The 144179-nt window shown below is 39.4% G+C and overlaps 6 protein-coding genes across 13 annotated transcripts; 5 read left to right on the forward strand and 1 right to left on the reverse strand.

The window, feature by feature from the left end:
• The first annotated feature begins 2046 nt into the window (after positions 1–2046).
• Positions 2047–5954, forward strand: LOC137180116 (dynein axonemal light chain 4). Its single transcript, XM_067585352.1, has 4 exons — positions 2047–2131; positions 2663–2742; positions 5346–5429; positions 5638–5954. Exons 2-4 carry the CDS (start codon positions 2671–2673, stop codon positions 5800–5802), a joined length of 321 nt encoding a protein of 106 aa, XP_067441453.1. The 5' UTR covers positions 2047–2131; positions 2663–2670; the 3' UTR covers positions 5803–5954.
• A 9863-nt stretch (positions 5955–15817) lies between these two features.
• LOC137180118 (extracellular serine/threonine protein kinase FAM20C-like) lies at positions 15818–50465 on the forward strand. Its single transcript, XM_067585356.1, has 10 exons — positions 15818–16332; positions 17542–17717; positions 19670–19748; positions 20073–20165; positions 20377–20492; positions 20707–20887; positions 21530–21639; positions 48967–49048; positions 49153–49212; positions 49644–50465. The coding sequence occupies exons 1-10, from the start codon at positions 15818–15820 to the stop codon at positions 49912–49914; spliced, it is 1683 nt and encodes a 560-aa protein (XP_067441457.1). The 3' UTR covers positions 49915–50465.
• On the forward strand, positions 22483–48626 carry LOC137180117 (dynein heavy chain domain-containing protein 1). 3 transcript variants are annotated; one of them, XM_067585353.1, is made up of 44 exons: positions 22483–22697; positions 23649–24135; positions 24458–24631; positions 24719–24922; positions 25266–25376; positions 25616–25772; positions 26048–26302; positions 26635–26778; positions 27132–27243; positions 27427–27659; positions 27782–28019; positions 28237–28394; positions 28931–29053; positions 29218–29494; positions 29907–30034; positions 30583–30781; positions 30869–30960; positions 31157–31379; positions 31567–31692; positions 31789–31886; positions 32014–35170; positions 35273–35375; positions 35561–35720; positions 35806–36088; positions 36194–37751; positions 38104–38209; positions 38752–38866; positions 38977–39163; positions 39579–39681; positions 40084–40212; positions 40362–40553; positions 40779–41198; positions 41301–41724; positions 42169–42267; positions 42431–42607; positions 42979–43157; positions 43988–45022; positions 45127–45301; positions 45500–45583; positions 45993–46218; positions 46441–46532; positions 46618–46767; positions 47059–47681; positions 47823–48626. In XM_067585353.1, the coding sequence occupies exons 2-44, from the start codon at positions 23738–23740 to the stop codon at positions 48222–48224; spliced, it is 13629 nt and encodes a 4542-aa protein (XP_067441454.1). In that variant the 5' UTR covers positions 22483–22697; positions 23649–23737; the 3' UTR covers positions 48225–48626. The 3 variants fall into 3 exon arrangements, with proteins under 3 accessions (XP_067441454.1, XP_067441456.1, XP_067441455.1); XM_067585355.1 differs by having other exon boundaries at positions 35276–35375; XM_067585354.1 differs by lacking the exon at positions 22483–22697 and adding an exon at positions 22714–22839.
• A 1043-nt stretch (positions 50466–51508) lies between the features above and the next one.
• On the forward strand, positions 51509–62759 carry baiap2l2b (BAR/IMD domain containing adaptor protein 2 like 2b). Of its 2 annotated transcripts, XM_067585372.1 has the most exons (15): positions 51509–52321; positions 52583–52658; positions 53512–53598; positions 54763–54824; positions 55443–55514; positions 56260–56349; positions 56615–56746; positions 57706–57810; positions 58535–58637; positions 58991–59198; positions 60017–60082; positions 60314–60656; positions 60832–60875; positions 61835–61934; positions 62670–62759. In XM_067585372.1, exons 1-14 carry the CDS (start codon positions 52268–52270, stop codon positions 61908–61910), a joined length of 1518 nt encoding a protein of 505 aa, XP_067441473.1. In that variant the 5' UTR covers positions 51509–52267; the 3' UTR covers positions 61911–61934; positions 62670–62759. The 2 variants fall into 2 exon arrangements, with proteins under 2 accessions (XP_067441473.1, XP_067441472.1); XM_067585371.1 differs by lacking the exon at positions 62670–62759 and having other exon boundaries at positions 61835–62219.
• On the reverse strand, positions 62639–103401 carry pvalb7 (parvalbumin 7). Of its 5 annotated transcripts, none has more exons than XM_067585378.1 (6): positions 103343–103401; positions 68954–68979; positions 64942–65010; positions 64506–64635; positions 64254–64363; positions 62639–63262 (listed from the first exon to the last, which is right to left on the reverse strand). In XM_067585378.1, exons 3-6 carry the CDS (start codon positions 65000–65002, stop codon positions 63237–63239), a joined length of 327 nt encoding a protein of 108 aa, XP_067441479.1. In that variant the 5' UTR covers positions 65003–65010; positions 68954–68979; positions 103343–103401; the 3' UTR covers positions 62639–63236. The 5 variants fall into 5 exon arrangements, with proteins under 5 accessions (XP_067441479.1, XP_067441477.1, XP_067441480.1 ...); XM_067585376.1 differs by lacking the exon at positions 103343–103401 and adding an exon at positions 80543–80681; XM_067585379.1 differs by lacking the exons at positions 68954–68979; positions 103343–103401 and adding an exon at positions 80543–80675.
• ncf4 (neutrophil cytosolic factor 4) lies at positions 80783–117360 on the forward strand. Its single transcript, XM_067585373.1, has 10 exons — positions 80783–80901; positions 81440–81524; positions 81617–81776; positions 90463–90533; positions 91255–91382; positions 94932–94980; positions 103491–103589; positions 111913–112064; positions 112921–112986; positions 116950–117360. Exons 1-10 carry the CDS (start codon positions 80873–80875, stop codon positions 117155–117157), a joined length of 1047 nt encoding a protein of 348 aa, XP_067441474.1. The 5' UTR covers positions 80783–80872; the 3' UTR covers positions 117158–117360.
• Positions 117361–144179: the final 26819 nt, after the last annotated feature.

Genomic DNA, 144179 nt, shown 5'->3' on the forward strand with positions numbered 1-144179 from the left:
GATTGATAATCCACTCTAATCCAAGAGGGAGTCATTGTTTCAGACTCCAAATTAATCCAGATGGTGCTGCAGTTATTTCAGTCTGGGTTAAACATCACCAGTGGGCGTGTGAGGCTAAATGCACAACCTCACGACAACAGACACAACTCTCACAGAGAGAGTCAGGGACTGTCTCACTTTCAGAGCTTTGTGGATTTTTATATGTCTGTGTGCGAAAGTGCGTAGAGCAGACTGACAATTCTGGGTCAAAACTCTCCACCTGGGGATTCCACCCAGATGTTTCCAGCTGAATGTGGGTCAGATTCAGTAAGAGGGTTGATTAGGAAGGATAGAGAACGGTTTTTACTCACGCACAGTCTGCTAGATGATGGTGTAATTTTAGAGCAGACAAGCAGACAGACAGATGACAGAGTGATGACAATAAACGTACATTTGCTCGTCACATTTATTTACTTAAATATTTATTTTATCTCTATTTTATGCCATGTATTGCAATATTTCAAAGGGGAATATTGTACTTTTTACTGCACAACATATATTTGACAGCAATAGGTACTTTTCAGGTTATAATTTTACACACAAAATATATGATCATTTTATGAACCAATGGTTGTGGTTGTGCAGCACTGGTGGGTTGGTCCTGTTCTGTATCATATCATGTTCTGTATATTGTTTGTATTTCTTTAAGCTTGAATTATTAAATAAATAAAATAAAAATGATGTGTTGTTGTAGTAATAAAATACCAGTTGCAAAGCAGTTAAAAGTCTACTTTGAGTGATGTACATGCAGAATTTGACACTAGAAGGCTGTTTTCAAATTCATCTGCTGAAGGAGAAAAGTCTGAGTTTAAAGGCATGTACCTACTATCATCATTTGTCACAACTAGTTTGGAGTCAGTATGCAATTTAAACAAGTGTGATGTGGAAAGTTGAATCCTCCCGTGCACAAACACTGAGGATGGTGAGGAAGGAGATATGTTGTGTAAAGCAGTTGAACTTTTGAAATATTTGCATATTCACAGATGGTGGTTTTTAAGGTCATTTTAAGGATTTTTAACAAGGTTATTGATCTTTTTTGTGGGAAAACCATATCAGACTCATATTATTGTTCAAAGCAGAAGATTTTTTTAATCATTTTTTTTACATAACTGCAGAAGATAGAAAGGGGAAGAAAATGATCTGATAGATAGATTTGGCACACTGGATAATATAACAAGCTTTTCAAATACCACACATTGTTAAAGATGAAACCAGTGGTTTCCAACCGTTTTAGCTTTTGACGTCTTATAAAAAGCAGTGTGTAGTCAGGGTCACATTTCAGATGTCTGAGTTGTTAACAGCTCCACCAAATAGTGATTTTCCCCTCTAAACTTCTCACATGTTTTCATTTCAATAAATGTTCAAATGATCCACTTTTTTACCAGAAATCGAAGATTAGAGAAAAAGTCCAAAAACTGAAAACAGAACTTAGTTTTTTCTTCTTTCCTCTCCCATTAATCATCTCGTGACCCCTCAGGTTTATCTAGTGACCCTCTGGAGGGACCTGAACCCTAGGTTGGGAATCACTGGACTAAACTAGTTAACTGTATATAAAGTGGTTCAAACTAGCTCCACCTCCAGCAGCTACAACAGTAACATGCTGCTCTAACACTGATGCTTCAGTATTAATAATCTAATGATGTCATATATAATAATATATCAGTCAGAGGGACCAAACCACTACTTTTACTGCAATACTTTAACTACATTTTGCTGCTAATAATGTACTTTACTGAAGTAGATTTTTCATGCAGGACTTTTACTTGTAATAGAGTATTTTTTTACATTGCTCTAGTGGTACTTTTACTTGAGTGAAGACCACCACCACTGGTTGCTATTCTGTTGAATTAACGTTTCCATTAAAATAGTCCTTGGAAAACGGAAAATAACAGAAAAAAGTTAATTCAGCAGTTGGTGACAAGGGGCGGTTTATAACGGTTGTCGTTATGTTGATTGACAGTCTCTGAACCAATAGGAACGAAGCTAGGCTGTAGTAGGCGGGGCTTTCCCTGCACGGTTATCTCTTGTTTAAAATGTCTCCTTAACAACCGAACTGGGAGCCAAACAGAAGTTTTCGCTGAACAAACGCCTCGTAAGTAACTCACGTCGATGTCACCCTGTATTTATTAACTATCGATAACACGCTGTAACTCGTAATCATACGACGGTGGATTTGAATAAGTCGAATTTGGGATAGAAAACATTAACCGGTAGCATCAGCTGTTTGCTACCAAACACGCTAAGCTAATTAGCTGGCTAGTAACCTGGTTCGCTAGTTACGGTTGCTCACCTGATGAAGCCTGGTCACGTTTACAAACCCGCCGTAACAGGCCATATGTGTCGATATTTTTCAAACTAGAAACCTGACATTTTTATGGAAACTATGACAAGATACTTTTTGTTGCTAGCTAGCACTGGCTAAGTGATAAAGCTAACCTCGTCTGTAGCCGGGTACTGTTACAGAGTGTTGTTAGCTACAGATGTGGGAGCTTGTTCTGCTATACTGGACTGTCCATGCTCATGACATGAAATGCTTCTCTGGTTTTAACACATTTTGTCCCCGTCCAAACTAAGGGGTCAAGCGCCTTATGGATTAATATTTCCCATGTTGGTACTTTTGCAGGAGTCGGGATGGCAGGGACTGGCGAGGGAAAGAAAGAAGAGGCCGACTACAAGAGACTGCACAGCTTCCCTCTCATCAGGGTAGGAGACATGTGGGACAGAGCCTCTGGGCAGAGGACAAGAACATCATAACTGCATAACTTATTCTGCACTGACAAGATCTAAACTGTATTCTGCTTATAAGTGACTCTTTGCAGTTTTGTGCTGCTGCAGTTAGGTTAGTAGAGCTGTTTTTGCAGGTTGCAACTGGAGTGTAGCTGAAATGTAGTTAGGCAAGTATGATTAAATTCAATAATCATACATACCAGCTAAAATCAGAGGCGGCATGAACCATCTCATATGTGATGTAAGGACATATCTCAATGTCACTGAATGCTACATCACATGTTGATACAAATTACATACAAGTTAACAAGCTAATGTAATCATAACTGATAACACAAGGAGATATGTGCTCTGTAGGGCTGCAACTAAAGAAACCAAAAAATATTCATATTTGAGAAGCTGGAATCACAGAATTTGGAATATTCAAAATAGTTGCAGATTAGTTTAATAGTTGGCAAAAACAGTCCTGTTTTAGGCACTAAGAGTAAAGTGCGGATGCTCTCAAATATAATGCCATGAATAGTTTTCATTCATCAATTAACTTCTTACAAAGTTCAGTAAACAGGAGAAACCTAACTGAAATCAGTATTTGGTGTGAGCATGCTTTGCCTTTTAAACAACGTGGTACACCTACACACAGCTTTTCAAGTTACTTGGCAGGGAGGTTGTTCCAAGCATCTTGGAGGAGTTTCCACAGTTCTTGAGATCAGGGTTCTGTGGGGGCCATACCATCTGTTGCGGGACTACTTGTACTTCTTATTGATGAAGATGGTTCTTTATGACTCTGGCTGGATGTTTGGGGTCGTTGTCATACCGCAGAATGAATTTGGGACCAATCAGACACCACCCTGATGGTGTTGCGTTATGAAAAATAATCAAAACATCTAAAACTTCTGCACAGTTCTGTATAATCAATGTTTGCACTAACAGTACATACAGTGACCAATACAGTTACAGCATTGCCATGGCATCCAACAGTACAATTACAACAACACTATACATAGGCCGTACAAAACATCAGAGTAGAACAATTTAAATGGCTTGACAAGTACAACAAAACAATAACAATGTCAGTTCCTCTAAACACGTACAGTGAAACTCTGCACACAATACAGACCTCAGACGGGGGGACGGAGGAAGGAAATTTGATAAGCAAAAGATTGAAAAAGCTCTCAGACACTGTCGCCGGTTACCGTCAACTTTTGTCGGGCATTCTTTCAGAATCTTATTCAAGAGTCTTGAGACTTCAGTACTGTTAGAGCTCTGTATGGTCAGGCAGCTGCTTATTAGAGATCAACCGCAGACTTTATATTACCAGTAAGATCCACTAATGAGGGTTTGTTGGCTGTTCCTCGCTTCAGGCTCAAAACTGGAGCGAAGTCGTGGCTCCTAAACTTTGGAATCGTCTCTTGTTGGACTTGAGATCCGCTGACATCTTTTAAAAAGCAGCTCAAGACTCACCTTTTTAGACTTGCCTTTGGGTAGTGTTCTATTTTATCAAAATGGATCTCTTTTATTTATAATTTTAGTAACCCTTTCAGCTTGTAGTCTAACATTAGCAAACCATAGCAGACAGACATCACAGCACTGTTAAGACTTGTTTCTGTGATGGCTAAAGTGTGTAAGTGTAGAGTGCATATGACTTGTAGCTCAACAACAGTCGCTCTTTCAGCCGTTATGTCTGTGTTGTCACATTTGGGCAGTCACAATATACAGACTAAACACTGGCATCACCAGGGTAGATAGTGCAGGTCTGAGTTTGTCATAAAGTAAAGATGAGAGACCTTTAAGACTGCTCTGACTCTGGAGGGACACACACGCTGGGTGTGTCATGACGTGTGTCATCGTGGATCAACAACAACTTGTCAATACATTCTGTTGTCCTGTTTCCCAGGATCAATGTAGGTCAGAAAAGCAGCAGTTTGATAATATTTGCTTCCCGGATCAGAACATCCCGTCTACTGTACCTCGCCTGTATGATATAGAGCTGCAACGATAAGATTAATCACCAACTGTTTTTATAACTGATTGATTGTTTTGAGTCATTCTTTAAGAAAAAAATGTCTAAAATCTCTGATTCCAGCTTCTAAAATGTGAATATTTTCTAATTCCTTCAGTCTTTTATGACAGTGAAGTGAAAACTTTGAGTTATGGACTGTTGCTTAAGGTCATCTTGAGCTTTGGGAAACACTGATATTTTTCACCATTTTCTGACATTTTATAGACCAAATAACTAATCAATTAATCAAGAAAATAATCTGCAGATTAATTGATCATGAAAATAAGCGTTAGTTGCAGCTCTACTATAATGCGCTCAATGTGTGCTACGGGCATCGAGTGATGCAACGCAGCTGATGCGCGCTACGCTTCACACTCGCGATTGCAGCATCCAGCAAAACGTCTTGTTTTCCTCGGCTTTTGAACTCTGTCAAACATTCTGAAATAGTTTTCGCCCTTTGAAGTCAGAATACGTAATTCTTGTTTGTCTGACACTCACTCGCATAATGTTATATAATGGAACAGATTCATATTCAGTCAGGAAAAAAAACATGTTTTTTGTGATTTGTGTTTGTCTTCAGCACACAGACATGCCCGAGGAAATGAGGGTTGAGACTATGGAGCTGTGTGTGACAGCCTGTGAAAAGTTTGCTACTAACAATGAGGTATGTGTACATTGTGCTGTCAGTCTTTTATGTTTATTTGGTAGGTTGGTTAGAAATAAATATTTGCCTGCTGTGCTGTATGTAGTGAAACAGACACAAAGGTATTGTGTCAGATGTTTTGTTCTAAGATTTAATTCATAACAAGTTCCCATTCTTCATTGATGGATGTTTTTTTTCTATCCGTTTTGTTTCTCGTCATCTTCCCCAGAGTGCAGCTAAGATGATCAAAGAGTCCATGGACAAGAAATTCGGCAGCTCGTGGCACGTGGTAATCGGTGAAGGCTTCGGCTTTGAGGTCACGCACGAGGTGAAGAACCTGCTCTACATGTTCTTCGGAGGAAGTCTAGCAGTGTGCGTGTGGAAATGCTCCTAGCACCTCCCTCCTGTCTTTCCTCCTCTCTGATGTGGTCACTGGTTTGGGAATGAACACCAGCTACCAGCCAGACGCTGGTTACATTTTTGTTGCAGCAGGTTAGTTTGTCCACAGTACCAACCACTGTGGCAAATAATAAACCATCATATGGAGATCTTGTCTGGTTTAAAAAAATGTAAAAATAGTTGGCAGGGAAAATAGTTGAAAGGGAATTTTGAGTGCGGCACACTCTGGCTCGTAGGCATAAAAATAGCTTCCTGCCTTATCTGTCACTTTCTCTTTCTCTGCTTTCAACCTTCCATCCGTCTCTGAAGCCGTATCCATGGTCTTAAACATTTGTGAGTGTGTGCGTGTGCGTGTGTGTGTGTGTGTGTCTGCAAGTCTAAGTTCAACTTTTACAAAAAAACAACAGCCAGCCAGGGTCTCCAAAGTCCTTTATCCTCATTCCTCTTCAGGGAGTGCGTGTGCGTGTGAGTGGGTTTGTATGTTTGTGTGTGCTGGACACACACTGTTTTTTTAAGACAAACATTACATTGTCACCTTCCTCAACTGTATGATCAGATTTTGTGCAACAGTAAAAAAACGTCCACGCCATCTGTGTAACTTTTCACATGTGTCTCTGTCTCTCTCACTCTCTCTCTCTCTCTCTCTCTCTCTCTCAAACGACCACACTTGTCTTTCAATAAAATTTTTAATATTTTTTATGTGTATATATTTTGATGCGACTTGAAAAAATTCTTTTTAAAGACAAGTGTCATCTTCTTACAACTGAAGGCTCAGAATCTCCTGAGCCCAAACAACACTAAACCTGATCCACTTTTTCTCCCTGTAAAGGTGTTTGTAATAATCCCTAATGATATCGCCACACTGGGAGATATTAGCAATGTGATTGTTTTCATGTTGACGCCAGTTTTAATGATCCAGTGCAATGGACCATTGTGTGTGAACTGACCTGATTGTACAATAAACTCTGAAATGTGGTGAAATAGGAACTTAAACTGCAGTCTGTGTTCTTCTTCTGTCAATTTTTTTTAATCCCAATTAGGGGGGAAAAAATGAATAGTTGTCGAGAGAACGGGTATGATTTTTTTTCCTCTCTCAGGAAACAGAATTTATAAACATTTTTCTCATGTATTGATAGATTTGGAGTTCAAATGCCTGGTTTTGAAAGGTTAGAAAAGGGTAAAAGTAAATGTTTCACACAGAGAATAAAATGCCAACAGCTTCCTTTTACAATATGTTTTGTGCATAAGAAATACACAGAGGAGGAGACTTAACAAAGAGGCTCCCAAATGTACTTGACATGGGTTTTCTTCATAGGGAAAAACAGTAAATGATGGAGTGTGAGGGACTTGTCAGAGTGGAGGATGAAGGGCGGATGAGGCAGGTTTTCCCTGAGAAACTGAAGAAAGTTGCTATTTGAATGTTATTTTCCTGTGAAGGCAGTTGACATATTTTGGGGAAATGTTTCTCACTGTCAGTTTTCCTGAAATGTCTTTGTGGAGTTCCTTATTGAAAGCAACCTTAGCTACACCCAGACCGCCTTTTCTGCTCTGTGGTTCAATGACGGATGCTCAAGTGTATTCGAGCCATTTCAGACGCATCACTGCATTAACACATCAGTTAAAATCTGTCTCAATGAAAGGTTGTCTTTGCGCATCTGTTCACAGACAGGTGTGTAGGAGGACAAAACAAAAAAAGCTCTCACACACTGTCAGCGGTTACCGTTAACCTTTGTCAGGGATTTTTGCAGAATCTTATTCAAGAGTCTTGTGATTTCTGTACTTTAGAGCTCTGTATGGTCAGACCTGCCTATTAGAGATCAACTGTAGACTCATATTACCAGTAAGGTCCACTAATCAAGGTTTGTTGGTTGCTGATCAAGACTCACTTTTACAGACTTGCCTTTGAGAAGTGTTCTTCTCAAAGGCAAGGTTTTTTTTTTTTTTTTTAAATCAAAACGTATCTCTTATTTATTATTATTTTGGTAGTCCTTTTCTTAATAGCATACAAACATTTAATAAACAATGTATAACACTATAATTTAGTTGTTAGCAGATAAATATTTTTAGTATATTTTAGTTGACACATTACTGTTAGTTGTCAAGTCATTTATCTGTGTCCTCCAATGAGCAAATCTGGTGCATTGATACACAAATAACCTGTTCAGACAGCTGATATGCAACATATGTACCAGGACAAAGCACACGTAGGTTCAGAGCACATGTACTAAACAGAATGTAAAAAGTAGTCTTAACAGAGTGATCCACAGCTGACCACAAGAAAAGCTCAATTTGAAATAGTGGCACTGCAGCTTTTAGAAAGTGAAAAACATGATATGTGTAAAGCGTGAGACATGTAATGTGATGTAATAAAGTGTGCCTCTTGCACCATGACAGCACAGAGGGCATTTTGACCCAGGAGTGGAGGGAAAAGGGTCAGTGTTGTTGTCAGAATAGCAGAAGCTGCCAACGTCAACCTCACCATTATGTACCCAAACACCATGACCCCAAACCAGGTCAGCCTGCACCCTGGTCTCACAAACAGGAGAATCATCCTGTCCACCCTCTCTGTCACTACTTTCTCTCTCTGTTCACACTCAAACACGTCTAATTGCAGGAAATAGTCAAGTGACAATGATTTACTTGTCTGTCACCTGATGATTGAGCATCAAATTAGACACACCCAAATTAGAAATAAAGGCTATTTTACATCATATTGTGTCATATCATGTTCTTCACCTCCACGTGTCAGTCACATATTTAGATGGTTAATTATACACACATTGATGAATGCATTTCCTTTTGCTTCTTCTGCTGTCTCTATCCAATCATGGTTGTTTTTTTAAGTATGAGTGACTTTGGTTAAAATGCCTGAAAAATTTTGTTATGTTTATTGCATAAACTAAAAGGAACTAAGTATCCTTGTACATTTGAACCCTAACAATGTAAGCCAACAAATTGCACAGTGGGTCTGTCACAAAATATTCATGCCCACCTAAAGGCTACCTCTAATTTTTAAATTTTCAGTCAAATTTTCCATTTTCTACTCTACATGTACAAATTACCAAATGTAGTATAATTTATATTAGCTCACATATTAGCCTGAAACTGAACATGTTTTGAGCGTTGGTGATGTTTGAGGAATGCATTCATGGCAGAGGCCAACTTCTTGGTTAGCCTGCAACAAACACCATTGCCTGACCACAGATGGTTTCTTCACATTTTTGAATTTACTGGACAGATGACCATTTGGATACAAACAGGAAACATTTGCAGAGAGAGAGGCGGGGATGTTGCATTCCCAAAACTTCCCAAAATTTCATGGGTCAGTGACTTTTCTGTTGAGAAATGTTTTGAGAACATTTGCAGTAGCGACAATCCATAATTAGCTATTGTATACTGGTCCATCACCCTGTATTTCATTGTAATCAGTAAATGCTATTTTGAGAATTGCTCTCTTATGAGGGAAGTAGCCTGTAGTTGACATCAGCCAGTTTTGTGGTGTTGTCACTACAAAACACCTGCAACTCTGCCAGATTTCATCTCTTTCCTTGTGATCTTGCCACAGTGTTGGCATGAAATTCCCTTTCAACAACACAAATCATTTCTTTGTATTTTTGACACTGAGAAAGGACTCAGGTTTTGCATCGCTTGCTTACAATCATCTACTTTAAATTTCTGCATCTACAGAACTTTTAATGATTGAAACGGATTTGACGGATACATCTGGATTTGCTCGGCTTAACACTGTTAGCTTTCATCTGGATTCACTTGCTTGGCTGATTAATCCAGTAGGTCCTGTGTCAGTAAACATGGTTACCCCTGTGATGCATCTCATTCATAATTCACCTCAGACACTCTTTATATATCTCCTCCCTCTCCCTGTGTCTCCTCGACATTGTTAAATATTCATACAAAGAGCCACAGAGTCACACTAAAGCCTCCGGTAGTTTGCTCAGTCTCGATGATGAAAAGCTCTCATCAGTGCAATGGAAGAAGTCTCATTATCGTGCAAGAGGCTTGCGTGAGCTTTAAGTTTAGTTAGGGACACATTACTACAAGTGGAAAATGTTAAATGTCTTGCACACATGTCCCTAATTCCAATACAAATCATTGATGTGGTGATCTGCATCTTATCAGGGGTTTTTTTTTATAGCTGGCGTTGGAAAAAAAAAGATCACTGTGGTGTCGCTGCAGTGGTCTTCCCAGAGAAGTGAAGTTTAGAGAGAATGAAGAACACAGACATCAGTTACTATCAGTCTTTCCTCCTGTCGTCCTCCTCCGTCTGCTGCTGATGTGATTCACTACTGCAGGTACCACTGAGGCAGGCGGGGCTGCTGTCTCAGCCAGTAGCTAAGTTTACAAGAGTTTGCCAAATTTTAAGGTTCGTGGCAAACTAAGATAAACAGAGACGGATAGCTTTAGTTTTAGCTTGTTCGTAACAATTTGCTATTAGCTTAACAAGCGCGCTGTGGTTGTGTAAAACATGCTGGGAGACTGTGGACAAAGCAGGTGGAAGTATTGCTTTTCTACATGTTTATGCTTGAACAGGTGGTTTGATTAATTACTTCTGGCTGACCGGTGCAGCCTGCATAGCAACCGGCTAAGACCCAAGTTCCACCAATCCAATAGTTTGTAAAATGTTTTATCGGTGCTGAATAATCGGCCAAACCAATTAATCAATCGACCTCTAATTTATTGCAAAGGCTGGAGAAAAGCAAATGTGGACCTGGGGAAACTTGGGCTGGTAACTGGGAAACTGAGGCTGGAGTTTGGGCTGGTAGCTGGAAAACTGGGGCTGAGGCTTGGGCTTGAAGCTGGGAAGAGCAGGGATCCAGGGCAGAGAAGCAGGGCTGATGAGACAAGGGGCTGGAGGAGAACAGGAGACAGGATTGGGTAAGGGAAAAAAATAAGAAACAACTAGAAAACTGGTTATGCAAGAAAAATGGCACAAAGCACAGACTGACTGCAGAGGTTATAACCTGGCAGAATGGAAGTGGCAGGGCTCAGTATTTGAAGAAGGCTTGATTACTGAGATGAGGTGCAGCTGGTGCGGCTCTGCTCTGACTCCAACACACCTGTCTTCACTCACACAAACACAGGAAGAGAGAGCGAGAGAGCCACTGAGAGAGTGGCAGCAGGTTAGGGAGACACAGGATAATGACACTAAGTCAGGTATAGGAGAAGATTGTGTTAACATGATCATACATTACTAGTAACTAAATTACATGAAATGGACCAGTGGAAATGCGATAGCAGGATGCAAAGCAAAACATAGAAGCCAAGAATAAAAAAGTGTCCTTGTTAGCAGTCTAGACATTTTCTTTATCACTACTTACATCCAGCTACAATCCTTTATAATAATAAAATGGAAGTTATGGGGATATTTAACCAAAGTTCAGTACTTAAATCACATAAATGATGATACCTGAGCCGGCCATTCCTTGATGAAGACCACAACATGTGGCTGAAAGCTCTGAAAAAAGAAGGTAAATTGATTGTTACATTAAGAGTATTTTCCTTAACCTACTACATTCTTTGCCATCTGTCCATTAGTTGTTGAACTACTTGTACTTCTACTATTTATGACTTAATTAGGTGTTTGAGTGCAATGTCATGATGGCAAACTTCTCTGAGTTTGAGGTCTTCCCAGGCCTAAAACTGGACCTGAACCTGCCCCCACCCCCTGTCTTAAAGACAAGTGCTGCCAAAGTTGAGACACAAACCCAAACCAACACCAAAGCTACATTTCTGCTGTATTTTATCCATTACTGTTGATCACCAGGTTAATGCAGTGCATTGGCTACACTCTCTCTTCTCCTTTTTCCACTGAAAAATCCTTGTATGATATGACATGTATGGACACAGATGACTGGCACAGACAGAGAAGAAAGTGTTCCTAATGAAGTTCTCGGTGAGTGTATGTTTTGATGTGAAAGCCAGTCTTGGTAGGTACAGTTAGGGACTCAGAAAGCAGACATGTGAAACCCCAGCAAAACCATCCGAGGTGAGCGACACTCCATCCACAGCTGTCTTCTCTGGTGTCTCACAAGCTCTACTCTGGTCCTCTAGAAACTCTGTAATAAAAGGAAATGTTTTGTCAAGTTTAAAACAGATGTTTTATAAATAAATATGAAAACTTTGGCCCAGGACAAACATGCAAGTTAATCCTGAACAAATACTGCTAGCTACATAGCTAATCGTTTAAGCCAAATTCCACATCATGGGCCAGTTAATTATATTTACTGTAATTATTTTCATTTTCTCATTGAACCCACAACCCAATGTCCCAATGTGATTCGATTTCCGATTTGATTCATCTCAATATCGACTGCATAAAGTATGCATGCGAGCAGGAAAGGAGCTGCACTTTTGTATTTTCCGGTCTTTTTCCCCGAGTCGCAATGAGATCACAACAACATGGTTGGTCAGTTGCATTGATGGTCCTGGAGCAACATGAATTATGATGTCATAGGAACAACACCAACACAGCGATAACAGATCATCCAAGGGTACAGAGTTCATGTCATCTGTGTTTTTTGTTTTTTTTTTCTCTGAGAATTTGGGGTCCTAAAGTTCAAGTGTTTTTAAATTAACAAAAAAATACTAACTCATAAAAGATGTGCAGGGGTGGTGGCAATAAGCAGTGGGAAAAAAATTGTTTTATTAATATTGAAATACCATATATTAGCACTTTAACTTTTGATGTTGAACTTCAAACAGTTTTGCACCGTCACACTGTGTCCTCATTCCAAGCATCTCTCTGTGTTGGAAAGCTCAGTGCCGTATCTTAGCAACCTCCTTACCACCTGTGATGATGGGTGGAAGGTTGGAGCCTCCCTGAGTGTGTGCGTGAGTGCAAGACACAGGAGGTAGCCTAAGAGAGAAGGAATCCGTAGGTGGTTGAACAACTCAGAGAATTCAATAGCTGGTATTGAAAAAAGGGACTCGGTAATAAAGAGGAAGCTGGGTTTCTGAGAGTCTACAGAGAGAAAATGAAGAGATTTCAACAGTCAAGGATACAGAGAGTTAGACGGAGGGTGACGGAGGACAGCAGCAGACTAGAAAAAGGAGGGGGGGGATAAATTTTTCATCTGAACGTCTCAAGTGGGCTGTTTTTTATTGAGAAATGAGAAACACAATCCAATATTAATATGTGTGTTTGTGTCTTTCTGCGAGTGTGTGCATGAGGTAGCTCACATTTTGGCCGTCAGTAGCTGTGGCTGTGTGTTTCATTAGCTCTTATCTTGAGTGAAATAAAAGGGGACCATAAGTTTTGGGATAATGGAAGAGGGTGGGAAGAGAAATGGTGAAATGAAGCAAGAGTAAAGAGATAGAAGATGACTGTTGTGTGTGTGTGTGGATCAAGCCTAAAACAGCTTGTTTATAATACATCAGTAAGGGACAGAGACAGAAAGAGTGCATTAGACAAAAAGTAAGACACTTAGCAAAAAGTAAAAAGGCCCCGAGGGCTGTTAGGTAACCTGAAAACAAATCAAAAGATTGGAGGAAAAGACACTCAGATGACAGTTGTGATGCTGCTGGCATCTCGTTATCTGATTGATTCTTCTCATCGCCTTGCTGAAGGCTAAAAATATCCTCGAGAACTCTTTGCTTCACCTATCAAATGTGTCAACGAAAATAAGAAAGTGAAGAAAATACAAATTATTGCATCCCGATAGTGGCTCAGAGGGTCACAACACATTTTGAGCACTTTAATTCTAAATGGTGTTGACAACCTTTAGAACCATATAAAATATGAACCAGTCCCACAAGCTGCAAGGCTTGAACCGAGATGCTACCACAACTCAGTCTGGAGATGAGTCAGCAATGTCGACTGACCGACATTCCCATCCAAAGAGCTGCAAGCGTGCTAGTGTGGCTAAAAATGCTAATTCAAAACCAGGATTAAACTTTCAAACTTTTCATCTTCACCTTATTTCAACCATTTTCTCCTTTGGTCCCTTGTTAGGTTCAGGTTCACCCTAAGTTTGCCTCTGTTAAGATGTCCCATTTTACTGGTAACACCTTTAAACATCTAATTAAATGGGAAAGCCACACAATCATAACACAAATGTATTTATTACAACAAATCAAGATCAGGCAAACTGCCTTCTTCCGGATCAAGGCCTTTAAACTTTTAAAATCTCTGTTTGGAAAACCAACAAACATCCATCGATGTCCTGATCTGTGTGAACCCTCTACAGAGACTCGCCGAGACATCCTGCCAGCTAAAATAAACCTGAGCTGTCGTACGCTTATTTATTCTCTTTAGTCAGTCGATGAGGCATTTTTAGAAAAGGTGATCCTTTTTCATTGCACAGTCAATATACAGATAGTCACATGGGTATGACAGACGCATTTTGTTAAACTCTCTCAAATCTTGTGTGTATTGCTTGCACATACTCAATATGTAGATACCCCCCTCCACACACACACACACACACACACACACACACACAAACACACACACACACACAGACTTTAAAGAGCCATACTTCACAGGAACAGTTTATCCTGCGGGAATCTCCATGAAGTCTGAGATGCCTGAATCAAAGTCTCCAACACACCAAAACACGCACAGAATATGAAACATCTGTCTCACCCACTGCCTGGTTATGAAGCCTGCTTCTTCAAAAACCTCTCACAGAATGCAAATAATTTACTGTCTATGCACATACAGTGTAAAACACTGTCAGAAATACACTGACTAATCCTTCGTCTCTGACTCTCTGTATGTATTTCTATTATTTAACTAATCTAACCAAAACTTTGAATCAACCTGTCTGAGGAAATAAAGCTGGTCCAGACCTCTGTATTGCTGCCCACATTGCCACTTTTTTCAGCAATTCAAAGATAGAAAAGAATGAACCTCTGCTTTAACAGAGTGACTTAGAGTGTGAATGACAGTGTGTGTCCAGGGTAACAGATTCTCCATCTCTAAATTTTTCCTCACAGAAATGAAGGTTTCAGCTCAAAGAAAGTGGTGCAAAAATGATTTCCTGCCCGCAGAGGCAGGTGGAGAACTTATTTCAGAAATTGTTGAATTTGGAGTATAACTGCCACTATTTTTCATGGTAGCCATTCAGCCCAGTTTCTACATCAAATAAACATGATTTTGTATTGATTTGCTTTTTATGGTTCCTTTAAAACTGTGTTAACAATTCCAAACCATCATAGAGAGTATTTTTTTTATCATCAATTCAATCTGCTTCTAGTGCGCAAAAAGTTTGTGAATGGGTGTGTACTTAGGTAGCTCATGAATACAGTCCAGCCTCTCATTTTGAACTGATCGGGCAAATAGCAACTCCAATGCTTTGTATATTCTGTTTTTCATCCAATAAACATTATCATTTACGTTTTTGTCTTTTTTCAAAGTCACTCTCTTGTCTCTAGTGACTTCCAGTGAGTGAAACTGCAGAATTAGCTCCAGTTCTTACTGTCCAGACCCACTTTAAAAGAGATGAGTAAACACATTGATCAATACCCAGATCACTTTAACCTGGCACCTTACCCAACGTGAGCCTGGTAGCAGATGCAGAGAAAAGTACAAACAACTGGGTAAAGGCTGACTGGATACTAGACAGATTCCCATCTTCTGGGAAACAGGGAAACAACAACAGCAGCGGGGTGACAGAGCATTTTAAACAACATAAAGCTGTGTAAGTTGCCTTTTCTCCTCATATTTAAGATGATTTATACAGTGACTCAAGTAAATTGATTACAAGGTCATATGAATATGGGAGCAGGTAGAAGTAGATTGACATTCTTGTTTTAATTAAAGTATAAAAAGCTACCTTATTGCATTCATTAAGGCCATTTTCTTCATTATGTTGGCTTTGGTTTGCTTGATGCTGCCACTTTACTTCTTATTGCTTTATGCCATATGGCTTTCTCTCTCTTCAACATTCTGCTAACATTTTTTATAAAACTCTAGTTTTTCCTTCTTCTTTTTCTCATGTTTTCACCTCTACTGACCCTCTCTATCTCTCTCTTACTCTTTTCTTGGTAGGATGATGTGGCGTATGCGCCGTCGCTCCAGGACAATCTGTCTGTCCTTGGCCTTCGTCTCAATTTTCCTCCACCTCCTCCTGGCACTTGTCTCTCTTTCCATTTACCACCAGCCCTGTGACCCCCCACTGCCACCCAGGACACACATCCTGAGAGACCTGGCACGTGCAAACTACACCTCTGTGGGGATCAGTAGTCTAGCTGAGTCACCAACTGATACCACACAAAGAGATTCTTCCAATTCAGATGCCAATAAGGATGCCAAAGGTCATGTGCAAACACTTCCTGTCAAGGGCTTGCCAGTGAAAGAGAGTAAAAATGCCTCAATGAACATGCCAGTCAGTGCTGTTCATGATGGCGCCAGCAAAGCTGAACCTTTGGAGTCTGGGCTGTCAAAGCTGGTGGCACTATTCGACCACCCCCTTTACAATATGCCCAGCCCACCCATTCCTGAGGAGGATTGGCTGCTGAAAGTCAAACCAAAGGTCAAGGCCAGTGAGAAGAGCTCCCAGATGTGGTCAGTATTGTATATTATACAATGAATGGCTGTGCGTTTAAAATTTCTTCTTTAAAGCTGCACTTAAGTAATCAATATTTTTATTTTGAAAAACTGATAAATTTACTGAATGTAATTTGAAAGGAGTTGCCTGTAGTGACAAACCCACTGAGAATTATCACCCAACTCTGCACTTCCTCTCAGTTCTATAGAGTTTCTTTTAGGTTTTGGTTTTCCATCCTGCAAATTCATCAACCTTGTTTCCAGATGCAGCAGAGAGCTGTTTTTAGCCAGAAAGCTCAGATAAACCCACTGCACCAAACAGCAGACAAACAAAGTCAGTGACTAGCTGTCGAACACAGTGGAGCAGTTAGGTGCGTAAGGAGCCACAAATAAAGTGGATATTTCACTTACATTCATCGGGTGGTCAAAAACCATTTGCTAACACTGTCACAAAGAACTAAATAAGGTAAAAAGAGGAGATATTTCATTTTTAGTTGGTTCTACTAGTGAGGGATCAATCTTACTTTTAAACCAATGGGCTACCAATTATGGAGAAATGGCACTGTAATTTAATAGGATATGCAGAAAGGCTGGATTTCTCAAAACACACAAACAGTGATTAACTTTTGGACTTTTTGATTATACATACTGAACACTAGCATGGGGTCATCAGTGAAGATGCACTGATTTCCAGGAAGTAACTGTTGTAAGTGTTCATTTCATAGAGTCTTCAATATAATCTTTAATCATCCTTGAAATCAAGAAATGCATTCCCCAACCTTTGTGTCTTCCCCTTTTTGAAACCAAACACAATTGTTTAATTGAATTTCCTGTTGTTTTTTAGCATCTCGGAATTGGCTTTCAACACTCTCTTTCTCTGCCCATTCATCTGAAAAACCGATCTATATAGATAGGCGTGTAAGATTTCCACCAGATGGGTTGACCTGCAGGGAGCAGATCCCTTGGTGTCAAAGCTGATTTATACTTCTGCGTCAAGGTGTCACAGTGTAGGTTTCTGCAGTGTCTCTGCATGTGCATACAACCCGTTCAAAAATGTGACATGAAATCTGAGTGGCATATTTGGACTGTTTTGCATTTTTCCATTGGCACTTCCCTTCTTCAGTGCTGTCTGTAGGACCATCTACTATTTTTATGTGGTCTTCTTTTCGGCAATGCATCAATTCTTCATCTAACGACGCCATACCCACCCCTTAACTCTCTGTCCAGGGTGACTGATAGTCAGGAAGGGTACGAGGATGTCCAGTGGAACAGCAGCAGTAACAGCCACCCCCCCTGGCTGCGCTTTCACCTGAGTATCTCCCGCTGGCAGCTCTACCCCCATCATGACCCCAACATGGAGCTTTTGACCCAACAGCTCGCCACACACCGCATCATCAGTGCAGGTCTGACATCCATGCATCTTCTGAGTTGTGTTTCCCATTGGGTGGTCTATGTCTGTGCAATCTTTCCTTTTTGTATTATCATTAGTTTTACTCCACCACAGTAATGTCAGAGCCTTATTGCCTGACATTTGTTACTCCATGCATGACAGAGGAGGTGTCAGACAAGCAAGGGAGAGATGTTTATCAAGTAGAGGACAGGAGCTGGGTTTGTTTAGTCAGAGGGTGACGCAATGAACTTCTTGCTCAAATTATTGTATTACGGACTATTGTAGGACTGTATTCTGCACAAGAATGACACAGCAACCTGAAAAGGAGTAGATCTTTCAGAACTAAAACAAATTTTACCCCCAGATCAAACCTGTGGAGGTCACGGCAAAGGAGGGTTGTCGTGATTATGCTGTATAGCTGACATCTTTTAGGGTTAACCTTTCAAATGCAGATTCACTTTGATGTCTTCCTGCAATGAAAGCTACTCTGAGCCTTTGAGAGGCCTTGGAGGTTTAGCAGAGGATGGGCAGGAATATATGAGCCACTGCCAATGTGGTAAACATCTCAACATCAGTCAGTCATGCATGTTCCTTCACACTAACTTCTTCATATTGAGTGTAATGCTTTTCAGCTTGTGTATGTGGTCAAGTTGTGAGGACTGACCTCTGACAGTCTACTGTTTTTGTGAGAACATTCTGGCTGGGCCTTTCAGTGAAAAATGATAATTCAAGTTTGGTGTTTAGATTGGGGCTTGGGTTACTACTGGTAAACTGATCTCTTAACGGGAAACTATATAACTTTTGCTGAATAACAGCCACTGTGGCCACATATGACAATTACTGGATAATGGTACGTGGTAAAATACAGTGTAGCAGTATCACAAGTAGAGAATAGTCATAAAGTCAGCAAACTGACTCAGTAATATTAGTTATGCACCAATATCTATCTAAGGTTTACCAGACCAGTACAACTGGAGCAGAAAGAACCCCCTGAGCGTATTGAACTGAGCAAATGCATATGAATTCAACTTTTGAAGAAGAAGAAAGTCTTATTTCATCTTTCAAAAGTTGCCTTGCTTTAACGAACATTGGCAGAAATTTGGGAAGTGAGGGGGGTTGTTAAGAATCGCATGTGGTTGAATTCTCACTCAACCTTGACAAATTATATTTTGTATAAAAGCACAAAGCTTCACAGTTCTTCCTGTCTAACCATTTACAGATCCCAATATTACTGTGACTCATTTTAGGGCAGGAGTGCACACAAAACAGGACAGTTGAATAATAAAATAAAACATTAAATAAATAGACAAGGGAAAAAAAAAAGATTATTCATTTTGCCTCTGTAATTCTGACTTTTTCAGAGTAAACTTGAGAGAGCGAAGATCACAATCATGACTGCAGGCAAAATGGTTTTAAAAAAGTCAGTATTTTATTTTAGGTATTCAATTTTTGGACTAGTGCGCAAAAAAGAGGGGCATGTGGATAGATCTAAGTAACTCCTGAGATATAGATATATAGAAGGGAGAAAAAGAAAAAGAAAAGAAGGTAACGAACATTTACAGATTAAAAAAAAAGATGAAAATGTATTGAAATCTGTGGTAAAGAAGATCTAAATGTTACACAGAACTTACATTAGTATAAATCTGTCCTTCGTATGACACATTGCATAGTAAACATTGGGTATCACTCAAGTAGTCCCATATACTGCCATATAGCCAAATGTGTGTATGTGTGTGTGAGAGTCAGAGATGGACACGTGACTATCCACAGATTGATTCAATTGTTTTATATGTTGGTGATGACGCACACACAGCATTTTCTGTGTTACATCTTGCTTTATGTGTTTGTGTGTGTGCCATTAACATGTGATGTGTTTGGTCACAGCATGGTGTATTGTGTCTGTGTGTGTGTGTTTGTACTGCGTGCTTAGTTGCTATGGTAATATTCTCAGCACTGTTTTTCCAGTGCAGAAGTCTGGGGGGACACAACTGAAGCTGGTGATGTCATTTCCCAACTATGGACAAGCCATGTTCAAACCCATGAAGTGAGTCACACATGGCAAATCCAACACATTACTCATATTACAAAGAATTTATAAAATGCGAGGATGACTGAATCCTTTAAATCCTCTTTAAATAATCTAACAAGACACGAGGAAATGCTGTAAATGAGTCAAAGAAGAGGGAGCCACCAGCCTCCAGACAAATGAGAAATGTATTGTTTGAGTAAATATTAGTCACATTTTGTGGGGAATGGCAACCTATACACCCCACGTGTTCTTGTTCAGAGCAACCTCTTGTTCACTTGAAGTAAAAACATTGCTGATGACTGTATTCACTGTACTTTGACATTGCCTCTTTCCTGTCAGGCAGGAGAGAAATGAAGAAACCAATTACAATCTCTACTATTTCTCAGACTTTGAGAGACACAATGCAGAAATTGCAGCTTTTCACCTGGACAGGTACCAAGTTATGTTTTGTTATCTAGAAAACTGCAATATAACACCTTATAGTGAGCACAAAATTGTGGATAAAATGGTCACACAATCAATACATGTTACACAGCATTGTATTGTATTTTCTTCTCTCCTCCCTTCTCTCTCTTGGTTTTATCTGTCTATCTGTCTCTCCTTGCTTGTCCTCATCTCATACGTTCTTCCACTCTCTCTGCAGGATTTTGGGTTACAGGAGAATCCCTCCAGTAGTTGGGAGGCAGGTGGATGTGGTCAAGGAGATCAAAGACATCACTATCGACCGCAAACTGGCCCGCACCTTTTTTACCTCCCCTGGTACTGCTCATGTACTCCTCCATTATTCATTTACCTCCCTTAAAATGGCCTCATATGTCAACTGATTATGAATCTCTTTGGATGTTCTTCCTTTCTCACTAGTCACAAGTCACCACCCACCACCTCTTTCATCCTAATTTTATTTTTTTCCTCCTCCTCTCCTCTCTTCTCCTCGCCTCTCCTCTCCTCTGTGTGCTCCTCTGGCTCCCCCTAGTGGGAAGTGTCTGTTTCTATGGCCAGTGCACGTACTACTGTTCGACAGAACATGCCGTGTGCGGCCGTCCAAGGACCCTGGAGGCCTCTTTGGCTGTCATGCTGCCTGATCTATCCCTGGCGTCCCGGAGGTCGTGGAGATCCCCCTGGAGACGCTCCTACAGCCGCAGCAAGCTGGCAAAGTTAGTAGTTCTTTAGAAACTACTGTGTTGTAAATTGATCCATATAGTATGTCACATATGATCTCATAGGACTCCCAAAACTAAACTATGTGGCTCCACATGAAAACATGCTGTACAAAAGATCTTCCTAAACTTTCTGTTTCCTTGAAGATTATCATTCAGTAAATTTTTAATTTTAAACTACAGCAACAGTTGTGTTGCATTTTAATATCAATATATCATCATTAATTCATGTTATACCACATGAGTCTTGAGACAGTAGCAGAATTACCATAAATAACACAAGATTGTGAGCTCCTACTGCCGTAAATACTGCATGTGTAGGTCAGATTTTGAAGGAAATTAGCTCTTTTGTGCAGCAGCATAAGCAGAACTAAAGCTTGGCGGAATTACAGAAAGATGCACCATTTATATGAAATATGTTTATTGTTTTCAGTAAAGTCAAACTACCCTTTGTGCCAGGAAGCAATTGAAATGCTAGAAATTTAGTCTTAATGATGAAAAACGTCAACAATATAACCAGAGAGACATAGGAGCTACCAGTCATATCAACCACAGATGCTTTTTGGGTGATCATGCCAAAGGATGTCTTTTCTTTTCATGTGCTCCTTGCCTAACAAGAATGATGTCTGTCTATTGCAGATGGGAGACAGAACCAGACTACTGTTCGACAATAAAAAAGACGCCACCATACAACAAAGGCACAAGACTGGTAGACTTAATAGATATGGTCATACTGGACTTCCTGATGAGTAGGTGTATACTGTACATTGTGTTTAAGAGGTCAAATTCAAATTTTAAACTCTTTATAAGTCATAGAAGAGTTCACGTCACTGTTGTGACTTTTGACACCTTGTCTTCATAGCAGGAAAACCACAGGTTTAATAATAACATGAATTATGGCTGCATTTCATTTTGGTTTAGCTGTTCCTGTGGTATTATAGCTCTTGGGCATGTCTTACTATCTAATTTACCTACATGGGAGCCACCACCATTAATGATATTAATTAGGTGTGCTTTTCCTGTGGCGATAATTAAAATGTATGCTGTGAAAAAGGTCTATCAGGCTGATCAGTTGTCATGTTCAGTCAGATAGTATTGCATCAACTCTGATGCCAGGATTATGTGTTCATCTAAACCATAAAACCACCTAAAGCTAAAAACTACAAATTATTTCTGCTGCTGAAACTGCTCACACTCAATAGCCTATGGCTATACTTTTCACCTCTACAAAATGGTAAATTCAACACATTACTCATGTGTATTAAATGCAAGGAAGACTGAATCTTTTAATCCTCTTGAAATAATCCAACAAAGCATGAGGAAAAACTGTGGATGGGGCAACGAAGAGGGATTTTTAAACCTTCAGCCAAAAGAGAAATGTATTGTTTCAGTAAATATTAGAAGGGAGGTGTCTAATATTTTATAAACTCTGTCTTTGTGAGTAGACTAGCCACATTTTATGGTCAATAACAACATCTACAGCCCATGTGTTCTTGTTCAGAGCAACTGAGCTAGTAAAAGAAACTTTATTTGTAGTAAAGGATACAAATTGTACACAGACAGCAGGGGAAATACTTTTGTTACAAGCACATAACATGTCAGAGTTTTCGGTTTTGCGCTGTAGTCGCGACAAACTACATTAGATTTTTAAAAAAGCTGTAAGGTTAAAGGTTAGGAGCAGAGTAAACTCTGCATACTTGACCTTCACCAGCAAAGAGACCAGCCCAACTGCCCAACTGAAGTTTCTGTGCGTTACCGAGGCAACGAGCCGTCGCCGTGGTTGCACTGACAACTTCTGCTCAGCCAGGTAAGAAAGTCACCGAAGTTTGTTCTGTTATTTCGTAGTTGTGTAGCTAGTTAGTTGTTTTGAATAAGTTATTTAACTTCTGAAACACACCTTTTGCTTCCTAGTTGTCTTGGTATCTGAACTTCAGCCGTATTAAGAGCAGGTGGGGGAAGTCTAACGTCTTTGGTTTACTACTTAGTTAACTAGGTTAGCTGTTACTAACCAGCAAAGGTTAGTAAACAGTACAACTTTTTAACGTTATACACTACTGAAATGGAGAACAACGAAACCCACAAAAAGTTATATGTTTAATTTAAAACATCATGTTAAGTTTAGAATTCATATAGGATAAAAAAAACTATCGGTTAAACAAGTAAATCAGTGCTTTTGACCCATTAGACTGTGCTAATTAAGCTGTTTCTGCAATTGAAAGTAACTAACGTTAGTTTAACACATAGAGGAGGTATTGACAAGATTTTATTTTTGCACTTTATTTCATTATGACTTGCTAAATTTCAGTAGAAAAATGCAGCTTTTCCCAATTCTAGCAAGGGACGGAGTATCTGGAAAAAAGGAAGTTACATACCAGTTATAAACCGAAATGCTGACACTACAAATCCTAAAATATGTCACCATTTCGATATATTGTTATTATTATTATGTGATATGTGACACTATAATGAAGTGACTTATATGGTATTATAATTTTTAGTGCAAATCCAGACAGTAGATTAGGAAAACAATTATTTATTGCCTAAGTACACTCCTCACCTGTCTAAAACTGAATTTATTGCTTACAGTCAGTAAGAGTAGAGCTCTTGCAACAGTAATAAATGTGTCTGACACCCCAGTCTAGAATATTGTATTCTGTTTTTGGTATGTAGCCAGTTAATGCAGGATAGGTAAAGCATAATATGATAGTGCATGGTGACTCACACTATTCATTAATGTATTTTTTTTTTTACCTTCCAGAAATTCCAGAAAAGGTCTTTATGTAGATTGGAAAGATAAAGTTTGTGGTACCTAAACCTGCTGATGATATTCATAGAGAGATCAGCAGCATGTTCGCTGCCACTTCAGAGAAAAGATCCCATGGTGGAACATCTAAGACATGTGGAAAAGACAGTTCCAGGCCAAATACCAAGGTCAAGAAAAAGGCCCACTCTCCAACTGTCAGTATTTCTTCTGGGTATCAAGTGACTTTACCTCCTATACACCCAGAGCCACCATGCTTCTCAGCAGCTTCACTGGGCAGGTCTCTATTCAGTCGTACCTCCATCCATCAAAGTGTCCCCTCTGACAGACCTTTATCAGTGGTGGAACTTCCTCGTCTTATAGCCCAAGTAGGACCAGGGAAGGCCATCGGTGACACAAAATGGACAGAAGGACCTCGACTAATGGCCTCAGCATTAGCCACTGACATCCCTGTCAGAACTGCTGATGAGTCACCAGCAAAGAGGTAAATTAAATAATTACAGAGATCTGATTTAGAATGTGACTCACGCACTGATTCAATCTGATCCAATTTTAAAAGTTTTGGGTATGAGTGTCATTTCTAATTTAAGCTTATGAGAAATATTGTACTAGTTTATGACATAAACAAATACAATGCTGTTATCATACTACATCAGGAAAAATGAGCCTGAGTAAATTTGTAATAATTATGATATCCTGTATGTAATAGGCATAGGTCTCTACAAAGTGACAGAAAAAGTAGCTGACAGATTAATGTCCTACAGCATACCTTCCTCTGTTGTTTACACTCACTTTTATTGTTTCAGTTTCACAGAGAAAGATGAATCAATGAAAGTAACAACAAGTAAGAATAAAAAGGCGACCAAACCAAATAACATTCCTCTCACTGGCACAGAGGTAGTTCAACTATTTGTTAGGAAAGGAGACCTGGGAGAACTGGAGCTTTATCACCTGAAAGAAGTGGAGAGTGACTCTTACAGGTACACTTGAAAGTTATTCTACTGCAATGCACACTGTTTAAATATGAATGAAATGTATAAAGGCACACATGTCTTCTCTTCTTTTAGGCCCTACGACCTGCGAGTGGTCCATTCCAGTGAAGCTGGTTCTGAGCACTATGTCTTCTCCTCTCATACTGTCCTACATGTGACAGAGAGGGGTTATGGTGGACTTGTCAGTCTGGCAGAGTGGTACAGAGAGTCTGTGTTGTGGACAGCTTTGCAGGAAATCACATTTTTCAGGGACTTCAGAATGCGGAAAGCTTTTACCTGGTAATAGTAATAATGATAATGATAATAATAATACCTTTATTGGTATAGCACCTTTCATACAAAATAAAATACAGAAGAAATTACATGCATCAAGTGCTTCACATCAAGAAAGTCATAAAAGGCATAAAATGAACATAAAAACATGTAAATGTACAAAGAAATAAAACATTTTGATATAAGATAAAGTGAAAATAGAATACAAAATAAAATAAAATAAAAACAAAGTGAAAACATAGAATACATACAATGTATAAAATTGAGTAAAAGTACATGTAAGCTGTGCTTTCTGTCTTGTAAGTGATGTTTTTTTCAGGCTTTACCTGCTTGGTGTTTTTTGTGCCAGGTGGCGTAGAAATGTGCGCAAGATCTTTTTTCAGCGCAAGTGTGACAAACTGCAGGGTATGCTGCTCATATCTGTACCTCAGTTCAGAAATGCCCTTTTTCTTTTCTCCAGGTGAGTCGCATCAAATATTCCAGTCTTGAATTATACAATAATGGGATTAATGTCAGCTGGCAAATGATGCTTTTGATTCAGTATTAGCAGAATTGTTGCTTTTGTTATAATACTTAATATGCTATTATTAAGCTAATTTAAACTCTGACCTTTAGCTTTCATGTACAGTAAGGTGTAAGACAAACAGGGTTAACATTAAATGTTCAGATTTCCCACTAATAATAACATATCTCTTACAGAGCAATTGAAGAACTGAAAAGGACACGCTGGCTGCCTCAGGATGAGTCACGAACCTACACATTGCTGGAATTCAAGAATGTTCTGATCACTAATAATCAAGAGTGTCTGCAGATATTGGGGAAGTTATCACAGTATCGCACTGTCATCCTAAATGCGGTACTTCATTTTTGTATTTCTGACATAATGCAAAACTAGCTAAAACTAAAACCTGTGTAATCTATATAGAATAGCATTAATTATTGAGTATTCGAGAGCATGGCATTTCTTTTTCATGAGTAACATTTGGGAGCATGAGAAAGAACTTTTATAGTTTCAGCTGAGAAAGAAGCCTGTCCATTTCATGGGTATGTGGTCAGTGTTCTGGGTGGCATCATTTTTAGAAGATAAGCTATTCAAATGTAACTACTGTAGTAATGCTCTTTTATCCCCAGGTGAAAGAGAACAGCTATAAGGCCTACCAGGAGCTCCAGCTGCACATGGAATATGCTAAAAAGCCAAATAAACGCTTCGAGCCCATTCACCTCCATCTGGCTCACCAGCAGGAACTGAAGAAAGAGTTGTCCCAGGCTGAAAGCAACTTGGACAAACTGGGCAACTTTGCTGCTCTCATTAATCAAATGACTGTGCAGAGTCTCATCACGATCATCAGACAACATGTAACCTCTTTCCTCAACAATGTTTTGAAGGTGACAAGAGATCATTTGTGAACTCCATTCATGTAGCAGTGTATCCCTACAAAAACAAACCTTCCTGCTAGAAAAAATGGCAAAAAAATAATAGCATTGTAATTTCTGTCTTTAACACATAGGTTTTTAAGTTAAGATTAAGTCATGGAAACCGATTGAACACTGCTGCAGCCTGCTCTATAGCTATTACCAGGAAAGATATGGAGCCAAATCTAGAATTACTATGATGCACCACTGCTACATAATATAATGGAAGCATCAGATAAAAAAAAAAATAACAAAGCAGTTAATGACCATTTAATCAAATAAATGTTGTTTTTTGTACTTGTCAGAGGGAGAAATCTCAGCAGGGCTGTCTCTTCCAAACCGAACTGTGTGTCAGTGCCAGTGGTCAGCTGACTGTAAACCCACCAATACATCAGTTCCAAGAGGCAGTGAGTGAAGCGCTGCTGACTGTTGGCGACTCTGTAATTCAGGTGATTTATACATTTCCACAGTTGTAAATACAGATGAATTTCATTTTGTTTGCTGGCTAAATGTTAGAGTAACTTAACCCTTTGTGGCATTGACATCTACTATACAGTATATTTTTCAGTTGTTGGCACTGGATGGTATTACTGTTACTAGAAAGTGTGTCTCATATTTGTGAATGTTTGAAAAGGATTGGTGGCTAGATTACTAAAATATGTTTAATTGTGAAAGATGGTAGGTTTTAGTATCTCAAAAGTCACAGAAGCTATGGTCATACTTATTTTAAATTTGGTATATATTGCGAGTGTCTTGATCATGAGTTTATAACCAGCCTCATAACAGTTTTATGCTCTGGTAGATGTGTGACACTTGTGGATTATTCCTGGAGGTCAGCAACAGATTCTTCAGCTCTGGTTTTGCTCAGGACTCAATTTCTGACTTCAGTTGTCTTGAATATCCTGCTTTTACAGGTACAGCCTTTTGCATTTAAGTTGTCGTTAATGCTTGCAGTTTTAAAGATATAATATTGTTTTATCAAAATTAAAGATTAAAGGTAAAGATACAGATACAATTTTGCATGTTAGAATGCACAGTGCTAATTTATTTACTTAGTTAAAATGTAGATTATGATTTCCATGTGTTTTAACCCCCAGGGGAAAATAAGGACAATGATGGGATGGCTTGTCACAGAAAGTTTTGCTGCTGGCGATTGTTCAGAGACAAGTCACTTCACTCGCTGGTTCTGCCAGAACAGACCTTGATAATGGTGCAGGGCAACCAGATGCATGGCAGCTACTATCCTCTCTCAAAAGGACAGCTGGTGTGGCAGATCAGCAGCAATGATGTTTCAAAACAAACTGAGAAAGAGCAGATCAACATCATGCAGGCAAGACTGTGACTTTCATTTCTAGAAAAAGTCGATCATAATCAATACACATGTAAAATATTTTCAGTATCTGCATGTATTTCTAGTTATTGTCACAGTTTTTTGTTATTGTCACTGAACAGGAAGCTCAATCAGAAATCCAGCAGCTGTGTGAGAGGTACAGATGGTTGGTAGACATCCATTTGTTCATTAGTCAGTGGAATCCAGCCTCTCTGGAGTCCGTAAAGTCTGCTTTACTGTATGAGGAGCATATTAAGAAGGTGCGCCACTGGTCTGAAAGAATCCACACACTTCCCTCATCAGTCTCTACCTCCAACCAGCTATTCATCATCCTCTGCACCCAAATAAAAGAAAATCTGGGTATGTCTGCACTCCATGACTTACTTAATATTCTCCCCATTGTGTATAAAAAACTCAATTCCTTGATTCCTTGAAGTTAAATAATCATTGCCCCAAACCAGGAAGGAGTAATGAAATGGGACATTCCCATAAGAAACAGCCAGTTAATTTTTGTGGTTTGTTAAAATAGAAAGACTTACTTTCTGATCTTCTATGCTTTTTCCATTTGTTTCTCCAGGGCAACATCTGAGTTTTATTGAAGAAGAAGTTCAAGAGCAGCTAGCTGAGCAGATCAGACTGCACTCAGAGAGCCTCGTATCAGACTTGGAGAGGGCTACTGCTGAACTCAAGACAGAACCCAGAGACTTACATGACTTCTCAAAATACGCTATTATGGTATAGAAAGTCTTTAAACTTTATTTACCTGCATAAAAAATAAAGTATTAAAGAAGAAAAAGACAAAATGTAAAGAAGAGAAATACTGTAGATTACTGGTTATGGTTAGGACGGATAAAACAGCCATAAGGGTAATAAAAGATCCTATAAAAAGACAATACCTTTTTTTATTTAACAAGGATGGCAAATGGAAGATTCAGATTCCCAGCAACTCCTCTTTTGGTCGCATATTCACTTTAATTGAATTATTTATCACCTGCCTTTCCAGAGCGAACGTGCTCTGGATTTATATTTTATAATCCAAGAATAATCAGGTGATAGATGGTATATTAACATTTGCAATACTATAATTTATGAATATATTCCAGTATGTAATTGTGGAATTAGGATGAGTGAGTGCACTTTTATTTTAAAACAAATCTAAAATTAACAAAATTGGAGATATATTTTTGAAAATGAATTAAATGTAATTAATTACATGTTGAATATAATGTCAAAAATTATTAAACAAACCTAAATGTTTCTTCTCTCTGCAGTTCAGGGAGTCTGTGAAAAAGTTGTCTGACATGCAGAGACGTTTGGAGTACATTCACTCCCTCCGGGACATCTGCTTGAACTATAGGACAATGACTGAACAGGAGAGGACTTTAAAAGAAAAGGTCTGCTGACATAAAAGTGAAAATGATTGAATGAATTATCACATTAAAGTTGTACAACTCAATTTATTGCATAACTTCAGAAGATTACAGCAGTTAGATCACATCTGAGTTATGACTTCTTTGACACTGCAGTGTGTGTGCTTCTGTTTGTGTTCTATATTTAGATGCTGGGCTTGTGGGATTGCCTTTTTCCTCTCTTGAAACAAGCAGATAGTATTGTGTGCCATCATCTTCCTTCGATGGCTAGCGCATTGGACACAATGTTCTCATTTTTGGTCTGTGACCTTAAAAATATGGTCTCTAATGCTACCTTTGGACAATTCCTTGATCCATCCAAAAATGCTGATGAGATGGTCTCCAAACTGAACTACATGTGTGCTCATGTGCATACTCTCAAAACAAAGCTGGAACAGCTTAGTAGGAACAGTGAAAATCTACAAGGTGAGATGTTCTGAATTATATAAATGAATGAATAAATCATAAGTCATTTGTTTATTTTCCTTATATTGAGAGTTTGTATCATTGCGGTAGACCTGGGAATTTGAAAATAGCAGTTACAGGCATGGAAAAATTAATATTGAACATGACCACCACAGCAAAACACTTTTTTATTAAATTACAGTATGCATGACCCACACTAAGGCAAATGTATTGTCTTGTGTGACAGTTGCAGCAGCAGATTTGCCACATTCAAACTACATACTGAAAAAGGAGAACAAATGGAACATTAACAGTGGTTTTGATCCTGGAATATCCATGGAAAATACTATTGTCATGCCATTAACTTACAAAAGATTCTTCCACTCTCTCATCTTCTAATTAGACCATTATGTTTCCCATGATTTTCCATTAGAAAATCCAATGGATTTGACCATTCTAACAACAGATGTTCACAAAATCAAGGCCCGTAAGGAGCTGTGGGAGCTGACAGCTCTATACAGAACATGGATAAAAGAGTGGAGAAAGTTGCTGTTCACTGAGGTAAGATGCCAAATGAACCTCTGTCTGCTTATTGACATGATGATATTTTACAAACAGTTAATAATTTGTATAAAATGATGTGTACATTTTAAACAAATACTCTTTATAGTCCCAATATGTAGTTATAGCAATCACAATTTATATAATTTGGTTAAAATATACTTGAACCTGAATTTGCTTTGGTCTTAATTGATACCCTTCTAAAATTTCTTCTCTCTTGGAAAAAAAAGCCTAATGTTAGCATCTGAAGTGTTAGCAAACACACCCTATAGCATAGTACAAGGTCTAAAATTAAATAAACTGTTTTTTAAAGATAGAAAAACACTGAGCTGTCATCGTTGTCCATGTGATCTGAACCAAGAGATAATTAACCCATGTGTTTTGATCCCCTGTCATGTCATATAATATATATAGAGGCTGCTATCAAATTGCAGCTAAGCCAAGACAACAACTCAGTATTTCACCTGAAAAAACAGCTCTCTTTCTCTATCTTTTGATCTTTCTGACCTTACTGCTAATATTAATCTTCTGAAATATTTTTCTGTCAGGTTGTGGTGTCACAAGCTCAAGAGAAAATTGCCAAGTGGCAGGAGCAAGCTATATCTCTAACAAGCACCATACCTACACATGATGCAGTGCTGCAGGAGACTTTGGGAATCCTAGAGAGCTTAAGTCATCAGCTTGCAGTCATGGCCAAGCTGCAGAGCCCGACACTCAAACATAAACACTGGAAAGCTATTTTCCAAGGTCAGATACTCAGCCCATAGTGTAACACATGCATGTTCTGTGAACCACAGCATATCTAATATGATCAAAATACATTCCATCTGACAGGCATGGGCCTACTATATGTCCCAGAGAAGAAGGTGACTGTTGCTGAACTGATGTCTCAACAGCTTGAAGTTCACCAGGAACTAATTAATAAGGTGGGAGCCAAAGAGATGTTACATATTGAGCATGCTGTGGCAGTGGTACTAAAATCAGGAAACATAAGGGCAGAAATAATTTGTTGAAAAATTTCAGGTGAAAACCGATAGGCTCAACCAACACCAAATTATCCTCATATATCACTGAAATGTGACACTCAACTGATTTAGCTTACAGTAACTTTTACTTTGTCAGATATGCAGGGATGCACAAGCAGAGTGTGACATGGAGCAGGCCTTCCAAAGGCTTCAACAGGAATGGAAAGCCAGACTCTTCCAGCTGGATAAATTCAGAGTTCCTGTTCGGCAGTATTGTGAGCAACAACATGGATTAACAGAGAGGCCCACAGCTGGCACCATTTCAAATTCCCAAACTGCCAGTCAAAAGTCCTGTAATGATGTTAGATTCATCGTCATTGGTGAGACTGAATAACAACTGACTGAATAACAAGCTAGTAAATTAATAATACAGATGTAGTCATTGTTGTAGTTGGTGTTGAGTCTTACTTTTTACTGCATGCTTATTGAATTACTTATTTGGCCCCATCAACAGAAGGAAATATGTAGAAATGATATTCTGTGATCTGCTAATATGCTTTTTTTTAGATACGAAAATCCACTTTGCTCAGACCGAAAATGATTTGATGTCTTTGTCCATCATTTTGAAGTCCTCACACAGCACTGAATTCAGGTTGCAGGTGGAAGATTGGATTCAGTCACTACAAGAACTCGGTAAAGATTTTCAGTATTTTCCTCCAAGTGCAGAAACAGAACATACTTGTGAGAATACAGTTTATTGATTTTTGCTTTCCCTTTCAATATTTATAGGGAAGCTGCTTGATTTATTTGAAAGATACCAGCAAATATGGGCCTTCCTGACCAAGGTGTTTCATGAAACATCCTTTAGTGTTCAGAGAGTGGACCTGGTATGTCCCTGTGTCATCAAAAGTCAAACCAACATCATTTTTACAATGCTTTGAAACTGATGAATGTCAGTGCTTTGCTTTATTTTTACATGTCAAATTAATGCTTATTTTTCTTCTTATTCCATAGCTGGAGCGTTTCCAACCAGTTGATGAAACATTTAAGAACATTATGCATACTATATCAACTGACCTTCGTGTGTTGAACCTTGTGCATTCCAAGATGACAAATGATAAATTCCATGGTAATAGTCTTTGCCAGATCCTCATTAATGGTCTTTCTACAATGGAAGCTATATACAACCAGATGGTGGATCTCCGGGATGCCCTCTGTGAAGTGTTTCCAAGAGTCTGGTTCTTGAGTGACAGGGAAGTAATAGAACTACTCTGCTTTCACCCAACACCCTCCACACTGCTACCCTTTGTACGCAAATTCTTTAAAGGGGTACGTTGGCTCGAGGTGGACTATGAAATGCCGTCTAATACAAGAGATCTAAAAGGTTGTGGGGCTACATCTGTTAGCCACAGACATATGAAGGTGCTTGGGGTTTTTGGCAGCCTACAGGAGCACATTACTTTTATTTCTCCTTTGGAACCAAATTGCAATCCCTTGGTTTGGCTTTGTGCCTTTGAGAAACAATTCAAGTTTACCATGGAACAGCTCCTGAAACAATGTGCTGATGTACAAAGCCAACTTAAACCATCCAATCAAGACTTGTCATGTGATACGAAAGTTGGAGACATCTTGCTCCATATTGCTGATAGGAGGAAAAATGCACAACCTGTGCTGGATATGCTGTCTGAATATCCCCTTCAGTGTCTGCTGGTGGCTGAGGAGGCAGTATGGTACAGAGTTGTTCTACAAGCTTTCCAAGAATCAAGCTCGATGAAGTTGAGCAACATAAAGGCATACAACTGTGCAAAACTGAAAACCCTTGGCCAGTCCATAAGGGATAGAATCACAGGGTCTACAAGTGAATCACTGGTTTCTAAGTACATGATGATGTGCCTGCGTGCTTTAGTGCAACTTACAATGAATCATGCACAGCAGCTATCTCAACTCATGGAGGTGAAATGTGAGCTGGAATCGTCTTTTGAATGGCTGAGTTTAATGAAGTATTGTATAACCTCAGATGATCAGAGTGTAAAAGGCAATGATGATTCAACATGTTATGTGGATGTTTTGTGCCATCGACTCCAGTATGGTTATGAGTATTTTGGTCCAGAAGATTGGTTGATGGTGCACACTCCCTCCACAGATCGGGGGATAATGGGGATTCTCCTTGCACTGACAAGCTACAGGTGTGGGTTTATGAGTGGACCTTGCATGTCTGGAAAAAAAAAGACTGTGGTCCAGTTAGGGAAAATGCTGGGGCGACAGGTTGTCATTATACAGTGCTGTCCAAGCATGAGACCCAATGTTGTTCAGCAGATGTTGTTTGGTGCTCTCCAGACTGGAGCATGGCTTGTGCTGGACTCTGTGGACTTACTAACACAAGGGATCCAGTCATCACTGGGACAGTATCTAGAAGACATTCACCAATCCTTCTCTGAGTTAATGAAAAAGAAGAATCAAAGTGTGAATGAGGAGCTAAAGGATGGGACTACTGATGGGGTCACAGGTTGCAAAAACATTGTGGATCCAGAATGCCATATGGTACTTGCAGGGAAAAGCCTTTCTGCTAGCCTAAGCTATGGATGTGTTCTCATTTCATCAAAGGGATACACATCTGAAGTTCCACAAAGTCTCCGATTTGCAACCAGACCTGTTGCATTAACCCATCCAGATTACAGGATCATTGCAGAAGTAATGCTGGCCTCCATTGGTTTCTCAGAGGCCATGTCTTTAAGTCGACGTCTGGTGTCCCTCATCAGCCTGGCCAAGGATTCGCTCTATCTGCCTGATGTCATCACTCAAGACCAGAGCGGTTATCTTGTGGTCTTGCAAAAGATCATCTCTGCCTCTGAAATACACTTACAACAAGGTGTAAGGCAACGAGAAATTTCAGATAAGGCTAAACGATTGGCTGCAGAACAAACTGATCTTACACCTCCACAAACTGTGACTGCCAGACTTATTGAGAATGATAGAGAAGAAGCTGAAAAGCCTTCAATGTCGTGCAGCTCTCATTTCTCAATTATACGGGGATTAATGGAGGAGACAGCTATTGTCAAAGCAATTCTTTCTGTGTTATTACCTGTTATTCATGAGCCCAAGAAAGCCTCACAGTTCTACATCATTTTCAAGGACACATTCCCCATAGCATGCCAGTTTCCTCTTTTTCAACAATATATTGATGAAGAAGAAAAGAAGCAACTTAAAGAGGCAGTTACAGAAGAATTAGAGAGGAAATTGTTTCATTCTGACACAGAAATGATTTGCAGTGCTCTTACACTTTACCATACCATGACATTCTCTCAGGCTGTTATGCTTGTAGGGCACACAGGTAGTGGAAAAACAACCTGTTTTAGTGCTCTAGCTGGGGCACTCAGTAGTCTGGCTGCCAAGGCAGTGGAAAATGTGTTTGAAAATGACAATATGATTGAAGAAGGTACCCCACAAGCAGAGTCACAGATCTCTGCTTTAACCTGGAGCTACATTGACACTGTGGTCTTATTTCCTAATGCCATGTCTCACGAAGAGGTATTTGGTTACTTCTGTGAAAAAAGAGGATGGCAAGATGGAGCTGTTGCAAAGGTGTTGAGAGATTCAGAACGACGTGAACGCACAAGTTCTGAAATGTGCAAGAATAAGAAGAAAAGTGATCAGACCACAATAATGAAATGGCTTGTAATGGATGGAGAGCCTGTGGGGCAACCTGGCTGGTTAGATTACTTAACCACACTGTGTAATCTCGAGGACCCATATCTGTACCTGTCATCAGGTGAAACGCTTGTGCCATCCCAATCACACCTTAAGCTACTTATGGAAATCACTGACCTAAGTGATGCAAGTCCCTCTGTAGTGACCCGTTGCAGCCTTGTTTATTTCACAGGGACTGATCTGTGGAAGGCTGTGTGGAAGAGTGAAATGGATGCTCTCCATTGTGAACACACACTGGATCAAGGGACCTTGAAAATGTGGAATCGTCTGGGTGAAGATCTTTTCTCCAGCACTCTGAGTTTGCTTAAGCAAAATGCAATTCATAGTGAAGGAGAATCTTGTAAAAGCTCAATATATGGCATGAAAGAAATCATGTCATTCAGTCGGATCCTTCGTGCCCTCCTACAACATTTTGGGAAGGAAGTAGAGGAATCTGAAGCAGCACCACAAATAGACAAAAGAGGTATGACCATGACTCATGTTCTTAAAAATTTAACATAAGTAGTAGTTAAGTTAGGGATATAACTTTTCAAACAACTGCTATGTTTATCACTGATTATACCAGCAGATATACCTCTACATAGAACTGACACGTCAGATGCCGAAATGAAAGAAGGGCTTTTTCTGGTGGCCTATATTTGGGGGTTTGGTGGACATCTGCATCCTCGGTATGACAATCCTAAATTACCTTTTATGTTGTCACCTGTCTCATACTGTACGCACACACCAGGCAAATGTTTTAGTCGTGTATTATTGCCATCGAAATGTCTTGTAACTTTTTTACCAAAATGCCTCCAAAATGAATACAAGTCATAGTTTTTCTCATACTGTATATTTTATGTTTTTATTTCAGCCACTGGCCACAGTTTGACACTGTAGCCCGCCAGCTTCTGTTTAATAGCCGGTACAAACTTGTGGTTCCAGATGAAGAGACTGTGTTTGAACACTTTTTTGGCATCGACAGTAAGATATGCCCCAGGGAATCACTGTTGACAAATTCCATCACTCCCAAGGTTTGTCCTGAACAAAATACATAAATTTAGTGTTCATGTACATTTTAATATCTGAACTAATAAGAGTCTTAATGTATTTACATAGTACAGGAAATATACATATCTCCTGAACCTCATGTTGGAGGCAAATCAGCCAGTGTTGGTTGCAGGAGAGCCCTGTTCAGGAAAAACCACTCTGTGTAACTCTTTTTTGAGTTTTGACAAGCCACACATTAGCCTACCAGCCAATCCACTCCTGAGCTCCAGAGACCTGCGCTCAATACTGAATGGCATCAGCTGCCAGAGGACCTGCAAAGATACCATGGGTTCCATGACCAAACAGTCATGCCTGCTTCTTTTTGTGGATGATTTGCATGAAGCCCCATGTGGTGAGTAGGAAAAAGTACCTTAGGGGGAGTAAATGTGTTGAAATTTAAATCTAAATGTACAATGTGTTAAACTGTATCAATTTAGTATATCTTTCCTTTTGATAGATGTGTTTGGGAAGATGTCAAAGGCCCTAGAGATGCTACGACAAAGTATTTCAAAAGGAGGGATTCTTACATTTGATACCAACCACTTCAAGTTATTGAGTCCTGGAACCATCAGCTACATGGCTACCTGTTGTGTCTTTGAATTGGGCAACCACCACAGTCACTTGATATCTTCCCGGCTCTCACGCCTGTTCTCCATCTTTGTGCTTCCTAGCTTAACCATAGACAGTATATTGTCTATCCATTCTCCTCAGCTAAAACTTTGGCTCCAAAACATGCCATTTATCCAGAGTGTTGCGGATATGGCATGTTGTATCATCACTGCAACAAAAAATCTGTATCATGCAGTTGGTGAAAAATTCCAGCCCAATGTGCAGAGGCCCTATTTTATGTTCTCCCATCATGACCTGCAAAAGGTGTTTCGGGGGATGTGCCTGTGGCAGCCTAACATCCCAAATACAGCGACAATGCAGAAAAAGAAGTATGCAACACCAAGTTTTCTTCCAGTCCTGACAGGGCCTGCAACAACAGTGCTTGACATAGCACATCTCTGGATGCATGAGTGCATGCGTACTTTCAGTGATAGGTTATGCTCAGAGGATGAAAGCAAAACTCTTCAGTCACTCATAGCCAAGGCAGCAACAACACACTATGGAATTAGATTGGTCAATGAACTCAACTCTGACAGTTTAGATTGCCCACCTGCTGTCACAAGCCTCGCTGTTCACACACTACCCATTGACACAGCAGGCACCTGTAAGCCAATAGGTCAGAGTCCAGATACACTAAATCTGGTACAAGAACCAAAACCAGCTGGCCAATTAGACCCGAAGAAAGACTATACATTGACTGATCCATCCTTTCCGTCTGAAAACAATCATTTAGAAGATGCAAGCCTAAAACCCCACCCTCTGCAACCCCAGGTTCTTCAGCATATGGAGAATGTAATGGCTAAACTTGTATATTGTCCTGAGCTCTCTGAGGCCTTGAATTCAATGACTCAGCAACACAATTTCAAATGTAGTTCTTCTTACCAGGAGGGAGACCTTGATGTACTAGTGCAGCAGGTATCTGCACTCGTGGACAGAAAAGAGGAAGACAAAGGACAGGAAGTTGATAATGCCCACAACATCACATCCAAATACATGGTACACAGACAGAGGGTGTGTCAGCTGTTACATATCCTCAGGGCTTTGCTCATTCCAGGAGGTCATGGTGTGCTGTTTGGCTCAGACAGAGGCACAGGCCGCAAAACCTCTGTGCGTTTAGCCGCCTATGTTACAGGTTACCAGTTGATGGAGATACATCCTGGTAATGAGAGTAAGTTGCATAAAATCCTAAAACAGGCTGGGAGTCAAACTAGAATGGATGGCATTAATGTCATCATACTTGTCCATGAGGGAATTAGCCCATCTGTCAGAGAAGAACTTCTGGTGGCTATGGCCCACAGTACCTACCCCGGGCTCCACACAGAGGAGGACCTGAGGAACCTTGTTTCCAGAGTGACTGCTGTGAAAAACTCCAGAAGATATCTTAGGGACAGTTGGAATTTTGAGAAGTAAGAAGACCTAATTGATCTAATAGCCCTCATACTAGTTTGCTACATTATTTAGGACTAACATAGAGACAACTAGTAGTTGTTAGTATTCAACCCTCCTGTTACATTGTATCACTGAAGGATTAGGCCTAGAAATACATGCAATGTATTCAGTGTTCATTTGGAATTTACTGACATCCTAACATCCAAAAGTGTAATGTGGTGCTAATGTACTTCTGATGTATGCATCCATTAATACATTCAATTATATGTTAGTGGTACTGTAGACAAGTAAACTGCTTGCAGTTAAGTATTCGGAAAAGAAAATGTGTGTACTTTGTAAACCTTTTTTGTTCTTTTCTTTTTAACGAAGGTACTTGAGCCGAATCCACAGAAATGTACATGTGTTCCTGTTGATGCCCTTCACCATTTCAGACAGCAGTGAAATACCTGCCAACAATAGATCCCCTGGATGGAATGTAAATAAGTATTTTTTTAATGACTACACTCGTCGTTGACACTTTGTATCTGTATTGCATAACAAAACAAAGAGTACTTTTCAGACCACATTCATCCAAAAAAGTGTAGCTACACCTCATATTCAACAAACATTTGCAAGCAAAATGTGATCATGTCATGAAAAATGAATTTTAAAACTAAGCCAGCAAGCAGTAAGGTGGAGAAATCAGTACAGGCACAACCATTTAAGACAACAAGGTTGATTGATGCAATATCTATCAAACTGGTCTTTTTAAGTTGAATGGGGGCAGGAACCTTTGTACACCAACTGTCACATCACAGCAAAGTCAGTGAGGTTCACACTGCAGCTGTAGCCTATAAGTGTACACAGTCTTCACACAGTCCTGGTCTCTACTGTGATGTGATATTTTGAATGGCAATAGCTCTGTATGCTAAGTGTATGTTGCACAATTAACTTAAAATTGGAAATTATGTTAGAAATTATTATTTGATTTTAAATAGTGGAGGTTTATGGAGAACATTTTACCCTATTGCGATCCAGGTACAAATGGCCAAGGCCCTGAGCCTCAGCTGCTGTGTGGAGGTGTACCAGCCTTGGTCCAATCAGTCTTTGGTGGAAGTTGCTTCTCAATGCCTGAAAATGAGTGACCCAAAAAGTAAGTCAGACCACCAAAGTGATTCATATCCATTTCATTTTTACCAGTTTCTACTGGTAGTATTATTCCAGACGGTACCAAGATACACCCTTCTTTTTCTTTTAACTCAGTGAAGAGAGAAGGCTCAGAGGCCAGTCTGTCTGTGGCTATGGCAGGAATCCATCAATCTGCATGTCAGTATGCTTCTGTCCTTCTAAGAACTCAGCCTTTCAGCCCCCAGACGTATACGGAGTTCATTGCCCACTTTGGTTACCTCTGCAACCACCTGCGCAAGCAATGGCAGGGCCAAGCCAACAGGTAGTTGGTCTTTCACTTGAAGAATCATTTTCCCCTGTCCCTGTGTCTCTAGTATTTAATGTGCTGACTGATGATGTACAAATGCAAATATATTTGTGATGATACTTTGCCAACTTTATCTGATATTGTGACCCTCTATCATATCTAAAAGAAACAAAATATTTGGTGCACTGTAAATTATCATGCAATCAAACACAGCTGTACCACAAACTACACCCTGATCAATATCTGAAACAGTCACAACAAAAATTAAACATAGTAACCTTCGCAAAGGAAGCATTTGTTGCAAGGCTGTTTATATGATTTCAGGAGACTGTACAGGTCTAAATTATATTTCTTGACATCCTTTAAATATTCTTCTACTTAATTAATCATACTTAAATTTGCAGGTCTACAATAACTATTTTTTTTTCAGAGTTACTGCTGCTCTGTCTCATTTGGATGTCGTGAGCAGCACAGCTGTGAAGTACAAACAGGACTTAATAAGACTGCAAGAGAAAGTCACTGAGACACAGCAGGTAGTGTATATGCAGTTTAAGCAGAATCAATAGTCTGTATATGGTTGCAGCAGTATTGACTGCCACAGTGTCCATACCACAGGAGGTTCTTTTCCACCGCAGTCATGATTTAAACATTTGAAACAAATATATTGTAGAAATGTACTGCATTCAAGGGCATCTTATTATTTAATTAATTGAGAAACTCTTCAATAGCAACATTTAGTTTTTGCATCTCATTTTTTGAAAAAGTGATTATGTGACCCTGAACCATCCCATAATTAATAATTGCAATCTGAATATTAAAAAAATTCTTAGAGTTTTGTCTGTATTATTTATGCTGTAGCACAGTATTTTTTTGTGAAAACTACATATTTTAGATATCTGTATTACCACTCTGACCCCTTTCTCTCTGTCCTGCAGCTTGAGAAAGAGCTCCTAAGAGCTATAGATGATCAGAGGAGCCTGCTTGAGGAAACCCAGCAGAAATGTGTAGAAGCGGAGAACAAGCTGTATCACTTTGAAGAGCAGATCAATCACGCTCAGGAGCAGGTGAGCAGATTGCAAATTTTTGTATTATTTACAGATAAAATCATAGTAATGTGTTCTGATATTGTGTTGTCAAATCCTTAGAACAATTCAGAACATCTCATAGAAGTTTCACAGAAAATGACCTTGACATTTTAAATTTTGTTTCCCAGATTAGATCTGTATTCCAGTCAGGCCTCAAGATTCTTAAGTGTTTGAATCCATCTGACCTGGAGGAGGTACGCCACTACAGAGATCCACCAGATGGAGTGGTAAAAATCATGGATGCTATTTGTTTGTTGTTTAATCGTCCACCGGGCTGGGAAAGTGCTAAACAGCTTCTTGGACAATCCAACTTTTTCCAGGTATGTGGGAAAAACATTTATACAAACAAACAAACTATTTGGTGCCACTTACTTGCTTGACATAATACAGTACTATTACATGCAAATTAACAAGGTTCTAAGTTGAGTTATCATTCCAATTTGTGTAGAAATGTGTCAGTTACCTTGCCATTGTAGTTTTGAATCCTTAGAAATGTATTGGCTGTTTTGGGATTACTCAGTTTGATTAACATCTCCCTTTCTCAGGAGTTGGAATTTTTTGACCGCTACAGACTGACAAATGAACAGCTGCAGCAGCTTGGCCAGATAGTTAAAAGCCCCCTGTTTGTACCAGAGTCTGTGCGAGAGGTGAGCAAGGCCTGCGAGTCCCTGTGCCAATGGGTCCAGGCTGTGTATGAGTGCTGCTGTATGCAGTACCACCTGGTGGTCAAGCAGCAGTTGGAGGTGCTGGCTGGAGAGGCACAAAATCAACTGTACCTGGCCAAGCAGCAGAAGGAGGATGCATATTATTTCCTAGACGATTTAAAGTTTCAGCTGCAGTTTGTACAGGAGGCCCTGAAGGAGCAACTGCTACAGCTGCACAGAGCTGAGAGCATGGAAAGAGAAGCTGCTACAGCTGTAGGGCAGTTAGAGATACATGTCAGAGATTGGAGGGCTGCTGCTCAGGTAACAGAATTTGCAAATATACAGTACATGTCATTAAACATGCCACTTAATTTATTATCATTTCTATTGAAATTAATATGTTTTTCTCAATTTTCCCCTCAGGAGGCGGAGTTGAATAACCAAACCTTACCAGGAGATGCCCTTATCCTGGCTGCAATCATTTCATATTTAGGCCCCTTTGCACCTGATGTACGCACAGAACTGCTGAGCAAGTGGAGGGAGCTATGTCAGACAGGAAGCATCAACATAAACCCCAAGGACCCTAGAGCCTCCCTGTTTACATACCCTGACACAGCACCTCCTTACCTCACACTCGGTTTTCCTATCCCTGTGTCTAAGAGGCTACAGCTGCCTCTGGGTCAGGCATTAGGTATGAACAAGTGGCAGCTCCAGGATGCTGCATCTGCTAGATTGGTAGTGAAGCTGCTGCTGTGGGGCTGCAGGAATACCTGGGTTCAGCGCTGGCCTCTACTGGCAGACACCCAGCATCACCTGGAGATAAGCTCCCAAAACTGCCTCATCACAGGTATGTCCTTAGATTTACAAATGTCTGTGCTGGGATTTGGCCATTTGTTCGATCCTGTGTCATCCATCCCCTCTGAGATCTGAGATTTGTAAAAGCAGTTCAGTCCAGTCATGTACTACTACAAATAATTTAACCTTTTCTTTATTCATCAAATTAGCAACTAATCACCATTACAACTTGCCATCAATTTATTTTTTGCCCATAGCTGTAACACCCAAAGGTATTCAATTTACTATGATTGTATTACCTGCCTGATTAACCAACATTACAAGCAACTGTATACAGAAAATCAGTTTTTCCTATCCTCTTTATGTATAGACAAAATCTCCACAAAGTCTATGTTGATAGTTTAAGGCCACCAGTTATTGTAGTCTACAGACTCCATATAAGATAAGATCAGAATTATAAATTTTAAAACCAGTACAATAAGTGTCTGTTCTACAGGAGAGAAGGCCATGCTTGAGAAGGAGTTAGAGTGTGGGATGGTGGTTTGTGCTGATGATCCAAAGATGCTGGACAAACTGGACCAGGCTGCTGAGAAAGGTGAGTTAGTGGAGGTTACACATATAAAAAAAAACTTTTGATATTTGCTTTTATTTGTTTTTGCATGATGTAGTATTTAATTTGGTGCCAAATATGGTATCATTTCAAAGTTAAAAGTGCCTTTTTTCAGCCTTATATTCATTCTAAACCTTTCTTTTTGCAGGTTTAAGAGTCCTGGTTACTCATGTGGAGCGTGCTGTCCCCAGTCCACAATTTATGGCCAGACTGGCACGCCCTGCTGGATGTCACCTTCCAGGATTAAAACAGCATGTACAGCTGACCCACCCTGAGTTCTGCCTCTTCCTCAGCACCTATCTACCTGTCCAACTGCTTAGCAGTGGTAAGAAGGAGGCAATACAACTGTAAAGGGATAGACTTGGCTAAAGCTGTCTCATTTTTGCATTTCACTTGCAAAAGAAGTGAAGGATTTTCAAATTAATTTATCACCCCAGCACCATAAATGTGCAGGAATTTGTCTTGGTGACTGGCTAAATGTGTAATTCAGTGATAACACTTATGGCTATTCACAGAGAATATTTCCGCACACAGTGCAAAAATATGTTATTGCTGTATTACTCTGCTTATAAGGAATTTTATCCTAAGATGGAATATATTAAAACAGAAAAAATGAACTGGACACTGAACATTTTGGAAATGAGCTCTGTATTGGAAAGTAGTGACTAACCATTTACTCTTGCTCTTGTTCCTCAGTGATCCCTGCGTCCATCTTGGCTCAGGTATGTGTTGTTGACCTCTCTGTGAGCTCAGAAGAGATCCAGGAGCTGATGCTGACACAGCTGCTGCAGTCTGAGTGTAAAGACCTGCTGATTCAACACCTGCGGTTCCAGAATAACAAGCAGTTGCTGCAGAAGAAACTGGTTGCAGAAGAGGTGACTTAAACCAGTATTTACAATCATATCAAGCAAATGCTGCTCCTGTTGATCACTTAGTTTCAAATGATATAGTGAAGCATAGTCAAATTACTGTTGGACATTGGGGGATATATTTTCTCTTGAACAAAACAAAATTGGCATATAGCACCATTCCTGCCTGACCGTGACAATCCATTTGCCTTATAATTGTTGCCTGAAATTTTTGCTTTGCTCATTGTGGCCTGGTCTTGGTCAATACATATTATTTTGGAATTTACATCATTACAAGCTGGCTGTAAAGTGTGTGTGACAGTTTTCGCTTCCTCTAACACATCAGCATCAACCCTTCATTAGATTAGATTAGTCTTTGTTTCCATGGCAGCTGTCATTGTTAGTTTTCTTCTTAACTATGCACCAAAATCAATTTGTGAATTTGAGCCAATGTCCTTGCAAAATCCTACATATTATATCTAAAATACCTTGTTGAAATATTTTTCTCAGGATTCTTGAATTTTGTGAGGTGGCAAGTCATGTCATCATCTAAATGCTCTTCGCAGTTTGCCTCTTGATCTAGCTGATATTTGTCAGACTTGAGTGATTCTTGGTCGATATTTTCCAGATTTGAATCTTATAATGTATGCTGTGTCTTAATGAAACTACTGCTGTGTCTGTGGTCAATGGATGAAAAAGCTAATTTCTATTGTTAAGTCAAACTAAAACAGAATGTAGTGCTTTCATGCCAAATTCTACTTGATAGATAATAATAAGGAATAAATAATAATAATTAAATTATCTGCTTTTGTTTATAGTTGCTGTACACCAATTGACTGTATGCAATCTTGTCTTAGGATGCTCTGATGGACTACATACTGCAGTGTAACACCACACTGCTGCAGGAATCTGATTTTCTCCCTCGTGTGGCTGTTTGTCAAGAAGCAATGAAGAAACTACAGGCGGAGATCCAGGGTCTAAGTGAGGAGCTCAAGTACCATGAGTCCCTGTTTGCTGCTCCTCGACAATTAATGAGGCTAGCTGCCACCCTCTACCAGGCTTTGCAGGAGGTGTCTCGTCTTTCCCCTGCCTACTACTTTTCCTTATCTGGCTTCATCACATTGTTGCGCAAGGCCTTCATTATAAAGGGCAGGCCATTTGTGTCTTACACCATTGGGAAAGTGTCAGCAGGCATAATACCAGAGATCATGAACAGGATGGTAGACCAACTGTTGGTCCAATACAGACCTTGTCTCTTCAAGAGCCATGTTGCTGTTCTGAAGCTACTGGTGTCTGTGGCTCTGCTCCAGCACAACCATCTCTGCTCTGAGGCAGAGAAGGCAGCCTTCTTCAAGGGCCTTGTAGACATACAAAGTCCTGTCACTAAAGTGAAACCCTGCTCCTCTCCTGCCACCGCCTCACAGTCCTGCAATTCACTGCCCAGCTGGATATCCCCTCATATCTACCCAGAACTTCTCTGTTTAGACAGGATCCCAGCCTTCAGAGGGTTGACTGCCTCTCTTGCCACTTCCCCCATTCAGTGGCAGGAGTACCTGCACTTTACGTCCTCCACTGTAGTAGGGGCTGTTCCTTGTCGCTCTCACTCCCATCTGTCCTTGCTACAGCGGGCTCTCCTCTGGAAGACCCTGATCCCACATTGCCTAGAGGAACTCGCAGAGGCCATGGCTGCCTGTCACCTCTGCCTGTCTGGACAGACCACAGGAACTGAGGCGCCTCACACTGGGAACCCAGAGGCCCTCTCTAGATTTCTTGTCAAACATGAGGGACCCATCATTCTTACATTGCCTAGTCCATGCAAAGATAACTGGACAAGCATTCAGCCTCTTCACTTAATAAAACAATTGGCCTGCTGTGTAGCAGAAACAAAGGAGGTATTATATACTGTTTGATTTATTTTGTGTCAAGTTAATAGCTGTAAACACTGTACATCTATGCAGTCTTTGATGTTTTTCTAAATGAATACTGTGTGTTTTAGGTTCAGGTGAAAGTAATTTCTTTTGGAGGTCTGTGTAACAAAGAGTTCATCCTCTCAACTCTGGACAAAGCAGTTAATAATGGCCACTGGTTGGTTTTTAATAACTGTCACCTGTTGGACCAATGGGATGATAAAGTACTGATGCACCTCAATCAGGTGATCTCCTCTTTCAAAGGTGGGTGGTCCATCAAGAACCAGTGTAAGCTGGATTTGTATCATTCATTAGCATTAACAAATATTATGATAAGAACAAAATTTATGAGTCCTGTTCAAAAGCCTAAAAGAGAGCATGCAATGACAGTACTGACTAACCATATTCATCCATCTCTGTCTACCTATCTGCCTTTCTGCCAACCTACATACCTCCACACAGTGAAGCCACACATAAAAAGCCAGATACACCCATTCTTCCGGCTGTGGTTTATAACTCAAGAAAATGCATCCTCCTCCATACCTGGTAAGTTTAAAATTTTTGTCTGCACTGCTCTATCGAAGTCTCCAAGGATTAGTCATCATAGCTGCAGGAAAGATGAACCAGTCTTTCCTTTTTGCCACAACCACTCAGTATGAAGCTAGAAATATTTTCCAGTCTGATTTTCTACAAACATAACACTATACACTCACAATATTGGTGTGCAGTCAGAGGATAAAAGTACGTGTACATCAATTTTTCTCAATTAAAGCAATGTCATGATCTTTGTGATTATATTTTCTTAATAACATTCATGATTGTTCGTCTGTAATTTAATTCATGGCAAATTAAAAAACGTGCTTAAGTAAAAACATTAGCCTTTGTCTCGTTTGTTACTCATGTTGCAATAATGATTATGATGACAATGATGATTATCATTTTTATCATTAAACAGTGGCAGTACGAATGTGTGCCCTGCCTCTGGTCTGTGACTCTGCCTGGGATGTGAAGGAGGAGTTGAGTTGCTCTTTGCGACAGGTGGTGCCTGTCATACAGCGTCAATCACTGTCAAGTGTCACAGCCGACAACTTGGAGCTCCTTCTCCACTGTGCCATCTTCCATACTGTCTTACTGCAGAGACAGACCTATAAATACCTGGGCCAGGGGAGAATCCACTGCTGGTGAGGACAGTGGCTCATATATTGTAAACTGTAGATAATATACAGCAGATTCCTTCATTCATTCAATTAATTTTAACAAATTGAAAACTTCTGCTTCAATTTAGAGGAAAACCAACCAAACCAGTGTTTCAAAGCCGATGTGTGTTTTTCAAATGGTGGATATAATCTTCATATTAGTGATGATATTATTATATACATCAAGGATTTCTGCCTGTTTTAAAGGAGCCAGGAAGACCTCCAGGCTTTGGTGGACGCATACATTTGCATTGCCAGTCTCTGCCATAATAAGACTAAGGCTTTGCAGTATATAGCAGGTGAGGCAGCATGAATAGCTAAAACTGTCCTATAAGTTCAGTTGCTGTTATGGTCTAATCTTCTTTCTTTTTTTTTTAATCATAGTCAATCTGGTGCATGGCGGCCATGTGCTAGATTCTGCAGATTTGGAGGTGGTAGAGAGTGTTGCCAAGACCTGTTTCAATACAGTGTCACCTCTCTCGGACAGTGGACCACACATCCTCTCAAATATTATCAGCAGCACTGGGAACTTTGGTAACCAAGCAACTTCCTGATAATACTGTATTTTGCATAGTACAGTATATAGATTACACGCAGAGTGATGGGACAGTGAAGTGGAGGAAATGGAGCATGGAAGGTTTTCAGATGTAGAGCAAGTTCCATGATTGCAGCATTGAAATTAGGCTGATCTACTAAATCAACATTGTAAACAACAAGTAGCAAGTACTTAGAAGCATTAGAGCCAGTGTGTGTGTGTGTGTGTGTGTTTGGTTGCCAAATGTTTTGTGTAAGTGTATTGATAAGAGCTATGTTTCATGTCCTCAGATTTGTCAGGACTGCTGCAGGTTTTGGAGAAGGGTCCTTGGGATTCAGCAAATATCAGTGATACCCTTGTGTTGGGTTTCAGTGCTAATGTGGCAGCTGAGATAGTAAAGATCAATAGCCACAATCTGAGCATACTACTGCAGGCCTCCCAGACTCTAGGAACAACAAGATGTTTCAGCACTGAATTGAACCAGCCTGTCACACTGCCAGCCTACAGCCACGCTAGAGACCGACTGCAGGCTCTGCAGAGTTACTTCACACACAAGAATGACAGCAGATATACAAATGCAGGAGCCATTTCTCACAGTCCCCTATGTGACTTCCTCCAGGCTGAGTGGGATGATCTCATTGATTCAGTATCCTCACTCCTCTCACAGCTCCAACAGCCCATTCAAAACAGCACGCCAACCTTCGCTTCCCTCCTCAAGCTCACTGACTTGTCTCACTTGGAGAGGAGGGCAGAGTTGCTCAGGGCTTATCTCTGGCACTACAGCACTTCAGATCCACCCGGTGCCTACCGACTATCTGCTTTCAAAAATGCCAGAGGCATTCTGGTGGCATTGATGAGAGAGGCTGCTCAAGTAAATCGCAAATATGTCAGTGATATAACTCTGCATTTTCAGGTAAAGTATAAAAAGAATGAAATACTAAAAGAGCTTTTCAATTTTGGAACCCAGTGGGTGAAAAAAAGTAATTTCCGACCTTGACTTTAACCATTTGCAGGTCTTGCAGGATGATAACTAATAGTCTTCTTGTCTCTCCAGGTTCTGAGTGATAGTACATACCCAGCCTCACTTCCCACAGATGCTTTATATTTGTGTGGCCTGGAGCTGAGAGGGGCATCATGGGATACACAGATAGGAGCCCTACAAGACACACACTCTCCTCAGCCTTGCTCATTCCCTCTTGTTTGTGTCAAGGCTCAAGTTAAGAAAACAGATAGCTCATATTTAAGGGATGCCAGCAATGTCCAAGTCTCAGATGCTTCTCCATCGACTGCCCCTCAGTTACCAGTCTATCACTGCCCTCTTTATCTGGACGAAGAGCAAGAGACAGGAGACTGGGGACTGGCTGATGCTAACATTATTACTACACTTCCCCTTCATGCCAAGTTAAATCCTGTGTTGTGTAGTTTAAGAAGGGTGAGGCTAGTGAGTAGGCTCTGAGTGAACCAGCCTGCTATTAACTGCTGTGATGCACCTGGCAGATAAAAAAATGCACTGATGCAATTAGACACATGTACTGAATAAGTGATTCTTTTTGTATAATACTGATGCCACATGAGACATGTTGTGTATATATTCATTTTTAGGACTAATGTTCACATGATTTTACTTATGTGAATTTGCAGTTACTGTATAATGTATCTTTATACATTATGTTTTGTTAATGTTTTTGTTTTTCATTGAAGTTGTACAGTGTTATAACAGCAATTTATGGCAACTTGTTTGATCCAGCTAAATCTCACAGAGCCCAAAACGACTGGAGAGTGTTTATCTTGACAAAATGTCACTGAATCGATTGTAAGCTATTAAAATGAAAAAAAATATTAAAAAGTAACATTGACATGTACACTGTTTTTATGCATGATCACACACAAACACACATCCACAAAATACCCTCGAAGGACTTAATGTGTTTGAATAAGCTGTAGTTGTCCTCAAGCCTGGGGGGTACATCCATGTTTCATCTGTTCAGTTTTGACACAGGAAGATATTTTATGTTGCAAGGTAAACAATACAGTAAATAATTTCTATTTCTTTAATGTGTAAGACCATAATGTGACATGTTCTTTTTGACATTTTAAGAACTTAAGTTTTTGATTAACAGTATCCGCTGGATAGTTGCAGCACAATAATCAACCCTCATAGTTGACTAGTAACTGAATACTTCTTCCTCTTCCTCTAGGTAACATGGACAGGCACCACTATGAAACTTTTGAGAAGTTTGGCAACAATACTTTTCTGCTACACCTTGACAACGGGAGAGCGTGAGTATTTCTGGTGTGTCAAATGTGTTTGTCTACATGTTCAGGTTTCCTTTTGTTTAAAATGGCTGCCATTGTGACTGAGTTTGGGTCTGTTTTCACTGCAGATTCGGGCGCCACTCCAAAGATGAGCCATCTATCTTAGCTCCTTTGGAACAGTGTTGCAGGTATAAACAAGAAAGCGATAAAATGTTGTAATTTCTTACTAGAATTGTTCCTGTCTCCTGTTCTTGGCACTCAAATCATTTATTTTCTCTTGTTGCATTTAGTTAAATGAAATGGTGTTAGATTTATCAGTTCAGGTGAGGCAAATCCAATTTTGTACAGTTTCTGCCTCAAATGTGTTTGCAAGAAAAAAACATGCAGTATCACCTCAAAACCGTACAGTGCAATCATGAAGTAATAACATTGGATATTATTCCTAAATACAAATATTTGCTATAATCAAGAGATGCTTTACCTACAAATGATTTATTTATTTATTATTTATTATATGTATTCATAAACATTTTATTCTCATTTTCTTCTCTTCATTGTCCTCTTCACATGCCCCCATCATGCCCCTCCCTCTTTTCCATGTCTCACTTTCTTTTTTAAGAATCCGTCGATCCACCTGGCTGCGCCTGCGTCTCCTGTCTCTGCCTCAGTATCGTCTCAGTGATGTCATGCGGGCCTCGCTATCCCATGATCCCCTTCACAGTGTGGCCCCACTGCTGTCGGAGCCCCACCTCGCCGCTCTCGATCGGCGTTTGAAAACTGTGCTTGACACTGTAAGTCGTTGTCTGAAGCGACAGAGTAAGGATAGCAATGATGAGGTCATCTACGACGACATTGCTTCCTTGAAAGACATGGTCACTCCTGCTGGGTAGAGAAGTAACACCTCTGGTATGTTATGATATATATGTACAGTACCAGTCAAACGTTTGGACACACCTTCCCATTCCCTTGAATGAGAAAGTGTATCCAAACTTTTGACTGGTACTGTATATGATTACATGTCACACTAGCATATGCAAGTGGTGTCAGTTATATTAAGTGTCACATTTAATGTCACAAGGACTTAAATGGTGTCTTGATATATTCCCATTTTCTATAAAACAGGATATCTAGACTGGACAAAACGTGAGGAGGGACTGTTGGAAAATGTTTATGGCTTGAAAACCCTCCATGAGTTTTTTTGAGCTGTCAGAAATTTTGGGTTCTACAACATACATACTGTACATTCTAGCCACTGTAATGTAATGGTGCCCCAGGAAAAGGGAACATAGTTTTCAGAAGGGTAGCATCTAAAAATGCATTACAAATCCATGTTGCCAACTTAGAATTAAATTATAGGTTTTATGATTAGATTTGAGACCTGTTAATATACAACTTTCCTAAAAGTATTGAATTTTTGATGTAAAAATACAAAAAAAAGAAAGATATTGTATTGTTCTTGCCATTTAATTGAAAATTGATGCATTTAAATGTGATGAAAAAAAATGTGATGTGTGTGTCTTTGTGTGTGCGGTCAGGAAGGGGATTTGTGACCATGTGTTGCAGATGCAGTTTGACTGGTGGGGAACGGTGCCATGTACTTGTGTACATTGTGTATTTTAGTTTAGTTTTGTCCACTTTTTTGGATTCTGAAATCATTTCCCTCAATGTCAATAAATAACTTTGACTGTGATGACCGCTATTTGAAACAAATATGTTTCAAAGGCGATTTACAGATAATGTCACATGTACATTTTTAGTAAAATCCACATTTTGGTCCGTTTTGTTATTTGATTATTCTCTCCAATGCAATTAACAGTACAATGTTATATGGCTCAGTATATAGCTTATAGTATATGGCTGAGTATTGTTCTGACATTTTTCCCCGTTCCCCCCTGGATTATATTTCCCAAATATATCTCTATATATGAAAGGTCCACTATGCACTGTGGTCCTTGGAATGTTAAAAAAAAATATGTCCTTGGCATTGACCGTATTAAAAGTGTTGTGATGAAATAATCTCAACAAATTCCCACAAGGAAATTGAAATGGGGGGAAGACAAAGTAATAATGTTCTCCTCCATTTAATTTGTGTTGAATCAGTAATTTTTGGTTTGTTGGTTTACACTAAACTAAGAAATGACAATTAAACTGGTAAACTATAAATTGCACATGTACAAATTATTATAGTATAAATTTACATACTAAAGTATAAATTTATAGGCCTCAGATTCTAGGAAAAGTAGCAAAATTGTTATAATGAAAAATAATATAAATATCTGTTAGGATTTCAGCTACTTGACAAATAATGAAAACAAATTTTAATGGACTGTGGTCCAACTACACTATAAAGTACAGAAAAAAAAAATCAGAAGCACCTTCTAAATTTTGAATTGCACCATCTGATTATTTAATGTACATGTGATCTTTTTGAGGACCTGTCTGTCTAGCTTCTCCTCATCATGACTGAAAACTAGAGTTAGAGATTGTAGCTTTCATCTGAATTCAATATCTTAGTCTGTTTGATGTACAGACTTATATTATTTTCATGTTCTTGGGGTGTGCTAGGTTTACAGTATATTACTCATAGATATTTGATATGCGAGTCATAAAGCATATGTGCCTGTATGTGTGATAGACTTTGAGATATTTCCTCATAGCATTTGCAGGGTCCTTCTGCTACATGAACATGTAATGTATTTGTATCTAACTGCATATGGGAACTTCATATTTAGCTTTTTAAGGCAGTAGTTTTCTTCACCAAAATAGAGGTTCACCCTTAGGTGTGAGTCTACGTCACAGCTAGTTGGGCAGCTGGCTGTCCTCCTTCTCCTTTTCTTTCAGGGCTCCAATCAATAATTTACCTGGCCTGGTCATATCGATGGCACCTGCTCCCTTTTCTCTTCCCCTCGTTCCCTCCCTCGCGCTTTCCGTGAAAACTACTGAACTGCTGATGACAAGGGAGTAAAAGAACTCATTAATGAGTGACAGAAAAAAGGAGACAGAAAAGCAAGGAAACTGCTATCATTCTATCAGACAGGTGTTATCGGTCTTTGGACCAACGGCAGTGAAGGTGACTTTCACTGCCTGAAGACACTGATACACACAGGACAAGAAACGTCTGAGGAAACTTTTTCAGAAGTTTGAATGGGAATACAGACTCTGTTCACAAACTTGTTCTGTCCCTGACATTTTTTTAGGCTTTTTCTCTGCTTGAAGTTCATATTTCTTGTCAAATTTGTCACTATGTCGGGAGCCAGTAGCGACCAGCTGCACAGATCAACTTTAACTGTCTATTCAGTGAGTAGCAACTTTCTGTTTGGTCTCCTTGTTCACTTCTTTTGGTTTATACTCATGGTGTGGGCACATGGGCTGTAATATAGCATTTTAAATGGGAGAAGGAATTGTGATATATATGTAAATTGGGCCTAGTTTCTAGTCATTAGGACTAATTGTCACTAATGTGGAATGACTTTGGTAAATAATGAGCATATTTTTAATTCCAGAGTCTGTAGTGATAGCTGAAAAGACTAATGTTTGTGTGTGTGCGTGTCACTTTAGAACCTGATGGAGCACTTCAACCCAGGCCTCCAGAAGCTTGTTGCTTTAGGAACCAGCTATGTCAAAGCTTTTCAAGGTGAGTGAGTTTGTGAGTGACTGGGTGTGTAAATAGACAGCTGGGTGAACGGATGAGTGCGTGTATATGTGTGTGCGCACGTGTGTATGAGACAGACACAGGCATTTGCTAATAGTTATTTTTTTCTTATCTCTACCTTTTTATCTTTAGCTATCATTTGAAAAGTTTAAACCTACTACAACAAAATCCACAAAAAAGTCAAGTTGTGTTTGTGAAAATGCAGAACCTAAAGCTAGAAGTCACTAGACCTGTATGGAGCATTAGCTTAGGAGTCATACAGTTAAGTGATAAGCATAGTAGTGAGCTAAAAAAAAAAAGTTTGTACTTATATTATGTAAACATAAAATATGTAAGAGGGAGTTTATATTCTAGCACTGATAGAAATATGGAGCAGAATATAAACCTTCACATAGTGTTCTCCCTAAAAACACATATATCAAAGTTTAGAACTGACCCTCTTGTGTGAATCCTGTTGTGTGTGTTTGTCTGACCTCACCGATCCTTCCTGTCTATGCTTCTCCAATCTTTGTCATGTGTGTTACGTTGGTAAATGGGTGAGCGGCATGTATCATTAATGCACCTCTCTGCATGATAAAACAACAACAAGCCGTCAGTCACAGGGCAACTAGGCAGCGTTGTAAAACTATACCCACTGGCATGGGGCTATTCCTAGACCGAAATCATATATCACATGTCAGCGCTGTTAGACTTGTGTTTATAGTGAATAAAAAGAGAATTGATTGACTCAATTAGTAGTTCTGCTGGCTGTGATGTTACTCCAGAGCTCATAGGTTTATAATGTTGAGTATTTGAAAAGCTTTTGGTTTATTGTGTGCTGGTGTGTGTTCTGCAGCCTTAGCAGTTTGCAGTGAAGCCTACTTCAGCGCTGTGGCTAAAATGGGTGACCAAGCTCTTCACACGCTATCATCTCGCTCTCTTGGTAAGTGTTTGTGTGTTTGTATGTATGATTGATTATTCAGTCCTCCCATTACAGGTTTCAACCTTAATTTATTGCATTCATTACAGAAAAGGAGTTGTCCTCTAGTGATGGCTAAGTGCTCTATCAAGTTAACATCAAGCCCAATCATACTGAATCAACCTAGATTATAAAATACCACACACACTCAGTCACCTTAAAATGTTGTTCACCCCTTCTGCTCTTTCTTATTCTCTCTTGTATATGTTTCTGTGTGTGTTCACGTATGTGTGTGTGTGTGTGTGTGTGTGTGTGTGTGTGTGTGTGTGTGTGTGTGTGTGTGTGTCCTGAGCAGTGCATGCATGAGTGCATATTTTCCACCAGCTTCACTTTCACTCTGACCCAGGCGACGTGCTAGAGCATTGTTAGTGGTAAACAGCATTATGCTAGCGCATCCCCATTGAGAGTGTGTGGGCTTATACATCACTGCTAGCATAGCGTAACACACGTGGTTCTGCAAGGTTGGCTAACTGAGAAGGTCAGGGAGCCACAGCGTGACCAGGGGCCCTATTGAGTGACGGCCCTTAAATTATAGATGGGGACAGTCTTTCAGCTGCACTCAATTCATTAGTTCAACCACAAGCCATGACAATAGACACGATCAGAGGCACCAATAATATAAAAGGCTTGGCTAACTTTCCATCGTCTTCGCAGCCCAGTTAGTGAGGTCAAAAGAATACCTTGATGACTTGAGTAGTGTTGAATTGTGTTAAAAGTCGTTTATCAAGACATTCTTTGTAAATTATTGTGCCTATCTTTTACAAAAAGGACATGAGTGGTAGCACAAAAGTAAAATGAAAACAAATACCTTTTTACTGTAAAGTATAGATGGTAAGTTTAGCAAAATGTCACTAGATTTTCTATATTCTAGAGATTTTTAATGAAACACTTCCCACATTCTTTCTTCAGATAGCCGTATTGTTGTACTTGCAACAAAATAACGAAGTATACTGTATTCTCATATAGAATATATAACAAGTAATATAACTATCATATGTAACATTTGAAAGCAGTTCAGAAAAAATATCAGAGACCTTTTTGATATTTTGAATTGTTGCAGCAGGTTTTTGATGTGTGTGATATGTGTGTCAACTCTCTTTTTCAGCCAAGTTATTCTATTTTAAACAGGTGATGTCCTGATCCAGATATCAGAAACACAGAGGAGGCTCACTGCAGAGATGGAGGGAGTGGTGAGTACATGTCTTCACTCAACTCGTGTTATTAAAATTTGAAACACAGGATTCCTGTAGTCTTGGACATTTTAATTTAGGTGCTTTGAAAAGGTCTGTTTTAAAATGTTTTCAGACATTATTGTGCTTGTGCGAAGTAGAATTGTTGTGGATAAAAATTCATGTAATTTAAGGAATACTCCTGTTAGTATTTTACCCAGAGATGATATGTATCCTCTTATTTTACTGAGAAATACAGCAAAAACATTGTATTTCCCAAAATGTCAGAGTCCTTGTTAATTAAGAAATTTGTAAGGGTCATTTGTAGAATCACTTTTGACCCGTTACAAACTGGAGGACCACAGCTGAGATGTAGAAAAAGCTGTTTGGAGATTAGTTCCTGCTTGCATTTCGCTGCTTGTTTGCCATTCATAGTGCCACTTGAACGCTCTCAGTGATGTGAATAAGCAAAACATGGCCTCTGATTAAAAAGTTGGCCCGAGGATGTAGCACATTAGCATATAGATTTAGTCAAACAAAACAATCAACCCGATAATGAAAACTAGTGTTTGAACAAGGGGACGGTTTTCATAATGACTTGGCTACATCTCAGAGACATTGTTTTTCATCCTGCTACAGTTCCGATGGTTCCAGGTTGAAGTGTTGCAAGCCATGGAGAAGAATGTCAAACTGGATGAGGAGTACATTGATGTGAGTTTATAAAGGGAAGAAAGCATATGTTTCTATATTTACTATCCTGAGGACCAGTTATGGAGAATTTTGGGTAACTTAATGGGCTTGAGAGTTTGGTTTATATTAACAATTATTCTATTATATGTTCTTGGCGAAGGGTCTGCATAAATATAGCATTGCAATTATTTGTGTATTCTTTATTATGTACATGCATCAACAGTTTTCCAGTTATTGGCTGAATAGAAAGAGAAAATTCTGAAAAGACTCAGTAAGATAGTTATTAGTGTATGTTTAGTGTAGTGTATGTTTTTTGTTAGTGAATTAATTTTAGCAGTAAAGCTTGGTTCAATACTTGTTTGTGGTGCAACATATTGCATCCATTGGTTTTACATATATACTGTATATGTGGAGTAAAAACCTAGCTAAATTAACGGTTCTCTGATACAGTTCATCAATCGACTAATAATTTTGGTCCCTTTTTGTTGGCCAGTCTTAAACAGTAGAGCTTTTGCATTCCTCCATTTTGCTGTGAACAATCTTTCATGCATTTGACTATTTTAGTCACAATCACTCAGTTTTCATCTACACAAACAACAAACCAGCTTTATGTCCTCATGTACAGAACAGTCATAATACCAATATCTGACTGACAAACAGCACCAGCTCATTTTGTCCAAATGCCAGTCAGAAACTGCCTGCAAAAAGAGATGCTTCTAGGAAAAAACTTTTAATTACTTCACCAGAGCTGTTTTCTGTGCTGCAGGGTAGTCGCAGAGTTTATGAGCTGGAGGTGAGGAACCAGGCAGAGGCTTTGGAGAAACAACTCAGACGAGGAGCCTACAGAGACTCTTTGGTTATTATGCACACACACACACATACACATAACACCTTTCCGGTTCATGCACTCACTTAATGTGTATTCCATATACGTAATGTACATCCACACCGACACACACACTGATACAAAAAGACTGATATATAAATTATATACACATAATATACCTGTATGTATATCCACATAACACTCACACTCTCACTCAACACACACAGTCCAGTAGCAATAACTCTGAACCACTGAATGTGTATTTATGTCTGCATCCTTCTGTGTGTGTTTTTAGGAGAACAGTGACTATATGCTGTATTTGAGGCAGAGCCAGCAGGAGATCCTGAAGGAAGAGGAGAGGAGGTATCGCTTTCTGGCAGAGAAACACTGTGGACTCACGCAGTCACTGCTCTTCCTAATAAATAAGGTATACACACACACACACACACATACACACACCAGCACCACACAGCAACAGCTGGGCAAAGCAGAAGAGACTGCCTCCTCCCGTGATCTGTCTCACAAAGAGAAAGGAGTGATTTAGTGAGATAACTTTGGACTTAACCCTGTATTTTTTAGTATTTATAAAGCTGGCTAAGTTGAAAATGGTTTGGACACCAGTTGTAACATAGTTCCCTGTGCTGCAAGGCTAACAAGCCCCAGAGCAACATAAGTTCAGGCTGTCTAATTAAAAAATAACCAAACAGTTACTCAGAATCTCAAACTAACCAACACAATGTCAGAAATAATTCCAAAATGCACTAAAAACTACCTTTTAGTTGATATACATTGCCTGAAGCATACATCAGAAAAAAGGTGACATAATTCAATCGATTCAATTCATTCTGTTTGAGCTGATGGAAAAACTCAATGAATAAGAAAGAGGATTGTAGAACCTTTATAATTATAAGATGGGAATTTTCATAAAGTAATCTTTTTACAATAATTTAGTTGTTATTTCTTTTTATGTAGTATATACTATGAATTACAATTATGATTTCCATAACATATGAGTGAGTGTGAGTGTGAGTGTGAGTTGTAATGCACTCTAGTCTGACTAAGCTGAATTTGCAACTTGATGCCAATGGCTGATTTATAATGGTGCCATGATCACAGGCCATACATTCCATCACAAGGCGCCATCCAAAGCCATCATCATTATCACAACATCAGTGAAATGTTTCCCTTGAGCCAACACAGCTGAGACACAGCGTGGTCCAGCATTTTTATTCCACTCATGTGATAACATATTAATTGCTTGATGATCTAATAAGACTCTGGTCTCAGTTTCGATTGTCTCATTTACTGAAGTCTTTCTGTTCATTGTGTTGCTGCCCGATCAGATTGAGATCTAATGATGTGTTCACCTCTCTCATCTGTTTTCAGACTGGTGCATCTCTCCAGCAAAAGGCAGATGGATGGAAGGAGAAAGTAAATGAAACCAGAGGGTCCAGACCTCGAACTCCCACCCATTTGGACCAAGAGGCACAGGTGCCAACACTTTACTGGTTTAGTAAATCATTTTAATCCAAGGTGAACACTATGGTTCATGGTATTAAATTAGTATTCCATGCACTAGACCGCCTGTAAAGAAGCTGTGCTGGTTTGGGTTGCTGCACCAGTGTCTGTATGAAGCCACAGTGACATGATTTATGAAAAACTACACTGCTGTGTTACATTCACAGTGCTGTAAATTCTCAAATGGGGCCAGCTTCTAAATTATTATTGACTGAAGAGGGAACGATCCTTTATTTTAGAGAAGAAATCATTAGATTATTATTATTTGTGATTCCCTTGTTTTATCAGTAAACCGTGCTATTTTGCCATTGCTACTGTGTGCTGTTAATGAAACACTTCTTCCATGTGTTTCACACAAACACTTCCAGTGGTATCGGGGGATTTATCTGTTGATTACAATTAAAAGACTTGTACTGTGCAAAGACTGTGTATGTAGGAAGTGTTGAATTGATCACAGTTATTTTATTAGTTAGTATGTAGTCATAGTATTGCTGTTAAAAAACAACTTTTTTGTATACTTAACATGAGTATGGATATGTCTGTTTTGATGATAATGCTGTGTGTGCAGTTTTCCAGACAATAATTCGGTGTGGGCTTCACGCTGAGAGTAAAAAACCTTACAGTGCCAAATTTCAGATAAAAATTGTGAGAGTACACAGCAGTTAATTTATGATATCGGTATGTTGCATCTTCCCAGCTGCGAGGTTCAGTGAGCTCCCTGATGCAGACAGTAGCCAGAGATGAGGACATGTCCTGGGCCAGGCGGGAGCAACAGGCGCTGGGCAGAGTGCCCTCTAGAGGTGGACTGTAGACTGTACAATGTCTATGATTGCTGTATATTAATCTGCTAATAGTCTGACAAGCTTTGAAAACAATCAGCAGTATCAGCAGTGTTTGCCTCTGCAGCATTAGATTCACACAACCACTAGATTCTGTTATGTATATTATGAATTAACATCAGAGTTCTTGCATAAATGCTCAAGTAAATTAGTTATCATGTTATTTTTGCCTGTGGATATGCACAAATATTCCCAAAATGAAAGTCCAATGCACAAAAGTTTTTCCCTGACTGTTTGTTTTTACTCTCGCTCTCCCCAATCCTATTCATCTTCTCATCTCTGCATTTCCCCTCCACTTGTTTCCTCCCCTGCAGCGCCGTCTCCTCTCCCCAGTCGCTCTCGCTCCAGCTCAGTGGGGGAATCTCTGGGTCTGGGAGGAGGTAGAACCATGAGAGCCCTGGTGTCTCATCCCTCCTCATCCAACCCCAAACTTCTACCTTTCAACAGGGGAGAGATTGTCACTGTACTTGTGCAGGAGCCTCGCAACGGCTGGCTGTATGGACGCACTGACAGCAGCCTGCGGTGGGTAGCTGAGATAAAAGATGACTGTATTTGTTTGAATGCAGGTGCAGGAGCCGTTGTTATTTTTAAATTGGATTGAGCCATCTGTAATCATTAATTCCCAGCAACCAGAAACAAATGCAACTGATAAATGTCTGGCGCAACCTTCGCTTCAGTATTTTCACAACAGAGATGAGTAAGCTAGCTAATTATTAGAGATACAAAATACATTTTAATACCAGTGATAACAATGCTGTCATTTGTTTATTTATGCTGAGAACAAAATGTCTCACAATGCTTGTATGGGCAGTAGGTTGAAGGCCTTGGTAAACAGAGAACAGACTGAGCCTGAGTCAGCACTTTTCAATGTAACAGTTGAGTCACTGGTAATGATCAGCAACACAACAAAGCAACACAGATGTAGAGGTTTTATTTCGTGCATTGGAGCTGTAAAATTACAGAATAACCTTTGACCACTCAAAGCTATGAGATAAGATATTAAATGTGGTTTTCACAGGTTTCCATCTTGATAAGTACAAAAGAGTTGCAGTACATAATTCATGTTTAAAGAACATAAACAATGTGATAGGACCTTGCATATACTGCAAATGGAATCTATTGTATGACAGTAAACAAATCATTCTGACACTGTACATTCAGTCCACATCTGAAAAATATATACTGTCAATATATTATATACAATACAATATATTGACAGTATGTTATGTATTGTCTGATGTTTTATATGTAATGTTTTCAGGTGCAACATGAAGGATGGTACAATTTATAGAGTTTGAGCTGTTTTCTTTGCTGTTGTCTCATCTTTATTTCTCCTCCAGTCAAGGCTGGTTCCCTGCTGCTTATGTGGCTTCTATTGAGGATTTTGCCAACACTTTAGCAACAAGGTAAAAAATAACTTTTTATAACTGTCTGTCTACAGAATCAAGGAATTTTAAATGACATCAGGGCATCTTTCTGGCCAAACTTTTGCCTGCTGTACCAATATATGACAGCAGCACCTTCCACCTATCAGATCTGACACATAAACATATCAAGGAGGCTTTATCCTCTATTATCTGTTTTGATCTTGTCTTATGAAACACTGAAATTTCTCTTTGTACCCCTTGACTCCCCAGTGGTGGTTCTTTACGAAGCCATAGTATGAACAATCTGCTGGACCCCACTGACACCTACAGTGACCAATCAGAGAGCAAGACCTATGGAGATGACCCGCCTCCGGCCACGCCCAACCGTAGAGCCTCTGTAGACGTCCGCTCAATCTCTCCACTCCCAGAGAAGAAGGCAGAACCAGGAATAGAGACAAAGCCCAATCAAACCAAGAGCTACAATGAAGTCCCACCTCCGCCTCCTCCACCGCCTCCTCCTCCCCCGAGTCAGAATCTCAGAAGGGGCTCTGTAGATTTTCGACCAATTTCTCCTCTCCCTGACAGGAAGGGCGAGTCAGGTTCTGATGTTCAGGTATTAGCGGTGGAATTTGTTTGACAAATCAGCCATGCAGAATGATAGAGTATCAAGTTTTTAGAAGTTTGTCATCTGCTTTTTTCTTTTTTTCTTGACAAAGTAGTCCTAGTTCAGTAATCTGACTTCCACTACTGAGTTTGTTCACATTGGCAATCCTCTCTTTTTTTTTTAGACATTATCACCCCATGGGCCACCTGAAAACCCACTCTTTCCCAGGTAATTTCCGGCATGTCTGTATCTGTGTTGACATAAAAAAGATTTTCATTTACTGGCTTCACTATCTGATGAATTTCATCACTTTTAAAAGTTTTGTAATGGTCTGTCAGTGTGATTTGGCCCTTATATAATAGATATGTTGCATTTTGTTTCATTCTTGTGATGTAAAACTTTGACTTTGTATCTGGGAAACCGTTTACCTGAACAACTCTATGACTTGTCTCCATATGGAATACATGCACCCAGCGATATAAATATCAGAATTATGAATAGTAGCAGTAGTGGAAGAGGTGCTACTGGTTGCCTGGGTTTCAGTTGATACTATAAGTACTTTTTAAGTGGTTTTGCAGTGTTCCTGAGGCTTTTGCATCCTCATGAAGAATGCTGTTCTGGAAAAAAAATGTATTACATTTTTGGGGTAGTTATATATAGTTTGGAAATTATCCCATAGTTAATACCTATACATTTTATTAGCTATCAAATAAATAAACACAGATGTATAGAGATCATCTTGAGTGTAGTGTAGGTGCATGTACAGTGTTTTGTAGATGTACATACATGTTTAGTGGTTGTCAGTTTGTGTTAATAATTTTATTATTTTGACTAAATTCTAGGTCATTTTTGGCTGTTTTCCCACAAATCTTTTATCACTTACATTTGCACTATAGAGCATTACTGTAGCTTCAATCCAGGAAAAATTGTCTTTGGTATCAGCCCTCAAAAACTGACCTAGATTTAAATGTAATTCCATCCCCCAATTTTTGAAATAGTAAGCTGCAGTCCAATTTAGCACAATCACCAACCACAGTCAAAATCTACCATCCTTTGGCCAGTAGCTGGTGTTAGTTTCCCAACCTGCTGTGTGTGCATGTGTGTGTTTGTGTCTTTTTTTGTGTCGGCAGAAAGCATTTGAGCATGTGAGGTATTGTGTAACATTTTCCATCGTCCTCTCATTTCAGAGGGACAAACCCATTCGCCACTGTAAAGCTTCGCCCCACGACGACCAATGACAGATCCGCTCCTCGGATCCACTGATCCATCAGCACTCACACAGGCCGGGTTTGTAACTGAGGCTGCCAGATCAGGTTGTGGAGGAAGGATACACATTTTTGTTTCGGGAGAATGTAATGTCATCTCTGAAATGTGAAGGCTTTGAGCTAAGAGGGTACGAGGAAGATTGCTGAGTTATTTGTACAGTGTTAGATGTAGAAAATTCTCCGGATGAGGCATTTCTTGTACAAAAGGCAAAAATATTTCATCAACTAAATAATAAAATATCAAAACCATAAACTTTTAAAATAGTTGTCAATTCTTTGTACAGTATTTTAGTTTTTACTTTGATGAGACTTTTTCTCTTATGTTATAAATGATAATTTGATTGTTGAATGTTTCATTTTTTACTCAAACTGTCATGTCTCATAGGCTAAATTTATAAGCGAATGTCCTAAATCAAGCCTTTGTTCATGCGACACACATCTGATTTGACAGATCTGAACATAAAAATGTGATCTTTACAAATCTGATTTTTAAATGCTGTACATATCAGATTCTTCCTTTACGTTCACACTGCAGCCACAACCTCCCCGACTAGTGATTGTAAATTTGTAATTCCTTTCGCTGTCCTGTATCTGACAAGAATTTTAATCATGAAAAAAATGTTTTGCAATGTTCAGTATATAAGGATTTGTGTTAAATGTTTTTGTGTCCACTGTGAGTAACAATAAGTAAAGAAACATCAATTACTCAAGTTTTTTTTATTGTCATTTCTTACTCAGATCTTTTCTCACTTCACAGCTCTCCATTGATATCATTTTATTTACTACATCATCTGATCGGAGGCAGGGAAAGAGGAGGAAGGGAAAGAGGAGAGGAGGTGAGGTGAGGTGAGGGAAGGAGCATGAGGAAAAGGAGTGAAAGGAAAGTGCACGGATATGTGAACATCCAGAAATAAAACCAATCAAACAAAATGCACAACCTGAAATACAGAGAAGGAAATGAAGTCTTTATAACATCTACACCATCTACACCACTACCTGTTTGAGACCACAAGTTATCTTCACAAAATCATTAAGAATGATTCTGAAACCCATTCACCATGTATGACCATATATGTATATCTATATATATATGTATATATATATAAAAATGGAAAATTAAAAATGAATCTGGTGCCTGTTATGTTCCTCCTCACGGTTACTCCCTGTCTGCCTGTTTCTGGCAGGGTTTTGTAGAGAGCAGGCTTGGTCTGACTCCATGCGTTGGGTCCCAAGGGAAGTGAGAGGAGTTTAAAGGTGGCAGTTACAAAATATGAATGCAGGGAGGAAGAGGAGGAGGAGGAGGACAAGGATGTTCATCTGTCCTCTATTCATGCACCAAGCCCTCAAACTCTGAAAAAGAAAAAAAAAGAGAAAAGGTATGCACAATTATTATTTTTTCTGTGCCATAGACCTCCATGATTGTCCAAAAACTTGTTTTAACACATCAGTGAGCCACAGTCTTGCACTGGGAGATATGCTTCTTCATCACAATGAACGTGGTCACTTTGAGTCAATCCCACATACGCTGTCCTGTTCACACAAAACACATCAAATGTGTGTTCATCTGCGGCTAGAGGTATATGTATTCCTAATTGAGTAACCTTTGCAAAAAATTTTAGTGCCCAGCTGTCTTAGGAAGTGAGTAGGTTTTTAAAAAATGAAACTCTATAATTGTGACCAGTATTAACATTGTCAGTACAAACAAATAGGCTCAGGCTGAGTGCCACAGACAAGTTAGGGAAGTCGAAAAGTATGGAGAAATGAACACATGCTAACATCAGAAGTTATATTTTTGTGCTTGTGATTGTTTTCAGTAAAAATAACTATTAAAGGTGCTCATTACATCTTTGCTTCATCAAAAAATGTATCAGCATTTCCAGTCAGTATAATTTCCATAAAAAAATGAGTTGTCGCTGAGAAGCCATCTTATACTGGTCTCTATTTTAACAATGTGTGGCCAGATGTGCTTCATGGCAGAAAGTAGGAATTGCTTTTTCTTGTAGGTTATACAAAGCGTTTCTCAACTTCCACTGTTCTAATAGCATTGTTTTAACTAGCTTAACTCCTAGGGATACATACAGGCTGTTGTTAGAGTCTGTTTTTCTAAAGAAGTAAGCAAGTAGCAACGTCCTCTTTGCAACAAGAAGCAACAGGGCGACAGAAATGATAGCATAAAAATCCTACACATGTAGAGCAAACTCAACCTTAGCCCACATGCTAACCTGTACACTCCCCCTCTTCCTCCTTCTCCTTCTCACCCTCTATCTTCTCTTCCTCCCCCTCATATTATTTTAACAATAAACTTTATCACACTATGCAATGTTCCTCTCTTTTTCCTCACCGTCAATGCCGATCTTTCCGTCTCCATCTTTGTCTGCAGCTTTAAGGAATGCTGATGTCTCGGCGTCAGTCAGATCTCTGCCCTCCTGGGAAAAGCCCTTCAGTACGAACCTGTGAAAAGTACAGAAAAAGATAACTAAAGGACAGTTTTAAATGAACACGTGACAATGTGCAGGACATAGACTAGATACAGAATGTCTATTAGGCAAGCCTAGCCTCTTTTTTGTTTTTTGCATCTGTGTGATTTCCTCACTTGAGCTCGCCCTCTTCTATGAATCCACTACCGTCCACATCCAGAACCTGGAAGACCTTCTTGACGTTTTCGGCAGACATGGCCTTCATTCCCACCATTTCAAAGAACTTTTTAGGGTCGAATGTTTCTGCTGTAGAGAGAGAGAGAGAGAGAAAGTGCAGACTGAACCATCAAACAAACTTCTACCAACCTGAACATTTATTAGAAACGTTTTGGAACTGCAAACTTTCTAATCAGTCAAAGAGGCCGTAGTGAATTCTGTCTCAGTCAGTTGTTCATAAGCTGTAAATTAGCAGGACAGAGTTGTGTATGTGTAGTGAAAATTCAAAATGTGTGTCAATTTACTGCGTCTGTCAAAATCTAAAGCTAACTTCTGGAACTTTGTAGGTCTGTTTCAGCTGAGAACATCACGTCAAACTCTGCAACGGTTACAGACCTGCAAAGGCATCAAGAGCTTTCTTGATCTCCTCAGCTTTCAACAGATCTGTCATCGCCATTTTGTCAGCTGACGAGAGGGACACAAAGTGGGAGAGAGAGAGGGGGGGACAGAAAGAACACAAAAGGTACAAAGTGAGAGATGAATGAACAATATTTCAAAGAGTTTAGCGTAGATGTAAGATGTAAACACAAGAGCGGAAGATCTGATACAAAAGCTAAAGTCCAAATTTAAATTGTTAACATTACAGCCATAGATTCTTCATAACTAGATGAAGGGAAAATCATTTAGTCTGTTGGTTGGAGATGAAACACACACAAAAGAGCCTTCTGACCCCAATGTGCCTAGAAGAATTTCATTCAGGCGTTCAACAGACAGCCACAGTGGAACTTGGTACAACAGGGGAGATGATCAAAGGCTTGTAGTTTAGAATTTAAGTTTTGCGCATAAGAGGACACACGTACCTCAGTTTTCACACACACACACACACACACACTACTTAACTTTTATCAACATAAACATATAAGCACACAAATCATTCTGAATTCTCTCTCTAACTTTCTAAAACCCTTAAGGTATATTTGTAACGACACGTCTTCAATGTTCTTTCGTATTTGCCACCTTGCGTCCCTCTGCTGGGGAAATACACTGTCGTCTTAATACACGAACACAAGACGCTGGCACTTTCACATCTTACTGGAGGATTGCACCATGCACCCGCGGGTCCTTTACTGGTCTGTGCTTCTAATTTACAAACAGAAAAATGCATAAATATAACTGTATTGTCCATTGTGGTACACTTGCATCTTTGCAATATGAAAAATTGCATCAGTAACACATAGGACTCAAGAACAACATGTTGAACAATAAAAACATCATTTATTAGACATAAAGAGCATGAAATCTACGTGTATAGCCCAATCAGAATTGCTGATAAGCAAACTGGAGGATACCTACTGAAAATTTGGTCAAATTTCTCTTAAAATCAGATTTGTAATAAATACATTTTAGGGGTAATGTAGGTTCATTTCTCCACTCAAATGTTTGTGAATTCAAACACAATCATTGAATAGTTGAATATACATACTGCATCTACCTGTTTTCAGTATTTTGTGATTTTAATTCACCAGCCATTACAATGAATCCAAAGTCATATGTGCCTATATGCATGCATGATAGCATTTTCCCCAACTCCATATAAAGTATTCATTGTTTTATAGGTGTATGACACATGATTTTAAGGGATTTAAACCCTAAACAAGTCCAGTGAAAATGTTCAGGACCCCCAAGCAGAAGACCATGCAGCTCTATGTGAAGTAGTATGTTGCAGGATGTGTAATGTACCTATTCAGTCATGTTTCACTGAAGGGTAAAAAAAATGTCGATTTTGCCCCTCAGTTGCAGTACACTGCAGTATCCTGTAGATGCCAGTAGGTATCAGAACAGAGCTGAAGTCCCTCAGGTTCCTTGTTTATCAGTTTAGAGTGCTGGGACCAAGTGTTTAGTTGTCAAGACAGATGTTTGATAAATGTGTTTGTGCCTGTAAGATAACTAATCTCCCTTGTGTGTGTTACCTCTGCGAGTGTGTGTGTGTGTGTCTCTGTGCATGTGTCTCTTGTACCACATAATGCCATGGTGATAATATGTGTGCATGAGACTTGAAGAGCCCCAGTTGAGTAGTTTCATTAGCACCTCAGCAGGTTGTATTGTCTTGACCTCGACAAAACACTTGACACTTCCTGCAGAAAGGAAAGAGTGACCTAATTTTAAAAAAATGTTATTCTCTTCCTGACTGACCAATCTACGTCTGACCCTCTACCTGTTATGTGTCTGGCATGTTTTGGTAGCAAAAGCCAGCTAGTGAGCTTTGTGGTTTTTGCAAAGTCTTGATATGTGCAAACTTTTTTCCATCCATGAAATAATGTTTTACAAATAGAAAGCTAAAGACACCTCAGGCCATCTTCTTTTGGTTTGTTTAAGACAGAAGGGTTACCTACTTTCATCAACAATAAACCTTGACAGACAGATCTGGTCTTGGAAGTTGTTCAACATCATGATTTGTTAATATGATGGTAAAAATTCACAGACAGCATGACACATCCATCTCAGTCATTCATAAGATTGACAGCATTCAGTGCTTACAGGTTCTTTCACAACAGCTTTGACTTTAAGGTTTGAGGATGATACTGTAGCTCATGTTAGAGAAAATGTCCTGTTATCAAGAGGCCAAATCTTACATCACACTTTATGGCAACTGAGCTCAAGTGTCCTTGAGCTGAAAGCTGTTTTCTCACGGTAAATTGCTCCAGTAGAGTGTAGCCATACTGCTGTGATGGATAGGTGTAGTTATATGTCAGCACCACAGCATGTCTATTCATCAAATGACACACTTTCACTGGAGGATGAGAGTAATTTTCGTCTTTGAGTGAGCTATAAATAAACACCAGAAGTTGCATGTTAACCTTTCCACCATAAAGTTGCTTCCATCCTACACTTGCTATCAACTTTTTTTCCTGTGGAAGAAAAGTGTAATAATTTGAAGTGTCAGTCTACACTGGTTGACAACTCCACAGGTCTCTGCGAGTTATACACAGAAATCCTGGTAACAGCACAGTCAGCAGTGAGTCATGCAGAGTACTGTATATTTTTTATAAAGCATATTTTATTGAAACAGGTAGTCCCAGTGAGCACCTGAACAATCAATAAAAAAACATCCGGAAAATGCATTACTGTACTCAAAGGTGCAGCGTGTAGAATATAGTGGCATCTACTGGTACAGACTTGGCAGAAATGGAATATGATATTCATTAGTATGTTTTAATTAATCACCTGAAAATATGAATTGTCTTTTCTTTTCCTTAGAATGAGCCCTTTATATGTACATGGGGAGCGGGTGCTCTTGCACGGAGACGGCCATGTTGCTCTGCCATGTTTCTACAGTAGCCCAGAATGGACAAACCAAACACTGGCAGTCCAGAGGGATTTTCGTGTTTATCGTGAGTTTCCGTAGGTTCTCCTACATGCTAGGACGTGGGAGAGGTTTCGTGGGGGAGGTTTTCAGTTGAACCTCACCTAAATCAACTAAATCCTACACACTTCACCTTTAAAGTCATAAGACACCTGTTCTTATCAACATAACAGTGATTACACATGAGCTAAAAAAACACCCATTAGACTGACACCTGCTCCGTTACCTTTTAATTTGGCACAGCTATGACAGCATAGAAAACAATAAAAAGGACACAACACATTGCGGCATGCAGGAGACGTAAGAGGTTCCAGATTGACATCAAACGGAATAAACCTTTAGGGACCTATAAAAAAATAATCTCAAATTCTTTAAAAAACAGTATGTGTTGTGTAAGAAACTCCTTTGAAGTGATCAGAGGTTTAGGTCCCACTATTGATCACTTTCACATTCATTCTGACGCTGTATTTACATGGTTTTCTGCACTGATGCACACTTTCATTTCAGCTTTTCTTTAACATCAAAATTTATTATTATACAGTTTGTCTCGGTGATGTTATGATTTGTTCTGATTTTTTGTTAGTCGTGTTCACTTTGATATATGCCTCAAACTTTTTATTGATTACAGCATATTGTATTTTATTCAAGTCATGTTTTTTATAAGCCTTACGGAGCTTAAATCGTTGATGCTTGTGATGGATTTTCTGAGTCAGTTCAGTTTCTAGCAGAGCATTGACTTGAATTCTTATACAAAAGTACTCCTGGTATAACACCCTAAAGCTACAAAATATTGCATTGTTGTGTATCACGATGGCTTAATTATTCAAATGGGTTCCATTTAATTGCAAGATATCTGCTTGTCAGATAAACTGCACAATCATCCTGTTTCATTCTTCTTTCCAAAATGGCCTCGAGCGCACAGCCTTCACTTGGACTGTCACTGTCCAAAGCACCTGAAAGATATCTGATTTGTATTGTGTGGGGTTTTTTAAATAGCTATACTCAGTTTTCTGGTACAATGTTTAATATATTTTTCTGTCTTACCTGAATGAAGGGGTGGATGAGTGCACCTGAGAGTAGAGAGAGAGAGAGGGCAAGAGGAAAGGTGATGGAGAGAGTGAGAAGAGAGAAAGGTTAGAGACAGAGTAAAGATCAGCGAGTTGGATGAAGGACACAATAAGACTTTTATAGCTGCCTCAAAACACATACACACTTATCCCATACACCCCCCACTCATTCACTGCATCTCCACCTTTCTCCATTTTGAGAAAGGTGGGGGTTGCGCTACACTATTGGCCCTGCAGTATGATCACTTTCTCTACGACGCTAACAAATCACACACAGGCTTATTCATAATACCATTTTATCTGATTTCCCTCGGACCTTTATCTCCACTCTGGTCTTTCTCTATTTCTCTGTGTGATTCTCTTCCTCTTTTGTTTCTACACACATCAATTCTTTTTACTCTTATCTGCTTTGATTTATTCTGAAATCCTCATGTTATAATGCCGGTTTTCTCTCCGCTAAAAGTTTTAGGATGGCTAAAGATAGGGGAGAACATTTGAAATTGCTTTTTTTTTTCACGTTTTTTTTCCTGTCCAATTATGAACAAACAGACTGAGACTGAAAATATCTTTGTCTTATTTTATTTTCAAAGTGCTCTCCTCTAAAAACTCAATCTAGAAAATTCATTCATTCATTATTAGTAATTGTGGTGATGATTCAAACCCCGAAAGACAATGGAAAATATTTTTTATATTTTAAAACAAATTCAAGGCATTTTTCCTTCCCAGAGAAAATCTTTAATAAGAACATTATATTACTTAAAAATCATGTTTGGGAAGTTTATCAGGAGCATCATAGACATATAGTTAAATTTCTGAAAAATCGTCATCTTAACAGCCTTGATTTCCCCCCATAAACTTAATTTCAATAATTCCCGTTTCTCTAAATGTTGTTTTATCTTCTGTTAAACTGGTAATACATTCAGAATTACTATTGTGTCCAAGTCTGGTGTTAGTGATATAGTGGTATTTCATACCAGTTTGGATACATTTGAAATTGAAATATGTAACCATATCTGATGTACAGCTTGCAGATACATACATTGCTTCTGAATTATGCCAGTTTCAAGAGAGGTAGAATTGAGGAAACAGATTGCCTTAGCAGCAACAAAATATCATCAGCATCCCTCTACTCCCTTTTATTTCTGCATTTTTTGGAATAGATATTGCTAATGGTTCTAAAACTAAAAGAAATAACAGGGTTGGTATAGAACACCCCTGCTTGTTGGACCTTGATAATGTAAAAAAAGGGGAAATCATTAGTCTGAATAGTGGCCTTTAGGTCACTATACAAGACATCAATCAAGACCAAAACCAAATTCACCAAGAACAATGAACAGATATTTCCATCCTACCCTGTGAAAGACCTTCTCTGCATCCAGAGAAAGCACAGTGACAGGGCAGGATGCTGACCTGTTGAGCCAAATAAGATGCAGAAGGAGCCGAATGCTATCGGTTGATCTCCTATTCTTCATAAAACCCACTTGGTCATTATGAATAATACTTGGGAGAACTCTCTCTAATCTGGCAGCTATGATCTTTGATAGCACCTTTCCATCGGCATTACTCAATGAAAGAGGACAATAAACGGGATCCATTAAATCTCTGTCCTTTTTGGGGATTAGAGTTATCAGGGACTCCCTAAAGGACTCAGGTAGTCTTTTTATTTGTAATGCTATTGTAAAGACATCTGTTCATCTTGGGGCTATTATGTCAATGAAAGATTTATAGCACTCTATGGGCAAACCATCTAACCCCAGGTCATTTAATTGTAAGATGGCCTTTCTAACCTCTATCTCTGTGATAGGGGCCTCTAAACTCTTTCTATCTGTTCTTTGGAAAGTTTAGGTAACTTTAGTTATTCCATCAAAAAGCTTTGTAGTCCTCCTCTCCTGAATTATCCTCAGACTCATCAAAACTTTTATAGAAATCATAAAAAACTCTGTTAATGCCCTTTGTGTCTGCAATAAGTTTATTTTGTTCATTTAGAATTGCTGGCATTGCTGTTATTTTCTTGTTTTTTTATCTGATTGGCCAAAAGTTTCCCAGTTTTATCTTGTTCTTCATAATAAGTCAATGTCATCTGAAATAAAGCAGACTTCACTTTAGCATTATAAATCTTGTACAATTGTATTATTATATATTATATTATTTATATTACATTTATAAATTGTATTTCTTGATGCATTGTGCTTTAATATTCTTCTCCAATTGTAGTATCTGATTCTCTAAGTCTCCCATATTATTGCATTTTTTTCTGTAGAGCTTTCAGAAAAAAACAAACAAGCATGTCTTCTGTGATTGAATTATTAACTTGTTAATTCTGTAATGATTATAATGAATTAAGACTGTACCATCTGTACCCCATGAAAACTTTCTCTTCTTGAATCTCTAATTGGAAATCTACCATTGCATGCTCTGTTAATGAAAGAGCCCCAGTGTTACTATTTATTATGCTCTCAGTAAATTGATTTGAAATTAAAAAAATAATCAATCCTAGACTGAGTGCCATGAAAATGAGAAAGAAAGGAATACTCTCCTTCCCAGTAATCACCACATATCAATTAACCCCAGATCTCTCATCAACATAGAGATAGCTAGTCTTAATCTTTTTAGAAATAATAATATCATTTCATTTATGAAAGAAAACATGGTCCTCAACATTAGGAGCATAGATATTACAACGATTCATTTTAACCCCATACAATATGGTTTCAACACAAAGAACTCATTCCTGGTCATCCATTTCTTTGCACTATGTTTCCTACCCAGTCTCTTTTCCTCTTCATTATTTCTAATACTGTCAAATGGGTTTCTTGTATAAAGGCTATATCCACATTTTTACCTTTTAAATATGCCAGACATCTCCTACGTTTTACTAGCTATGAGAACCATTTATATTCCATGTAACAACCTTCAGTATCTGATTTGCCACAGGGAGATTTTTAAGAATCTTTCAGACCTGCTCATTATATAGTTTAATCCTAAGCGCAGAGAACATGTAGAAAGAGAAAGAAAGGGAAAGAAAAGGCAAAAGAAAGATGAAATCCACAGCTTTTTTGTGATATGTAAAGTGTTGTTATTCCCCATACATCACCTTCCTAATCTCTCCTTCATGTCTCCTCCCCTTCCACTTCCCTCTCTCGATATCAAGCGACAAATTTATTCTTTTTTCACTGCATCCGTATCTTCTCATGCCTCCTCCTTTATCACTTATCGGTCGCCATCCTGTCAGAACCCCGACAGCTTAGGAGACTCTCTGTCTCTCCCACGATCTTTCTCCCTTTCATTCGCTTATCTGTTGGTGAGTGATGTTCTAGACCATCTTAGTCAAGGCCAAAAGAGAAATTAATTTATGGTGAGTACATGTTTTTAAGAGTCAGAGAGAACTTTTTTAGCTGTTAGACTGTAGCTAGTGTAACGAAAGGGCATGAGGTCTTGTAATATTTGTTTTGTGATCACTGGATGTTATGTAACAGCTATGAGTTAATACCTGATAATAACACAGTGTTTCTGCTTTTTATATTTTAATTTCACCTCAGACTTTAGTTACAAATCAGAAGTTCATCTGGGTCGCACTCACCTGCAAATCATGTGTTGCAGTATCACCGTTTTCTTCCAACATGTTAACCACAAACATTTTATACATTAAATCATCAATGAAAACCTTTGAAAACATGTTAAGGTTTGCTAAAAAATGAGCACAGCTTCTACAGGATCCTCATTCAGAAACAAGTCTTAATACTGAACTGACAAGCTGGGCTGTTTGTCAGTCCCATCCAAAATTATTTTTGTGAGCGTTTTCCAATCGTCCTCCTTATGATACAGTTGAGTTAGGTTCATCCAGACATCTAAAATTACTTTGTTAAGGTTAAAGCAAGATTGTGTCACAGGTGGTAGGAGACAGGTTGTGAAACATGGCTTCTTGTGTCAGAGTCCACTATAACGACATCACACTTCTTCCTCCTTTAATTCTGAGACAGGACGGTCGTTATTGTCACGACCACAGAAGGTCACTTGTTATCAAAAAGTAAACATAGTTCATTGTAAGCATTTAAACAAAAAACCATCATCAGTTGCTTTCCTTAACCAAAGTTACTTAACACTAACCCCCCAACCTTCTTAGTGGAACACACAGAACATAATATGTGAACTGCATTTCAGAGCTTATGCACCTTCTCATATAGTTTTGGAACTGCGTTGCATAACTGGATGCTAAAAAAAATACTTGTCTGAAAGTCTTTATGTCTGTCTTTGTCTCTGTTCTCTCAGTGTCCTGTCCTGACGCTCTCGTAGTATTCTCTTCTCTACTGTATTACCCTTCATCAGCACTTTACAGCATTGTAGAAGAACGAGGGAGGGAGGGGCGAGGTGAGGAGGCGAGGACAACGCGTAGGAAGGATTTGTAGTGGGGACGAAGGGTCAAGAGAGGAAGATAGAGAGATGTAGAGATACATATGGATGGGTTAATGTAAATGAAATGCCTATAAATGAGGAGAGACGAAAGAAGAGTTTGTCAAGGATAAAGACTAGAGACAGACAAAGAAGAATAATGAGAGTATTGATGGAGGAACAATGTTAATTAACACTGGAGTGAGCAGAATAAAAAAAGGTTGGGGTCTAGTGAACAGAGACAGAATCATTGTTAATATGTTTTTTTGCTTTTTATTTTTCAATACTCGTGGTTGTCAATAGCCATAAAACTTATTAAATAACCAAATAAGAAACCAAATCCTTGGAGTGAGAATAAAAATAGACAATGCAAAGATGCCAGTACAGTAAGTGTGATGCATGAATAGATGTTAGATACACAGAGTCATCCATGGATCAAATGAAAAAGAGGAATGAAGACAGACAGAGTTACAGATAGAGGAAGAGAGAGAGAGAGGAATTAAATGGGTTTTTAATGACCAACTTGCTATGCGCATTAAGTCATGGCAGGAGTAGATACAAGCCACAGCTATCCGTATGTGTGTGTGTGTGTGTGTGTGTGGTATTGATATCACTGGGGTATGCCTTATCTACTCACCAAAAGATTAGCATAAATATATTCCTAAAAATAAACATGGGGAACCCAGTGATTGTACTGGGTTAGGGGGCTCTGTTGACCAGATGGATACTTGACTAGGACTAGTGTACAGTGAGGGCTTGGGCCAGTTTATCTGCTTTATTAACAGTATAAAGTCACATCTAGACAGGATCTTACAACACAACCATTGAAAAAAAAAGATGAAACAGCAGCATTTGGGAGTGACAGCTGTTCATATTTATTATCTGAAGTCTGAAAACAAATGCATTGACTACTTATTTTTTTAATATGGCGGGCGTAGTCTCATAGTCTCTTCATAGTCTCAACCTCAAGCACCAAAGGCTCAATGCTCAACTTTGACATGGACTCATTTTTGAACATTAAAGATCCCTTCCAGACATGACAAATACTCTGATTTGAATGATAGTTTGTGTCTGATGTGGCTTTTCCACAAAAAAAGTTCAATTACCTTGATAAAAGTTGTAAAAGTACATCTGTTCCTTCTCATCTGTTATAAAAATTGAGAATCTATGAATATGAAAATATTTTTTCATTTCAGAAGTTCAACTGCTGGACACAAGATGTCTCCTATTTCACTAAAAAGTCCATTCTCAGAGCATTTGCACTGGAGGCTTCAAGTTTCCACATCACACTTGTTTAAGTTGCATATTCAACCAGGATTGGCTCTAAACTAGTTGTGAAGTCACAAATCATACTCGCACAGAGAAACTTTGCCCCTTCAGCAGATGAAAGTGAAAACAGGCTTCTAGTGTCAAACTCTGCACAAACATCACTCAGCACAGTGAAGCTCAAACATCTAAATAACGATAAGCCCCTAACATTTTTGAGTGGAAGGGGACTTTAAGGAGTTTGCAAATCGTCAATTCGGACTCATTTGGTTTGACTAAATGACTACTCATAACGTCATGAGTTCAATACAGGCCGGCATGTAGAGCACAGTGGGAGAAGAAGCCCCCCTGTTTGCCATATGTGCATGAGTGCACTGCAGGCTTTGGTTCTAGTGATATATTTAGTGCTCATATTACGGCTGGTGTGTGTGGGCGTGTGTGGGAGATGGTGAGTTTTGAAAGGAATGCACCAAGTTGTTGGGTGTTTGGCCTGTTACGCAGCCAACCTGTTAAGTAATGAGATACACCACATCTTCCATATTTCCCTTGCAGATTCTAGTTAGTCATGCTGATTGTTTAGTGTCTACTATGTGAAGGGAAAGCAGGTGAGTGAAATTGTCTCTGAGAAAATTCAAACTTCAGCTAAACCTAATCCTCACCCTTAGTACAGTATCGTAAGAACATGAGATTATGTAGCTTTACAGCCTTTAACCATGTTTAAATTATGTTTAAAAAATCACTAAAGGTGCAGCTACTACTGGTGTCCGTATGGCTACAGTTATTATTTACAGACAAAGGAAATGTGTCTATTTTACTGTAGATGCTTTCTTTAACCCTTAAAGGTCCTGCACACTGACGCAGTTGTTCTCAGATATTGAGACTCATTAGGTTTCTGCTCAGGTTAAAGTTGGGCAGACCTACTATCTGCTGGGAATTATGTGATATCAACAAACTCACTCCACTAATAAGAATGGTAAAGGTGTAAATTGTCCCACTGTAACAGGTGCAGCAAATGTAACATATAACCTAGAACTTATATTTTCCAACCAAATTTTTCCAACCCACTTCTAATCTAGACACGCTAATAACTTTTGACCTGAAAACCACAAAATCTGTGCTTTCTCCAGCTGGTGATAAGACATTATATCCATTCTGGGGACAAAACAATTGAAGTCTGATGTTTTTTATTCATGAGATCTAGACAATGTGATATAATCTGTAACAATTTATCATAACTTTGACAACCTCTCCTTTATTTGAGCGATTATTCTTTACAAACATAAGTGTGAAAAAAGTCATTTATGTAAGTAGGTGTGTATTAAACGGTTAAACTCGTTAAACTCGTTAAACAAGTTCCTCAAAATTTCATAACAAGTACGCTTTGACAGCTGTGCTCTTTAATGTTGCTATGATTACAGGCTGGGTAGCGCATAAATTTAGAACGGTGATTGAACTTGAGCCGAACTTCGTGTGCATTAAACGGTTTTAACTCACACCTGCCGGCCAATCAGAAAAGATTATTCACCCAAACCATGGTATAAAATATTATTATCTTATAATAGTATCACATTTGGTGGAAATTTTAGTTTAGATAAAAGCTTCTGAGTTAGTGTCAGTATGTAGATTATCCCTCCACTCAGGATCATCTCTTCCTCTTTCTACTTCCCTTATGACGTCTCCACAGTAACCAGCTGTCATCATGGTAAACACAAGCTGCATGTTTGTTGAGACTTTCTGTCAGTCTCACTTCTTCTGTTTCTACGTGCGAATGTGTGTGTGTGTGTGTGTGTGCTGATACCTGTTTGTCAACTTAAGGCCTTATTATATTTCATCAGCAGATTTTTTAAAGTGCACTTGTGTTTTAAAGTTTAACTCCTAGGCTAGCAGGCAATATACTATATACAAACACAGTTACAGTACACACACAAACTGTCTTTCATAGTATACACATTCACAATCCATAAATCCTCTCTCTTGCACACACACACACACACACACACACACACACACACACACACACACACACAGCAGACTCCAGCAGCTGGCCTGACCTTGATGATAAATACACCCTTGAAAAATGTTTCTGCAATTTATGGCCGGCGATGTTCTGTTATACAAGCAGTGCTTCAAAGGATCCATCTCAGGCTGCATGAAAATAGATATGGAGTCAATATGCGCTGCACACACACACATACACACACACACTTCATTGCACTGTCACACTCTGTTGCACTCTTTCTGCCTTTTTCTTACACATACAGTCACGTACACTGTATTTCTGACTTTGTATCACAAACACAAGCAAATATTCACGCCCACAATTTTACCCATATACATTACACACTCAATCTTAACCTAACTTAAACATTTACTGCATATAAACACTGTGAACACACCTTGATTGATTTATTGAAACATGTAAATGCCTTAATCCTCTTTTTTTTCACGTTTTTTCAATCTATGCATGTACTTACTGATGCAGTGATTCAGGTGTTGTAGTTAACAAGTAAACAACTTGCTGCAGTGCAGTGCTGCGTACACTCTTTTTTATTTGGCAATTGCAGCTTTTTAGCTTTCTATCCCGAAATGAGTCGTTTGCCTTGACTAGATGTTGTATTGTGTGTTGATTCATTGACATATGAATGAATATTCCTCTTTTATCGGTGTCCAGAGAGTCTGAGGTAGAAACGGCGTCACAATGAGAGATCAGATGGATCATGATTGATTAGAAATGATCACCGTAATCAATAACCTACATGTCATCTTGAGCACTCGAGAGAGATTAGACAATAAATCATGGTTGTTACTCTCACTCTCTCTCTCTCACACACACACACACACACACACTTCTCCAGTACAGCAACAACTTTGCTGACATCTAGTGTTTTAAGCTTTAATCACTGCACATTTCATGTTGGAGCTGCTCCAATTATTTCCCTCCGGATCAGTTTCAACTATCAATGTCAACTGCGAAAGAACGGTGAGAAGTCAACACTGTGAGGGTGTGTGTTGTTGTGTTGTAATGCTAGTGATTTGGAGAATGTGTACTTTCTGCCTCACGTAAGATAAGAAAGGTGAAAAGAAAAGAAGAATGTTGGCATGCGCTGTGAGAAAAAAGTTGACTAAATGGGTGGAGGAGACACCACAGAACATGAGAACAGGAACACAAAGGATAATAATCAAGAAAATTCTGAGCCCACCGATATATTTCCCAGTCAGAGGTTTGAGAATAGCCTTTGTTAATGGAAGTGCTGGCAGTGTTAGCACAGGCATGATTATAAATACGTTATTTTAAATTAATGCAGCTGAATATGACAACGTCTCTCTGAGTTTGAGCTCTTTATCACATCATCTCATGTCTCAAATGTACCTTTAGTGGTTCTCCTCAAGACTGCATTTACTCATGACCTCAACAAACAGAAGGAGAAAATGGACATCTTATAGTTTAAAGTACAAGTACAGCAGCAGCAAAGCAGAGAGCAGAGATGGTTGACTGCACTGTCCTCGAGGAGAAATAAGAAAATGCCACTCCTGATGGGATCACATTCATAATCTAAAGTCAGCACAAACTGCTACGTTACAGTTTCACACTAAACTAGCCTCTTTGTCCAGTTGCACTATACTTGAGCTATAGCTTAATAATTCAACAGTCATATATCATTAGCTTCTATTATACTTTGTACTGAGGTGAGGATGGAATCACATAAAGATGGTCATAAATAAATAAAAACATAAATAACGTATATATTAGTTAGTTTCTGGTGTCAGCAGTGATTCCCATCTCAAGCGGATCCGAGAGACAGTATCTGTACAGTAGAATACTGTGTGCATGTTTGTCATCAGTTTCTTCAAGCTCGTCTTACATCTCATCTTTCAAACCTTTCCAATGTGACAGTTAGTAAGGAGTGATTTACACCTGCTTGGGAAGGTGTAAATGTAAAAGTTATATGTGAACTCTATGTTCTTACTATATGGTGCAAACTGTTTTTACAGTTACAGTGCAAGTCTTCCACTTGAAACTAATGTTAACATAGAGAACACTTTAGAATAAACGAACTAGTCTGCCTCAGCTGAAGTGAGTTTGTAATATATATTTGTCTCCAATCTAAGGATCTGGAAAAAGGAGAGTTCACTCTGTGTCTTTAAATTAGACTATTTAGCTCTGTTATCAAAATTCATTTAAAAACATTAGATTTTTATTAAAGATTTAATTTCAACTTGCACATCCCAGAAGTGTCCAGCTTGAATCGTCTGCTTTGTAGACACACTCTTCATCACTTACTGTGTCTCATTAAATAAAAGGTCAGAAAGAAGCTCTACAGTATGTTGTTTACTGGATGTTTATTCAACTTCTGTAGCTTCAGTTTTAAGAAAATTGCCTCATATTAAATTTTCAACTAATCATGATTAATCACAGCTTACCTTAATTGAATTTTTGGATTAATTGACAGCATTTGTGAATAGCCAATATCCATTTGACTGAGCAAGTTAATGTCATGTTTAAAACAGAACATCTGAAGGCGGTAAGGTTGTGCTTTTTGTCGTCCATTGTAGGATACAGGCTGCCGCTAATCAACAACCATTTTGCTTGTTCACAGTATTCAGTCAAATTGAGTGTGGGAGTGATTTATTGATGATCATGTTTCCCTCTAACATAAAAAAAAAAAAAAGGAATGCAAATGCAAAATTAGCCCGACCTCTTTCTTACTTAATGTTACTTCCCCTCTTTCACATTTTAGGTTTTGTTTTTTGACTAATAAAAACAGAAGTGCTGTAAAAATAATCAATGAAAGGGCACTTCCTGAGAAGCGCTTGATGGGTCCCGTGGTAGGATGCAACTATTTATAAAGCTGCTTTTGAGAACTCATTTACAGTACGTGGTTTTTTTTTGCATAGAGGCCTCAACACCAGGGGGATATCCAGTAAACTTGATGTGTTAACCTTCCACTGTAATCTAATCTAAAGGAAACAGGTACAAAATGAAATGCAAGATGTAACTGAATTACTTAATAATCTCAAATAGGACCTTAACATAGATAGTTTTGATTTATTTTATCAGTTAAGAAGCCAGCTGTCAGTATCAGAGGTATGTTAGATTATGTCATTTGGTTCGCAGCAACTTAATAAGATGCCTTCACCTGTGCAACACAAATACCTGCATACCAGCAACTTAATTTGAACACACAAAGAAATGTGATGATCAGTAACAGGAAGATCCTCTTCCGTATCAACTGTCTGTATACCCATGCCTGATTAAATCCAGTCACGCTGGGTGCTTTTCAAAACTGGTGTATTGCCAGTTTGTATAAGATGGATGTGGTTTACACATGTTACTTCTGTCAAACCCAGAGAAAGGAACAGCTAGAGTGGCAAGTAAACAACAAGCCACTTATACCAACAGCAAGTTAAACACATACAGTATCCTTTTAAAGCTTTGCATGACCGACTCCAAATCTAAAATGTATTGCGTTGTCTTTGTCAACAATTTAAAGATGTCTAAAATGCTGAGCCCAAATCCTAGCACAATATTTAAAAAAAGCACCCTCCTCACTGAGCTGTAGTGTTATCTAGCCATGCATTTAGTTTTGGTTTTGGTTTTGAGTAAACTGACATGTCTGCTGCTACCATATCATGTTGAATATGTGAAATGTTTTAAATTACAATGCTTTGAGCTTCATAAACAAAATTCCAGACTTGCAAAAGTTTAAGATAAAACCAAGATGTTTGCAGGATACAACTACAGGCGCAAATGAACATGTTTATGTATTCATTTATGTATTTATTTATTGGTGATGGATAAACTCACCCTGTAAGCTGTTTGTAGTCCTACCAGATGTTTACCCATTTCTACAACTTAGCAGCCTTCACTCGTCATCCTCACCAAGCACTTTTACAACTGTTGTCACTCTACCTGCTGCTGATTGATCGTCAGCTGATACAGCCTTTCCATCATATCTCCCTCCTTCTGTGCCACCTGCGCCCAGTTTTAACTGGCTTTCCCCGCCCTTGTACGTGCGGCACACCGGCACGGCGAAATGAGCGCACCATCCTCTGGTCTTCTTGGGGAACTCTCGCTTCCTGTTGCTTGTTTCCGCACAGTTGCGCCTACAGACTCTTTCACAAACGCAGATTCAGTCAGTGAAGACTGTCGTCTTCGTTTGAAAGCCTGTCAGTAGCGCTTTTGTCCGCACAGAAGTTGAACTTTCTTTCTTTGTCTGCAGTCGATACTGCGCGTTACACCATGTCGCTGCAGCAGTTACGAGATGAAAGGTGAGTTTTCTTGGCGGACTGAAATATGAAAAAACAACTGTGTGTCTGTATTAATTAACTAACATGTGTCTGCGGCACCTATAAACAGGCAATAAAAGTTAATGAAATATCTATTTGTCCTATCCTAGTGGTTGTTGTAGTCTATTTAATCAGTTTATTATTATATCTCAGTTCACTTCTTCTTTGATTTGCACCTAAAATACAACAGGGTAATGAAACTAGACGCGGACTTTTTCTGCATATGCGCAGAGTTGTCAGGCTGTGCAACTCATTTCTGCACCCGTAAAAAGTTTAATACAGTACTGCAGCTTTTTATAAACAAGTTCAGGGTGTTTTTATTGCTGTCATAGACTGAAATCATGCAGCAAAGCATATTTGACTAGACATAAGGGTGAGTCACCTCAAAAAAAAAAAAAAAAAGCCAAAATGTGTAGGTGCAGTAGCTTCTGATGGACAGGTGGATTTAAATCTACTTAAGTATTTGAGTTTAGTGTTCAAATATATCAAAATATTCTAACCATATCATTTATTTTATCAGTGACTTCGATCAGCTGCCTCACAACATCCCCGTCAGTGCCACCATCGCTGATACTGAGGAGAAAAAAGGCTTCATTGACTATTTTGTAAGTTTGATAAAATGTCCACAACCTCTTTTTATAGAGACAAGAACATAAATCTCTTTCTCTAAAGGTCATATCTCTTGTTTCTCTCCCAGATGTTTGTGATTGAAGTGAAGACTAAAGGAGGGAGTAAATATCTGATCTACAGGAGGTACAGAGAATTTTTCAACCTCCACCAGATCCTCGAGTCCAAATACTGTCCTGATGACCCAGAGAGACCTGGTCCCAACACCTGCGTCCTGCCCACCCTTCCAGGTGAGTGAGTGTGTCCACAGCACTGATAACTGCAGCAGCATGCAAACACATCACGCCACAAAATTCAACACGGTGTCAGATTTCACGTTGTTCAAATACATGTTTATCGGGAGCCCACAGCTCAGACAGTTTTTTATACCCTTTAATTCTGATTTTAATCTTCTGAAGTCTGACAGGCACGAGGAAATGTCTGACCCAAACTATGTAAACAGTCACAGTCTCTTAACTCCAATTATGTTAAGTTGCTTTCTTAGCTAGATGAACAATGCCAGGAGCTACCATGCAGGACTTTGTTTACATAAAAGGCTATCGTAGGCTAACCCAACTAGGGCTGCTAAATACATTTCTGAGCAACATTTGAATCTGTTCTTTAAAAGTTGAGACAATGTGGACTGAAGGGCCAAAAGACATAATAAATAATGATGATAGCTGGTTGTGATTTGAACCTACAACGTTGTGAGGACCTCAACTGCAGGTTTATGTGAGGGCAACTGCTGCAAGAGAACAAGGACATGAAAACTGTTTTAAAAACAACAACAACAATTAGTCGAATGACTGAAAATGAATTGGTAACAGTTTTGATAATCAATTAATCATGTTAGTCATTTATAAAGGAAAAATGCCAAATATTTGCTGTTTGCAGGTCATCATATGTGAGGATTTGAAGCACATTTTATAGACAATTTATCAAGATATGAATCAGCAAACTAATCAATGATGAAAATAATCGTTAGTCACAGGCCTACCCATCACTAATTATTGACGAGTAAGCCGTGTTCAGACAGACAGCAGCACTGTGTGAAAAAAATGCAGCCCCCTCATTCATTTCAATGAGACCTTTTGGTCTGTAGAGCAGTAGTGCTGATACAGAGGCTTTCTAGACCAGATGTGGTCTGGGAGGTTAGTTGTACCTCGCTCAAATGCTGCTGCAACAGTAAATGTCAACAATGCACTGTGTTGGCCAATCAATTATATGGAAGCACACATTCCTGCTGTTAGTTGCTTTGCCATGTGAATAGTGTAATATTAAACCTTTGTAGTTGTAACAGTAAAATGAGCTTAAATTCCTAATTCCAGTCCATGACCAATCATGCTCCAGTGGAGAGGTCATAAGTCAAAGTGCTAACATCCAGAAAGTAATGCAGCAAATAATGAACAGAAAACGTGTTTTTGTTTTGTTTTTTCTTGATAATAGTCATGGCTGACAACAAACGGCTAGTGAGTAAAAAGTAGAAAAGTGTTAAAAATGATTGTTTTTCCTCACATCACTGCCTGCTGACTTTTGTTGGGACAGTGATTGTTTCTCCTCTAAGGTGCTTATAGGAAATCCAGCAGACAACAAACACACATGGATATCTGACTGTAGTTGGTCGTCTTCTGTACAATTTGCTCTTAAAGTTGTAGTACTGTGTATGCTGCATGTCCTTTGGATCCTTTACTATACTGAAAGCGTATATTATATTAATGATAGTTATTTTCCTTTTGGTTTAGAGAGAGTAGAGTAGAATCAGCAGGGCTACTGTTTCACAGTGATGACAGTGATTTTACTCTGGTGGGGCTTTGCTGCTGACTGAATACAGAGGGAAGACTGTTCTTTACTACATCATTTCTGCCTTGTCACTCTGTAACCTTCACCTTTGAATGCACATTCATTCTGCTCCCCTTCATGCATATGAAGAGGAGCAGACTGAGTTTATGGTGACAGCTGGCTGAATTTCCTCCCTGAGGCCGGAAGAACTGAAACCCATCTGAACATGGTTTTAAAAGCCAAGGTCTGCTTTGCTGTTGGACCTAGATTTGTCATGTCAGACATCACAAATCAAACATACCCTTCTGTTTTTGTTCCCAAGAGTTCAAAGTGGATTGAGGCGTGATTGGATTTGCTTGATGAATTTCAAAATACATTAGTTATATGTGAAATCATGGAGGAGGTAGCAGAGAATAATTACTGCTGTGGTCCTTACAGATTTGATTACAATTTAGACCAAGTTTGGTGTGAAATCACTTTTCCGTAAATCCAATTCTATTCAAACCACAAGGGAATAGTGACAGCATATTTTAGGCACATGCTGCTGCATAATAATGTGGAGTTGAGCACTGAAATGCTCCGTTGTAACACTCTCCAGTGAGATATCTGAAAAATATTTATTCATGAGAATTAAAATTGTTGTAAAAGTTACTTTGTAAGGACAATGATGATTTGTAAAGCATAACAAGTAATTAAAATCACTGAAAAATAAAGTGTGAACATTTTTATAAACTATTGAACTCATTGAGCCTAATATAGTTTCTCTCCTCATAAGATCTTTGAAGCATTTTGGAATAAAACTCTTTATTTTTTGAAACATCTGTAGCAAAGTGCCATGCTATCGAGCTAAATGGCGAAAATTCTGCATTTAAAACTTACATTAGGCATTGCGGTGCCACTGAGGAGTACCTTACAAGGTCAGTTTAAAAATCACATGACTGTAGTAAGTAAGTATCGTCCACAGTGATGGACAGTCAGAAAAGAGCAGATGGATAGGGACAGATGAATGCCTCGGGGGAAATATGGAGACAAACTGTAAAGAAAAAAAAGAAAGGGAAAGGGTGTGGGAAGAGACAGATTCATCCATCCATCCATTTTCAAGTGGCTTATCCTCTTCAGGTACATGATGGCAACAGAAAGAGCAGAGAACCCAAATGTCCTTTTCCGCAATTACTAATAACTCTCCAGTTTACCCAAGCTATCCCATGCTAATTGGGAGACGTAATAAGTGCCTCTAATGTGGCACCAGTTTGATGCCGAGGTCCTCCAGAATCACTGATGTCCTTGCTCTGCCCTGTAAAAGAGGACCAGCAATCCTCCAACTCTTATCTCGGCTGCCTTCTCCGACTTTATAACGGAAAACTTAATTTGTATCAATAAATCATAAGTATTTGGCTTGAGGTCATAGCAAGAAATTATAGATGTAATACAAGCGTCCTTATGAAATCGCTGGAGGTTAAGGTTAGCTTAGGAGGACACCACTTAGGAGGTTAGGGTTTCCTCCACAATCATCATCTTTATCTTGCTGGTGGGACCTAAGACTAGTTTCCATCCATCCCTCACATTGGCATTTTCATGGCCCACAATGCATCTGTCAGCCAGTTAAGACGACACCTTCTGTTGGCCTTGAACTTCTCATGCAAAGACGCTGGTTCTGCAACCCCTCAGACCACCAGCGATCCCTTTCCCAATGCTAAAACCACTCTGTCTCATGGTTTTAGCTTTGTGTAGTTCCTCCTGCCCTCAAGAAAAGCATGCAAGTGCTATAGTTACACACAGTATGAGCCGTATCTCACCGACAAGTCGCAGTATTTCTGACACCAGAACCATGTTCAACATGTTGTATTGCAGCACGGGGCAACACAGGAGTGATGGTATTGTGTCAGTTGTGGGTTACGCTGCTTCCAGAAATTCTCCATTTCTGTTAGGGCCTCTTTTGAGCTACCAGGACACCAGTAACATGTAGAAAATAAGACAGTTGTGACTACTTATTACTAATTACACTATTAAGGAAAAACCATGATTTGTAGCACATCCAGCCCTATGAACAGTGACAAACATTGACAGCTCACAGGTGCAAAGCAGTGATGTGTCTTAGGGTGTTTGCAGACCTGTGTTGTTTAGTTTAGTTGAATCAGACTCTGGTTTGCTTTCTCCTTGGTATGATTCATTTGGGCAGATCTGAACGCAGACATTTTACTTGGGTGCCGACCAAAACAACCACACTGACTGAGACTCAGTAGAGGAAACAGTCTCAGTTCAATCACAAATGAATTCTGGAGTGGTTTGTTTGTGGTGAACCCAACTACAAGGCTTACTCTGTAAGTTTGAGCTAGGATCTTCTTCAGGATCTTCTTCCTGTATTTACGTTCTCACTGCAGCACCAGACACATCTAAGCAATGAGTGGATGTTCTCACATGGCTTTTAGTGATACATTTTGGTTTTCTTCAATTTTTTTTTCTGTGATAAAAGAATTAAGTCTACCAACCCATCTACTGATTTGGACCAGAGCAAATGAACTGCAGGTTTGAAAACGCTGTTACTTCGTGCTGACTTATAAAACCACAGTTTTATAAAACCACTGGGAGCAGGATTGTGGTATAAAGTTGCGAGATGACAAGGAGTTAAGTTGTGCAAAGAGAAATAAGAGAGAAATAAAGAGAACGAAGACATACAACCACCGGAGCATGTCAGGAAGTTTAATAATCTAAGTTAATGGGAAGTCCAAGGAAGAAAACTCATTGGCCCATGCAAGTGAGCTGTTGTTTAAAGAAGATTAAGTGCTGGGAGGGAGAACCTGTTCTGGCCGCAATCAAAGCTAAACTTTAAATTAGAAAGAGTCAGCGAGTGCAATAACGAGCCAGAGACTGACGAGTGCTTTTTAAAACTCAAAGTCATGCTGAGCAAACAGAGGCCACTTTCAGACTCACTTAGTGTAAACTGCTAAATACAGTGATTATACAAGAGTTTGTCATTGTGGCATTTACGCTGAGATACTATTAATACTTGCATAATAACAGTTTTAGCTTGCAGTTTTCATTTTATTTGGTGATGTTTATTAAATAGTTTCCTTCTCAGCCAACAGAAGATTGCGTTTTCCTTCAAATTAACATAAAACATCAAAATTATTGAGACAGGAGATGTAAGATTTTCACTTAACATGTATTAAGGCTTCAGTCAGTGTGTCTGTGTTTGTCCTCTTGTCCTCCTCTGCTCCGTGGCTCCAGTTTTATTCTCTAGCTCATTGTTTTCTCATAAGTCTGTCTGTCTGGGAGCCGCCGTCAGTGTCAGTATTGATTATCGGAGACTGGAAACCAACATCTGCACCAATAAAAGCCTGAAGGCTTTGAATGTGTGGCTCGGACCATCGATTTAGGAGAGATGAGGACAGAGTGAGGGGTGCATGTGTGTGTAGATTGCATATAGATGGAGAATCAAGTTGCACTGTAATCACACTTAAGTCACACACAGGTTTATTTCTGTTCAGGCTCAACTGATTTTAGTTTTGCTATCAACTAGTGAAGTGTGTTAAACAAATGAAATGTCACATTTAGCCCATGTGTATACAGCATCCCTGCAGAAGAGCAGTAATCTGATTGTAAGGACGATGACTGTACATCGTCACAACTGCTGCCTAAACAATAACGTTAATTGCTTTTTTAGATGCTCTGAATACCAAGATTAAAAAGCTTGTTATCTCTTAGACGTTCAAGTATGCTAACATGCTCACAATGATAACACTTTCCTTTAACGTGTTAGCATGTTAACATTTGCCAATGAGCACAAAAGACAAAGTACTACAGAGGCTAGCAGGAATGTGTGATCAAATGTAAAAATGTATACCTTCTGATGGCGTTAGATAAAAAGTCATCGAAGCGATCACATGTCATCCTGAAAAAGTGAAAGCTTTGACCTGCTGGTATCACTAGAGGAAAAGTCAGAGGATCACCAACGTCAATAGGATTCATTCTCTGAGGACCATGAATGTTTGTACAAAATTCAACGTGGCTGAAAACAGCAGTGTTTCAGTTGTATTGCAGTTACTTTTCTTCCCCTAACAACCAGCGATATTTTAAACATGCACTGTATAAACTCTGGCATTACGGCATGACTGTAACCTGTATGTGCAAATTTTTACTCCTAAAAATCACCTGTTTGACTGAGAAGACATTCTATGTATTTTTGTATTTTAGAAGAAAAGTCCAAAAGCAAATCTCAACTCTCGTGAGCCAGGAACCAGTGATCAATGGACAATGTTACTGATCTTGTGTATTCTAGAGTCACATTTCCAAAGTAGCCTCATCCGTCTCATCTTCATGGTGCACCTGTGGTGTTGGCTTACAGCTGGAGCTCTGCCAGAGCTGGATAGGATTTGTTCCGTTAAAACAAGGCTTTTGCTGTTCTCTGATCTCTACCCTGAGTTTTTTATTCCTTTGTTGCTCACTGTATGCGTTGTGTGCCAGACAAGGGGTAAAAGGCACCAATGATTCTTATTTTTGGCACTGTGGCGAGTTTGCCACATAGTGTATGCGCCAGAAATCATGGAAATGCATTTAGAAGTGAGAGTTGCAATGAAATGTGATAGTACTTTTTATGATTGTGAGCTGTTTGCCCATATTATAATGCATGTATAAATATGAAAAAAACTCTTAGAGGTACATGATTTTAATGGTTACATCATGGTGTACCAGTAAATGAAAAATGTCTGACTGATAGTAACACTGATGTTGTTTGCATCTTTCTTTCTTTCTTCCTTTTTTTATGAACCTTTGTTACATGAGCAGGATGTGATACTGTGTATTCTCTGACCTCTTTTATAGTTTATTCAGACTAATTCACTATCAGACTTAATTAGTCCTGCTGATAACTGCAGATACATGTCGATTTTTTTTCATTTGTCTAAAAGCAACAATCTTTTAGACTCATATTAGAGTACTGATGCCTTTATTGTAACATTTTTAACATAAATTCTTTATAGGATTTTAAAGCAGTGCTACTCATTGTCACTTGCTATATTGGGAAAGTTCTACTTTTCTACAAACTCTGATTTAGCATCTGCCACTGAGGAGTTTGCTGGATAATATTAGATCTGATGGGTTTAATTGCAGTGCCAAATCTCATCAAGATGGAAAGGGAATTAGAGAGACAGGGGGGAGGGAGGAGGGAGACAGAGGGGAGATGGGTGATGGGAAGGAACAGAAAAGAAACTAGTGGAGAAGGATATATACCACTTTGGTCAATTAATAGAGATGCATTTATTTTTCCTTAAAAAGCATCACTGCTATTTTATTGTTACAATTACTACAAAATATAAATATATATCAATTTAATATCTCTCCATTACATTCTGTATGTTATCTGTGATATCCACAGGAATATTATCTGGGTTAAACATGTAGACATTACAATAGGAAACAGAAATAGAAACTATTATGTGACAGCTTCAAGGTCAGAAGACCGTTTTACTCAGCGAGGCCCCAGGAGATGGACAGAGGTGAGCGAATGAGTGAATGATTCATCAGTAAGTGAGCAAATGAGTGAATTTGTGTCCGCGAATGATTGAGTCAGTTATTGTGCTCAAGAGTGAAAGAGATGAGAGAAATTGAGAGAAGAGAGAGGGGCTGAATATTGTGGCTGAGGGTCATTAAGACTGTGCTAAATTTGATTTAACAGCAGTGTGAGATGGCCTCGGATGAATTGTTGAGGAGCCTGATTTCGGGCATTAGGAGTCTGTGCTGTGCCTCATAATTTTTGACTGGTCTTGGTGTGATATTGGGGATGAAGGGTAATATCTTGTCGAGAAGGTTGTTTTCTAGTGGTGCATTCACGTCTAGTTTGAGATAATATAAATTTGGTTTCAATATAACATGTCATTAACTATACACACTGATACAGTATGTGGTGTTCTTGTAAAAACATAACTCCAAGAGAACTTTCACCAGAAGCCAGTTACATAAAACTCTGTAAAGACTTAAACTCTTTGTACGCACAAACACAGAAATATACATACATAGCCTTTCCTTTTCTCAGATTTTTAAAGCCATAATACACATGGTTCTCCTTTTAGCCACACCAACAGTGTGACTCAAGATGGAAATGTCCAGTCAGTCGGTTGGTCCATCACTTTGGTCCAGACTGAAATATCTCAGCAACTACAGCATGGATTTTTTACACACATTCATGGTTCCCAGAGAATTAATCCTGCTGACATTGGTGATGTTTCCTTTAGCACCACCATCATCACATTGACATTTGTGGTTATGACAACAACTACTGGATAGATTGCCATGCAGTTCGGTGCAGATATTGATGTTCCCCTCAGGGCGAATTTTAATCACTTTGATGATCCCAAGACTTTTCATCTAATGCCATCGTCAAGTCAAAGTTTTAATTTGTCCAATCCTTTGGTTTATGACCAAATACCTGCAAAACCAATGTCATTCCCATCAGCCTCAGCTATAACGCACTTGGTGTTAGGTGCTAATTTGCAAATATTAGCATGCTAACACACTAAATTAAGATGGTGAACATGGTAAACATTCTACCTGCTAAACATTAGTATCCTAGCATTGTCACTGTGAGCATGTTAGCATGCTGACGTCAGCATATACTAAAACTCAAAGCACTGCTACTGCGACCCTATTATAAAGATTAAAGAGGCTGATGCATCTATGTGTGTCACCATGTTTTTATAGCACTCATACTGAAACAGGTTTTACAAAGTCTTTCACAAAAAAGGAAAAGTTCAAAATGACAAACACAGGGAAGTGATAAAACAATAGAAAACACCCAAAGAAGAAATAGAAGAAGTAAATCAACACAACACACACACGTCATTGCTGGGTGTGCAGACTGCAGAAAAATCACATACACTCAGTCTAACAGCTCAAAGAGATAACTAGCGTATTAGATTCTGTCACTTTATTTATCCATTTCCACTTCACTACGTAAGAAAATGTATGTGCACACATAATCTGCAGAATTTTATAAATGCAAGATTAGGCCTATATGTTTGAAATGGCCTATGTACGTTTTTTATTTGTACTTATTGTTTATACTTCTGTCTCCAGGTCTAAAAGTCAGTCTTGCTAGAACCTGTGACCTTCATTCCACCTTGATTTATGTGTGAATATGTGTCTATTTATGTCTCTATTTAGGAAAAATCTTTATTGGAAACAAACGAGAGATTGCAGAAAGCAGAATCCCTGAACTCAACGCGTATATGAAGGTAATCAAATTAAATTTTGTGCACAGTGGAGCCTTTTATTCTGCACAATAAGGAAAGAATAGTTGGCATGCTTGGTATCTTCTGCAGCATGCACTACAGTAGCCTACAACTTGTGGGCTGAACGATGCTGTAGGTGGATAAGCACTGACTTGGATATTTCAGCAGTAGTTTGCAGATCGAGCTCAACATGTAGGCGTTGCTGCTCTCCTCTCTTTGCTTTGCCCTGTGCCCACATTACGTCTGACTGACTGTAGCTGTGGGACTTTTGACATGTTTCAGTGTTGCTCCATCGCTAAAAACATGATCAGGTTCTCTTTCTCCCACTCACTCACTTCTCTTTTCTGCTTTACTCTTTTATTCCCGCAACCTACGTGGTTCTCACTTTGCCACACTCTCTCGCCTTCACTCGCCTTGCACTTGTAATCTTTCTCGCTTCATCGCCTCTCTTTTCATCCACTCCTTCTGACTCTCCCACCACCCTACCTCTCCTTCTCCTCTTCCATCAAACTCCCACTCTCCTTACACCCCTCTTGTCTCACATGACCATGCACCCTGACTTCCCTCTTTTCCCATTTTTTTCCTTCATCTTTCCCATCTTCCACTTCAAACACTGTCACTCTATCACTCCTCACATCCTTCTTTACTGCATTCTTCCATTATCTTCCTGTTTTCCAACCTCTTTCCATCCCGTTCTCCATCATCTCATCTCTTTCTCTCCCAGAGGTTGCTGGGTCTGCCGCCATGGTTGTTGCACGACGAGGCTCTCAGGATGTTTTTCTACCAGACGGAACAGGACAGCCAACACCAACCACAAGCCCTCAGGCGTCTCCGCCCGCCTACTCGCAAAGTGTAAGCCCCCCGCACACCTTGTTAACAAGTGGAAGCAGAGACTGACTGATAGTAATGCTGAACAGGTAGCTGAACCCCAGGACTACCAGGTCAGATGTGAATAAATATGAATCTGTAATCACCAAAACGCTCCATATACATTTTCAGGGGAAATACATGAATCTGATCTCCATTCTTTAATTAGGATTTATTTAACTGCACACAGTGACAGGCAAACACCTCATTAGCAGCTCTCAAAACGACCTGCCCAAAACTGGTTTTGTGCATGTGAGACCCTTTGATAAATGGCCTACAAGTTTATTGCAACAATATAGAAGAATTTCCCGCTAATAAAGACAGAAAAGAAGATTTATTTAGTTGTTTTTTTTTAAATGAGAACCTTTGATCAGAAGAAACAAACTTAAATAGTATGGAGTGTTTAAGGGTGCAAAGGTGACCGCCCTGGTGAATCAGGTTTAAACGTGAGGGACCTGGAGTTATTGATGAAGCGAGGTAATTATTGGCATTCAAGGGCTTGTTTGTGCCATGAATTGATTTGCTTTTTTTTGTCAATAAGAGAAAAAACTACATCTTGCGAGTTAAATCAATCAAGGCCTTGACTATATGACCTTTCCAATGTTAGTCTGTAAAATCTCAGTAGTTAACTAAACCAGTAAACTGCATAAATATCCAATAACCACAGAAATACATAAACCACATGTCAGCAACCTTTGCATTTAAAATGTTAGCGATGTTGCTGTTGTCCAAAAAACTGGGAACAGCAAATTGTATTCAGCATGTAATGATGGCTTTTGATAAACTGATAACTGACTTATAAGTTATCATAATTTTATGATACTGCTAATGTATCATGCTTGCGTATTACTTTATTGTTTAACTGCCCTAAAACTTGACTTTAACTTCCTTATAGGGCTGCGATGATTAGTCAATTAATTGATTGCCAACTATTTTGATAATCAGAGTCATTTTATAAGAAAAAATGCCAAAATTCTGTGGTTCCAGCTTCTTAAATGTGGTTATTTTCTGGTTTCTTTGCTTTTTTTTTTTTTTAAATTGAAGTGTTGCTGTGTACTTCTGGTAAACGTACAGCAATCATCTCTACAGCTGGAAGAACTGATGTGTATCTGTCCCTTAAACTTGCCTCACACCCACTAATTGTTCAGTGAGGTTATTTGTGTGAGTTCAGGGTTAGTCGACCACATTTTTTTTTTGCATAGTGCTTATGCAAGCACTTACTTCCTCTAGAACACTACATTATTAGGCATGTAGCCCACTCTCATATCCAAGGTGACTCAGAGTGAATGAGCATTGGGGGTTAGGATCATACTGTAGAGTATTTTGACAGAAATCTTTTCTTTTGAGGTACACTTAATCTGCTAAACGGAAACGCTTGATCGTCTGGTAATGTGACAGTATCTTGAATCTCAAGGACACTAAAAATTGCTTGTAAATGTCTGAGAACTTGTTCAGCATGTCTTTAAGTGACATTATCTTAACAGGAGTGGTGTTGACCTTTTTCAACAAAGCTAATGCTGATTTATCTTGACTCCCTATACAACTGGATTCTTCCCAGTACCCAGTTCACGCATCCTCATCTCCTCCATCCTGTAACTTATGACAAGGATGGCATGAAGGTATTAACAGAGTAGTTGGTGAGAAGTGTCAGGTAATAAAGACCTCCCAATCCTGATTTTACTAGTCAGCTGGTAGCCAAGCAGCTGATGAATGAGCCACTGATGGTGAAGCATGAATGAAGCAGCTGATGTTTGACCTCAGGGCTCTACTGGAACTATTGCAATCCCTCAAAAATCTTTTATCAGAATAAGTATTTTCTAACAAATGCTGTCCAAATAGTTGTTATAAGTAAAAACCTCTTGGCCTGGAACTGTGCTCACTAACTGGATACTGATGAGAAAGGACTGTAACTGAATGTTTTAGATATTCTGTGGTGGCAATGAACGTCAGTTATCTTATAATGTACTGAAATTTTTATAAATGTAACAACATGTAAAGTTACTTGATGGCTGAAATCACTTCAGCTTGTGAAATTTAGTGTACAAGAGTGTAAGTAAGTAAGTGATCATTTTTACAGGGAAAAAGCAGCACTTGCAAGGCTGTAAAATACAGGACAATCACCTACAAGACCAGCGACAGGTGATACAGTTGTATAGCACATCATAAATATTTGGTATAAGATTAAAATCTGTCTTGAGTTATGATGTCCCATTTGGCAAATAAGTGCAGCTTGGATTCCTCACATCTTATCAACTCTCCTTCACATCGTAAATGGTCAGAGTTAAGTAGTGAGAAAGAGATGGAGGCGAGAACACATAAATTTGGCACTGAGGAAAAACCCACAGAGACTTATTACCATTTTTATGGTCTACTTCCTCATTCATAACGGCAATTGGGGCTCCTGATTGGCCCATTTCCATGTGGTCAGGTTACACCAGCAGAAGATGTGGTAAAGGGGGACTCTCAACAGGAAATGAGGCAAAGATAGACTCTCATTACTTCCTCTCCTCTTGCATCTGATCTGCCTTCACTCATATGGACATATAATTAGTTTGTGTGTTAGGATATTATAAGGAACTGTGACATTTCCTCTTCTGAATGTTGCAAGTTTCTGTCATTGTCCCAGAGCTGTGCTACCAGATGCATTTTGTCATATAGGTCCAATATTTTACTTTTACTTTTTTATGATAAGTTTTACTCAACCTCAGTGAGAGTTTCCTTGCACCATTAAACTACTGGCTGTATTTTCTTGATATTAAGAGTTTAAGTCTCATCTTCCATATTTTTTTACAAAAAGATTAAAAAAGTTGGACCAGAAATTGGTCCAATGTTGACAAAGAGATAATAAGTTTTGTGTTCTTGCATAAAGAACATATGTTTTTAATTAGAGTTCAACATTCTTAAACTTAAATGTAGAATCTTAGAGGCCATTGAACTTATTTTCTTGAAATGTGCAGATGATGCATTTTGGTTGTGCATTGAGTACAGCCATGTTAGCTGCTGTGTTTTAGGAAGAGCAGTGCTTAGAGCTAAATGCTAACATGTTCACCAACTGAGTTTAGCGTGTTAGCATGCTAACATTTGCTAAGTAGCACTAAACATAAAGCACAGCTGATGCCATTATTTTTTGATCACCTAATTGAAATTTTAACCTGATAATGTTGGTAGATGAAAAGTCAGGGGATCATCAAAATTATTAGGATTTGTCATCTGGGCAACATTACTGTCTGTGCCAAGTTTCATGGCAATTCACCCAATAGTTGTTGAGATATTTCAGTCTAGACTGCAGTGATGGAAGGACTGACAGACTGACATTGCCATCCCTAAAGCCACGCCGCAAACATGGCTAAAAATACACAGATTGGCTCTGACAGCAGCTTTAATTGGAGGTCAAATTTCCAGACGTTGAAAGGCCTAAAATGGTTCAATTTAGACGTCATTATAGAGGATAATGCATCCTGTTATCGATCCCACCTGCAGACTGCATATTCACTTATATCTGTCTTCTTGTCTCTCTCTTTCTTTGTCTTTTAGGAAGACAGTCAAACCGAATATGGACCTCTTCTCCTCCCCCAGGGCCGAGGTATGTGTGGTTACATTTTTTTTTTGTTGTTGTTGTTGTTGCCTTGGTTGCAATCTCCATGGCCACCCACAGAGGAACAACATTTCAGTCAAACAACCACGCAATATGCACTACATCACCTAAAAAAATATCATATGATCCTGTCAGCACCCTTGGCGTTACCGCAACTCATGACAGCCACACACACACACACACACACAAGTCCTGCCCATGGGACTGCATTACTTTGCAAGGCTCGGCATGGAAAAACACACACTAAAAAAGAAACAACATACACAAACATATCGACTGATGTGACAAATCAATAAGGATGACTTAATTTGTCAAGTGTTGTGTCACACTTTTTCTCCTCCATCTAGCCTGTGACTCCGTTGACCTCATCAATAGTTCCCGCCCCGCTTCACTTCCTTTTTTAATTTCTGTATCCATCTCTTCTCTCCTATTAGCTTCCCTCTCTCCTTCTCTCTCTTTCCCTTCCGTCCCGACCCCTCCCCTTGAACAACCTTTAAGTTTGTCCTTGTTTCCTTTTCTTCTCCTCTCCCTCTGTCTCTTTCCAAGGTTGCGACCATCTCTCATCCCTCTTTACGCCTCCTCCTCTCCTCCTTCACATCCTCTCATTTTTATTCTGTTCACACCTTCCGCCTTGATGCCATAAAAAAAAAGGGAAATGGAAACTCTGTTCATATGCAGGCATTTTGCCTAGAAGATATGTGTTTTGAAGATTTGTAGCTAATAAGGTTCAGGTTCAGGTGTGTAGGACAGTTTTCAGGCATGTCAGAGGTTAAAGTAGTAATGAACTGCCAATTAAGCCCTTCAAGGAGGCGAAAAATGGCTTGTGTTTTTTGTCTGGTCAGCACAATGCTAGATTGTCCTTTAAACACACACACACACACATACACACACTATTGTACTTGAACACACTCATTGATCTGAGGCGAGGCAATGCAGTTTGATTTATATAGCACGTCAGTATAGGTAAACTCAAATAAAACCAAAATCAGTCCTTTTAAAAGCTATTAGTACATGAGCACACACATAAAACATAAGTCTATTTTTAAAGTATATAAACAATGCCTTGTAGTCACTGTGTGTAATAATGTTTGTGTGGGAGTAGTAATGTTGATAGTACAGTCAGACTGATGGATGACAAATGCAGCACTATTGTTATGATCTATTTAAGTGCATTGTAGTGTGTGAAAAATACGTTTATGTATAATGTTTGTGTGTGTGTGTGTTGTTATGAAGTCATTTTTGTCCATAATATACATTTAATTTTATTTAAAAAGACTCTTCTAGAGAAATGTGACAAAACATTGATTTGAATCTCCTAAAAAGATTTTTTTAGTACAGCTATGATTATGTTTTCACTAGTTATACTCAGTATGTGACTAAGAAAGTCCATATATATATTTATAGTTAACCTGATCCAGCACTGGTACTAGACTGAGCTCTACCATCAACTATGTCAGCTTAAACACAAATAATAATTGTTTTTGCTGTATTGCCAGTGGACTTGATACAATATTTTGGGATGTGTATACACCATATTGTAGCTTTAAACAAGTTTTTTTTAATGTGTTTGCAGCACAAATCAACTTATTTAAAGTAGTTTTCAAAAATCTAAATTTTCCTTGAGTGTAACAAAGCGGCCATTCTTAATCTGTTACTAATTTCTAAAGAATTCTCGAAACTTGCTGATTTCTATTGGACAGAAGTTGAAATATTCTCACTGCACTAGCTGATTTTTTCACGTGTGTAAAATGTAAGGTTTCAGAATTTAGTTATAGACAGAAATGACTTGATAAACTGGAGATTTTTTGCAGTTCCAGTGTCTGTGTGTGTGATGAGCCCATATATTGTACGCGTGTGAGTACATGTCTGCAGGTGAAGTGTCTGTTTCTGCAGCCCTTGAACTATGTGTGCTTTATCCCCTTGCAAAAGCGTTTAACTTTTCCTAACCTTGCACTACACAGAGAGGGGTGCAGTTTGTCCACACACACAAACACAAACACACACACACACTGTATCCGTCTCTGAACACTCCAGTGGTCTTTTATTGCCAAAGTAAGAGCAGCAACTCCATTTTACTCTCCTCTCCCTCTTTTTCTCTGTCTCTGCCTCCCCTCTCTCCCACACAGAAGTAAAACATTGGTGTACTCTACTCACGAAGCTGCCAGCCTACTCAACATTTATTTTAGCTCTTTCTCTTTCTCTCTAGAAAAAAAAAAAAAAAGAGTGCTCCTCGCCATGTTAATGTATGTTTGCGCGGAGTCCTGCCGTGTGTTTTTTCAGCACAGGGAAGTTGCTGTTAATCTCTGTCCAAATAGTGATCAATGTCTGGTTTGAGCCTGATGGATAAGAGGAGAGCACGGGCATTTGTCACAGTAGAGCTGGTGCAAGCGTTTACACTACAACACTTCATTCCACTCCACTTGGTATTAGCTCAGGCTTAACCCCAAACAGTGTGATGAGTAATTGTTGTTGGCTGTGGCACTATGAGCTTCAAACAAGGTCAATGGGACAGACTGCTGTTGGTTAACATGAGGTTTTAACAATGCATGAGCTGGGGGGGGCTCGTTTGTCTGATGTAAAAAAATATATATATTGCGGAGACACACAGACAAAGAAGCAGGGATAGATAAAGGAGAAGAAAAGAGGCGGAGGGGGAAAAGAGACGGAGTGCAAAAATGCAAGAAAAACCCATAAAATTAAAAAAATGAAAATCAAGCAGATATTAATCGACTGAGGCGCAACCTTTCTTCTTTTGCAGCGAGAGCCATTAAAGCAGAAATTAGATCCTATTTTAGATAAGGATGTACCAGAGCAAAAAAAAAAAAGGCTGATATGCAGGTACGTTTATATCCTCACCAGGAAGAAATATGACAATGCAACCCAGTTCATTTAAATGTACTAAATGAAATGAAAACTGCGTAGAAGCAGGATCACTGGTGCATGTGGATGTGTGCCACTGTGGTGAAATATGCACAGATTTAGCAGGTGTCATTGCTTTTTACCACCTCAGCGGATATGTTTGTGGACATGCATATAGTTTAAACATTGAATATAAAGGTAAAAATGATACCTTGATGTTCCAGCAAGTGAATATTTGTGTGTGTGTTTCTCAAACTTATTTTACTCCCAACACCTGCAAAGATTTAGCACCCAATGCGGCTCTATTGAGTATTTTAACACCTTGTATAACAGTGTTTTGATCTCACAGCACATTAATTGAAGGGTTCAGTCTCATCGCTCTGGCAGCTGTTTGCAGCAAACGCTCTCCAATAAACCAACAAACCGACTGTATGGTAGCTTCCCAGCAGCAAAGAAAAGACGGACAAAGTTAGTAACTAACTGATGAAGAAATTTTAACATCTAGCTGGTAAAGATTTTAGAATTTTGCCAAGAAAATGGAAAAAACTTGGTTGTAATTCAAATGTTTTAACTGCTTACAACAAGGAAGAACCTACACTTAATTGCATGAATCAGTTTCAGGTTGGATTATCATAATGCAGTATACCCACTGATGTTTTCATGCATGCAAAATGTTCACAATCAATACATAAATTGCTCAACAGTAAATGTTTTTGACTCAGGTTATGCCAGAATAGACTGTCTCTGTGTGACAGGTGAAAAGCAGAAGTCACCTGCACAGATACACACACACAATCCCAGTACACACACTGATCTGTACATATGAATATCCTCCTATGGTCCTCGGGCCTTATAGAAAGTGGGCCATCTAGTTAAAAAAAAATGCAATTTCATTAAACGTCAGGAAGAGAAAAAAACCCTCAATTCTCATTTCCACCTCCCTATTGCCAGACTAACGAGCCAAGGGTTTAACAAGCTCATTAAGGCGGGGTCGGCGCCAGTCTAATTGTACTAGATGATTGCTCTTGTGGCTGGCTGAACCCAAGGGTTGTGTGGCTACATTTAGAGATCTGCCTTTTAGTGGGCACCTGCGGTACACTGACACAAAATACCTGCCCTGGAGAAACTACAGCATAGTGACAGGAGACAAAACGAGTTCACATTGTTAGTTAATTTACCAGAAAACGTAATTGAGGAGGCTCATATAACTCACATATTACTACATGCCATTCTAGTCTATTGTTAATGCTGGAGGTAGAGAAATGTATCTTTCTGCTTCTTCTATGGTAGTTTTCATCTTGCATGATTTTTTAGCAATGTTGCAAAATGCTGAATCACAGAATAAACGTCTTTCTCTTTGATTTCAAGCGATGCCTGAGAACTGCATTGTTTGTTAGTCTGTAAAACACTTTGGATGGAGACACCAATCTTGACATCCGGCCAAACTGTAACAGCTTGATTCAATATCTTTGAATTGCTGCGCTCTTATTAGATTTGTTTAAGCAACAGGTCCAATGTTGTCTGGTGTTGTGCTCATGATGACTGTTTCCCAGGTTGGTAAAACAGTTTATCAATCAGAGCTTTGTCAGAGAGATTAAAACTGGAGGACCTAATTTTCCTACATACAGTAACTGGCTACCTAGCTACATCCATAAAAATAGCGATAGAAAATTGTGGAAGCTTTGATGAGATGGACGCAGCTGTTCAGGTTGTTGTAAGTCAATTTACAGAGCTAACAACTCTTAAATCTCTTAAAGTTAACTGCGCCAAGTAACTGCAATGACTGCTTCCGTGTCGACTAAAAATGACATTAGCGGGACAGATACATCACTTGTTACTGATTGATTAGGGCAAAACAAGACAAAATTAAGGAAATTGGCTAACACAAACACAACAGATTGTGTTGAACAGTGTCTAAGTGTTTGTTTGTGGTTCTGTTTCTACAATTTCATGCACTGAGCAAATTGTAAAGTTTTTTGCAATGTGAATACTTGTAAAATGTTTCACTGTTACATTTCAAACCACTGGTTTTGATGTTTTTTTCCTTTTTCACCCTCATCACACCTCGTAACTCACCTTGAGACACACATGAAGACAGAGAGAGTGTAAGAAACAGACAAGTAAAAGTTAAGGGGAAAGAGAAGTGGAACAATGATGGTGAGGAGATGGAGATAGAGAGAGAGAGAAAGAGATTAAAGGAGATATAGCGAGAGGGGAATTGCTTTGTCACATCATATTTGGTGTTTGTGTTGGAGATAGTAGCTTATCGCCTTCAAACACATTTTCACATCATCTATAAATTACAGCCAGCAGCAGGTCAACAGTATAATAAAATAGTGTCTGGAATAATACATTAAAAATAGCAGCGCAAAGAGAGTGTGTGTGCTGGTGTGTGTGTGCTGGTGTGTGTGCGTGTGTGTCCTCAGGGTCAGGGTAATCTCAACGGATTGTTAATCCAGCCAGCTCCCTTTCTCCCCAGCTTCATTAATCTGCCACTAGCCGTGTCTCATTTTCTGTGGACACACACACACACACACACACACACACACACACACACACACACACACACACACATGCACGGGCTCGCTCACTCATTCATTTATTAGTGCACGACACACGCACATCATCACACTCTCTCTGCACATGTACTTTAAAGTCTTAAGGTTTTCAACATATTAAAAAAAAATCTTTCATACTTTTTTTCCACCAGTAGCCCAATTGTCTCTCTAAGTAGTATTTTAAATTCTTAAGGGTAAATTTGTGTGTCAAAGTCTGTTTACAGGTCTTTAGGAGCACTACTGCTTTTGTGAAAGAAGTCATATAAAGCCTTCTGTGTCTCCATAGGGAGCAGTGCAAAATCTGATAATTTGCCGTGAGTCACTTGAGTCAGCGTCAGTTGGGACTGAAGACTACAAGTCTGAAAATGAATAAAGTCGGGGAGTTAGAAATAGATGAGGTTACCAGACCTCTGTAGTCCACTCCTCATCTCTCTTTGAGGCTAGCGGCTTGACATTACATTAGCCACTACTATCATAACACACCCAAATCTGTACAGTCAAGTCAATTGAGTCGAGTTGCATTGTGGGTAATATAAGCAATGTTGACAAGGAAGAAGAATGCATAGAATAAACAAGAAGATATGAGTGTGAGTCTGACAATGTTCAATGCTAAATCAGGGAAGTATTCTTTCAATGGGAGTCCGCCTCTCCTTTGCAGGATTTAAATTGCTGTCAAGTTGTCAAGTTGCGTACCTCCCTTCCCTTCTTCTCCACCTCAGATGTGTTTTTTTTTTTGGAAGTTCCCCAAATTGTGGCGCTGCGACTTTGAAGAAAGCAGTTGTAGTTTTCACTTGAAAGCGTTCACTGAGCTGATGATGTCGACCACAGTTTTGTCTTTTCCTCGCAGCTCTAAACTAAACTCATTCAACATGTTAGTCAGATCTGTTAAAAATGCTGAATCAGCAGCAGACTTGCTGCTCTTTATGTCAGTCTAGTGGCAGATGCCATAATGAGGAGGGATGAAAAATTGAAAAATCTGATATTAAAAGATGTGTTTTTTTTTAATGGTACGCGATCTACCCGCATGGCCTTTGCAATCAACTGGTCGATCGCACTCAACATATTGAGCACCCCTAATTTAGAGTCATATTTCTGGACACTTGATGAATGGAAATCCATTAGTCACTCTCCTTTAGCAACTCCTGAGAGAAATATCTGGGTCTTTAGCTGTTAAATGCTCTATTGTGTTCACTGGCTGTTTGGTGCTGGGCAGGAAGCATATAGTGGGTTTATTAGACCTTTCTGCCTTCTTTATGTGTAAGTGACACTGATGAGAGCAGTGAGACTGAACCAAAATGGCAAAGCCGTAAAACCAAAACAATGATCTTAAAGACACTCGCTACACTCTACATCTGAGGGGGACTGCAGACTCAAATTTCTGTAGCTTGGTCACTGTGAGTAATCATTTTTTCCATGGTTAATGTAAAAATAGTGATTATTGCAGCTTTAAGCATTATAACTTAAAGTTTATCCCGTTTGGCCCCCATGGTATGTGAAAGCTTGGGTTCTTTATCACTCACTCACTCACTCATTGTCCTGAGAGCATTATCATACAGTGCAGCTCCTCACTCGCTGTGAAGCCACCACATGAAGACAGCAGTGATCTATCAGCCCTCTGCAGCACTTATGTTTAACTTTCACTTTTCTTATCTCCTTCTCTTCTTCTTCTTCCTCCTCCTCCTCCTCTTTTTCACCTCCCTCCCACTGCTTTAACTGCTCCTAATTCTTTTTTTAGTCTTACTCTACCTCTATGAGTCTTTCTCCAACTCTGTCAGTTTCCCCTTCTCGTGCGATCGCTCTCATACTGTGATCTTCATTCTCTCGTTCTGTCTCTCTTCTCTTCTATAGATATCAATAACATTAAGTGTATGTATGTAGCTTAGCACTTGTCTGCGCAACTGAATAGCGGCAAGAGTGAGCACATGTGTTTGCATTTCAGTTTGTCATTGCACAGTACAAGCTCTAATACACTGAAAAGATTGTTGTAGCACTGTGCCTCTTAGCTTGTGTGTGTGTGTGTGTGTGTGTGTCTAACAGGCTGCTTTATCATCCATCCGTTGGAGGAGTCTCTTTGCAAAAGCACAGGAATAGGTTTAAAGCACTGGTAATGACTCTACTGTGCTGCACTTTAAATGTAAATTCAACTCTGCCGGGCATCTGACAGCATCTCCTCAGGTTGAACCACTTTTCAAAACTCCTCATATATGCTTTTTACCTCATCCCACTCACGTACACTTTCACACATTTACATACATAAGTGTTCCCTCCACAAATGTAAGTAGCGCTGAGGTGATTTGCTAATGAACGGATTAGTCAACTTAATTATTATAAGTCATTTGTAGAGCAAAAATGCTAAACTTTTTCCTGTGCTCATCTGAAATTAGAGGATTTGCAGCCTTTTTCAGTTTTATAACATTTTAAATTGAACGTCTTTAGGTTTTGGACTGTTGGTCAGACAAAATGAGCATCAAGGACGATTCCTCAGACCAGATCTTTCATCGTTCTCATAAAATAATCAACATACTAATTGATAATCAAGATGCTCAATAGTTGCAACTAATCTGCATTAACTTGCACACACACGCTCTCATACACCAACATGGATTAATCAGTATTATTACAAAGCAGAAAAAAAGCAAGTACAGTCTATGAACATGAAAATGATTCTTGTCTAATAATATCCCTTCCCATCCCTCCGCTCTCTCTCTCTCTCTCATACACAAATCTTTTTATGCTCCAAACTTGACTCCTTTCTTCATCACATCTCTCCTTTCTTCACAAATCTTTACTAAAAAAGCTAAAACAATGATCATTGTCTTCTGTAGCTTCCCCCTCTATCTCTCACTCTCTCTCTCTCTTTCTCTCACTTACAGACACTTAAACACACTCAATCATTCTCTATCAGCACGCGCAAAAAGTGTGTTCAGTCCTACCTGTCCGCTCTCACCGTCTCGTCTCTCTCTGTGTTGAGTGTGTCCGTCTCTCTCCTCTCTCTTCTCTCTCTCCTCTCACTCACGTGTGTGTGTGTGTGTGTGTGTGTGTGTGTGTGTGTGTGTGTGTGTGTGTTTGTGTGTATCCCAGGCGATGTTTGACTTTCGCGGCAACGGCAAGGCGGAGTTGAACCTGAAGAGGGGAGAGGTGATCTTCCTGCTGCGACGAGTCAACTCGGACTGGCTGGAGGTAAGAATAGACAGAGAGAGAGAGAGAGAGAGGCAATGGGAGAGGGAAGGGGGAGAGAAAAAGAAAGAGAAAGGGAGAGAAGGAGGGAGGGAGGGATGGAAAGAGTGGGAGAGTAGAAGGCAGGGAAAGAGAGATGAGAGAGGATGAGAGGTAGGAATGGGAAAGATTGGAGAAGTGGTGGAGGAGAAGATAGAAAAAGAGAAACAGAAAGAGAAAGAAAGGAGATATATTGAGTGAGACAGAGAGAAAGAGGAAAGAGAAGAGTGTTGGAAGAAAAGACAAGGAAAGGGCTAGAGATGGAGAAAGGGATAGATAGGGAACAGTCAGAGAGGGAAAAGGGAAGACGGGGAAAAGTGCTTGCAACCGAGGAGGGATGCAAAGATAAGAGAGGAAGAAAACACAGACAGACGAGAGAGAGATAGAGGGGAACAGAAAGATGAAAGGTGGGGGATTAATTAATAAGGACTGACAGAAAAGGAGAGAAGTAGAAGAATAGAAGGAGATTTTGTTGTGACCTGAAAGAGTTCATGTACCGCATCCATCGTTGCGACACAAGATCACCGACAGTGTCCGGAGTTTGGTGTGGAAGAACTTGTGTGAACTGGCCTGAAAAGAGTCCAGACCGCAACCTCATCTAGCAGCTTCGGGTTGAATCAAAACACTGACTGTGAGCCAGACCTTATCTATAAAAATTTGTGTTAACCTCACTAATGCTCTTACGGCTGAAATTCCTGGAGCCAGGTTCCAAAATCTTGTGGAAAACCCTCCAAAGAAGAGTGAAGGGTGTTATAACAGCATATTAATACCCACAAACTTTTTTTTTAATCAAACATCTGCCAAATAAGTGACAAAGGTAATACGCAAACAGTTCCTTCACACGTTGCAGCAGTCACATTTTTTTAACATTAATTACAGAATATTATAACACTTAAAGAAGATTTTTTAAAAATATGTCTTCCCCACATGGCAGCAGCCTCGTACAGTGACCACAGAGTAACTTCACTGAGGTGACTGTAGTGCTCTGCTCCAGTTTCTTTTTTTTTCAAGATGTGAGATAACATAGTGATATATAACCAAGGTAAATAACAAAGAAAAAAAGGATAAAAGAATGACAAACAACAGCATGCAGCACAGACACACACACACACACACCTTAAAATCCCCACAATTCATCCATGTATACATTCAAATTCATACTATTCATAGGTCTTTCTCTTGCCTATTGCATCATTAACCTCCTTCACCCCCCCACCCCCCCCCCACCCCCCCCCCCCCCCCCACTGAAAGCAGGTCACACAATGGTACAAGTTAAATTACATGCTGTACAGCATTAGGGAAATTCTAATAAATAAAAAAAACAGGGTACAAATTAAATAACCAATCAATATTCATATACAAACATAATACAACTGGAAAGAGAGAGGTAAATCACAGAAATAAATAAATAGATAGATACATGACAATAATGTTGATACTAATAATGATTAATTTAAAAAGGATGAGAAGGATAAAAGGATGTGCTCCCCCTGTTTGGTTGTTTACTCCTCCCAATATCTATTTATACAATAACAATCTATTGGCTGTCTGATTGTCTGATGAAATTACTATACTTTTTGTTAAGCTGAGGTGCAATATCTTCATATCTTGTGTTATTTTTACACAAGGGCCTAGTTTCTGAAGCCAGTTTTTGTTATAAGTTTGAGAGCAGTTATACTTAATATTCTAATAAGATACTTGTCTTCCGTTCAGACTATCCCCTTTGGCATTTTTCCTTGCAAAATTAACTCATGGTTAATTTTTAGGTCCATTTTCCAAACATAAATGATATTTTTCTAGTACATTTTCAAAACAGGGCAATACCAGAAGATGTGTCTGTAATCAGCAGGGTTTTCTCCACAGTCCTTCCAGCCTTTTGGTGATACTGATGTTGGAATTTAGCTTGTTGAACAGTTGTTACAAAATATCTCATCTGAAACTTTCATGCATATTCTCACCAGAGCTGAGTCTTATTTGAAGATAGAAATATATTTTCTCAATCAATTTTAGATAAAGTTAAATCAAGTTCTTCTTGCCATCTTATATTTTCACTCAGTTCTTCTGGTTTGTTATCACTCGCCAAGATGTTATATAGTAATGAGATTTGATGCTTAACATTCACACACTCGTAATTTTTGACCAAAAACTGTCATAGGGTGAAGGTCTGTGATGGTTTTCTTCTGTATATCACTATTCTCAACATAGCTTCTAGCTTGTAAGTGTCTTAAAAAATGAGAATATGGCAAGTCATATTATCTTTGTAATGATTCAAATTGCTCAATTCCTTTGTTGTCTATGAACTGTCCAAATATGCTCAGCCCTTTTGATTCCAAATCAAATTAAATGCCTTTCTCTTTGTTCTCTTGGTTCAATACCAGCAGTTCATTATGAATCTTTAGTTCCTTCCTTACTTTATTCCAGGCTGTAAGTGTATTTTTAAACCATTTGTTGTCTATCTTTTGTTTTGACTTTTTTCAAGATTTAGTTTATTATCATTTTCTTGTGTATTTGCATACACAAAAAAAACAAAATGCTGCTCCTCTCAGCCCACAGCAGTGCAACAACAACAGAAAGGATAACAATATACTGTATATCTAAAAATTCCCTTTAAAAGAGAAAAAAAACAAAACAAAACAAAAGCATGTAGAGAGAAAATTACATGTCTCAGTTCGATGTAGACAGTTCTTGCATGTCAACGAGTGACCGGCACTGATGGGGGAGTTTATAATCCATTTTGCTGTCCAGAGAACATTAGGCAACATTATTGTTGGAACTGCCAGTTTGTATGGGTTAACCTTGGGTTAACCATGGGTTAAGTTAGCCTAGCTTGCACTCTGCGCTTGCCCCACTTCCACGTCCTGTTGCACCGCTTTCGATGTTTCCTCTCTGGTGCAGCTCCAGGCAAGGCCATGGTCTCCTTTGGGCCCACTGGGCATAGCAGATCAAGTGCACTCAGCTAATTTAGCTCTCCCAACCAGTGTTTCTCATAGCAGAAGTCTTTCCAAGGAATGGCAGGAGTTTTCCCATGCCTTTGCATAGGGACAGCTCTATGGACCTCCATTTTGCCTGTATGTCATCATGTAGCCATATTTGTATTATCTGTATTTGGGCTGCATAATAATAAGTCTGCAAACTGGGGAGAGCCAGCCCCCTATTCCTTTTGGCCAATTCAAGTTATTTAATTTTGTTGTCCCAAACAAATTTAAGTAGCATTTGATCCCAACACCTTAATGTAGTTGGACTGAAATAAAAAGGTAATGCCTTAAATAGACATAATATTCATTCAGATGGTGTCAATCCTTCCCAATAATGACAAAGGGACTAAACTCCATCCATTCAAGTCTTGTTTAATTCTGGTTTGTAGTTGGTCATCGTTAGATTTATACAGGTGATCCATATTCCTAAGTATTTCTATGCCTAAGAATTACACTTTTTCTCATCCCATTTCCATGGGTATTCATTTTTTTAGCTCTGTAGAGATAGGGTCTCCCAAACTTATCTCTACACATTTTTGCATATTCAATTTATACCCTGATACGGCTGGAAGAGTACTTTCTAGTTTTGTTAAGTATAGGATGACGTCGTCTGAATATAACACTAGTTTATGCGGTATACCTGTAATTTCTACCCCTTCTGTTTCTTCATTTCTCCTGATTCTCACTGCCAGTGGTTCAATACATAAAGCAAAAATTAAAGGCGAGAGTGGATCCCCATGTCTTGTGCCTCTTCTAAGCTCAAAGGGACTCGATAGTGTTCCATTAATTCTCACCTGAGCTTTTGAGATTCCATATATAGCCTGCAACCAAGAAATGAAGATGTTATTAAAGCCAAAGCTACAACAAGTCTCAAAAATGAAAGGCCAGACCACTCTGTCGAATGCCTTCTCTGCAACAAGGGTGAGTATGAGAGCCTGTCTATTGTTTTTCTGGACATATTCTATTATGTTCAGTGTACACCTAACATTACCTGATAATTATCTATTTATAATGAATCCTGTCTGATCTAAGCCTGTTGGCTAGTATACTGCTTAGCAGCTTTTGGTCTATATTTAGTAACAAGTTATAGGCCTGTATCCTTCACATTGCAATGGATCCTTACCCTTCTTATGTATAACTGTTATTATGGAATTACACCATGGATCTGCCCATATCCCATTTGTTTATGTACAGTCAAATGCTTTATGTTAAATAAGTGTAAGTTGTACTTTGAACTCCTTTATAGACTTCTCCAGTTAAGCCATCACTGCTTGGGCTCATGACTGGCTTTAGTCCCTGAATCACTTTTAATATCTCTTTGATAGTAATTGGTGCGGTGAGGCTTTGACCCTCTGCATCGGTCATTTGTGCCAGATTCAAATCTTGCAAATAATCTATCAGCTGAGTTTGAACTTCTTCTTTGTCTGAACTACATAAATGTTTATAACATTAAGCAAACTCTTCCGCAATCTCCTGTTTACCTGTTAGCATCTTATTTGTAGTACTATTCTTAAAAACAATATTTGATTTAGTCTATTGTTTTCTCAGTTTATAAGAAAGTATCTTTAGTGATAGTGTCCCCCTATCATATTTTTTAGTGAAAGTCAGAGCTTGTTCCTTTCTTATTTGGCTCGTAAGTTCCACCCTTTGCTTTATGAGCTTGTTCTTTATCCTTAATTTTTGTATCCCTTTCCTTTTTTGTCTTGGGATGAAAAGTAGATGATTTCACCTCGGATAACATCTTTCAAACCTTCCCAGATAATAACTGGGTTGTTCTCTCCTGTATCATCAATTTCCAGATAATATAGCGTTTCATAGTGTTCTACTCTTTTCCCTTCCTGTTTCTATTATTAACAATATTAAAGCATGATCTGATAGGGTAATCTGGTTTGATTTTCAGTTTGATCTAAATTAGTCTCCTGTAGAAATGCTATATCCCCTCCATCTTTTTTGAGTTGATGTAATATCTTTTTATGTTTGATAGGGCTTTTACAGCCATTTATATTATATTAGGTGATTTTAGGTGATTAGGCGAGTTTCATTGGTAAATGTCAGTGAGAATTTCTGTTCCACCAGCTTTAAAGTTTCTTTGTTTCTTTTTGACAATCTTACAATCAGTTTTATAAGAATTTAAGTCAACAACCACATGCAAGAACATATAAACATTTCTGAGCCTTGGTATAATAACTAATTCTACGCTTCCCTGTGTACTTAGCCAAATAGTGTTGCGCTATGGCAGGACATAATGGTAAAAAATAATCTAATCTGATCTAATCTATGATCACCCTTCCAAGTATAGGTATGTTCTCTGGAATTTAAATTATTGCCTTCTTTTAATGGCACTACTTCAGGAAATGGCCTAAGCTTATGGTAAATGGAAAATACTACTACTACTACTACTACTACTAATAATAATAATAATAATAGAATAAGAAAAAGAAAATAACCCTGCAGTGTATGTTCCACCAGGGTTGAATAGGCTACATCTACGTTATTTCTCCCAGTCGTGGAATTTCACTTTCAAGAATCACTTTCAGGACCCATTAATTGTGTCCTTATTGGACAAGAGAGGGTAGCACAGGAATACCTGAATTACCGAAAACATAACAGTATAGAGCCCATTGAGTCTGCTTACCAGTTTGAAATAAGTCTCTCAGTCTTTTAAATTCTTAGATCGTACCTTTAACTCCCTGAGGAGATTTGTCACTGTCTGTTCTTCTCCGCTGCGTTTGCTCTTTCAGGAAATGAGTTGACTTTAGGATTCTTTGGATGCTTGCTTGCGGTAGGTCACTTTTAAGTCCTTGCTCACTCAGGTGTTCAGCTGCCCCCTCAGGTGACTCATAGATTGTAGCATGCCCCTCTCTAACACCTTCAGTTTAGCTGAATAAATGATGTGTGATTTTACATTCTTACCTCTGTTGTTTTCTTATTGATGCATGCAGACTCTGCTCTTGTTGCACTTTTGCCGAGTAGTCTCTGTCAAAATAAATCCGACTGTCTCTGAGAGATATCTCTCTCTTTGCCCAGGCATACTGTAGCACTTTTTGGCGAGTTTCCCATTGTAGGAAATGAACCACTATGGTTCTCAGAGTTTCCTCTTTCTTTGTAGGCTTCTTTAAAAGGGAACGATGTGCTGCTACTATTAATGACTGCTTGGGTGAAATCCCCAGCTTCTCGGTTGGAAGTTTCTTAACGAAACCCACCATATCATTCCCCTCAACTCCTTTCACTTGATAGATCCTCAGGTTGTTTTGCCGAGATTTATTGTCCAGATAATCCAATTTATCCCTCCTTGTCTTTTCTTCGCATAACAGGTACTTTAGAGCCTCGTTTGTTGTTACCTCCCTCTCTTCCAAGTCATTTATTCTCTATTCAGCTTCTCTGAGCTTGCCAGAAGTGTCATATAGGCCAGAGCGGATATCTGTCATGTCCTTTCAAAGTTCTTTTGATTCGGCCGAGAAGTTTTCAAATTCTGATCTTAATTCGCTTATTTGCTTTGAGATGTCATCTGTCATTTGCTTTGGCATCTCCTTGAGCCTTCGTTCTAAGCTTTTATCAGCAGCCATCGCGTTTTGTGTTTTGTTTGTCCCGTGCGCCTTATCTTCTCTCTTTGTCTTCTTTACTAACTCTTGTGTAATCACTCCTGAGTGCAGGTTTTTTGCTTTTTTTTTGCAATCATTGAGGTATCTTTCTATGTTTTTATTGTAGTTTTGCAGCTTTTTAGGGGTTTGTAGAGATACTCTCATGCTACTTAGTCACGCATGCTGTCAACCAGAAGCCCCCGCCCTGCTCCAGTTTCTTTTGTAGGAACAATTACATAATGAGCAAAATGTCCTGATTACACTCTGCAAGTGCCACGTGTAATTTGTTGCCGTCCAAAACGGGATGTGGGACATTTTAATTAGCTGCTCAACATGAAAAGGCAACAGTCGAACATGGGCAAACAGTTGTCGCAGAAATTCTGCTTTGTCACAGAGTACTTAAAGAAAGGTCAGGAAATATGTTTAATAAAAACATGTGAGGTGTTGAGATAGAGTTTGAGAGAGAAGCCGGGAGTGGGTGAGTGGGAGAGAGAGAGAGAGAGAAAAGGAGGAGGAGGTGGAAGCTGATGTGGTGGGAGAGAGAGAGTGAGAATCAACATCGAGGAGGAGGATGCACTTATCCTGCCCCTGGCTTTCTGGAGAGATCCAAAAAAAACCTGGAAAAGACCAATAGTCTATTTATCATTATGCAACACTGAAAAACGCTACCTTGTTGTTCTTTGTTGGCAACTTTGCATCCATGCTAGTATTACTTTTTTTTTCGAGGTGGATGAGGTTAATGCAACACTTACAACTTGGGAAAAGTTAACTGAGTGCCTTTGATTTAGTCAGTGGACAGAGTGGCTGTGGGTGGAAAACGTGACAAATCCAACTGGCTGACTGGTGCATCAAGGTAAATGTTTCAAACACACCAAAGTGGAGAGGTAACAAACAGTTCCAAGAGTAAAATGAGCTGCTCAGTGGCCAACACTGAAGAGGCTGATTGTACTGAGCAGCTCTGAGGTGTTAAAGCACAGAAGGGTTTTAGTGGAAGAAAGCATGTGTGCTCAGACTGTCCATCCATTGTGCCTTAAAAAGGGAACTCCGGTGATTTTACACATCAAAGCCAGTTGAATAACACCATGACAGTTGAATAACATCTTCTGTGGCTCTGGATGCGCTTTGTAAAGTCTAAGAAAAATACTCAAATGACATCACAATATTGAATTGTATTATGGGAAGTGTAGGACCCAGTCATTATTTCCAGTTGTCAAAAATATTTACCAGCCATTCTCACTATTGATGCCTTTAATCTGCAGCATGGGATACTGTAAACGCTTATTTTATTTCCATGAAATTAATTAACATGAATTAAATTTAAGCAAACAGGTTGAAAGTACAACACAACAGTTGAGATGTCCCAAATTATAAATGTAGCCTGGTAAGATCGGTGCCTTTTTACATAAAATTGTTGCAATCTGTTGCTGTGTGAGTGCACTGGATGGTTTGTTTGATGGTCTTATTATGTGTTTATGCCAACTAACTCAGACACTCAGACATCTGGGGTATAGTAAAAAGGCTGTATAGTTGTCTTAAGTGCTTGTAATATCAGGAACGTATTATGAACAAGCTAATTAGTCAGGAAAATGTCTCTCTAGATGCCTCCTTGTGTTTCTCTCCTTTAAAGCACCACCCCATCTCATCATCAGTCCCTTATCACTCTACCTAGTGGAACTATACTCATTTATTACAATCTTATTTCCTATTCTCTTCTCTTCTCTTTCTTGTCAGGGCACAATGAACAATCAGACAGGTATTTTCCCAGAATCCTTTGTTAAGATCATTAAGCCCCTCCCAGAGAGTGACTCGGAAGCTGAGGCCAGAGGCAACACCTTCAGCTGTCTGCGCTGCTACCTGCTCACCCCCTCCGGAGTCGACACCAGGTCTGTTTAAATGAATGACTGAGTGAGTCTGTGAGTGCGTGTGATCGTGTGTGTGTGTTTGAGGATGTATGAGAGTGATTACTTATTTGATATGTATAACCATATACTAACTTAGCTCAAGTCCTGGCTTAAAAATTGTGAAAATAACTTTCCTGATACAGAAATTTGTTGTATCATTTCTTCTTCTTGTTCTTCTTGTTCTTCTTGTTCTTCTTCCTCTTCTCCTCCTTCTTTGAATATTAGATATAGGGCAAGGATTACAAGATTAGCCTTTGGGTCATCATTCTGTTAGTCAGCCCTCTTTAACTCACATTACGACTGTGTAGATTTAATAAGTGAAAGGGGAAATGACTGTAAGTTAAGGAAACTCTGAGTTTTCACCAATGCACAAATTCTGTAAATACACACCAGATGTCAGGATGAAAATGATCTTTACTTTTAACTTTTAACGGCTAAAAGATTTTGTAAATGTTTAGATTATTATTTTAAGTCCTCAAAATAAAAAATGAATCATTCTACAGCAAGGGTTATAAATTGTTCCTTAATAGTTCATGTTTCCAAAATAACAAGTGCAACTGTGCAAAGTTGTACTTATAAATGTGCAAAAAGTAACTCTACTTTGTTAAGGGATTTCAACATTTTAATTGCCTTCATTCAGATGCATGTATGTTTTAACCTTGTACTGGATACGCTAACTGAAATTATTGTTGCATCTCTGCGAATTACACCTTAAGGAGTGAATCTTTAATTTCAGCATTATCCTTTGAAATGGCTGCCAGTCCTCCAAACAGTAACACATATTCAGTTTTTAAGAAAGTGTGCTTCAAGGAGATGGATGTGTTATTCTTACTTACAGAGATGTGTGTGTACAAGAGGACATCACCATCCAGCCAACGTACAAGGACCTGATATTGCGAATGAGGTAGGTGTAGACTGGTTTCTTGAATAGACAGACCTCTATTAACTTCTTTTCAGTTATTTTGTAGTGTTGAAGCACTTTTTAGGGAGAAGCAAAGAATTTAATGGACATATAAAAGTATATTTTTTGTGATGTTTTTATTGCATTTATACTCAAGTGGGAAAAAGTGATTAAGAGAAATGTGAGGATCAGATTTTTGGGTGTGAAAAGCTGACTGAAAATAATTGTTTGCAACCTCACACTTGTGAGTGAATTCCCACACGTTCCAAAAAAAAGTGATAATAGACCATATTTGATGAAAGCAATTTAACTATTTTTGCATGTAAACCTTCACATTTCTGCACAGCATTCACATTAATATTCCTATATAAGAGTTTTTTCCTCCAGTTTCTTACTTATTGGCCTTTGTGCCACAGAATTACATCAATGAAAAGATATTAATTGTTGACTGGTAATCTCTGACCTCTGCTTTATAACACATTTAACCTGTCTTATTGAAGCCATTTTAATAAATTAGACTGCAAAAGATGGTGATTTAAATCGAAATTTAAGTTCAAGCTCTTTATTATTACTGTCGTAGTACATGCTCGGCATACATGGGAGCAAAATATCGTTCTCTACAGTGCAACATATAATAGATGAGACACAACTAAAAGTCACTAAAAATAACTAAAAAACAGATATACATTCACCAAAAACAGATATACACTGGTCAGCCATAGTCATGTGGAAAGAGATAGTGGGAGGGTGTGAGGGGTCAGCTATTATGTTGGAGGCCTTTTGGACACACCAGGCTTTGTAAATGTCAGCTAAGGCAGGGAGAGAGACACCTATGATCCTTTCCGAGGTTTTCATTATTCTCTACAAAGTCTGAGAGTTTGCTGTTCTTGTACCAGACAGTGATAAAGTTCGCCAGAATGCTCTCAATGGTGCCTCGTTAGAATGTGGTCATGATGGTTGGGGGGTGTTCACCATCCTCAGTCTCTGCTGGAAGTGGAGGCATTGCCGGGCCTTCTTGTTGAGAGCTATGGTGTTGGTGGACCAGGTCAGGTTGTCTGCAGTGTGCACTCCCAGGAACTTGGTGCTACTGACCCTCTTGATCGGCAGTTTCATTGATGGTCAGTGCGGCCTCTTCTGAAGTGTGACCATCTTGTTAGTCTTCCCCACATTTAAGGAGAGGTTGTCGTCACAGACTTGAGGCATTTCGGAACAACAGCCTGGCACAGAGAGGTGTTGAAGATGTCTGGGAGGACATCTTTCAGCTGCTCTGCACAGTCCTTGAGCATGTGTCCAGGTATGTTGTCTGGTCCTGCAGCCTTGCAGGGGTTTATCCTGGACAGCACTCTCCTGACACTGGCTGAGGTGAGACACAGAGCCTGCTCATTGGGCTGTGGCGGGGCTTTCAGGGCAGGTGTAATGTTCGAGGCTTCAAAGCATGCATAGAAGTCATGTACCTTGTCTGGGAGGGAGGGGTGACTATCACAGGCCTGTGGTGGAGCTTTGTAGTCTGTGAGAGCCTGGATTCCCTGCCACAGGGGTGGTGTATCTCTGTTGCCTGTGAAGTGGCTGTTGATCTTCAGGGGGTACAGATTAATCCTTGCTGTCCTGAGAGATACCTTGTCACCCGCTCTGAAGGCAGCATCTTAGTTCCTCAGCAGGGAGCAGACCACCCCTGTCATTCATGGTTTCTGGTTGGAGTGAACAGTTATTGTCTTGCTAACTGTCATCAATGCACTTGTTGATGTAATCCATCTCAGCCTCTGTGTACTCATGTAGGTCAGTATGGTGGTTGTAGGTTGCTGCCTCTCTGAAGATGCTCCAGTCTGTGGTCTCAAAGCAGTGCTGTAATGCTGAGGTGCTCCCCACAGGCCACATTCTTATTTGTTTCCTTACTGGCTTACCTAGTTTTACCTGGGGTGTATACGCAGGTGTTAGCATAACAGAGATGCAGTCTGAGGAGCCAAGGTGGTGGCATGGGGATGCCTTGTATGCCTTCTTTGAGCTGGTGCCAACATATAAGCTGGTTTATATGTTGGTAAAACTTTGGCAGGACTGTCTTTAGGTTGGTTTGGTTGAAATCCCTCAATACAATGAAGAATCCATCAGGGTGGGTTGTTTGTTGCTCACTGATGATGTTGTGCAGTTCATTCAAAGTCTCCTTAGCATTGGCATGTGGGGGGACATTCACGGTCACAATGATAATAACTGAATTCCCTCGGCAGATATTATGGTCAGCACTTCAGAAACATGAGCTCCACTAGTGCTGTGCAGTGCTTAGAGAGAACAACAGCATCCTGACACCAGGCTTTGTTGTTATAGACACACAGGCCAGCCCGCAGGTCTTACCAGACAGAGATGTTATTCTGTCTGCTCTTCAGAGAGAGAATGTGTCTAGCTAAATGGCGGTGGCTGGAATGTTTTTGTTCAGCCATGTCTCCTTAAAAGCAAAGACGCATCAGTTGCATGTTGTTCTCAACTACATGCAGAAAGGAACAGGTTTCTATATCTAGTGTTTCCTCTGGAGATGTACTGATGAACTAAGGTGATTGCTGACATTTGTGACCACATTGTTTAGCATTTTTCTCCCTCAGTATTTTGTGTGTGAGGTTGCAGTGAAATTCCAGAACAAACAAGGATGAGCAGAAGTCTATTAATTCACCACCCTGCTCTGCCATATTTACCAATTGTGGTCTGCAAACCTGCAAATCGCCAGTTGCCAATCATCACCACTAAAATTACTCAACTCAAATTAGCTTCTGTGGGACCGCCGACTCCCCCCCCCTCCCCTCCCACAGCACCACCATCACTGAATGCTTACGCTCATTACACTGTCTGTTTTTCTCTGTCTTTTTCTCTTTCATTCTCCCTCTCTCTCTATCTCTCATTATCTGGTAATTTAGATAGGTGAGCGCTACGATGATTAGCCCTCCCCATTCATAATCAGTTCATTTCCACTGCTTATCTGCTCATTATTGTTTTCCTGTGTTCAGGCCTATTGTGCCCTGGAGTAGGATGGATGAGACCCTGATCCTGAGTTTTAATATGGCTTAGCACTGATAAAGGGAGAGAGAGAATGAAGGGAGCAGGGGAGGAGGGGGAGGAGGAGCAGGAGGATGAGAGGGTGGTGGTGGTGGTGGTGGTGGAAGAGATTGTAAGTTGGAAAAGCAAAGATGGGATTGTGTCACATCAAACAAGAAAAAGGACAGAGCAAAAAAATAGCGAGGAAGGAGTGTTGCAACTGAAAATGTTGCAAAACTACCAGATAATTTAATAAATGGAAATATAATAACATGTCTCTACTATAAATAGTGTAAAATGATATAAAACCAGTAAATTTAATAAACAGTCATGTCTCGTCACATCACATTACATCAACTTACATCACATTATAATTGTGTTTTTAAGTTTGCAAGGTTATTATGAGAAGTTTTTAACCATTTAAAAACACTTACACTTTTGATATGTTCTCACAATATCCATCAGGGTTTTATCAGCTGATAAAGAGTGAGTGAGTGAGCAGCAAAGTGACACTGCAAAGTAAAATTGGTTACATGTAGTGATTTTGTTGCAGTTGCCATAAACAGAGACATAGAGATACTGTAGTTGAACAAAATTGCAAAATGAGCATCAGTGAACCATGTTTTTTGAAAGTGAGACTCCAGTTCCCATGAATCTTGCCGGTTCCTGTCACAGAGAGGTCGTGGCTGCTTGTCTCTGACTTTATCACCCCACATGTGTTTGTAAAGATAATTTAAACATATTATACTTACTTACTTTCTTCAGTCTCTACCATAGCAAAAAGCTTATTTTCATTTATTAACAACAATTCTTTTATCCTTATGCGATGATTGTTTTGTGAAGTTACGTTTGGACACTTTTGATTCGATTTAAACCTGAGTCTGACTGCTGTGATGTCATTTACTTTCATTCATTTGAAGATGTCGTTCTCTCTCTGTCCTCCATCAGGAATGTCTTCAAGGTGGACAACATCGCCCTGAACTACCGCGACCCCGAGGGCGACCTCATCCGTATCCTCGACGACGAGGATGTCCAGCTGATGATCAAGGAGGGCAGAGGTCAGCAGGGCAAAGTCAAGAGACCTGTCAATCAGTTTCCGTGGGAACTGCACGTGACCATGGCCTCTGACCTTTCTGTTTACAACGCGGAGGCCTAAAAGAGAAAGAGAGGAGGGAAAATATTTAGTATTCTTATATCCGAACAATGAACTCATCCAAGTGAATATCGTTGCTGATATTGCATGTGCAAGCGTACATGAAGTTTTCAATGAGTTCAAAGTCACATTCATTTTAAAATATTCACTGCTGTTTCTGTTAATGGCCCATACATTTCCCTTAGTAATAAACTAATTTAATAACATTTTTACACTTTGCATGCTTCAGTTTTTTCGTGGTTAAAAGCTTCCATTAGCTCTACATTCTGGCACATTGGGAGTGGAGCTGCACACAGCCTAGATACCCTGAATGTTTTCAACTGTTGGTGGGACAAAACAAGCAATTTGACGATGTGTCTTTGTGTTGTGAGAATTTGTGTTGGGCAGTATTTTCTGACAATTTAGAAACTAAAAGATCAATTGATTCATCAGGAGAAATAATCAACAAACTTATAATGAAAAACGGTGGCGAAATAGTAAACACAGTCTATTTACTTACCTATTCCCAGAGTTTTCTGCTAACCCCCATCGGGATGTTCGTGGTGGTTGCTGTTTAGTTGGCAGTGTGCTCTTCGAAAGCTGTCAAAATTGATAAGGATAATTCTGGTGTATTTGAACTTGGCGTATTTCCCATAAATAAGTCCATTATGGCTCTGAGGGTCATGCTAACTTTGAACTTGCTGGCTCTGTTATGGAGATTCAGGGAAACAAGGACTCGAGCAAAGCAACGTATATCAGGGCAAGCTGCTGAGCCTCCTAAAGCTTTCCAAATGAACGTTTTACATGAATAATTTCAAACATTTGTCTGAATCACACCCTGCAGTAAACACAGAAACTAGCTTCCTCAAATGGCCAGTGGACCTTGCGCTTGCACAAGAATATTTACCACAGATTTATACCCCCAAGGTTGAGTGAATCTTAATGCTCAAGATAATAAAACTAATTGTTTGTTTGTTGCGCTGATCTTTTAACCAAATTAAAAAAACATCAAAGATTCCTCTTTCTCAATCAAGCTCAAACTATTCTCCACTTAAACTGCAGCATCTTGTCTTCTTCGGGTAGGGATTAACTGACATGTTTTAACTTATTCTGTCAAGCTGCTTCATGCCCAATTATCCTTTGCACGCTCTAAGTGGAGAACAGCTATCAAAATTGGAATTTTTCCAAAACGAGACTGAGCATCGGTAAACTCAGTCAACCGCTTTCAGATATTTTGTGGTAAAAGTATTTGGCGCTACAGGGGAAAATCTTCTACTTAAAATTGGATCATTGTTTGTTTATGTGTGTGTGTGTGTGTGTGTGTGTGTGCGTGTGCGTGTGTGTTTCTAAATGACTGTATTCTCCATGGCTCGGTCTCGCTCACATTATGCAATCACATTTTGTCCGTGTGTCTGCATTTCATTCACATTCGCCTCAGGAAATTCAGATATTGCCTTTGCTGGCAGGACAGTTTTTCCTCATCTTTAATGCAAAGTTATTCGCTTCATATTCCTTTTTAACAATCTCTCTTAGGCACTGTGGAAGTGATGCATCTTCAAAAGTTGCTTATCACACCAGAGGCAACTGACACCTGCCCGTACTTAAGTGTAAACACTTTTATTCTATAACATATTCAAGTGTGTATTTTGTTCTTTATCTAGGAATCAACATTACTGGTAAAATGATAAATCCAGAAAAAAGTACTTGATGATTCTGTGAAGGACATGATTTTACATGCTCACATACCTTTTGCTACACTGCAGCTCTGGTGTTTTGGATATACAGTACTGTGTCCTCCATTACAATTATGCATTTTTATACTGAAAGGGGCATTTTTTGACTTATTTTGGACCATTGTCCAAAACAGCAATTATTTTGAGACAGCTAAAACACCATTAATTCACCATCCTAAATTACACCTAGGATTCCTGGACACCTGTAGGTGTAAATTATGCTTTTTCAGGTGTTAATGGGTTTTTTGGCGATGATCAGATCCTGTGAAGGACAGCACACTGCCCTGCATAGCAATTACGGATGCATACTGTATCACTGTAACTCACTCTAACAAATGTTTCATTGGTGTGCTTTGTGCAAAAAAAAAAAAAAAATGAAATGAAATTGATATTTGGGAAACGGAAGCATAAAAATGTTGGCAAACCAAGTGGTAAGCAACAGTTGTCACATGCACAAATACAGGGACACAAAGACACATAAGTGATCAAATGCACACACTTTGATTTATCTGAGTGTAAATTAAAGTGCAGGGGGGATAAAATAGATAAAGAGAAAAAAACAGTTTGTCTGAAGTTATATACATATTACTGTGTTTCCAACTGAATCTGTTGGCTTTTTCATTTCTGAAAAAAGCAAGTGAGATTTCCTTAATTCCAATGATTGACAGCCACCGTGTCATTGGTTTTACCTTGGCAGAGCTGAAGTGAAATAAATACTTTGTGGTAATTTTTGTGATGTGACTCAAAAGGCAGCCAGGCCTCATGCACACAATCACTGTTTACTGCATTTGTTCTGCTTTCGGCTCATGAAGCCTTGTGATTGCTTTCGGGGACTGCTTTGTTGTTATTGCGATAATAGAAAGAGCCCACAGCTGCCACCTCAGTCTTAACTTGCCATCACGTTTCCCACTTACATTTGGCTGGTGTGTTCATCCAGTACAACTTAACACTGGGAGAACGGGCTTGTTCAAGGACAAGCCTTACTGATGGACAGAGCTGTTGTTCTGGGTTTTTTTTGGAGGCAGAAATCATATTTGAGTAAAATTTAAAACTAAATTACATTATATTTTTATACTCTACTATTGAGAAATGTTTGTTTGGCGGGTCTCTCTAGGAAAAGAGATTTTAATCTCAATAGCTGGGTGTCCATCCAAATGTAGCGTTTTTTGTTTTTTTTATCCAGCAAATTGGTTGGTTCATCAAGATAAACAGATAGTGGTGTTAATTTTCCAGCCGGGCATTGCAGAAGAAGCAGGGGCACAACACGACGTAATTAAGAGAGCGCCAGTCAAACCTCAAACTGAGATAAACAATGTAAATACATGATGGAAATATGGCATTTCTGCCCATCTTGTATTAATTTCAGGACCATTACAGTCTGCTCATCACTCCATACGTATCTGATATTTTGGTCTGCCCTTATTTTCCGTCTCCTCTGTGGAGCAGAAGCATCATTGGAGTTTATAGATACACCAACTTTTCCTCCTCAGCCAATTGTAAAATGTGTATAATTTACAATCTTTCCAGATCTTTTTGAATTGTTGTTGTTTCCACTTTTTAAATAAGTGTTTATAAATTGCAGTGGCAGTTACTTCATTCATTCATTGGTATCCAGCTTTAAGCTAATATGGCTAATTTGAATGTGGAAGGTCAGCTAGGCTAATTTGCTAATCTAGAGATATTTATGGATAAAATGCATTAACAGGTAGAGGCTGTTTATCAAAAGTGTAGTGTAATCTGGCATTGAATTAGACTGGTGGGTCTGATTGATATGCTTTTTCACAAGTGTATGGCTAAGTTCTAAATGTTTGTATATGTGTGTGTGTTTTGTATATTTTGACATTTGTATATTCTGCACTGATTCTTGTATAACTGCACTAACACCTGCTGATGCATATTTATCTTCTGTTGTATTGTCACTCTACTGTATGTAAAGCACATTGTGTTGCCCTGTGTATGAAATGTGCTATATAAATAAAAGTTTGACTTGACTTGACTAATATCAAACTTTGAAAGGACACAACTGCAAGAGGAGATGAGTAATTTTATTACTGAGGGGTGACTTCCTCATCTATCATTTTATCCCTATCCTCATCAAACATTTTATTCCTGTACGTCTGTATTTCTCTGCCTGTCAGATATTCTGTCACTTTCACGCTCTTTATCTCTCTCTGTCTGTCATCCTGAGTCTCTCTCAGCTCATAACCTACTTGGTGAGAAAGGGCAGACTCTATCTAGGTAGCATGTTCTCAAGTCAACCTTTGCCCAGAATTTAATTATCAACCTTCGTCTTTGCTGCTATGATGGCCTGTTGTACATCTAATTAAGCTCATAATGAATGTCAGTAGGGCCAAAGTCATGTCAGCCTGTGAACCAGCGATATTGTGGACCGTTAGTGAAACGTGTTCCTCATGCACATGGAGAGAGTTGACTGAAAGAATTCAATTAAACATTGCATTTTTAATTTGTTTATATATTACATATGTGAGTCAGTCAATCTGAACAGTTAGGGGAGTTTTGCGAGTGAGCAAAATCAGCAGGGCCAGGGTTTATTTTAAATTTCACCAGACGGTAGATGGCAGGTCAATATTGGCTGGTCTGGTAATGTGATAAACAGTATTTGGACCTAGCATCTCCAAGTTGACGGGCTGGTTCGTTGAAGGTTTGTCAAGCTGAGCAGCAGGCTGAAACTGTAGGACTGAGGAAACTGCTCAGGAATCTCGCACACAAGGTTTTAAACTCAGTAACAAAAAAGGGTGCGGAAGCTGCGAAGACACAGGCAAGAGGTGGGTCAGCATTAAAGCACATTAGATGCTAGCCAGGTGCTGGCAAGGAAAATAACCAAAAGAGATGCAGGAAAGAGGTAGCTGACTGGGAAATAAGCAGAGGACTAGCTGGGAAAGCAGTGAAAGTCACCACCAGGAAGTGGAAGACATCAAAGTAATTGTGGGAGATACACGACCTGGAGCACTGACTGATGATGTTGAAAGGTTAAAATATCTGCTAGGGCGGGGAGAAACCTGACATCCAGGGATCGGAGGACATCAGCCAGAGTGCTGTGGAGAGAGCTGCTGTGTGCTTCACTGAATGCTACCTTGCAGGAAGTAGGAGACTGGACTTGAATGCAGATATGGGGCTCATCGGGTAGGCTCAACAGGCAGTTTACTTTGCTCTAAAGTCCTGTTCACAATAACAGCGATCATCACTGTGAGGCAGGAAATCTCAATTCTAACTTCTCTCTTGTGTGGTCCATTGGTGGTCGATTGAGATACCTAACTTGATTCAGTCAGCAGATCTGTCTGCATCGTTTTAGAGTACCTACTCACCTAACACTCTCTTTGTCTTAAAGGGGACATGTCATACACATTTGCAGGTCTATATATTCTGGGGCTTTACTGGTTTATCTTTGCATGAATTACAGTTAAGTTAGTTAGTTAGTTAGTCAGTTAGTTATCTTATAATGGCCCTTTATGCAGCCTCTCTCTCAGTTCAGCCTCTCTAAAACAGGCCATTTTAGCACCTGTCTCTTTAAGGCCCCCCTCCTGATCAGCCCACTCTATTCTGATTGGTTAGCTTCCAGAAACTGCCCAGAGGCTACATAAACAACAGTAGTAGCAGGATTTCACTTCTTTTTCTCGTTCTTTACTCGAAATGGCAACTTCTCCAATACATCCTTACATGTTCAAGCCCGAATCCAATCCGAAATATGTGAGTGGACAATGTGAACAACACATGGAACAACCTTAGCAACAAAGGCTACATAACAGACGGCTGTTTGAGGGCATGCACAAATAATCTGACGTCATCCGGAGGAGGAAGTAGTTGAGCTCATATAGGACTTGGTTTTACAATCCCGTATTGTAATCGGCAATCATTCCTTAAGTGGGGGTATGTTGTAAATGCTTCACTGGGGCCATCAGGTGGGCACCGTCTTTCCTTGGTGTTTCACTGATAGGACCAAGTAGCACCAGAACTTAAGGAGGATCAGTCGAGTCCAGGTTTCTTCTGACAATGATTGAATCATGTTTATGTGGACTAACTTTGTAACTTTGCAAACAAAGCGTTCAGAGCAGGTTGAATCCTGGGCTTTTGACATGAATTTTAATATCTTCATCTCAAATTTTGGAACTTTGACCATGTTTAACATAGACATACAGAAATATGTCCCCTTTAAAAGAAATCTGTTTTATTTCGCATGAAATGCTGCATACACCATTGACCTTGTGGCACTGGTTTCAGATGGAATTTGAAAATAAGCATTGGGGCATTTTTTCTCTTTTCCTTGATCTACTGTGGTTTGCATTGTGCCTAATTTGTTTGCCTCATTGGACAAAAGCGCCAAATGAATAAGTGTTTCAGCCAGGTAACAAGGTAACAGATAATAAACTCAAATTATAAGATACAAAGGCAACATAGATTACCTGGTAACGAAGTTTAATTAAATTAGGTCCATCATGAAGGTCCCTGACCACAGTAACTATCACTATTTTTTGTTATTCCTCAATGATCATGGAGGGGCAAATTAATCGTCTTACCAGTTACCCTCCAAAAGTGAGTTAAAGAGTAGGGTCAGCTAGAAAACAGCTCATGCAGTAGCTTATTTGGATTTAATCGGTGCACACACCGGGGTTCAAGTATAAGAGATTGAAATGGTGGTTTCAATTGTGGTTTTTCACCTTCTTAAGTGACCGGTGAAATAGATGAATGTAAGGGACTCGGCCTAAAAATGTGATTGGTGGACGGTGTTAATTTCAACACGCTGGTTCCTGTGTGACTTTGCTCCCTCTTTGTGCTGTCTCCTCTACCTTCCTGACCTTCCTTTAACCTCCCCTTCTTCTCTCTTCCGCTCCTGCTCTCGTTTGCCAACTCCAGTGAGATAAATCCTCTCACCCCTCACTTACTGGAATAACAGTTTTCTACTTATAGTGGGTGTCCACTCAGAATAGCACAAGGGGCAGTTAAATCACACCATGATAGGTTACTGCTCCTTGCTGTGGCTGTTTTTTTACTGCAGTTGTTTTGGGAGATTGCTTTTTTCTAAATCACATTATTCTGCAATCCAAATTGCTTTTAGAGGTGCTTTGCAGTGAAGAGGATTTCCATTTAAAGCTTCCTGATAAGGTAAAACTTGCCATCAGTTTGAGTGATGCAGATGTAGAATATAGTTCTTTGGACTTTTTTTGCAGGACGTGGGCTAAATGTTTGCTAAACATGTACCTTTACAACAGTATTATTTGAAAAGTGTTTAGCTATATGCCAAATTAATCCTGTTTAACCAACGGAAAATGAAGCAGGCTGGAGACAAGTGCAAAAATTGAAGATGGTGAAATGATGACTCCAGCAACAGCCCTGGAACCAACCCAAAATAATGGTTATGAACCCAGGGGAAATTATTTTTATTTGGTAATCATGATGGTTTCATATCTGTAACTGTTTATAGCCTTTAGTCACAGGCAAAAAGTGTTTAAAAGGCAGCCATCATGGAGATGGGCAACACACCATATTTGTTCAGATGAGGATAACAGCACACACTTTCAGACGGTGTCTTGTTAGAGGCATTCATGGTGTTACAGTCTGCTGTGTGCTTGTATAGTGAAGGAAGTAGTGGTGTGAAGAATGAAAAAAAGAAAAATTCAAACCCTTACTACTTTTGCACCTCTGCACACCTTGACAATTGCTGAATAAAGTGGGTGTGATTACTGGTTTGCCAGTTTCTGAAAGTCACAAAAATGATAAAGGCTGGGGTATGCTTAAAACGAAGTACTTCATACAACGTGTTGTCTGACCACATGTAAAGACAGAAGTGTTTCTAGCTGTTATGAATGGCTTTTCATCCTGCCATCAAAGAGGTGAGATGTGATAATCCTTCATATGGAGATAATGTGACACACTTTCACACAGTCTCTCCTGAAGCCAGTTATGGTACTGCACATTTGTACATATGAAAAGTGGCTGAAGTAGTGTGACGAATCGAACCGCTGGCCAACTGCTTTGTGAAGTGGGTTTGCTTGTTTAGCTTGAAAGTTAAAGAAATTTTCTGATGCTAAATCCGACGTCCGAAATGCGTGGAGGCAGGGAGAGTTCAGATGCTGTCAGATGATCCAAAAAGCACTTTGTTTGAGCCTTTTTGTGCAGCTTCATTCTTGTCATCAAGGTATGGCCACACTACGTGCCCGTTCTACAAAATAGGTTTTCAGTGGTTCTTGTGACCATACCTTTAGTCATATCTAGAGTCATCATCAAATGACATCAACTGCTGGTTTGGAGCACCTGGTGCCTTACAGGTGTGTATATTTTCATGTTGAATTAGGACAGAGTAGATCTAACAGAGAGAGAACAGAACTGTATGTTTAATTATTAAGAACTTAAAATAAAATATATTTTGATTCATACGTAAGATTCTGAGGAGTAAAAACATATTTTCGCTCTTCTGCATTGATCCTCTCATACATCAGCTGTAGTGCTGTAAAGTGCTGCCACTCATTGGTCTTTATGTGGTACTGCAGTGTCGGCTGATCCGACTAAATGTTAATTTATGTTGTGTTAATTGCTGCACTAACCTTTTCTTATCAACAGGGATTTATATTTGTGAGACTTCACAGATTACAGGAGAGCAGCACAGTGTTCTGTTGTATTTCTGCTGATGAAAGACTGTGATGAATGATACTGAATAGTGACAAAGAGCCAAACAAAGACAGATGTGTGTGCATTTGTGAATGTTTACATGTGTTTGCTCTTTCTTTCTAAATGTGGAATGTACAGAATGACCCAAACACACACAGTGGCTGGTGAGAGATGGATCTGTACGTCTGCTCCTGGTTTTCGGCGATGAGGTCAATCCATCTTTATCTCATTCTGTTCAGGCCAGCAGACATTCACCCTCCTCATCCTCATTTATGATTGTATAGGGAGCTGTCATACAGATAGCAGACACACACACTCACATACTACACACAGACAGTTTCAGATAGACATAAAAATAGCAACAGATGGATGCATTCATTATTTGGCATGCAGAGAAAGAAATCAGAAACATGTAGTGAACTAGATCATATATAACAGCTGCTCACTGAACATTTGTTTTTCACTTTTTCCATCCAGACTCACTTAAATCTTGTTGATTGTATTCACAAATAAACTTAATTTATTAAACATCTCGACTAGGTTGGACTTGATGTTTGTTTTTGTGACACAAGATGGCACTGTGTCATTGCTTTAGGAGGTGTGTGACAAAAATGGTTTGCTTGGGTTAAATGGGTCATCATCGTCATCATTGTCATTATCAAAAATAACCTCCACAAAAATATCATTAAGTTAGACCCTGTCTCTGAGAAAAAGGTCTTGTGTTATTTAGTCTGGCGGTTGATGAGAATACATTTGTTTGTGTCGTTTCACAAACAGATATTTGACTGTGATTGGCCAACAACCCCAGATATCTAAATAACATTAAATTAAAAAGGTAAACAGTGTTGCCACTTCTGTTACTGAAAAGTGGTGTGATTGGACAAATTATTGATTCTTTAGTCACAGGGACCAATCAGAACTTAATTAAACTGTGAAGAGTGTCACTTCTTAGCTGTCAATTTAACTTCTAAATAAACTTGTTAACAAATGGGTCCTCCTCTAAAGTTAGCGTTGGCACTTTGATCCAGGCTCCTCCTGTCCAAGACACTGAATCCCGATTGCTCTTGATGGTCAGGCTTATGCTTTGCATGGTTGCTCGCTGCCATCAGTGTGTGAGTTGTGTATGTGAAAAGGTGAATGCGAGGCAAACTATAGTTAATTCATAATTAGGTGTTGTTTAATGCAGTCCATTTACCAACAAAATAAAATAGCACTTTCATGTCTGTAATAATCACAGAAAACTGTGCATTCCTGCAATGAGGTCCCTTCAATATAATTTTGTCATGCTTAACTTTTCCGTATTTGCCACAGGGAGGCACTGTGGATCTGCTGGGTGCATAAGTCAGATGACTGTGTGCTGAAAAAGTAAAGTGCTTCCTCATCAATATAATCATTATCATCAAGGTCGTCAGGATCAGGACCATTATCATTCTCACAATTAGCAACATGCTGCAGATTAGATAACAGGAAGACAAAATTACCCTGTACTACTCTCTGTACTGCTTTACTTGTTGTGTTTCCAGCTGTTTGTCAGCAGGAATACAATCAGGACATTAAGTGCATATGGCACTGACTCCTGCATGCTTTGCTACTGCTTGTAATGTTGTTTTTGTCAAAAAATAACTGATGCTAATTCCTTTTATACCCCTCATTTTACTGAAATTTTAGGATCCAAGCCCTATTTAATGCCTGACTGAAAACTACACATGATTAATGCCATACTGCAGTCAGAGCAGAAGCATGACTAGGTGAAATTTTCCATCTGAGGCGAGAGGAGGAAAATGGGGAGTTTTAAGGGAGAAATTTATCAATACTGTCATCTCCATTTAGGAGTGCGGGATTTGAAGGGATAGGAAGATGAAGGAGAAAGAAAGGGCAAAGAAAATAAGTGGAGACGGATTGGGAGAGTAGCATTCACAGTGAAACAGGGCGACTGGAGTCACACAGATGGCCAGACACACACAATTATGAAGCTGTGGAGGAGGCCAAGACTGCTGGGAGTCTGTTGTCAAGAACTTGGCCTGAGATGTTGGTGTGAGGCTACTGTGTGTGTTTGTGTCAGTGTCAGGGGGTGTGTTTATGTCTCTGCATGAATCCTAAATCTGTGTCTCTCTCTTAGATATGAAAAGGGGGGGAAGAGAACTTGGTAAGGGGTTGAGATAGGTGGGTGGAGGGAGAGTAAAATAGAAAACAGAAATAGAAAGGTAGCAGAGAGAGAGAGGAGGAGGGTTAAAATGGACTTTGGTATACGTGACAACAATAAAAGGAGATTTACAGTAACAAATCTGTTTCCTGGATTACAGTAAGTCAGGCAAATTGTTTATCTTATGTGTGCGTGTTAAAGATGTGAGTGATAGAGTTGGCGGAGATTTTCATAAATAAGATCAAAGATCAACCTCTGACGAGGAATGAAAAAAAGCAAAATAATTGAAGTCTAAAATCCTGGAAAAGTACTTAATAAAAAAAGGATCTATTTTCTGCTTATCTTTGCCATCCATGATCCTTTGAGGATCACAGGTACATACTGTGAGGGCACTCTGACTCTGACCTGTAACCTCTTTACAACGGGTTACTGATTATTTACAGTCTCATGTTGCCAACAAAGGGAATTACGAGCTACTGACTAAGCTGTAGCATGTAAAAAAGTTGCAATTTACTGTGAAAAGTTATGACATTTCCCATAAACCCCACTGCTTCGTGCTGCAAAAGAGGATAATACTGTTTGCCAGGTTTTTATCATTACCCTTCTTCACTTTTGGATCATCAAATTGTCAAAGTGTCAAGTTGAAATAAACTAATCACTGGAAATTTGTTGTTATTTTGATTCGGATGAATGGTAAAACGTATTTAACATCAGGATACAAGTCTAGTTGATAGTTTTACTGAGACAACATACCAACCAAATGATAGATGCCTCCATGTAGACATGTTGGAAGTAATTTTTCAGTCTTTTTACTCCTCTCAATATTTACAGCAAGAAGCTGACATCTTTGGCTCCATTTATATATACTAAATGGCACACAATATGAAATTAATCTAACAAATATGTCATTATATGATACGATACGATACGATACGATACGATACGATACGATACGATATGATACGATACGATTTATCTATGGATTACAGACACAAAAACAAAAATCAAACAGATAACATGTTAAAGTGAAAGCATTTATTTCCAACATGGTCTCTATAGTAATCTAATCCTGGGGAATGGGAATAAATTTGCAACATGTTGAAGAATAATTATCGTAACTTTTGATATGGAATAATAATATGTCATTATCTTATACTGCGTTTATTTCTGGACTGGATTTGAATATGATACAATACGAAATAGTTTACTAATCCCTAAGGGGGGGGGACTGAGTGCCACCATACATATAGAACAGACAAAAGGTAGGACTATGGTAAAAAGGCATACACATCTCAAGGCAGGACAAATAAGGTGAGATAAATAGTGTAAACATCAATGTGACTGTACTAGTATATGTTATTGGTTATATATGACATCAACATATTCATGGACAACATTATGACAATCCTCAGTACAACCACCATCCTAGTCATCAACCTCAGATCATCATCTTCATCAACAACAGTGACAGTCAATGACAATGTTCATAAAATAACTTCACTGCAGCAGGTACAAAAGACTTCCTGAATCTCTCTGAGGAGTACTTGGACATAACAAGCCTGTTGCTAAAAGAGCTCTTCAGCTTGCTAAAAATATATTACATTGGATGATCCTCACTTTGCATAACACTCTTGAGCTTCCTACACATTCTTTGCTCCATGATCACTTCTAGCAAGTCAGGGGTCAAGCCATTAATGGATCCTGCCTTCCTGATCAGTTTATTGATCTTGTTCCTGTCCTCTGAGCTTAAACCACACCCCCAACAGACAGCAACATAAAATAGGACACTTGCTAAAATGCTTTGATAAAACATGTGCAGGAGTGACTTTCTCCAGTCCAGCCTATTATCCAAAATGACACCAAGGTATTGATAAGGGGAAATCACCTCAATGGCCTCATCTTTAATCATGACAGGGGTCACTGCAGCCTTTTTCTTTTTTTTAAGCTTCTTGGTCTTACTTATATTTAAAATGTAATGGTTTTCATCACACCATTTGACAAAGCCATCTACCTCCTGTTGGTAAGCTAGGTGATTGTCTTGTCTTGAAACCAACAAGTACAGAATCATCTGAATTTTTTTTTGAGGTGTCAGCCAGATGCCAGACTCAGCCTGCAGTCGGAGATATATAAAGTGAATAAAAATGGGGACAAAACAGTGCCTTGGGGTGTGCTTGTGTTGGTAATAATGGCATCAGATGCCTCACCTCCAAGCCTCACATACTGAGGTCTAGATGTGAGGTAGTCCATAACCCATGCAACAGTGGTATTGTTTGTGTTAAAATCAATAAGTGTATTGGCTAAATGTGTTGTTGAATTGTGTTAAAAGCATTAGAGAAATCAAGAATCAAGAACCAGCTGACCCTACAGGGCTGTTGACCCTGTAAAGCATATAGAGTACAACCAACACCCTTCCTATATGCAGACTGGAGTGATTCTTGGTATGCAGATACTTGCCCGCTGAAATGCCCAAGTACAACTCTTTCAAAGTATTTCATAAGCTGAGAGGTGAGAGCTATAGGCCTGAGGGCTTTACGTCCCTAGGCATTTGTTTTTTTGGAAACAGGCACAATGCACGAGGTTTTCCATCTCAAAGGGATCTTTGACTGAGAGACTAGGGAAAATGAACCGGAGCACATCAATGAGTTGATCTGCATACATCTTAAGGGCCCGTGGCAAGACCCCATCTGGGCCAGGTGCCTTATTTGCCCTGAGCCTCCTCAGCTGGGAGCAGACCTCATCAGTGGTGACTGTTATTAGCTGGGATTACTATTAGACCCACTTAGAGAAAGAGTGGAACAGACTGATTCAAACTCAGCAGAGAAATCATATTCATCAAAACTGGCAAAGAAGTGGTTATCCTCATCAGCACTGAAAGCCCCTTCCTGTAACCTAGTAATGCCAGGGCGATAACCTGTGATTATCTTCATGCCATTCCACAAACCTCTGGTGTCGCCCTGCTGTAGTTTGCCCTCAACTTTATCTTTGTAATTCTGCTTCCCCGGTCAAATAACACATTTTAGTTCTTTATGTGCCAATTCAATCAGATCCTTGTCACTATTTTTTAAAGCTGATTTCTTGTTATTAATAGCAATCTCGATCTCTCTGGTAACCCAAGGCTTATTATTTGGGAAACTTTTGATGGTTTTGCATGGGATAATCATATCAACATAGAAGTTAATATACTAACATTGTCCTCATCATGAAAAATGGACCAATCATTGCATGTGAGGAAGGCCCTCAGTTCATCAAGTGGTCAGATGTAGTCATATGAGACGGTGATCAAGTCTATCGTGCTTCCTCAATACTGCTAGCTTGTCAACTTTTTTGACCAGGGATTGCACGTTGCCCATAATCACTTATGGTAGAGCCTATTCCTGATTCATGCACCCTCTCTCCAGCCTCTTTTTCTTGGCCTCATTTCGGCAGGTAGATCTAGGGAGATATGGTCCATTATAGCTGGCCGAAGTTGACAGAGCTTATTTGAATTGTAGATGTATCTTGCCATAGGGTTAGACCCTTCCCATTGGGCTCGCACACTTGGAGAAAAAAAAAATACTCCCAACAGCCATAGAAAAAGACCAAACGCTATCTTTTATCCCCAACATCTTGTGGTAAGTTAGGGAGTGCAATCCACTTAAATGCAACAAACAAATAAACAGGTGAGTTGCCAATCTGGGCTGACACCTGCGCAGAGATTAGCTCTCTTTTAAGTGATACATAATATATATTTTGAATATTTTACACCCCTGATCAGTTTTGTCCATTTACAATTTCAATAAAATTTTATTCAAACAAGAATTTTTTTATTCAAAAAACACAGACAATATAGTCTGTTAATTTATATCACAACTCAGTCTCAGGACTGCAGTTGGCCACAATGTGTAAAATGCTACTCCAATAATGATAAAACAAGCTCACTGCAGTTTATAATGGATCGTTTGACAACAAGCATGTGGGAGACTGAACTGTAGAGCTGCTCAGACCAAAATGTGTGACCTGAAATCCAACTGACTGCCAGATCGTTGATTGTTCAGGCCATTAATCAGGCATTGTGACCCCCTCAAACCTCACATCAAACGACAGCCGATGAAGCAGAAATTCTGCCCAATTCTCAAATTAGTCTGGGGTGATTAATTTGGGATTAAAGACAGGATTAATCTATGCAATGTCTGCCTCGAAGAAAGGAATGTCTAGAGTCAAGTTTTTGCAGTGGATCTTATTCGTTACCTGTAATTATACTGTGTCACTATTTAGGTTGAAATGCATTTATATGCTCATCCTGCTTTTGGATTTGCTATTAATGGACAAAAATGTTCAGAGATATAAAGAAACAAGAGTGTCAGTGAAAACTCAACAATAAGAGAAACATTGATCATCCTTCTCTTGTCATTTCAATGTCCATTTTTGGAGACAAAACAGAGATAAATATGGAGGCAAAGTACAAAGGTAGAAGCGGATATTATGTGGGAGAAGCCCACACATACAGAAACACACCCATAAACACACAGACTTCTCTCTAAACACATGCGCGCACACACACCTCCTCAGGACATGTGGTGTAAACTGACTGTCCAATCTACTGACAAACAGGAACACACACACACACCAAATATGTCTTTGTCACACAGACACGAATAAGAATAAACTGTTATCATCATCGGATGCCATCACTGTCATCAGAATACCCGTCCCCCATCCCCCCCGTCCCCCGTCCCCCGCCAAAAAAAACAACCCAACACACATACACACATGTGCGTGCACACACACACACACACACTGGATGGTGCTCAGACATGGGTGTGGGTGTGTCGGTCTCCTGTCCAGTGTAACACAGAATAGACCATTGTTAATCTTAACTGAGAGAGAAAGGGAAACAATTAGGAAAAGTCCCTCAAAATTACACACACACTAACAAATACACACGCACACCCACTCTCTCTCTCACACACACACACACACACACACACACACTGTATTGATATAGGCTGCGAAAGTAAAAACTGGGACAACTTGCTCATGAAATTTGCAAATTATCTCCGTTTCATTGTTCTCATCTGCTTCATCTCTGTGCATGTCATCCACATCAACTTAAAGACATTTCCTCCGGTTTGATGTGTGTATAAAGCTCTCTCTCCCTCTCTCTCTCTCTCTCTCTCTCTCTCTCTTTCTCTACATCCATCATTCTTATCATGGTTCCATTTTTTGTTCAGTCTTGTCTGTCTCCTTGTCTTGCAGCGCCATTTCTGTCTCCGCTATTGTCTGGGTCCAATTCTCTTTCTCTGCCGGCTCTTTCTAAATCCCGTTATCTTTCCGCCTTTTCCTCCTCTGTCCTCCGGTCCCTCTGCTGTGCTGGCATCTGAAACAAAGGAAAAAATGAAAGCCTTTGTACTACGGTGACTTTGTATTTGATGTTAGAGAGGAAGCTTTTTCATGACGGTCCAAACTGTAATTAGGGTTTGCCTTTACAAAGAGCTGCTGCCCTTGATGGGCCTTATGAGGATAATGGTAATAATAATACATTTAATTTGCACTGCACTTTTCATTCATAGTGAAACTCAAAGGCTACAGTATTAATAACATAGAACACACAACATAAAGAAAATAGTAATGAGTGTGTTGAAAAAGGATTCCTGAATGGAAAGGTTTTTAGGCCTTATTAAAAGAGTCTAGGCTCTATGCTGCCCTCAGATGGTTAGGAAGGCTGTTCCACAAGCAAGGTGCAGCAGAGCAGAAAGCTCAATCCACCATGTGCAGAGCTTAGTACTGAGGGCCCGGAGGAGCAAGCTGCTGGCAGATCAGAGGGTGGTGGTTTGTGGTATGATCAGTAGGTAGGGAGGCACATGTCCGTTGATGGATTTGTATGTGAGTAGCAGGACTTTGTAGTCAGTCCTAAAGGAGACAGGGAGCCGGTGCAATGAAAAGAGAATTGGTGTTATATGTTAGTGTTTTTGCACTCTCATCAGGATCCTGGCAGCACCGTTCTGAATGTACTGGAGCTTCTGAAAGTTCCTGTCAGATCCAGTCTTGAGGAGATAAAGGCATAGGCAGGTTTCTCTGCATCTGACAGGGTTACAGAGGGGCAGAGTTAAGAGATGTTTTTGAGATGGTAGAAATAGGTTTTGCATAGATGTTTTATACTGTTATCAAAAGTCATCTGAGTGTCACGCCTAACACCCTGATTAGTGACTGAGGGGGAAAGGAGGATGTCCTGGCTGTCAAAGGTGAGATGAGGTATGAAGGATGAATGAATCTGGTGTGGAGTACCAATAAGCAGAGCTTCAGTTTTGTTGCTGATTAACTGGATTAAATCTGTGCTCATCCAGGCCTTTATCTCCTTAAGACAGGTGCTAAGGCATGACATGGCTGCAGAAGGGCTTGGGGCAGTTTTGATGTACAGCTGGGTATCATCAGCATAGCAATGAAAAGAGATCCAATGTCAGCTGATTACACGTCCAAGGGGGAGCAGGTAGAGGGTAAACAGGATGGGGCTGAGAACTGATCCTTGCAGAACACCACAGACAAACAATGTCAACCTGTTGATAGGGGCATCAGATCAATAACTGCTTATATGTGTCATTCAAAAGGGCATGGGCAAACAATGTATTTTGTCATTTAATTTGGAGGACTACAATAGCTAATGCTATTAATTTTCACAGCAGAAAAAAAAGTTTTCTATGTTTGTAAGATACTGTCAGCCTTCATGCACAGATGTCCAGTACATAAGATTCTGTCAATGCCTCCCCAGTTACAACCTAAGTTTGACCTTATACTTGACCTTAGTTTAAATCCCCTCATCCTGTCAGCTGAGTGGGCAGAGCCAGACTGTAACACTGACAGAAGTTCACTTTACACCTGGACAACTCACACAAATACTGTTACTGTAAGACACTTTGCATGAACAGCTTATATTATATTATATGACACTTGACCTCTGCTCACAGGTCAGTGACAATTGCCTGAATTACATAATGTAGTTTTATGTCTCTGGCTGTTTTCCGTTGAGTCCTATACCATTATGGTCATGTGAGTATTTCTGCTGCGCAAAGGCCATGGCTGCGTCTGAAATTTCAAACTAACATGTGATATAGTATGCTAAAAAAGTAGAGATTTTTTAGCATCTCTGAAACCTTAGTATGAAAACAATAGCATGTGAATTGCATACTATTTATGAATTGCATACTTGCAGTATGCAAGCACTGGACACTATTTTGGCATAAATATCTCACAATGCAATGCAGTAGTGACAACAACAATAATACCAGAACATACAATGGCTGACAACAACCAAGGCAGCTCTGGTGCCATTAACGCTTCAGTTTAAGTAACTTCACTTTGCTAGGTGTGATATATTTTTTAAATGAGTTCAGACTTTATTATCAGCAAGGGCTACCATGGTTACGAGTCTCCAACCTGAGTCTGAAAAGATACATACTTAGTGTTTCTTTTTCAGTGTTTATTAACCAGTCATATTTTGATTTCAGTGCCTCTCTATATACAGTATAGAGGCATTAAGAGGCGAATAAGGAGATTGGATGTTTCTGTAATATATTCCAAATGTCTGACACTGGGTTTTTAGTTAAGAGGCAGTGAGTCAGCACCGGCTGTGGGACCTTTTTCAGCATAAATTCAAATTAGCAATAATGCATTTAAAACTTAACAATACTTCAATCCTGGAGCAGGCTTTTGAAAGGTTCTCCTGAGCAACTCATAGAGCTCCCACAGTCGCTCAGTGGCTGTCAGCATAACTCTATACAAAAGGGATTATTTTCTGTCTTTTATCCTAAAGTAAAATGTATCACAAACTCTTAAAAATTCTCAGATATGGTTCAAGAGGGAGACTCTGTCTGTCACCTTTATGTGTGTTTTGTGTTGTGTCTTGGCCCACAACCCTCAACATACACCTGTGCACCACAATTCCACTTAAAGAGGCGACAGACGCAGGTTAAGATGCTGGTGTGTTTGTGTGTGTCTGAGTGTACATGTACCCGCATACACACAAGTAAAAAGTCAGAAAAGGCTCCACTTTCACTTTCAAAACATCCTGAAGAGGGAAATAGATACACTGGTTCTTTAGTGATACCCTCAGTGTGTATAAAGGATAGAAGTTAGCCAAAGTGCATCACTCCCCTATCAACAACTTGACTTGATGGGAGAAGGATCCTCTTTCACTCACTAACCACTTCCACCACAGCTTTTAACACTTTAAATAGGACACAGTGACACGTAGGCCCTGCATATACACCAAGGTCAACAATGCTGTACAATTGTCAACTACCTGCTTTTCCATCAAAGTGAACACTGCTTAATCCATAAATGCTTGTATTTTGTTTATTACATCTCCTAATCTTTCATTTTTTCTCAGATTCAGAGTGAGACCTCTGATTTTTAATATGTAAAGTGAAGAAAAAACATTTGGGCAACACAAGTTTATATATGAAACAGAGAGCATGCTAGCGAGTAAAGTCATTGGCCTTTGGAGGAGAGAGAAACCAGGCTGAGGTCTATGAGCTGAAGTCAATTTGACCTGCCTCAGTGATTCAGGCTGCCTCTTTTCAGGTATAGCCAGACAAAATGCGATAAGGCTGGCAGGCACCACTGACAACTCCCACAGCGAGCTGCTTGTAGGTAGATCAGTCATTCAAGATTCCAGGTTCAATAATTTATAACCATTTCAATGAAACATTGATTGGAATTTGTCTTGGTGTGTGCTTGGGGTAGACAAAACAATACAACACAAACACACATCAACAATACAATACAAATACACATATCAAAAATAGTCTAGTGAGGTAAATAAAACATCAGCATAAACATATAAAATACTCTAACAGAGTAAATAAATAATCATGCTGCTCTGTACAATTTGTATTCACAGGAGACACAGATAGGTGCAGCAGCTGCGAATAATAAACTGCAGATAATGTTAATTCGTGAAATTCTTACAGATGTCAGGTGAGTGTTTTTTGCACCAAGATTTTCAGTCCCTTTCATGTCATGGCCGCCCTTTACCACCTGTATTCCCACTGTACTACTTGCAAGTGTTCGCCACGTCTCAGAGAAAGTAAATGTGATGTCATACTCTTGGATGGATGATGAATTGAACTGACATCAGGTGTGACGTGTCCAGCTATCATCCTAATATCTTCTCTCCTTGTTTTTGGCTTTGTGGTGCAGTAATTCGGTGACACAACCTCTTGTTTTCTTGTGTTTTGCATGCAGAATATGCATGTATGCATGGAATCATAACCAAAGTTTCTCTGCTTGCCTGAACTTTACTAACTGTTTGGTCTTAATGTAATGATCTGTCTGTAATTAGCTGCAGTCTTTTCTGGCCAAGTTTGCGTTTATTTAGAGCTGTAATATTTAGATTTTAATCCTGGTTAGTTTGACAACACCTGTGCTAAACATGATGAGTAAATATATTTTAATAGTCTGGCAAACACTCCTTGAGTAGCTGCTTTGTCAGAAATACAACTGAAGAGCAACTATATCTGTTTACAGCACAGCCAAACAAATGTACATTGTTTTAATAAAAACGTTGGTCAATAATAATGGCGACCATGATCTGATGTCATGCTGCACACTCTGCGAGTACCTTTCCAACAGACAAGACACAGAAAAAGGAGTTGGTTACCTCGTAAATATATGGCCATTGCTGAAAAGTTGAAAATAGTGTAAAAAACACAGGGTTTGATTTCATGGGATTCTTAAGAGTTATAACTTTAATGAAACTGTGTTGACAAATGCACAACCAGATAATCTTCACAAAGGCAATCTTGCCAACACTTGGAAAAAAGAACAATGAAGGCATTTTTTTGTTTTACTTTTTCATGTGTGAATACCATGCCTTTATTTTTTAAAATATATAGACGCTTGCCAGGACAGTGCTACTGGATGGAGTTTGAACCTTTGATTGAAGACATTGGTACAATTAATAGATGGTAGTGACTATTTGCTCCTCTTTGGTGTCAGACGCTCAGTGGAAACAGAGCTGTTACGCCTTGTTAGAGCTGATGTGTCTGTTCCAACAGTCGCCATCATAAAATACAACAGAGCTTTGTTTCTTCAACAGCAGATCCACTTAATAGGAGCTCAAGTCAGCATAATGTGTTGTTCCCAGCTCTCAAACAGATGAGTTTTTGTGGCAAATGGTAACTTCAAAATAAAGATTAGAAATATATCATATCATACAGGCAACATTCTGTACTGCCCATTGCAACAGAGCAAACATGTAGTTTTGCATTGTGTCTCAGAGCAATGACAGAGTACTGGACTCATCACTGAGGATTTTTTTTTAGTGTGTAATGGAAAAAGTAATTTGTGACGCTTACATGCTCCAACCTGAAGGAAGGCATGCTCTACTGCATAAGACTTACTGATAAACATTTGACAGCATAACAAGTATGTCTTGAGAAGAAAGCAGGAGCAGGGTTAACAAAGCAGCCTATAGTATGGATGGATAAGGAAGAAGCTGCTCTGAAGATGGCACAATGAGCACCTGCTTCCTTTCCAATTTATTATCCATGTATTGTCTAATATCTGAACAAGTTAAAATACTATAAAATAGCATTTTAAGTTGATATGGTGAACTTTATTAGCAAAGAGTTGCTTAATTACACATCCAGCAGGTATGGAGCAACATTATCATTCATTTAGAGTTGTGTTTCTGTCCACCTGATGAATTTAAGTCCAATATTCACTCTCTTTTAGTTCTGTTTTTGGTCTCATAAACTCCTGAGGGAAATAGTCAAGATTCAAGATTCAAAAGCTTTTATTGTCACATGCACAGCAACACCAGTCATGAACTGTTTCTGTTTGCCGTATGGTGCTGAGAAGGAAGTGTACAATGGGTTTTTTTGAGCTTTTTCTCTGAAAACAGCTGCTTGCTGTTGCCAAAAGAATGACGCTATGAGAAGAGTGAGAGTGAACCAAAACAGTAAAGTTGCAGCCAGACAGCTGAACAATGAGCTGAAACTCGCCATAAAGCTCTGTAAAGTTGGGAGCTGCAGAGTTGGGTGATAATTTCACTTTTAGTGATGCCTCTGACATTGCACATTGTCATTTGATACATTTAAAAAGATCAATTATAGCCACTTAACCTTTCTTTTTCTGGCACACTGTTAGGTTTCTCGGTGATTTACCACCAACAACTATTGATCTGTGGAATAGCATGAAACCATTGACAGGAATGTGAAACCCAAGAGAGATTTCAAGAGATTTTATCGTCAGGTGCATAGTGTTCATGTGTATGTGTGTCATTTATGTTCACAAAGTCCCAGAGTTCAACAGTCTGATGGCTTGCTGTCTCTGACCCTGCTGGATCTGGCTTGGATGCTTCTATACCACTGGCCTGATGGTAGCAGTGAAAAGAACTGGAGTAACTGGGGTGGTTGGGCTCCTTGATGATTTTTCCAGCTTTCTTCATGCTCCTCTGGACGTGGAGGTCCTGCATGGATGGCACTTGCACATACCTCACTATTTAAATTCATATAGTTTTAGGTTTTATGTCATTATTTTTAACATTTCCAGGCCAGCCAGCTGCTACCATAGCCGACTATCCAGACCACCATTTCTCCAGGGCTGACTGTTCCTGCAGTGAGGAAGAAGAGCTCGTTCACTGAGTTCAAAGCTTTTTCTGATGCTCTCAATGAGTCCTAACACCATCTGTAGTGTATACGTGTATGCATGTGTGTTACTCTACTGTCTTTGATGTGTACAGTATAGGTCTGTGCATGTCTCTCTCCCTCTCTATGTTGCTCTGTCTCTCTTTCTTCACTGACATCTGGACGGGTGTGAAACAGCTGTGTCTGCTGCAGTCCCCCTTGGGATTTATAGCCTATCTACACACACACACACACATACATACATACAAATACTTCCTCATGTAACCCCTCATCCCTTATCTTTCCACAACATCCCACCTCACGCTACACTCCTCCCTAACCCGTACTCCACCTCTCTCAGCTTGTTTAAAGGAGAAAATATGGGGATTTAAAGATGCCTCTGTAAACAGCATTTTAACATGGTATGTGTGTAGTAAAGTGGACAGTATGTGTGAGCAGGTGGAAGTTCGGTTAGTATTTGTGCAGTAGCATGTACAGTATGTAATTGCATCAGTCCTTCTCTGGTTGTTTATGGGTACATACATGCATTGCAGGGTACAAAGGAGTGAGGTCTGCACACTGTTAAGCTCCCAATAAATAATTTTATTCTCTTTTTTGAGGCAATGGTTTCGATCATGTGCCGTGTGCTGGGTCATGGTCGTGTGTGTTTAGTGCTCGTGCACCCCCATGGCGAACATTCCTCAGCCTCTGAATTTCCATTCTTGTCCTCCTTTCATTCCTCCCTTCTCTCCTCCTCTTCTCTTCTCTCCTCCTCCTCCCATTCTCCTCAGGGCAGCCATTCATAATCAAGATCATTCTGGAAGAAAAGAGGTCTGTTGGGGGAAAAAAAGAAAAAAAAAACTCTATTCTTTCATCTTTTGCCCTTTTCTCCGACTGCCATTTGGATTAAAATGTGCTTCAATCATGCGCTGCAGAAGGATTTATGGGATGAAAATGGCTTGATGTCTTAGATTCAGAGTGATAGAGACAGCGTGTGCACAAGGTTTGCAGTCTCTGAAAAATGATAAGAGAAAAAATATTATATTACAGAAGTCAAATATTAGACAAAATGGGAATAGGATGCCATTACAGGAAACATATTATGCCATATTATTAGGTACGCCAATGCAACATAACCACTTTCTCATATTCATTCAACCTCAATGTGCAATACTTGTCTCATATCATTAAACCTTTAATCGCATACTGTTAAAGCTATAATATGTAACTGTGTAATATGTAATTAAAATGTCTAAAACTGACTAGACCTATGTTATATAGTTACATATTGTTGAGTTGTGTACTTACATTATCTCAAATGTTTCCAACAATTTCCAAACCCAGAGAAATCTGTCATTTTAATCAAGGTAACGGTCCGCAACAAAGAGTATACACATACATGATAATACGTTGGCGTTGTGGTTGCCCACTAGAAACTGTCATAAATTGAGTTTTATTCAGTTTTAAGCCACATTTTCATGATGATCTTTTTAGATCTTTTAAGGTCATTTTTAACTATAATTTTTAACAAAATTAAAGATTTTAGTCATCAGATGTCTGGATCTTATGTTATCAGAGAAATGCAAGCTCACATCTCTTCCTGGATGTCCTGTGCCCGCTGAACAGCATCAGAGAAACACTGATTTTTAACATGAAACTGCTTTATTCAGTGTTTTTACCTGTTTAAATCACCAGGTCTGTTTGTTCTGGAGAGGAGGAGACCTCTGCGGACAATTTGGCTCCTTGTAAAAACATCCTGAATGATGAACATTGAAGTAATCCCAACCTGGAGAAGCTGGTTGTTTAACAAAGACAACAATTCCCATTATCCCACGCTACTTCACAACGTCATCAAACTCTGTCTTTTGTTATTGTTTTGATTGAGAGAACTCTAGCGGCAGAAATTACATATTGTTCGTTTAAGGGATGGTCCTTGCTAGTGAATGCCTCCATTGTACAGTTACTGCAAACTGGACGGCTGCACAGACTTGCTTTAAAACTTTCCCACCTCACCCCTCAGATGCTCAACAGAGCTTGGATTCTGGGAGAGCACGAGCCACTGTAATAAAAGCTATAAACGGCAATAAAAATTGCTGTGATCCTGGAAGCATTTAGAGACTGAGCGTGCATTGTGAGACATTATCAAGTCAAGTCAGTGGCGTTTATAATTCCTAAAATCACAGATTTGTCTAAGAGGGCTTAAATTGAACAGCACATTCTACCATAATGCTCCATTCAGATAAAGAAAAAAAACAACCTACACAAATATACAAAAGAAAAACCCTTCATCATGCTGGATGTATCCAGTCAGGAAATTAATCCCCACTGAATCCCTCTACCTGCTACCTGTACCGCTGATATCACCTGGATGTCACTTGTGCCAAATTCTGATATTTTCATCAGCATTACGCAAAAGGAAATTTGGATTTGTGGGGATTTGTCTGGGGACAAATGAACCCAACATGGTTTATGGCAGTTATAGCACTTCTGAGAAAAAGTCCAATACTGTAAGTGTTGCGCTAATATTCTGAAAAACAGTACTGAAACAAAATGTTGATCTTTAATACGGGACATCACTGTTTATTTCCTCTTTCTTACAGACAGTCAGTGTTGGTTTCTTTAAACTATGACTGTGATTGTTGCCTAACCGTAACCAAGTGGTTATTATTGTAACCATGACGAAGATCTCCTAATCTTCACACGGCAGTAATTTCAACCCAAGCCATTGTTTCCATAACCTTTAGAAAGTACTTACTCTAACCCAAACCATGCCCTTTCCCTGACCCTGACATCGTTGTTTTTGTGGCTAACCCTAACCAAACCTTGAACAAAGTTGTGTAAGATCAGAGAACTGGATTATTTTTGAAAAAACAAAGTAATCCTGATGATAGTGGATAGAAAATACCTATATGTGTCGTTCTGGAGGACATGGACCAACAACATATTTTAGCATTTGATTTGGATGGGATTTGCCCACTTGGATTTGGGGGTTTTTTTGTACAATTTGTTTGCATGAATCTAAACATTCTCCTTTGAGACCTCTTATCTACAAGCTACAAGTTTTCCATCTTTATCTGAAAATGATACTGACAGTTGTTTGATCTTATCTTCATTCTTCATAAACCCTTGTAAGAGTATAAAAAGCCCAACTTGATAGCTGTTTAAGAAATTCTAGCTGTCACACTTAGTGCCAAACATTATGCCCCTTTAATGTCTCAATGGTCAATTGTTTTGGCCATTTTACTGCAATTTTCTAACTGACTAACTACTGTTACAAATGCTTGCCTGCTGCCTGATTTATACCACACACAATGGTAATGTGATTTATAACTTGCTGGAATGTAGATTTTTATGCGAAGGTCAGGGGTTTACAAGCAAATTGCATGCTCTTGTGTGTTTCTTTTTGTATAACAGCCATGATTTTTGTGTGAACATAGTGTACTGAGAGAGAGAGCAAGACAGAAAGAGTACAAGACTAATTGGAGACTGTTCTTGCGAGCATGTCTGTGTGTGTGTGTGTGTGTGTGTGTCTGTGTGGTTACTGCCTGATGGACTGCAGCTCCCGTTATAGCCCCAGAGCAGTGATTAGACTTGTCTGAGAGCTGATTAATATTCTCCAGAGACGCCGGGCGAGGTGAGGGAAACGATTATGGGATGGACAGATAATGGAAAGATAATGCCCCCATGGATCACACTGTCAGAACATAGAGAGAGAGACAAGGAGCGAGGGAGGGAGGGAGGGAGGGGGAGAGAGGGATGAGGGAGAGAGGGATGCAGGTACAGACAGTAGGCCAAGTGGAAAAACTTTCAAAAGAGTTTTTAAACACATGATACAGGGAGAAAGTAGACTATAGGGAGGAAAGGAGAAGTTGTAGAAAGAAATAAGGAAAGAAAGGATGGGGAGAGATGAAAGGAGAGAAAAAGTGATTGATACACATCACAGCAGGGGAGAGAGGGAATTAAGGGAGATTAAAGGTAAAGACATACATTATGTAGTCAAAAGTGCTCCCACGTAGTTTTGTGTGTTTTTGCTCTGGGCGGTTTTACATGAGGTGGCCTAATTATTTCCAGTCAAAGAAAATCTTTGGTGGTTTAAGGAAGGTCCATCCTTTCCTGTTTCACCATGACAATGCCCCTGTGCACAATACAAGTCCATAAAGAAATTACTTCCTGAGTTTAGTTTGGAAGAAGTCGACTGGCCTGGACAGAGCCCTGATCACCACCCCATCCAACACCCTTTGGGATGAACTTAATCGCCAACTGTGAGCCAGACCTTATGACGCGACATCACTAAGAGAGCCTTCCCAGAAGAGAGGAAACTGTTAGAGCAGTAGATTAATATACATGGATAGGGCATATATGGGTGTATTGTCTGGGTGTCCACATACTTTTGGCCATGGTGTTGCTGTGTGGTAAGGGATGCAGATAGAAAGAAAGAGGAAGCGGGGGAGTGATGTAAGAATGGACAGAGAGAGATGGAGGAAGGTATGAGTGGTGTTATGGATTGTCAAGGGGTGTCAAATGAAGAAGGAGGGCAGGAGAGTGGGAGGAAAGAAGAGAGAATGGTGTGAAGAGGTCAAGGGGAGAGAGAAGAGGGGGAGTAAGATCATGAGAAACAAAGGAGGAAATGAGGAAAGGAAATAAAAAGGAGGGAGGGAGGGAAGTGAGGAGAAAGAGAGAGTGTAAGGATGAATGGAGAGAGGGAAGGGAGCAGCGGCAGCAGCAGGAGAGGAGTAAATCCAGCCAGTGTTTGGCCCGGCATAATCTATGCCAACACAATAACGTCACCGACAAGCTCGACTGACAAACAGTGAGGCTGAGAGAGCAGAGAGAGGAGGAGAGAAAGAGCGATGGAGGAAAAGACAGAAGACAAGACGGACAGAGGTGATGCAAGGCCACACAGAAGAGGTTTGATTAATGGAGGAGGAGGAGGAGGAGGAGGA

The sequence above is a fragment of the Thunnus thynnus genome, chromosome 3 (assembly GCF_963924715.1).
Source record: "Thunnus thynnus chromosome 3, fThuThy2.1, whole genome shotgun sequence".
Lineage (NCBI taxonomy): Eukaryota > Metazoa > Chordata > Actinopteri > Scombriformes > Scombridae > Thunnus > Thunnus thynnus.

Bases quoted from the DNA above. Each gene is read 5' to 3' on its own strand.
- LOC137180116 (XM_067585352.1), top strand. From the start codon at position 2,671: ATGGCAGGGACTGGCGAGGGAAAGAAAGAAGAGGCCGACTACAAGAGA. The intron at 2,743-5,345 runs GTAGGAGACATG...GTTTGTCTTCAG, and splicing joins ACAGCTTCCCTCTCATCAGG to CACACAGACATGCCCGAGGA. The intron at 5,430-5,637 runs GTATGTGTACAT...CATCTTCCCCAG, and splicing joins AGTTTGCTACTAACAATGAG to AGTGCAGCTAAGATGATCAA.
- LOC137180118 (XM_067585356.1), top strand. From the start codon at position 15,818: ATGATGTGGCGTATGCGCCGTCGCTCCAGGACAATCTGTCTGTCCTTG. The intron at 21,640-48,966 runs GTAGGTGTATAC...CTCTTCCTCTAG, and splicing joins CATACTGGACTTCCTGATGA to GTAACATGGACAGGCACCAC. The intron at 49,049-49,152 runs GTGAGTATTTCT...TTTTCACTGCAG, and splicing joins CACCTTGACAACGGGAGAGC to ATTCGGGCGCCACTCCAAAG.
- LOC137180117 (XM_067585353.1), top strand. From the start codon at position 23,738: ATGTTCGCTGCCACTTCAGAGAAAAGATCCCATGGTGGAACATCTAAG. The intron at 24,632-24,718 runs GTACACTTGAAA...CTCTTCTTTTAG, and splicing joins GTGGAGAGTGACTCTTACAG to GCCCTACGACCTGCGAGTGG. The intron at 41,725-42,168 runs GTATGTCCTTAG...TCTGTTCTACAG, and splicing joins CCAAAACTGCCTCATCACAG to GAGAGAAGGCCATGCTTGAG.
- baiap2l2b (XM_067585372.1), top strand. From the start codon at position 52,268: ATGTCGGGAGCCAGTAGCGACCAGCTGCACAGATCAACTTTAACTGTC. The intron at 54,825-55,442 runs GTGAGTACATGT...ATCCTGCTACAG, and splicing joins CTGCAGAGATGGAGGGAGTG to TTCCGATGGTTCCAGGTTGA. The intron at 60,876-61,834 runs GTAATTTCCGGC...CTCTCATTTCAG, and splicing joins GAAAACCCACTCTTTCCCAG to AGGGACAAACCCATTCGCCA.
- pvalb7 (XM_067585375.1), bottom strand. From the start codon at position 69,116: ATGTGTTTTGAGGCAGCTATAAAAGTCTTATTGTGTCCTTCATCCAAC. The intron at 64,636-64,941 runs GTCTGTAACCGT...CTCTCTCTACAG, and splicing joins AGCTCTTGATGCCTTTGCAG to CAGAAACATTCGACCCTAAA. The intron at 64,364-64,505 runs GTGAGGAAATCA...TACTTTTCACAG, and splicing joins ATAGAAGAGGGCGAGCTCAA to GTTCGTACTGAAGGGCTTTT.
- ncf4 (XM_067585373.1), top strand. From the start codon at position 80,873: ATGTCGCTGCAGCAGTTACGAGATGAAAG. The intron at 81,525-81,616 runs GTAAGTTTGATA...TTTCTCTCCCAG, and splicing joins AAGGCTTCATTGACTATTTT to ATGTTTGTGATTGAAGTGAA. The intron at 112,987-116,949 runs GTAGGTGTAGAC...GTCCTCCATCAG, and splicing joins GACCTGATATTGCGAATGAG to GAATGTCTTCAAGGTGGACA.